General features: G+C 40.7%; 4 protein-coding genes across 5 annotated transcripts; all 4 read right to left on the reverse strand.

Moving 5' to 3' along the window:
• Nucleotides 1-4,974: 4,974 nt before the first annotated feature.
• LOC127647460 (telethonin-like) lies at nt 4,975-6,595 on the reverse strand. The gene is made up of 2 exons (XM_052131717.1): nt 6,262-6,595; nt 4,975-5,949 (listed from the first exon to the last, which is right to left on the reverse strand). Exons 1-2 carry the CDS (start codon nt 6,411-6,413, stop codon nt 5,559-5,561), a joined length of 543 nt encoding a protein of 180 aa, XP_051987677.1. The 5' UTR covers nt 6,414-6,595; the 3' UTR covers nt 4,975-5,558.
• Nucleotides 6,596-8,220: 1,625 nt separating this feature from the next.
• LOC127647458 (synaptogyrin-1-like) lies at nt 8,221-30,110 on the reverse strand. Of its 2 annotated transcripts, none has more exons than XM_052131715.1 (4): nt 29,758-30,110; nt 19,705-19,942; nt 13,932-14,077; nt 8,221-12,026 (listed from the first exon to the last, which is right to left on the reverse strand). In XM_052131715.1, the coding sequence occupies exons 1-4, from the start codon at nt 29,851-29,853 to the stop codon at nt 11,835-11,837; spliced, it is 672 nt and encodes a 223-aa protein (XP_051987675.1). In that variant the 5' UTR covers nt 29,854-30,110; the 3' UTR covers nt 8,221-11,834. The 2 variants fall into 2 exon arrangements, with proteins under 2 accessions (XP_051987675.1, XP_051987676.1); XM_052131716.1 differs by lacking the exon at nt 8,221-12,026 and adding an exon at nt 12,050-13,429.
• A 380-nt stretch (nt 30,111-30,490) lies between these two features.
• Nucleotides 30,491-76,585, reverse strand: LOC127647456 (protein FAM171A2-like). Its single transcript, XM_052131713.1, has 8 exons — nt 76,375-76,585; nt 62,671-62,898; nt 54,598-54,690; nt 42,300-42,458; nt 41,927-42,106; nt 34,760-34,873; nt 34,371-34,497; nt 30,491-34,057 (listed from the first exon to the last, which is right to left on the reverse strand). Exons 1-8 carry the CDS (start codon nt 76,472-76,474, stop codon nt 32,527-32,529), a joined length of 2,532 nt encoding a protein of 843 aa, XP_051987673.1. The 5' UTR covers nt 76,475-76,585; the 3' UTR covers nt 30,491-32,526.
• Nucleotides 76,586-113,229: 36,644 nt separating this feature from the next.
• On the reverse strand, nt 113,230-114,503 carry LOC127647457 (putative nuclease HARBI1). Its single transcript, XM_052131714.1, has 4 exons — nt 114,071-114,503; nt 113,791-113,906; nt 113,578-113,689; nt 113,230-113,495 (listed from the first exon to the last, which is right to left on the reverse strand). Exons 1-4 carry the CDS (start codon nt 114,501-114,503, stop codon nt 113,230-113,232), a joined length of 927 nt encoding a protein of 308 aa, XP_051987674.1.
• Nucleotides 114,504-144,179: the final 29,676 nt, after the last annotated feature.

Genomic DNA, 144,179 nt, shown 5'->3' on the forward strand with positions numbered 1-144,179 from the left:
AAATGAAATTACAAGTTGTTAATTCACTTTATATGAACTATATTTTTTAAATAGGATGTGATGGATTCATATGTGAAGGAAACACTTCAGAAGTGGAACCTTGAAACATTCATTTAAAAAAAAAAAAGCCATGTCACAGCCACGCCAGAGTCAGCTCCAGGCCATGTAACCGCCACGCCTGAGTCAGCTCCATGGCATGTCACAGCCACGCCTTAGCCTGCTCCATGCCATGTCTCAGTCGAACCCCAGACTGCTCCATGCCATGTCACAAGCAAACCTCTGCTCCACGGTCCAGGCCCGCCTCTGCACCACAATCCAGGCCCGCCTCTGCTCCACGGTCCAGGCCTGCCTCTGCGCCACAGTCCAGTCCCGCCTCTGCTCCACGGTCCAGGCCCACCTCCATCCCTACGACTCCACCTTGGCTCCGCCCCTCGAGCATCTCATCCACCCCCCCGGACTCCGCCTTGTTACATGCCCCACGCCCTATCTCGCCACGACCCACGCCACGGAGGGGGATATGTAATGCTTACTCTGTTGGTTCCTGTTTTTTGTGTCTTTTATTTTGAAAAGTTAGTCCTGTTCATGTCTTCAGGTCCTTCATTTTGAAATTTGTTCAGTTCCTTGTCTAGTCATGTGATTATTCTGTTCCTGCCATGTTTCATGTATTTTTTCTCATTGGTTCCTTTGTTTATTAGTCTTGTTCAGTTATTGGTTCATGCTTCATTGTCTTGTTATATTGTTTTCAGTCTTGTATTTTCTTGTATTATGTGAGTAAGATGAAGATCTGCTGTAACAGAGGTAGAGAAGGATGGAGGTCCACAGAGTTATACAGTATGTCCTTTATTACCTTTTCTTAATTGATGTGGAATTAAAACTTGCTTGTGGTCTTGCTTGTGGTCCCTAAAAGGCCATGGCAGGGCATTCTCATGGAAAGGAGGGTCCATCTGCCTCCTGACATCAACTTGGTACTGAATGAAATGATGTTGTTTTAAATGAAAAGCATGTGTCGGAATATTCATTATGGTTTCTTGTGATCTCAACCTTAATTCAAAGTAATAACCATCTTTTCCTAAGGAAGCTTGTATGGACCTACAGAGCTGAAATATTCTTCTAAAAATATGAATTTCTCTTCTCCAGAAGAAAGAAAGTCATACACTTCTGGGATGCCAGGAGGGTAAGTCATGAGAGAATTTTCATTTTTGGGTGATATATTCCTTTAAGGCTTGGATGTTGTTTTGGAGTAGAAGACCAGCTGCAGTGGAGAAATAGCAAGTGTTGCGACAAGTGTGTGTTTCTTTTAAGTTCACATATCCACAGCCGCTTTTAAACTCCACATATTAATATTGTGCGTCTCTGTGTTCAGCGCTGTTATGTTCTGTCGTATTAAGCCCTGTCATCACATTGGCTATAGTCTTGCACTGTATGAACAGACACACACTTTTAATGTTGAAGTGCTTGAGCAGTGGTGTGTGTGTGATTGTGTGTGTGTGTTTTTGAACAGCCTGTTGCAGTGATGACTGATGTATCTTAATCAGATCTGTCCTATTATGCAATGTAATTCTCCACACCATTTATAACACACGCATGCATCCACGCATGTGCACACACACACACACACACACACACACACACACACACACACACACACACACACACACACACACACAAGTTGTGTTTCCATGTTTTATGGGGACTTTCCATAGACATAATGGTTTTTATACTGTACAAACTTTATATTCTGTCCCTTAAACCTAACCCTACCCCTAAACCTAACCCTCACAGAAAACCTTCTGCATTTTTATATTTTCAAAAAACATCATTTAGTATGATTTATAAGCTGTTTTCCTCATGGGGACCGACAAAATGTCCCCACAAGGTCAAAAATTTCAGGTTTTACTATCCTTACGGGGACATTTGGTACCCACAAAGTGATAAATACACGCTCACACACACACACACACACACACACACACACACACACACACACACACACACACACACACACAAACACACACACATTGGTTTCCCCATATTAGTGAGTACATCTCATAAATGCAATGTTTATTATATGTTCTGTTATTAAGCTGTTATTCTTCTGGGGACCATTGCCATAGCCTGAACACCCACATGTTTAAGGATGTACTTCTCTTGTCTTTTTTTAAACTAATTATACCTTTTAGGTAAACCCCAACACAGAATATATTTTAGAGTTACAAAACAAACAAAAACATTATTTATTTGATGTATGAATCATTTATCAAATTGAAGACATCTGTGAATGTCACCAATCAGAGTTTTTACATAAGCTAAGGATGTACAAACAAACAGTCTCCCTGTTAGACTTTTCAGCATGGGGAACATTTATTTAAAGAAACAGTGGTCACATGTTGTTTGTGTAGTGTTCTCACTAGGACCTGGATGAAAGGAAAATCAGTTTTATAGTAGATATATGCTCACACTGTTATTTCACAGTATTTCAAAGACAGAGTGAGAGTGATAGAATATTGCAATAATGCTCACTTTCCGCCACTTTCTAAATAAGTGTTTATTTGTGTGTGTGTCTGTGTTGCTATGGAATGACTCCTCCCAAATAACACATATCTGTTATGCAGGTTTTCAAGAGCTCAAGTACATTGATGATACTGGCACATAATGAAGAACATACCACATACCTTCCAGGAGTTAGACAGGGGGTCAATATAAGATCAGCTGACAGCCCTTCCCCCAATAACCGCACATCAACACGTGCTTTTTAAGCTGATGATTAAATGGGATGAAAGGGATTTTCCAATCAAAGTCTGTGTCTACGGGGTCATGAGACCCTAGACTTATGAAACTTAAATTTGATATTTCAGTGGATTACACTGCTTTCAAGGCAGTTTGTTACTAATCTGTGATTGTCTTTACTTTCTTGCATTTATCCGTTCTTAGATGACTTTACGCTGACTGTGGATTAATTCTTGTGTGCAGATGGAAAATGCAAAACAAGATGCATTCTGAGTGTCATGAGCCTACAGCAAAACAGCTCTAATGAAGCATTTCATTTACACAGAACCAAAGCCTAAAACTTAAACTTACACTATTAAAAATAAAGGTTCCAAAAAGGTCAAAAAGGTTCCTTTCAGTGAAAGGTTTGAAAAGAACCATTTTGAAGAAACCATTTTTTTTTAAGAGTGTACGTACCTCAAACTTCAACACTATTATTTTTCTGCATTGCAAGCACTAGATGTTCCTCTAGGAAATGCTAATTTATAAAGCTGTCCACTACACGGAAATAGTGGGGAGTCAAAAACATTTTAATCTTATGGTTTGTCAATATGTGTGCATGTTTCCAAAGCTGACATGTAGGGCATGCAACATTTGCTGTATGCTGAAAAAAGGGATACGGGAAAGAGTGAGAACAAGCAGGATTAAAGGATTGGTAAAAGGGTACAGCTGCCCCTACCACCAGCACCACCTCTCCTCCCTTTCAGTCTCTCTTTTTTTGGATCTGTTTGTTTATATATAAATATCTAATAGTGGTGAGTGAGATAAGCACAAGCTGAGACTAATTACTATGATTATGACTGGAATAAAATGATTTATTTCAATTAGTGTCTTCATGAGAGAAATCAGAAGCAAAATAGAATGAGTGGGAGAGAGATAAGTGCTGTCTACGAATGAGTCCTGGCAATGGCATTCTTGGCACATGAATGTGTTCTGGGAGATGAACCAAACAGCATGTACCACAGACAGAGACGGGCTCACCCTTCTGTTCTTGCTGAACCACTCTGTTCCACTTCTAAAGATGATTTCCCAGAAACCCCAACTCAAGAACTTATGACTATTGGAAAACATCCTTAATTGCAATTTCTTCACATTCATAAAAAATGGTTACATGTTACATATTTTAATATTGGCTCCTCATATAACTCCATATGAATTGTGGTAGAGTAAATGTATTTTGGTTTTGCTTGTTTGTTTTTGTCTTGTTTTTACTTTTCCTGGAACTCATGGAATAAGGAATAATGTTTTCCTAAGAGAACACATAGTCTCTTTTAGTGTTGCATGGTACACTAGTCCGTAATTGTCAAAGCTAAAGGCTTTAAAGTGCTGCCACACTGACTAGAGAGAGCAGCAGAGATGCCAAATTAGGGTAGACCGAGTTCAGTTGTAACACTTTTTGTTATAATGCACAAATACTGACCAGAATAAACATGCCATTTTTTCACATGACATACTTTTATTTGTCTACTAATAAAATAAATGTCAAAAACCTACATACAGAGTTCCTATTTTTGTTCCTACATATTTTCCCCAAAGTGGTCTACATCCTTAAAATGTCCTTAACATAGAGGATGTAAATGTGAATGTGCACATTAACACAAATATTCACAGTGTTACAACTTGTACTCTGTTCAGGATCAAGTCAAGTCAGATGTATTTGTATAGCGCTTTTTACAACAGGTGTTGTTTCAAAGACAGGGCCAGTGCTATGAATTCCGTGACCCTAGGCAGCCATCCTACCGACCGCTATGGGATTTTTGGAGCATCCATCAAACTTGGCACAGACCTTCAGACAGTTCGGATTTTGTGTGCTATGTTTTTTCTAAATGATCAGACTCACAGTTGACCCATAGACAATAATATTACAAAAGAATAAAATCTTTTTAGATAGCCTGTCCATTAAGCCATCTACCTATCTCTTGGGTTATCTCTCTGACTGACTTTATTTGAGGAAATGTGAAGCTTCAAGCAGAGAAGGCTTTGTCAATCCAACATCAAAGTTTGCCTTGACATATTATTAATATAATATTCTCTAGATGATATACATATATTTATGATAAATATTTAATTGTACATAGTATACATGTAAAAACATTGGCGGTACCCGTGGAAAGAATTGTCTACTTTTCTGGTGAATGTTGCCATATTATGATATTTCAGGCCAAATAGCACCAAATAGCTTCTATCAATCATTCATTGTAAATCAAACACGAAGCAAAACTAAATTCATACTAATCAAACTTTATTTAAATGATGGTAGCAAATGTCAACAATCAGTTAATCAAAGCAAATACCAACTGTTAATAAATAGTGCAATTCATATTTTGATTTAAATAATTGAGCTTTAACAAAAATAAAAGATTTTCTCTGACTAAACATTAGATTTTTGCATGACCAACCATGACCGCAAGCTTCAGACAATGACATTATGAAATTCTGAACATATTACTCCTCAAAAGAATTACTCAGTTAATGGCAACTCAACAAAAAGTGCTGTATCTGGAAAATACTCAATACAAAAAACAAACAAACAAAAAAAATTACAATTCAAATTCACTAGATAAAACCATCATCCATCATTATTAGGATCATCCTCCTCCTTTTCACCGTGATCACTTCCTTCACTAAAAACTCTTTTTAATATCACTAAGCCCTGTTATTACATGCTCACTCCCTCTATCTCATTTCGCTGTTCCTTTCATTAGGCCTACTCAACAAAGTCCATACAGTCTTTGGTTCATTTTTATATTTAAAACTATCTTTTGGCACTTCCATGTCCCCTCTCCTTCTCTTTACCCTCTCTGGGCTTCCTGGGACATGGATCTGCCCAGGATTCTTGGTGCTTTGGCAAACTCCATTCGCATGGGTTTGACAGGAGGCAGGTCTTTGGTGATCTGCGCCACTGGTCTCTTGTCTGTGCAGGCTCCGTCAGGTGCTCGGGCGGGAGGCAGATCTGCCAAGGTGTGGGGGGCTCCACGACCCAAGCGAACACCAAGTTCAACAGGCTTGAAAATAGGCAATGGTAGAGTGTTCCTGGAGGGTAAGAGCTGGTGTTCTCGTACACCTGCCTCCATGTTGCCCACTCTGAGCACGCCTGAAGGACAGGTCTGAATGAGTGGACGTACCTGCCAATAACGGGAGAGGGTCTCTCGACGAGAGTCGTCCGACATCAGCATGGACTGGCTACAGAAAGAAAGATGGAAAAAGATGAATGATGCAGAAACGTTGATGTTGTGTATTTAAAATGATCTGGTTGCAATCTGCACTGCAAAAATTATTTTCTTATCATTCTTGTAATTGGATAAATCCGGATACATTTATTTGAGAAGCAAAGCTGCATCTAAAATTAACACTTGTTTCAAGAGAATTGTGTTCATCATTCTTAATATTGTGATATTGATTTTTATTTAGGTATTATCAGACAATGCATTGAGCTTTCAATAAATTCAAACAATTGTCATCCAGCTTTTTCCATGAATAAGTCTGCGCACTTACCATTCTTCAGGCTGTGTCTTCATATTAATGTTGTGCCAGTCAGCAGTGTAACTTTCTCTCTTAGCAGTATTTTCCTCTTTCACGCTGCAGCTGAGCTCAGCTCCAACCACACATCCACCTTTCTTCTCCAGAACTGTACACACCTGCTTCATTATCAGCTTGTTCGTGGATGGCCCGTAAAGTTTAATTACTCACAATATTATATTAACTGTTTTACAATGAGATTTCCAATTTTCGTTCCTTTTGTCTCTCTCCTTTTTCCCCCCTGATGTGCTGGTGTAATTATTGGAAAGAGTCGTCTCTCTCTTCTGTCTGGTCCTCTGTCTACTTGAGTGTGTGTCAGGCTTTTATACAGCTCTGCTGCTATTTCTGGCTGATTGAATCACTCCGTGCTCAATCTACACTGACACCTGACGCTTACACACCCACATATCAAAACATACACTCACTCACTCACTCGCTCACTCTCACATACACACAAACACAGCAGTGGAGCATGGATTTAAGGCCTGAAAAATCCCAGTGGATTCCATCACTCATATTTGCATGACACATAGACTCATCACTGAACATTTCCAAGTAATGCATTTACACAAATATATCCTAATGTCACTCATTCACACAAATCAGGGTCTTTGGCATAGTTCAAATCCAACTTACTGTTACTCTACAAACTTGGGTAATGGACATGATTTGAACTGAAGACATTTTTTAGCTAACCTGTAAAGATCACAGAGTGATACGATAGGAAAAATTACTTGCAATATCCATAATGATCACTTTGACATCACTTTATCTCCAGACGTGCGGTCGTTATTCAAAAGTATCAGACTGCTAGATGGCGCAGTTTACCAATCAGAATCAAATATTCCAGATAGCCATGTAATAATGACAGTTATGTTTCCAAACAACATTCTAAATCCAACTGCTATCTTTAGAATGTTTGAAATGTTGAAGTTTTTTGGGAAAGTCACTTACAGCGACGGAATGTTCAGAGATGTTATCGGAATGTTCATAAATTCAAACTTAAACTTCAAATGTAAACACATGCAAGGCTTTCACTTTCATCTATTTTATCCAAGAAAGCTGTGTTGATAACATGCTCAGTGACAGACTAAGTGAGGGCTGGCGCTGTCTACTCATCAATTTAATTTGGTGCTTTGAGGACAGAGGTTGAGGAAAGTCATTTTCTCATGTTACACACATTCTGTCCCCTGCCTGTGTCGCTTCTCTCTTGGTGACGCACCTATTACAGGAACTGATCTCACGCTTGTACTTCTCTCCTGCGATGTGGCCACTCAGCACACTATGGTATGGAACTGTAATGATAGTCAGTTACATGACAACCAGGAAATGTTAGGTCAGGACCAATGAAGCCGCTCTAGTAGATTATGACATACAGACAAATTTAGCTTATAGAAGAGATTATTTAGCAGAGACGGGACACTTCTATTAAAATGAATGGGAGAAATTGGAACACCCAACAGTAAAAAAGCGCCCAACGGATGTAGAAATGAAGTCCCGCCTTACAGAACAAAAGAGCCAATCACTTTTTAAATACAGACATCTAGAACGCGCATGCGCCTTAGCAATACAAGCGTTTTTTATTTGTTGTGTAATATCATTTGTGCGAATCAAAATTTATGATTCCAGTATTGTCAGATTTGAAATACGATCTTTGATCGTAATCCTAACCAACCGGTTTTTAAATTATTATTATTTTTTTTTAAGATTTCGATGTTCCCCCATTAAAGTAGATAGCTTATGCACTGTCATGACTGGAAATAGCCTGCCACAGCAACAATAATTAATTAATCAATTGTAATTTTATGTTTACATTTTATATAAAATGCCCACAATGTGCCTCTTATTTAAACGTCCTTAATCTTATATATCAACACATTAATTAAAAGTTCTGTCTTTTAATAAAGTAATCCCAAGTGTATCATTAATAAGTAAGAATTGAAATAATCAGAGGTCGGATATGTTAACATTAATGCAACAGTTAACATGCACTTACAATCAACAATACTTTAACATTTATTGGACATAATCTTGGAAAGTAACATTTACCAAGATGATTAAATACTGTTAATTTACTTTCTACTTATTAACACATTTGTACTTGAAAATTGCATTAGTCAATGCATTATGAACTAACATATAGGCCTTCTAAAAATGAACATGTTAGTCCACGATGCACAATGTTAACGAAAACTACTATTTTAACTATTGATAAAAGTGTTCCCTCTGATTCAAATGTTCATTTATTTATATATGCACACTGAACAAAAATTGCCTGTTTAAAGATTTATACATTTCAATTTAGTAACAGAACTCCATCAAATTGTGCAATGTTTAAAAAAATAATAAATTACAATTAAACAATAAAACATAAAATATTTATATTTTTATTTTATTCAAGGTAACTTAATTCAATCTGATGGAATTTTTTTTGTGGCATGTATATAAAGAAAAATATCAATGAAAAAGTATTTTGAAACCCCAGTTATAAGCACATAAACAAGAATTTGGCAGATATGTCCACCAGTCAGTTGTCTTTTATTGTAATTTATATCTTACCAGACAAGCAACATACAAGACGGGACACAACACACTGACCCATTTTAACCTAGTGATTAATCAACAGTCACCACATCAAAAGAATATACACTATTTTGTATCCTGCTCCATAACTGCACATATACAGTATATAATAACACATCTGATACACCGAATATAATATGCTGATTGTATTGTAGCTTTCCTTTAAAGGAGTATCAACAGAGATCAAAGAAAATAAAATGTCCAGATTCAGAAATAATGTCACTTCCTAAACAGAGAAAGGGTAAATATTATTCTACCACCTTTAAATGCAAAACACACAATTACTACTATTGTTACTATGTTTAATTTTCAACAATTATTTTGGTAATAAATTTATAAAGATATTTATTGTTTACTTATAATAACATCTTTGTGTAATTATATTACATGTTTGTCATTAAATATAAATATGCTGGTTTTATATATTCATATACACAATATGATGATTTTTCAAACAAAAACACTCAGTGGGTTTATTTGTAACCTATAACACTGCTGCTCTACTAGTGCAAGAGTTATTACAGTAACTGTGATCAAAAGTAACATTTGAATGTTTTTCTCAAAACAATGCTAAAAAAGAAGGCCAGGGAACACTATTTTAAGAGTGTTGCAAAGGACCTTGTTAAACATAATGATGAATAATATTTCCACAAGTAATAGATTATCACGAAATGATCATTCGCCCCAAAGATTTGACATTGTAATTTAGCAATGAAACTAAACGTCTATTACTCTGTTCTTCATAGCAAATATTCCCATCAATTGATGCGTCAGTGTGGGGATATTAGAGCAGTGTTCTGGCTGGATTCCCATGCTGCCATGGTCAATAGCACAAATTTGAAGACTCTTGATTAGAAGGTACTAGACAAGGATGTTCATTAGGGTTCTTAGGCAGTCATGACTATTTTGTAACCCCATACAAACCTTTTTTTAAACATAGGGCAAGTCCTTTAGGTCTGGTTTGGTAAATGTATTTACCTTGATGCTAAGTGCTCATCTCTGTTGGTTAAATAAACTGGCCATATATTCCCTCTCATACTAAGAAAATGGTAACACTTCACATTTAGGTTCCTTTTATAACAGGGTTAAATAATGACTAATAATTAATGTACAAATGCATAGTAAATAATTGATTTGTGGTGATATCAATATGCATAAAAAGTGACTTTTTTCAATACCTATTCTTTGAACCTTAATGTGACAAGGATAGTTACAACACAAGTGAGTCAAGACATTACAGTAATGACTAAAAAACACAAAGCAGACTGTAGAGAAATGACACATTCCCTCCTTCCATTCACAATATAATGGTCTATTGTTGCTACATTGTGATATAAATCATGAATTAGGGCATTTTATGTTTTTGATGGTTTAGTTTGCTCACTATCTGGCAAGAATTGCATGACAGTTTTTATTCACGCTGTTATAGCTGCACATTCATGATTTATAACGCATTTGTAAATGACTTGTGTCATTAATGAACCCCATTATAAACCCTTATCAAAGGGAATGTTAATGTAAAGTGTTACCAAGGAAATGTGTTCAAGGTTTCATACATTTCGGTGGTACACCACACATGCTTACAATCGTGATTCAAAGACGTCAAGGTAATTATATGAAAACATGTATAGTCACGTGTAGCCTCAAAAGTATTTGAACACATAAGCCACACTTAAATGTATTAATTCCATTGCACAGAAAAATAAAAAAATCAAACCATGATGCATCTACAAATGATGCTAGACCTTTTACTACTGGCATGCTCCACCAAATTTGTAAACCTGAAAGTGTTTCAATACACTATATCTACTGTTTTATAATGTAAACGCTAAAAAACAAAGTATTTCTGTGGAATGTTTTACTTAAAGGTTTCTTTAAAATAAATGACATTGTTTTGATATTTTGCAATCTAATGTAATGACATTCATACATGTTAAGTGTGGCTTCAGTGTCCAAATACTTTTTGGGGCCACTGCACATCCTTGTGGACTGTTGCCTTTCTGTAAACAGGGCAATACCATTTAAAGAAACGAGCCTTAAATAATGCTATCACATATTTTCTACTGACTCCAACTGTACATTGTTTTTTAAAACCTTGCAACTCATTCCTCTAGTCACACTTCACTTTCAGTATACTCACTTTTTTCCTTTCACTTTCTGCATTACATGACATTAATTCTAAGTATATTTCAGAATCTTTAGAGAGTGATAAAATGGCAGCAGAGAGCTATTAATAAAGTAGACAGATCTGTTCCAGTCAAAGGGTTAAGGTCATCTTCTTTTGAAGCACGTACACATTACCAACAAGACGACACCATGGTCTTTAGAATAATTTAGTTTGGTCAGGTTTTGTCACATGTATCGCCAGTACTAATCAAGTCAATTTCTTTGACTATGTTAGAGATCCTTTACTATATATTTAGTATATTAATATTTATATATTCATTTAGATATTATATAGTGTACAAAACGGATTCATAAATTAGTGAAACCCTGTATTCTACAACCGATTATTTGTAGAGTTTGGTCAGGGTGAACATAAAACATCTACTGACCAATAATCTAGATTATCCCCCAAGACGATAACCCCAAAACTGAAGGCAAAAATTCTTAGGGCACACGATTTAGATTCTTAAGACCTTGCCCCTAAACTGTAAAATTTCAAATCACTTTAGACCCAATGAAAGAATCATTGATCATGTCTTGTGAACATATTAACAGCAAATTCTTCCTTCAGTCTCACAGCAAATTACACAAGGGGGATTAGCACCAAACAATCCCCTTATTTTCTCAGTCTCTAAACCACAACAAATTTTAATCACTCTGCTTTGGTCGCCCGAATCTTCCCAGAGCCCTCAAAATAAAGTACCAATGTTAAGTTTGTCCTTTTCACCACAAATGTTTCCCCGATTTAACCCCGCCAGCCTAGCTGGTTAAGGCTGTGGCGTGCATCCTTACACCTGACCTTAATAGTCTTGGTTCTGGTATCCACCAGAGCCATCATAATTAGCCTCCATGTCAGTGTTGTATTCAGTGTATTCCATGCCTGCAGGGGGTGCCGCTGCAGGATCCTGGCTGGGATCAGTATAGTCCTGTGAGAAGAGGGAGGAGCTTGCACCTAGCTTGTACCTTTGGAATCCGAAGAAAGCTTGACCAGCCTTTAGGAAAATAAGGATAACAGAGTGGGAGGGATTGTAGTGGGAATTACAGGATTATGAACACAGGAGAAGCATAAAAGGAGGGATTTTCAGAGCAGAGGTGAATTGTAAATGAATGAAAAGGCATCAATAAAGAAAGTCAAATTATGGAATGAGGTGTAATTGAAAGGGGGTGGAGTTAATGAAGATAGCAGGGTGGGACAGACAGGGGAGAAAGATTGAGAGAAAAGAGACATTAGTTTGATTAGGCTGAAAGATTAAGCTGGTTAGTCAACTTTAAGCTCAACACAGTCAAGAGTTATTTAAGTAGTGGCCTTGTGAGTGACTAACGTTTTCACCTACTCATTTACACATGCAGAAAACTAAAATTCAAGACAAAATGTCAAACCGCAACTGAGAGTCAAACTTAAACTTTATAAATCAATAAACAAAAAAAGTTTGTAGAAAAAAAAAAGTCTGTTAGCACATCATAAGATCTGTCATATGCATCAGATTGTAAGCAACTGGTAAGTATGATCGTGAAATGCCATGACAACTGTGGAGGAAAATGAGGGAAAAATAGCAGATTCTGAAAATGTATCAGGCCACAAAATCCTGTAGTCACACTAACAAAGATTCTTAAAGTTATAACACAACGCTAGTAAAAGACAGAGTCTGTCTGCTCCATGTGCAACTGGCGCCCCCTAGATAATTAAAACGGCAACTGCAATAAAAACAACATTGTTGCAATACTTAGAACTGCTAGGCCAGCAGTGATTTTCTTTCTAGTTAAAGTATTGAGGTAATAAATCAGGTACTGAGTTTAAAGTCTGACACTGCTGGTTCACTTGCAAAGTCCACTGTTTAAATTCTCAAATAGGGTCTGAAAACTTTCAAATGTATGAATTATATTGTGCAACTGTAACGCATCAACTCCACCAACTGAAAAAGTAACTAAATTAAACTGCATATCATATACAGTTTGTGAGACAAAGCAGTGCTCTAAGTTCCCTTCAAAGCAAACAAAGGTGAGCAGCTAATGACTTGATAAATGTTGTATGAAAAGTCAAAATTAGATAATCTCACTACCCACCATGCTGTCATAAATGAATTACGGATCACAGGAATTGAAAGGCAGATATTTATGACACAGTTTAAGGTTGTTCAAAGCTGATACTGGATGGTTTAGTGCTTAATTTGGCACAGTGACAACAAACCAAACCAAACATATTGCATCTAAGTTGATATATGTGATTGCAGGGTTTGTGGAATGGATCCTGTAGTTCATGTCTACAGTGCAGTAAATTAAAGTGTATATAAGGCTAAACAAAAGGAGGTGGTGTTTGAGGGGTGAACAGTTTGTTGTATTCCTCTTCAAATGAGACTCTCTTTAACCGCTCCAGTGCCAGCAGCGTAAGAACAGCCTAGAGAAAATAATAGATTGGCCACAGATAGCAATCAACACAATGAACAACAGGCAATGCTGAATAACATTTCAACAATACTGGATTAATCTCCTCGATGGAGCTGGGTGATTTCTGTAAGAGAAGCACTTTCAGGAATTAGTAATCAAACACAGAGGTTAGAAGGAAACCTGCACAAAGAGAAGGATAGACTAATATGGTAACTAAGAAAATACCCTGGTGAGCAGAATACAGAAATGATTAGTGAATGAAGCAGTTAAGTGGATCAGAAGTGGTTAAATTCATGTACAGTGGTTGATCTTCACATCCCATGACATTTATTCAAAAGACATACATGTGATTAGGTCAAGAAAAAAGATGTTACCTACAAAGTCAGAAAAAAATTAGACTTTAAATCTTACAAATCAGATAAAATTGAGATACATGTGATGAGCAGAAAGCATTTGTTTTGAGTGTGATTAGTGAAAAAAATTATCAAAGAGTCAGATAATTTAGTACAAACCCAAGTGAATATGGAGAAGAAGGAGAAGGTGATGGCCGCTCTAGCAGCGTCTCCGCCCTCTTTCAGTGGGTTATCCTCTGGTTTGGCCACCTGCCACTGATTGGCCAGCAAACAGAATCCCACAAACCACATGACAGACCAAAATGCTGCAAGAAACAGAGGAAAGGTGCAGAAATTCAGACCAATAAAGCATGGAACCAACTCACCATCAAATATAAAATGATCTATAAATATAGTATACCTATAATAAAGTGCTATAAGAACAGAAGACACTGAGATATGATCAAAGCAGTCAGCGCTATCTGCAGGCAAAGAGGGAACTATGGCAATACAAACCCAGCTTCATATTGCAGTTACTGTATGTCTAACAGCAGACACTTTCTACCAACAGAGGGCAGTATAGTTCATGTTAATGTTGTGGTAGTGGAAGTATAGCAAAGATTCAGCTATAACTAGAGGGACTTTTGAGTAAAGACCTTAGAAACAACCAGTATGGAGGATGCAATTATTATGTTACTACAATAATATCATTTATATATATTAGGGTTGCAACGGTATGACATTTTTATTGTATGTTAACAGTCTTCCCTCATTACTTGCTTCATCATCTGTATGTTGTCTTCAGCTTGCTCAGCAAAGATTTCACTGCCAATACGCTCCAGTACTGGGGTAAGTGAAGACAGTGTGACCTGTTTATCTGAGACCAGGGAATCAGTGAGGTCACAGAGTGATTGCAAGAGCTGGCTGACATTCTCAAGAGTGGCAATGCCACTGTCTTTTGGGATGAAATGCCATGTACTCCTGTCATTAGCCAGTACTGCACAGACGGCCTGTTGCTGCTCTAGGAACCTGGAGATCATCTCAAAAGTTGATCCCCACCTCATCACATAATGGATTAGGGCACGCTCAGGGATTTCCAGGATTTTTTTTTCTTTTTTCGATGGGTGATGGAGATCAGTGATATTAGCCTTGCGCTTGTTATTTTCTCTGCTCACAGTGTGGGTGTGTGCAAGTTGACGAGTCTCTGACAGGCAGCCGAGGAGGAAAGGAGATGCGCATGTGCATTTTTTTTTAAATACCATAGATAAGCAAATGCACATGGTATGATAACCGCCAATGATAGAGGGGCAGTGGTGGCTCAGTGGTTGAGGCTCAGGGTTACAGACCAGAAGGTCAGGGGTTCAAGCCCCAGCACCACCAAGATGCCACTGTAGGGCCCTTGAGCAAGGCACTTATGCTCTGGGGGGATTGTCCCTGTAATAAGTGCACTGTAAGTCGCTTTGGATAAAAGCATCTGATAAATGTAAATTAGAGGATACAAAAAGTGGCTTAAGAACTCAATATATTGTTTGTTTTATTCTCATATCAATGAACAAGTCTACAGTTGACAGCAATCTGTTTTGCATTTGAGTGTCAATATGTCCAGTTCTCACACGCGATCTTGCGTTCCATCTGCGCTATTTTTAATTGTTGCTCTATGTACATGTGCGTGCCACAGACGGATGCGTTTGGAGTTATACTTGGGGGACACCCCAGCCACTTTATTTTTCCCATCCAACTGAATACAATTATTTTGTTTACAAACATTTTATGTGTGCAATTAATGTTATTTAAGAATACTTATAACTCAGCAAAAAAAGAAATGTCCTCTCACGTTCAACTGCTTTTATTGTCAGCAAATTTAACATGTGTAAATATTTGTTTGAACATAATAAAAAGATTCAACAACTACGACACAAACTGAACAACTTTCACAGACATATGACTAACAGAAATGGAATAATGTGTCCCTGAACAAAATGGGGGGAGGGGGTCAAATGAAGAGTAATGGTCAGAATCTGGTGGGGCCACCAGCTGCATTAAGTACTTCAGAGCATCTCCTCCTCATGGACTGCACCAGATTTGCCAGTTCTTGCTGTGTGATGTTACTCCACTCTTCCACCAAGGCACTTGCAAGTGGCAGGGCATTTCTGGGGGATTGGCCCTAGCCCTCACCCTCCGATCCAACAGGTCCCAGACGTGCTCAATGGGATTGAGATACGGGCTCTTCGCTGGCAATGGCAGAACACTGACATTCCTGTCTTGCAGGAAATCATGCATAGAACGAGCAGTATGGCTGGTGGCATTGTCGTGCTGGAGGGTCATGTCAGGATGAGCCTGCAGGAAGGGTACCACATGAGGGAGGAGGATGTCTTCCCTGTAAAGCACAGCACTGAGATTGCCTGCAATAACAACAAGCTCATCTGAAGATGCTGTGACACACCGCCCGATACCATGACGGACCCTCCACCTCCAAATTGATTCTGTTCCAGAGTACAGGTCTCGGGGTAACGCTCATTCCTTCGATGATAAATGCGAGTCTGACCATCACCCCTGGTGAGACAAAACCGCGACTCGTCAGTCGTAATTGTAAAAGTAAATAATACACTCTCTGATCCAATACCTATTAGTATTGGTGCGCCTCAAGGTTGCGTATGCTCTCCTTTTTTGTTTACTTTATATACAAATGACTGTTTTAGTACAAATAAGAATAATTATATAATCAAATATTCTGACGACACAGTAATATTGAGTCTTTTGGCGAAAGATCATGATATATCAGTGTATCATTCTGAAATCGTCGTCAAAAAAATATATATGAGCGATATTCGCCGTGTTACTCTGTCCTGTTTTCTCCCTTTCCATCTTTAAATATGTGATAAGCCTTCGTGTTCGCTTCAGTCTTGTTATCAGCGCGTTCTTGAGCAGCGGCGCCGAGCGTGTGCGTTCATCTGAGCCTCATTGGTCTGTCACTGCTTGTCAATGTCAGAATATTTGAGATGACCAATCAAATCAAAGTAGGCGGGCTTTATGTTCAATTTTAGCAGAGCGACTCGACAGTAAAGGAGCGACTCGACGCGCTTCAGTTTACTGTCGGTCAAGTGCGAGATAAGATGTAAGTTGCTAAACTAAACATTTGCTATTTGACAGTTTTTTTAGGTCATAAATGTTAAACGAATCACAAAAATAATCAGGCAAATTAATAAACTTTTGTCTATTTTCGCCATTTTGAACTGAAAATAGACCACTATGTGACATGACTGATGTAATGTAGCCTAATAATTAATTTACTGTCATTGTGAGGGGACAAGACACATTAACCAGGGTACCCGCAGGATCTTAAAAGCATTGAAAAATAATCTCAAATTAAGGCCTTAAAAGCCTTGGATTTGGTATACAAAGTCTTGGATTTCGTTACAAAGGTATTATATATTTTTTGCCTTTACTAGGATTAAGTTCATACCATAACAAAATTAACTGTTACTAATGCAGGCTAATTAAAAAATCATGCAATGTTGAGTGCATCCCGCACTCCACGTCATAGCAGAAAGCGCGAAAGCGTGCGTACCGTTACTATGGTTACTAGGCAAGCGAATTGCAGAACAAGATAGTAGCCAAGCGTAGTTTGTCGTCTGAAGTGGGAACGTTTCAGTTTAATGCCAGAATTCAATCATTTAAACCCCAAATCAGAGCTTTTCTGTTAAAAGAATATCTGTAGTATCTGGCAATCATGCGCGCGCGCTCTCTAACGCAAGAAGCGCAGATGATCTGAAAACACAGACGAGCTGGAGTTCAGCAATCTTCATTTGAGATTGTCAACTTAAATTGAAGTGTCATTCAGTCGGCCTGTGTTCTGTCACGAGCCGCTTGCGCTGTTTGTGCGAACAAAATGCAGCCTGATAACCCAGCAGTGTTTTTAATGTTGATGCAATGTTTCCCGAATATCCACACGATTTCAAATGTGACATTGATTTTATACAACAGTTAAAAAACAAAACAAAAGGGTAACATTAAGTGATTTACTATATTTAAAACAGTATAGTCAGGCTTATTGCTCTATTTTGCAATGAAATCTGTGGCTCTGCCATAAGCAGTGATTGTAATAAGCTTTGCACATTTTGACGGACTATTAGATGTAATGTTATTACCTTGACAAACTAATACATCATTAAAAAGATATGACTCAAGTTTCAGTATTTGTCTTAATTTGTGTCAGGAGTTATGCAATTCCAAATACACGCCCCCCCCCCCCCCACCACCACCACCACCACCTTAACTAACACATTTTCTGCGGGAAACCCTGGTGTGGTTATTGATTGTTCATTTACTTGGAAAGCCCACATTGATTACGTTGCCTCCAAATTCCAACAACGCTTGTATTTTTTAAGAAAACTTCGCCTGTTTGGTGTAAATCAGAGAATTATGCAATTATTTTATTATGCAGTTTTAGGTAGCCTTTTAAATTATGGCATGCAAACTTGGTATGGCAATCTTTCGGTTCAATTAAAATCACAGCTTGCACGTCTTGTGAGAACTGCAATGAAGGTTATGGGTATAAGGGAATACTCATCACTTCAATCGATTTATGAATCGTTGGTTTTAAAAAATGCACAGTAGGTGATACCAGCCATGTTTTATTTCCAATGTATGAGTTGCTGCCATCAGGGAGACGGTATAGAGTCCCACTGTGTAAGAGTAACCATTATAAAAAATCCTTTATTCCTCTATCAATTTATATTGCTATATGTTAAATAGCAAGATGCAGTAATATAGGTCTATAGTTGTGTGTGCATTTTGTTATATGTATATATTATGCAGCCTTGAGTCCATTTGTTGTATGTATGTTGTGTATTAATGCAGCTTTGAGTCCAAGACAAATTTCCTGAAAAAGGACAATAAAGTATACAAACAAACAAACAAACAACAAACAGTGAAGAGCACGTTTTGCCAGTCCTGTCTAGTCCAGCTAAGGTGGGTTTGTGCCCATAGGTGATGTTGTTGACGATGATGTCTGGTAAGGACCTGCTTTACAACACCCCTCATTCCAACCTCTCTCAGCCTATTGCGGACAGTCTGAGCACTGATGGAGGGATTGTGTGTTCCTGCTGTAACACGGGCAGTTGTTGTTGCCATCCTGTACCTGTCCTGCAGGTGTGATATTCGGGTGTACCTATCCTGTGCACGTGGTCTGCCAGTGCGAGGATGATCAGCTGTCTTTCTGTCTCCCTGTAAGCGTTGTAATAGCCGTCCTAACACTACGGACATTGCATTTTATTGCCCTGGCCACATCTGCAGTCCTCATGCATCCATGCAGCATGACTAAGGCACGTTCACGCAGATGAGCAGGGACCCGTGGCATCTTTTGGTGTTTTTCAGTAGAAAGGTCTCTTTAGTGTCCTAAGTTTTTATAACTGTGACCTTAATTGACCTTAAGCTGTTAGTGTCTTAACGACCGTTCCATGGGTGCATGTTCATTAATTGTTTATGATTCATTGAACAAGCATGGAAAACATTGTTTAAACCTTTACAATAAAGATCTGTAAAGTTATTTGGATTTTTACAAAATTATCTTTAAAATACAGTGTCCTGAAAAAGGGATGCTTATATTTTTGCTGAGTTTATAATATATTTAAATAACTTCGGACCATTTCATCAAACCTAGACATGTTTCTACCTTCTAATTAAACAAAACAATATTACTATTTTATATTTAAATATTTTATTATTATAAATATTAGACATCTTTCATGGCATAAGCTATTTTAGAATTATATTGGTAGCAATATTATATAAAATGAATTTCTACAATTCTAAAACAGTGTATGCCATGAAAAATTAAATGTACTTACCTACCTATACCAATGAATTTTATAAAATAAATTCTGTGGCTGACATTTGGACATTTTAAATGAATATACTATAACCTACTATACACAGTGAAAGTGCTGCTTACCTGAAACGCCAATATCAGCCAACACAGCCTTCTTGCGATCTTTGACGCTGGTTATTTGAGGAAAGTAGACATCCAGTGCCATAAATGCGGCACAACAGAGGAAGGCCAGTGCCCCCATCCCCACACCATAGTTACAGGCATTCTGGTTCCTGTTAAAGATGCAGAATTCCTTCACCTCGTCTGGACGATTCACGTAACCCTCGTTAGCAATGCATCCAAAGATCACAATGGAGAAGATCTGAGGATCAATAAACATACAAATAAATGAGTAGGCCTACATGAAGGGAAACAGAGAGATAAAGTGATATATGTGAAGATTTAAGGAAGATAAGGGTTTTTCAGTTCAGAATAGTTAGTCAAATTGTGAACACTGGGTTCGACATTCATACACTGTTGACATTCTAATTAGCATATTTACAAGATTAATGACATTGATTGGACAAGCATACCAGTCCATTTAACGAAAATGTTAGACCATTTAAAATGTTTTTCTTTGATGCTGAAACTAAACAAGGGCTTCAATATTCCTGCAACTGTAAAAAGCTCTACAATATTTAACAAAGTAAGCATTGTTTAGTTTATGAACAGTTGGCTGATGCTAAACAACTCTCTGTAAAAATTCGAACACCACGTTGTTTTATCCTTTGAAAGAACTATTTGTTTTTTTTGTTTTTTGCAGAGCTTCATAACCCAGTGTTAAAAGTGGCCTTAATCAAGGGTTTTAGAAACAGTGTGAAAACTCCCTTTGAGCCAATTAAACTAACTCTGAAAAGGTTGTAAACTAGAGAAGCTGAAATCAGCACAACAGTATGCATAATCAATTTGCAACAACAATACCTGTACATTTTTTCTTGCAGCCAACCACAATCTGGGGTTGAAAATATTTGCAATGTTTTGTCTATTTAGGTTGTGTAGGTCTGTTTTTAATCTCAAAGAACTGCTTTCTAACTGGGTTTGTTTTCTGATGGGAGACAAGATTAGACTGCTGTAGCACTTCTATAATATGTGCCTGTTTGTGCATGCTAATGAGCCCATGTTCTCTTATTGGCTCCAGACAAATTACCATCTTGCAGTCATTCTAAGAGAGGATGGAGGCAAGTCTTGTCCAAGGCCAGGGTTTTAACAACTGGCCTCTGCATCTGCACAATGTGTCCGAATATCTGTGTGTGTGTGAGATGGAGAGAGCACAGTTTTTTTTTGTTTTTAAAGCAAATTCTTCATTACTCCACTAATGCAATTTAGTTCTCAAGTGGTTTTGGCTATCAGTACCAGACTGTTCCATGTGCTCTCAAATTGTCAGTTGCAATCCCATAATTTACCCTAAGATTCAACTTTAACCTTTAACTAATGCTTATCACACAGGGGTGGTCATCATCAAATCAAAACACATACATTTATCTTTGAGTAGATTTCATGTAGCTACTAAACATAGGCGTAGATTTAGATAGGGATATATCCCTTGACTTTCAGAAAATCAGAAATGTCCCGAACAAGAATTATCCTACCTATTACCTCTTCTGAAGCAGCGCATTAACGGTGTTGTCACGTGCCACCTGTTACTTTTCTCAACACTGTTCAGGATGCACCAATTTTAGTAATTTGAAATATATATTTAAAATAATTTCCTGGACAGATTACCATTGGTATCTTACATCCAATCATTGAAATTAATAGATTTAAACAAGCATACATTTAGTGTACAAATGTTTCCTGTTTAAGTAAAAAATTTCCTATTTTGAATGCAGCCCAATGGAGGATTCTGCATTTTGACCAGTAAGCACCCTCTTGAGAATACACCATCAAATCTGAATGATTGTGTCAGAGGTGCAGGATTTTAAGATGCTCTTATAACTCCTAATAAAGGTTTTATTTTGCACACTGGAGAAGAGCATCAGGATAGATTGAAAAATACTAATTTTGTCAAAAGAATAAAGCATTTGTGGTTAAAAAAGAAGAAATAAAAGGAATCATAAGTGGTATGCTAAGCCTATATTCCTACTTTCTTGTGATATCATTTTGCACATGTACATTTTTAATTTATTCTACCCTTTATTTAGATTTCCATTCGTTTATTGCTGGATAATACATTTTTACATAATGTCACTTCTTGTCCCTTGGATATAATTTTCTCTTCTTGCAAAAGATAACATTTGATTTTGACCCACCAATCTTAGGTTTAATCACATATCGCTGTCACATTATCCAAGTTTACCGCATATCACATTTTCCATCCTAACCATGAAGCCCTAGTGGTCAGTTCTTAATTTGTTTGTTCTTTAGAAATGTACATTTGTTTTACTGTAGACTTTGTCAGTTTGAACCAGTCTGGCCATTCTCTGTTGACCTCTCTCATCAACAAGGCATTTCATTCCACAGAACTGCCCCTCACTGGATGTTTGTTGGCACTATTCGGAGTAAATTCTAGAGACTGTTGTGTGTGAAAATCCCATGAGATCAGCAGGTACAGAAATACTCAAACCAGCCCATCTGGCATCAACATACATGCCACGGTCTAAATCACTAAGATCACATTTTCCCCATTCTGATAGTTGATATGAACATTAACTGAAGCTCCTGTCCCATATCTGCATTATTGTATGCGCTGCACTGCTGTCACATGATATACTAATTAGATAATCGCATAGATGATTGTTGGTGCCAGATGGGCTGGTTTGAGTATTCAGCACACAGAATCCTGATCTTGTGATCATCAGGAGCTCAGCTTAATATACTCCATGTTTCAACCTTCCTGGATTTTTTTTTATAGGTATATATGTGAGTGAGAACATAAGCATTTCTCTTTGTTTGTGAAAATGTACAAAACCTTTATTTTTTGGGCAACAACTATGTAAAAAGCTCTTTTGTTCCTTGTTTTTATAGGTTTTATTTTGACGTTCAAGTTTAAGAGCTTTCTAGGCTCTATAAATTAAGAAATAAACTGACAAATTTTACATGTACATCACATTTTGCAGTTCAGCACATCCCTCAAGGTCAATGTGTCAAATTTGATCGCCTTTCATTGGTTCTCATTGTAATTTACGGTTCTTCAGTCAGCAAGACATATCAGCTGGGGCTATTTTTTGTGTACCATTTCAGAGCAGGCAACAATGACTCGCCCACCAATAAATCAATCAACACCTTGAAAGGAAGAGGAATACAGTGGAATAGAGCTGTCATGCTGCTATTCAATAGAACTCTTTATACAACACACAGTGGTGTTGCTGTAGCTGGTTGTGTAATGTAAAATAGTGGGCGAGACAATGAAAGGCTATTCAATCAAGTGTATACTTAAATGTTAACCTAAGCTTTACCTTATCTCCAGTAGTGCTCTAATTCAATAAAATTCAGTTGCAGACATTAAAATTATTATTTTTTTAATTCTGACATTACTCGCCCTTGTATCATTTCAAATCCTTGTTCTTCAGCCGAACACACCATTCACTTCTATTGTCTGGCAAAAAGATCTCCTTTTGTGTTTAGCGGAAGAAAGACATACGATATACGGGTTTAGAACTGCTAGAATTTTATTTTCATTTCTATCCCTTTAAGCATATCAAGCTTTTATGGGCTACACATTGTATATGTGGATAACTTAGTGACTTTGACCATGAGTCAGACAATCCGCATAGAGTGAGATTTTTTTTTCTTCAATGAAAAACTCTTCTTCTTGACCCATCATTTCAACCTCCCTTTCTTCACGGTCTTTTACATGCCCGTCAAGCTTTCCATCTCCCCTCCCCCTCCAATCCCTCACTTTTAATCTCCCTGACCCTTGTGTTCACTGTTTGAGGAAAGAGAGATTACGAGAGAGAGAGAGAGAGAGAGAGAGAGAGAGAGAGAGGAGTCAGTCATAAGACTAAAAAATTAAGACAACCTCTATTGTATGGAAAAAAGTAATGCTATCCCAGACAGTCAACCCGATTTGACCATTGATAAATAACATTCAGAAATTCTGCATCCAGCATCGCTGGAGTTCTAAACATCAATAATATGTAGTGAATTAGTTCTGCTTTGGTATAAACAGGAGAGGAGAATTCAATTAAACCGCACTGGTTGCTATTCTGGTACACTTGTTAAATACCATTTGCGCTTGCTATACGAGAAAGCAACAAAGAGTCTCAGCCACAAAGTTTGGAGGATTGCAGCAAACTATTCCATTCTGGCAAAAATAACTGCATAGCCCTTTGAGGGAGGCTTTTTTTTTTCACAAGATAAGCTACTTTGCCACCTGCTAAGCACTTAAATAGCCCTATTTTTCACAGATCACAGACTAAATGTGCATGTGATGCTCTAATACACTGAATATTCAGAACATATTTGTGATGATTTTGCTGATGTATGAAAAGATGTTTTGAGATCCCTCCTTGTCTTGTGAGTATTATGAAAAGCTCTAAGACGTTGAAAATGCTTCTGACTCAAATTTTGTGGCAAAACGTGGAGAACCGCCATTTGTTTTGTTTCCATGAATCAGTACAAACCGTCCTTTCAATGAATCAATTCAATGATCAAATTCAATGACTTGCGTCATCACTCAAAAATGTTATACAACGGCGGCCAAATATTTGGAATAATGTACAGATTTTGCTCTAATGGAAAGAAATTGGTACTTTTAATCACCAAAGTGGCATTCAACTGATCACAATGTGTCAGTCATATACCATTGTAACGAATGAGGTCGGAGTCAGACAAGGGATGAGGATCCAAATGCGGGTTTATTGATTAAAGGAAACAAACAGGCATGAATAAACAAAACTACCACGATGGGCAAATGAAAACAAAACACGAAAACACAGGAACTGGAACACGGGAACACAGGCATGGGAGCGAGCACAAACTACATACAACAGCATTCAACGACAGACAAGGACTAAACCAAAAACCAGGATATAAATACAAAAACATGGGAAAAAGGGGCCAATGAACAAACAGAACACAAACTAGGTGACAAGGTGATTAACAGAAACCAAAGGCAAATTAACAAGGGCAGGTGAAAACAATGAACAATGAACATGAGGGAAAACAAGACTATGGAGGTACAAGGGTGACAAAAGTGAAAACTAAGGAATAACAAGTGACAAAATTACAAACAAAGGGCAACAGTGAGACAAGACAGGGTAACCGTTACAACCATATAGTCAAGACATTAATAACGTGAAAAATTCCTCCATGTGCAGCAATGACAGCTTTGCAGATCCTTGGCACTCTGGCCAGTTTGTCCAGATACTCACACCCCACACTTCCTGTAGCACTTGCCATAGTTGTGGCTGTGTTGTTGGGCACTTCTCACGCACCTTATAGTCTAACAGATCCCAAAAACTCAATGGGGTTAAGATCCATAACACTCTTTTCCAATTATCTGCTGTCTGTTCCAAAAGTGGCTTTTTCTTTGGAGTTCTGCCCATAAGGCCTGCACCCCTGTGTCTTCTCTTTACTGTTGTACATGAAACTGGTGTTGAGCGGGTAGAATTCAATGATGCTGTCAGCTGAGGACATGTGAGGTGTCTATTTCTCTAGAGACTCAGATGTACTTATCCTCTTGTTTAGTTGTACATCTGGACTTCCACATCTCTTTAATTCTTGTTAGAACCAGTTGTCCTTTGTCTTTGAAGACTGTATTGTACATCTTTGAATGAAATCTTCAGTTTCTTTTGGCAATTTCAAGCATTGTTTAGCCGTTATTCCTCAAAATAATGATTGACTGACAAGTTTCTAGAGAAAGAGTCTGAAACCAGACTAGCGCTGTGGGGGCACCGGGAACAATCACACTCAGATTTGGACCGCAGCAAACGTGCTCAGTGTGAAAACCACCAATAACGCCAGAGCAAAAGTGCCATTTGATTCGTTTCGGTGAATCAGTTCAAACTGTCCTTTCAATTAATCAATTCCAAAATCTGATTCAACAATTCACTTGCATCATCTCTAAAAAATGTTCACTGTTGTCTCAGTGTGGCATTTTCATATATTAAAATGTTTCAGAATATTTACGATAATTTTGCTGACGTATAAAATATATGGGACGTATAAACGTCCCTGTCTTGAGAGTCGAGACTAAAGCTCTAATGCGTTGCAAAAGCATCCAATTTAAACATCAGTAGCAAAAACTGCACTCAATTCATGCTGACACGAGAGCACATTTAGAATACAGGATCGAATGTGAGCAGTAGAAATGAGACTTAATGGAAGTGTACACAGAGATCCATTGCCAGAATATTACAACCAGACAAGGAAAATCCTGCAAGGAAACAGATGAATCACAAACTGTAGTTTCTATTCGTATTAAATATTGTTAAAGGGATAAAGATGCTCTGCAAACTCCATTTTCTCCTTGACGTAATGACTGGAAAAAAAGGTGAACATATGGAGAGAGATGGAGAGTATGTCACCCTGCAGCAGTATTCCGCTGTGCCATTATTCCCATAACAGACTACAGGAAAATGATTGTGCTATTTTTAAAGCATCATATGCACATCGTGAGGGATATGGCAGGCAGAGAGTTGGCAGTACATCTCTTTCTGAAAGTAGCTATTGCAACAGACAAGCAGCAAAATAATGTGGTTGATGTAATTTTGAGCTTCACAGAAACAGACTGCATTTAGGTGCTGGTTGAATACAGTCCAAAAGCTTGGGGAAATACATGAATGATTTCATGCCTATGATTTGAACTCTGCTTAGGAAATATTTGTGAATGGTGGGTCTTAAGGGAAAATCTGCTAATATCAGTCTCAGTCCATCTAAGACATCAAAGAAGCTGAAGTGCGCAATTTTTTTAAGTTAAAATAATTTCTCCCATCCCAGCTTAAAGGGTTACTTCACCCAAAAGTTAAAAAGTCTCTCATCATTTACTCATCCCCATGCCATCCCTAGATGTTTATGACTTTCTTCTGCTGAACATAAAGATTTTTAGAAGAATATCTCAGCTCTGTTGGTCCTCACAATGCAAGTGAATAGTGGCCAGAACCTTGAAGCTCTAAAAAGCACATAAAGGCAGCATAAAAGTAATCCATAAGACTCCTGTGGTTAAATCAATGTCTTCAGAAGTAATATGATGGGTGTGGGTGAGAAACAGATCAATATTTAAGTCCTTTTTTACTTTAACTTGCATTGTAAGGACCTTCAGAACTGAGATATTCTTCTAAATATCTTTGTTTGTATTCAGCAGAAGAAAGTCAAACACATCTGGGATGGAATATTGGTGAGTAAATGATAAGAGAATTTGTATTTTTGGGTGAACTATTCCTTTAAAATGCAGAGACAACAAGAAGAACGCCATTTGTAAGTTGCTTTTCCCGAAAGGTATTAACACTGTGGCTCTGTGCCGCTATCAAAACATTGTTCTTTATATAAGCATTCACCAGGCTGACACTGCAACAATGGCGTTAAACAAAGAGACACCCTTTTACAAACGAGCAATATGGAGTCCAAGCCTGAATCAAACTATGGTAGTCTTCATGGTAGTCCCAAGATGCTTTTCTCTGAATCATGACAAAGGAGTTCACTACATGCAAATGTTGCAGTTCAGGTAGAAATGGAGGCATCAAATAGGAAAGAGATACTGTCATATATAACGAGAAGCAAAAAAGGTTGAAATGCTATCTGGAATATTAAAGAGACAGCTCTACAATAGATGGTCTTATAAACACCTTTACCGTTTAGCCATATTATTTTTCCTCATAGTGAACTTAATACTGTACAATCCAGCCTACGGTCTTAGATAGTTGTCATGCCAACGCAGTAGCTCTCATTGAGCCAATAAGAGCATAAATCAGACGAAAATGCCTCAAATTTTCCCTGAAGACTCAGTACAGCAGATTGCATATACACGTTCAATAACATGATGACAAATCAACTATTGGCTGCCTCTTAACAAAATAACACACCATTTCTTATTTAATTTACAGTAGGAATGCACCAGTAATGCTATACTACAGTACTTACAGCCATGATTTATTTTAAAACATAAAAAAATAAAAAATAACCAGAAGAAATATATGCAACTGTAGTAACTCAGCATCCAACTACCATCATCCATGATCCATAAACTAATCTAAAACAGTCACACCAAGCAGTAATATATGACCTAAGTAGCACAGCCAGAATGGTTTCATCAAGGTACACAGTATCATTATGAGAATGCATCTTTTACACTATGTTGTCTATTGAACAATTTTAAAGATAAATGTGATGGCTTCCAGTGTAGAACATAACCGTGACTTGGTTAACTGTGAAAAAGTTCAACTAAAAATTTAAATTGTCTCATCATTTACTCACCCTCATGCCATCCCAGACGTGTATGACTTTCTTTCTTCTGCAGAACACAAATTAAGATTTTTACAAGAATTTCACAGCTCTGTAGGACAAGTGAAAGGTTACCAGAACTCAGAAAGTCCAAAAACTACAAAGGCAGCATAAAAGTAATCCACAAAATTCCAGTGGTTAAATCCAAGTCTTCAGAAGTGATCTGATAGGTGTGGGGTAGAAACAGATCAATATTTATCAAAAGTCCTATTTTATTACAAATCTCCACCTTTAACCAGCCCCAACCAGTAGGTGGCGATATCGAATCAACACACACACAAAATAATGTGAAAGGTGAGATTTGTAGTAAAATAGGACTTCAATATTGATTTTTCTCCCACACCTATCGTATCACTTCTGTAAAACATAGATTTAACCACTGGAGTATAATGGTTACTTTTATGCTGCCTTTGTGTGCTTTTTGGAGCTTCAGAGCTCTGGCCACCATTCACATGCATTGCACAGTCATTCGGATCTGGTATGGCATGAGGGTGAGTAATGAGAGAATTTTTATTTTTGGGTGAACCATCCCTTTAATTGTGACTTGGAGGACAAACAATTTACCATGCGGGATGCCGAGTTGGCATTAATGCAAACTTAACCAGCAAATAAAATGGATTCTGTAAATCATGTAGGCCTACATGTAAATAATTGCAATTATTTAAAAAGGAAATAAACCAAATCATGCATTACTTGATGCTACCTACTTTACAGTTATTATGGTTTAATCTGGCAACAGACACCTGCCCAACCCCTCCCCCACGTCAGCCACCGGCCGGTCACCCACCTATAATCTCTCCCCCACCATGATGTGTCCCTCCATAAAATGTTACTATCAGCAAATAATGCACATACTGTACACTCACTCTTGCATAAGCCAAATTATAAATAAAGCATGAGCAACCTAAACAAGTCCCTAAATGCTTTAGAAAAAATTATAAAACATGCAAAAAAAAATTTTTTAAATATTGCTTAGTTTCATAGATATAATTGTAAAAGTAGATAGAAGAAGAAGGTAGTGACCGTTGCAGGAAGAGCAAACTGCTTTGCCTTTATCAATATAAGGCTTGTTGAAGCTTTTTATCACGTGAAACCACAGCCTTTTTCAGTTGCTATCCAAACCTCTACTCTGCGTTATTTTCTACGATCAATGGCCTGTTGACAGCCGCAGCGGATCAATTGCAAACGATGGCGTTTGATGCGGGATATTCATCCTAAACACGGACTTCAAGTCACTGTACAAATGTTGAAAAATTAAGCAGGTGAGGTGGCATATCACAAATTAATTTTATGTAAAGCTAGAGCCATGAACACGGGTCAGAGTGGCAAATATACGGCATGCAACTACTCTATAGGCATTTTTATTTATTTTAATTTTTTTATAAAAAATAAAACCAAGAAACTAGCATACATTTTAGAAGGGTGACCAAAGAGTACATAGTAATTAAAGCAATTCGACAAGACATTGTTCCGAATCAAGGGTGTCCTGTGGGTTATAACTTCATAATAAATCCATATTGGCTATAGTTTCATATTTGTAAGACAAGGACGCTGCGTTACATTAAGACTGGCTTTTTAAAATTACTGCGTAATCACATAGATATCTATTTAACTAAAAAAATAAAAACAAACAAATACACAGCACAGAGATTAGCACGAGAGATTTTGTGCATTTAGGCGGCAAAGACTTACGAGCCTTTCACGCGTCATCACATGACGCTCGCACTTAAATGATGCAATTAGTAGAATCACTCTCACCCATGACACTATTCGAAGAATAGTCTGCGGTTGCTGAAAGAACGTGATTGGATCGAAGGTGCCGCCAGCCTTGCCAGCCCCGTATGCCTGCTCCATCCTCAGAGTTTATTTATTTATTTTTTATTGTGCAGAGATAATTGACCTTGATGTCGAATCAATTTATCCTCGCGCCGCTGGACCTACACCTTAAATCTTCGCGCGCTCCCCTCGCCTGACTAGATCTTTTTGGCTGTCTGTTCTTGCAGGGTTTCTTCTAAAACGATGTCCCTTCCACTCCGTACCTCTCTCATTTCAGGGGTGGAGAGAGGAGACCGAGTAAACACGCATCCGGGGGAACACGAGAGCGCGCATTATGCTTTCAAGCTTGATGCGCAGTCTCGAGGATACTGAGGCGCGCGGTCGACCACGTGCCCGTAAAGCACTCAGTAGTTACTCAGTGTTTATGAAGCGGTAGTACAATATAATAATACGTAGATTACTCTGGTGAATGTCAGTTAAATGACAATAAATATCAATATCCCCCTAACAATATATTCTACTCACGGTAAGCAGTTCAAGGGAATTTTCAAAATTGCTGATTGATGTGACCTTGTGCCACCTAGTGATTGGCCACAGCCCCGCATCCAAGGACAAATGCTTAGTCATTTGCAGACAAAATATGTAATCAAAATATTTATTTTATGCTAAGTAAAAACAAGACTATGGATAGGGATGCACCCCAAACCGTTCAAAATTATTGCTGTGATTTTTGTTTTGTTTAAAAAATGTCTCTATAATAGAAACTATAACATTGATATTGATAATATAATAGTTTTTTAAACCTAACATCAGCACTAAAAAAAAAAATAAGAAAAAAAGACAACCAATTATACTTTCCAGGATGTTGAGGGCACTTTTAAAAGATGAATTGATGAGCTGAAAAGCACATGCCTAAATTAAGTTTCAGTTAAGTAAGAGATACACATTTGCGCAGATGTAGTAAGTTGTAGAAAAAAATGAGTAGTTCAACTGTATTTACTATCTAATCCTGTAATTCTTACAAGTCAACATGACTAAAAAATTACTACAGTGATTGAACTGATGATCAAAAATAACAGGGACAGTGTGATATGAATAATCTGATTGTAATCAGAGGCTAAAGGTGATGCATTAAAGGTGCACTCAGTAATCTTTCCCCCATTAAAAAAGTTTTACTCCTAAAGAAATTAATTGCAATTTTGAAATATATATAAAACCATGAGCACTCTCATGAGATGATGAATCTAGTCATATCAGTACCCATATAAAAGCTGTTTTATTCTACACAGGGCAGGGGTGCCCTCATGGGGGCTGCCATTGTAGAATCACATGACCAGCTGAATACTACTCTCTTGATCTCAGTAACAGTCTTGTTATTGGACACTTTCACTCTTGGATTAAATTAATAATGGCTGATTGTGAATAGTGGATTACTACAATAGCATCTGAAAATGGAAAATATTGATTTTGAATGATGCTTCATCCACACCACTAGGTGTCACTGTAAGTCCAAGGTGACATGAGCAAAAAGTTACTGAGTGCACCTTTAAATACACAATACAAAATACATAACACCAAAGTTAGTGTAAATTTACTAAGGTGTTATTAACAAATAAGTGGTTTACAGAGTTTAGTAAGAGCGCTTAAGCAATACATAAACATGTTTACAAAAATACTTGTTAAATGTTTTTTGTGTGTGTGTTTAAATTCATCCGTGCACGTCTATTTCAAGCACAACCTGCATATTCAGTCACACCACAAAAAAGTTAATAGAAGAAAGTTTTACTTCCTCAGTTAACAGTGCAGAGTTAAAGTGGTTCTGATTTATGGCAAAAGTTATAATACTCATTACAGCAAACATATTTCACAAGCGTCCAAGGTGAGAATCTTGGTCAAGTCCCTCAAAACAATTCCTATTGCTGCACTGACCAACAGGAAAGGCTTTTTCTGAGTACAAAACATATTCTGCAGTAAAGCAGAACCTTTTATTAATAACTAAGCAGCTTTCCCAACATAAACAGTCTTCTTACACATCAAAAGTCACAGCAACAGGTTTTAGATCAGCACATAAGGGGAACTTTAACCAACAGTACAAAATACAGTGTCACATTTGGAGTAAACACAACAAAAATTTCACTCCCTGTTTTTCTCACACATCTCAATGGCCCAGCTCTACTTAGTCATAAACAAAAGAAACATTTTGAGTAATTCCACCATAATAAAAGTAATCTAAGCTGATAAAATATTTCAAACCTTACAATGTGAAACATCTTAAGAAGTATTTGTTATTTTGAAAAGAGCTCTTTAAGGCTTGTGGATTGTGTCCCAAAGTCAGTTTAAAATGGCTCATGGTCATTCTTATAAAAATTAGGTGTCACATAAGGAAAGCGAGCATTTTAAGTTGCAGCTCCCTTTGGCCTTATGAAATGGTGTCTGAATTGAATTATATAGCACTTTCTACATAGTGAGAGTCTAAACCATCTGAAGGGCATCTAAGAGTGTGTGAGGATTTATTAGATGCTTAACAACTGGAGTTCAGTGCAAATTCTTGGTACCTAGACTTGATCGTCATGAACAGATGCATATCACCTAATTAAGTGCCATTTCTCTTATTGTGCTTTTTCTGCTTTTCATCCAACACCTTTCAAGCCGTAAATCTTCTAGCTTCAACTCAGGAAAGTCAGTAAGCATCTATGAGGAGCAAGGGTGTAGCCAAGATGACGCAATAACCAGTCCAGGATAGTGCATGAGTTACTTGACATTGAACACCATGAGGGGCCTCTCTTCACGCTTTTGCCAGGGGCTCTTTTTATTCTCTCCATCGTCGTCTTTGTCGTCGGCTTCATTGTCATCATCAGCGCTGGTGACAGAGTCTCTGTGGACTTCGCCGGTGCTACTACGAGTGCTGCTGTTATGACTACGGCCTTTACGGGGGAAAGTCCCTCCTCTGGACACAGAGGTCTCATCAAGGATTGGAGCTGTGGAGTGCTCCTCAGGTGAGTACATGACTGAATGGCTCTCGCTGCTTAAGTCTGGTGATTCTATAACTGGAAGCTTGGAATAAATTTTTCCATGAGCCTTTCTTTCACCTCCCTCCTTTACCTTGCTTTCTTTTACTTTCCGCTGAATATATTTCCCTGAACTCATGGGGTGTGTTTCAGCATGGCGATTCTGGGAAAGAGTACTGGTGCCTGTGGGTCCACGCAAGGCTTCACTGCTCAACTCAATGTACGAGTGTCTAACAAGAGAGTTTGAACGACCGTCAAGGGGTACAAACCAGGCACGAGGGTGTGGCTTTACCCCGAGCTCCAGCAACTTCTTCTCCGTCATAGCTTGCAGCTCTCCATTCATTTGTGAAATGGTGGAGTCATTGAATAGAACAGGAATACGGACTGGGGCAGCAGTTTGTTCCGAACTCCAGTTCTGCTCAGATGTTCCTTCTTCTTGCTGGCTGGACACTTCCTCCTCATTGTCGTGCTTGGCCTGCTGCTGTTGTTGCTTTTGATGTTGATTCTGTTGCCTTGGTAGTGTCATGCTAACCTGGATGCCCTCCATATCATGCTGCAGCTGTTGCTGCCTTTCCATTGCCTGCTCCACAGCTGACAGGTCGGAGGACAGATGCATGTAATGGGCAGGGATGACCAATGTGGGCACCATGCTCTGGTACATACTCTCCTTCATCTGCTCCATTGAGTGACAGAAGATCAGCTGACCAGGCTGGGTATTGATGGAACTAGGTTGATTAAGGGTATACCCTGCTGGTGCATAATATTCTGGAGGCTTGCTGTCCCGACCATGATCCTGATAGTGGCCAGCAAATGGGGGTAAAAGTGGAGGTGGTGACGGTGCATCTGATGAATAGCCTTGGTTGTCTTTTGCATTATGGTATTGGTATCTGCGTTCTTCAGAGTCCTCGGCAGAGCTATACCCTCTGGTATAGTCATCTTGCAGGAGCGGGTCCAGAGTTCCTGTGTTTGTAGATCGAGTGGCCTTCAATGGGAAGCTCTCTCCTCGATTTGTGTCGGCATTCATACTGGAGTTGCGCTGACTCTGAGTGGGGCCATGTCTGAAGAAGTCATCTCTGGTGTTGTAGAGATCGCGGTTGGAGGAAAGGTCAGATTTGATGCCATCAGTGTCACCTGTGGAGGAGGCTGTCTCCATGTGTCCGCTGCTGATTAGATTGAGGTGGGAGGTGGACGTGCCTTGGTCTCTCTTTGAGCTCTCAAGAGTGGAGGAGTGGTACATTTTCCGGCATTGTTGACGAGGTTTCAGGCAACGCCTCCTGGAAAAATCAAAGCAATTTTTATGAGATATTATTACACTACATATACATTTATTATTACATTTATCTACATAACTACCTACTACAATTCCACATAGTACAATTACAAATATATAAATGTAGTTTAATGTCTTGCTCATCTTGCTACATTAAATAATCTTCAGCAGGCAATATTTGTTTATCAGACCTGCCATGGTTTATTTACAACTTAAATGTCTCACTCGCTCACTCACTCACTCACTCACTCACTCACTCACTCACTCACTCACTCACTCACTCACTCACTCACTCACTCACACAAACACACAGATACCTGCAGTAGTACAGTAGCAAACTCAGCAGAATAAGCACTAGCAGGGCCATAGCTCCTAGAATGGCAAGCAGAAAGATGGTGTGGTAGGTAGTAATGTCTCTCAGACTGGAGGGATTGAGTCCTGTTCCTGTAACACAAAAATAAGTATTTTCCCTCCTTCAATTGAACATTAAAAAGCATTAAACAACCATATTAATATAAAAATGGGAAGATAATGTAAAGGCTGTAGAAGGAATTTTAAAATAATTAATTATTCTGTATAATGCAGTGCAAACTGATCCAGGGAAACTAAAAATAAAATAAAATAAAATAATAATAATATTGTTAAAATACCAGTTTATAATATAATATAAAATAATATAATATAATGCAACTGCAGCTCACATCACCTGAGGTTGAGGGAAATGCTGCAAGCCAGTATCCTAAATTTGGAGCCACAAAACTCCAGGTCATCTGAATTCCCTCTTTTTTAATGTAGCCAGCACCGTTTCTGACCCACAGACCTGTAGCAAACCAGGACTTTATTACAAAATGAACAGACGTGGATAAATGCAATGAGATCTTGCTTCAGCTAACTGGAAAACCTTAATTAAATGTGAATGGGTGGTGTGCCATGGACAGATTAGACCCAAACCGTGCCAAATTTCAGTCAATGGATTTTCTTAGTAAGTAATTTTAGATCCACAATCATTCTAGGTAGCCATTCAATATTCAAAAACACAGATTTTGGCATATGGAGAACCAAAGCAGAGCTGTGAAGTGCACAATTTTAGCAACATGCCCCTAAGGATACACAGAAGAGCACAGGGAGTTAATGTGTTCTGACAGTGAACCCTGACAAATATAATTTCAAATGTCTCCCCACATTAAAGACAAAAGGCTCTCCCTGTACTAGTTTACACAACTGGAGCATCTAAAACAATAGGGGATAGGTCAACCAAAAAATACAATTCTGTCATCATTTACTCATAGTCATGTTGTTCTACACCCATATGACTTACTTTCTTCCGTGGAACCCAAAAGGAGTTGTTGTTGACAGTCGAAGTTGACTTTCATTGCACATATGGATAAAAAATCCATATAAAGTGAAAAACGAAAGTCACCATTAACAACAAAAGCGTGAAACCATGAAACCAAATGTAAGCAAACATTTTTATTGGACTCTGATCTGTTTATTTTAATCTCAAACTAAAAACAGTTTCTAACTCTTAATCTCCTGATCAGTAATATAGCTGTAAACTTTAGAGACCAGACTTTAGAAAGATAGATCTCCACTTGAGTTCTCTCACATTATTAGTAGTGTAGTGCCATATAATGTATGTGGAGGTAATTTGTCATTTAAGATTCTTGTTACATATTGATTTAACTTTCAATTCCACAACAGAATCCTGCCCACCAAACCCTGACTAGAACACAAAACTACCCAAGGCAGACAAAGTCAACTGTGTGTAATGTGTAATTATGCACACTAGAAGGTGCTATATGTTCAGCTTAGAAGGCAAGTCTGTGTTTCAAATTAGGGGGGTTCAGCCCCTCCAAGGACCATGTACAACAAGCTCCCCTCTCAGTGTATGGTCCTGTTTTGTATATGATCTGTCTCCAAAACAAGCATGTGGCCACATGGCAAGCTTCAGTGACACAATGGATGTTCTCATAATCTGAACACAATGGGGCATTAAAGCCCCACTCTATTTAGATAAAGGTTGGGAGTCAGCAAAGTAGGTGACATCATGTAAATATGTTCTGTATTAGTGTATGCAACTCAGAGAGGGAGTCAGGGTTCTTGGTTGTGCTTTAAAGGGATAGTTGACCCAAAAATGAAAATTTACTCGCCCTCATGCCATCCAAAATGTGTGACTTTTTACTTCAGCAGAACACAAATATATTTAGGTATTAGGATATTAAGAATATCTCAGCTCTGTTGTTCCTTACATTGCAAATTAATGGTAATCAGACATTGTATCTCCAAAAATCACATAAAACACAGGAGTAATCCAGAAAACTAGTGGTTAATTATACAGTGGATTCATATTCAGACCCCTTAATATTTTCACATTTTGTTAGGTTGCAGCCTTATGCTAAAATGCTTTAAATAATTTTTCACACCAATCTACACTCCATACCCCATAATGACAAAGCGAAAACAAAATTTTTGATAACTTTTCAAATTTATTAAAAAGAAAAACTTACATCACATTGACATAAGTATTCAGACCCTTTGCTGAGACACTTGAAATTTAGCTTAGGTGCATCCCATTTCTCTTGATCATCTTTTAGATGTTTCTACACTTTGATTGGAGTCCCCCTGTGACAAATTAAATTGATTGCACATGATTTGGAAAGGCACACACCTGTCTATATAAGGTCTCACAGTTGGAAATGCATATTACAGCAAAAACTAAGCCATGAGGTCAAAGGAACTACCCGCAGAGCTCAGAGACAGGACCGTGGCGAGGCACAGATCTGGGGAAGGCTAAAAAAAAACAATTTCAGCTGCATTGAAGGTTCCCAAGAACACAGTGGCCTCCATCATTCTTAAATGGAATAATTTTGGAACAACCAGGAAATGAGAGCTGGCTGCCCGGCCAAACTGAGCAATCAGGGGGGAAGGGCCTTGGTAAGAGAGGTGACCAAGAACCCAACGGTCACTCTAGTTGAGCTCCAGAAATCATGTTTTGAGATGGGAGAAAGGAGAAGGACGACCATCACTGCAACACTCCACCGATCTGGGCTTTTTGGCAGAATGGCCAAACGGAAGCCTCTCCTGCAAGGTGCAAGACATATGAAAGCCTGCTTGGAATTAGCAAAAAAGCACCTAAAGGACTCTCAGATTGTGAGAAACAAGATTCTCTGGCCTAATGAAATGAAGATTGAACTGTTTGGCCTCAGTTCCAAGCGTCATGTCTGGAGGAAACCAGGCACCACTTATCTGCGCAATACCATCCAAACAGTGAAGCATGGTGGTTGTAGCATCATGCTGTGGGGGTGTTATTTAGCAGCAGGGACTGGGAGACTGGTCAGGGTTGAAGGAAATCTGAATGCAGAAAAATACAGAGATATCCTTAAAGAAAACCCAGTTCAGAGCACTCAGGACCTCAGTCTGAGCCGAAGATTCACCTTTCAACAGGACAATGAACCTAATCACACAGCCAAAACAACGCAAGAGTGGCTTAGGGACAACTCTGTGAATGTCCTTGAGTGGCCCAGTTATAGCCTAAACTTGAACCCAATCGAACATCTCTGGAGAGACCTGAAAATGGCTGCCCACCGATGGTCCCCATCCAACATGACAGAGCTTGAGAGGATCTGCAGAGAAGAATGACAGAAAATCCCCAAATCCAGGTGTGCAAATATTTTCACATCATACCCAAAAAGACTTGTGGCTGTATTTGCTGCCAAAGGTGCTTCAAATAAGTACTGAGTTAAGGGTCTAAATACTAATGATATTTATTTATTTTTTCTTTTTAATACATTTTCAAAATGATCAAAAATCTGGGTTTTGCTTTGTCATTATGGGGTATGGAGTGTAGATTTATGTGAAAAATAATAATAATTTAAAGCATTTTAGCATAAGGCAGCAACATAACAAAACATGAAAAAATGAAGGGGGCACTTGAATGCACTGTATATCTCCTAAAGTGATATAACAGGTGTGGGTGAGAATTTCAGTCCTTCTTTTACTCTAAATCTCCACTTTCACTTTTACATCTGAAAGTCATATGTGGTGTCTGTTTACTTTCACTTTAACATCTGAAAGTGAAAGTTAAAGTGGATATTTAGAGTAAAGAATTACTTATATATCGCTTCTGAAGACATGGATTTAAACAATGTCTTATGGATTACTTTTATGGTTCCTTTATGTGATTTTTGGAGCTACAAAGTTTTGATCACCATTCACTTGAATTGTAAGAACAACAGAGCTGAGATGTTTTTCAAAAAATCTGAATGAAAGCCATACACATTTGGGATGGCATGAGAGTGAGATAATTTTCATTTTTGGCTAATATATCCTTTTAAGAATTCAGTTCCTCTTTCATATTCCCATCATCCATGAATAAGTAGTAAACAGAGTGATGATGTCTTTGACAATAAAGTCTTCTCTAATAGTGGGCTGCATGAGTGCATCTGACCATAACATGGACAAAAACACACCCACCGGACAGCACTCTATTCTGCAGAAATATTATCTAAAAACCAAGTTCTCTCTGACCACCCATATATGAATATGAATATTCAGTTTGTTTGTTTCTTTTTTTCCCTCAAAAGTTGTCCAGATACAAGTATTTTCCATCCAGATCCAATCATTTGGAATTTTGGTAACTGATAGACTCAATTTGAGCAGACTTTTGTACCAATCTACTACGTGCTCTATTTTACACTTTAGTGCATTACTGTGCTGCAAGAATATTCAGGAGGAATATTCAATTAAATCTTCACTTCAAACAGACACGAGAACTCGTGTAAAAACATCTGTTTTCTATTGTATTCTACTATTGTTTGTCCTGTGTGCCTTGTTTAAATTCTGTCTGCTACTAGACTACTCATTTGACTGTTGTTTTGTTATTTATCTGAAAATGTATTGGTTCTAAAACAAGCTCTTATGGTTTTGTTTACTTTACCTGCCATCTGTTCCTTTCTGTGATTACATTATGCAAAAATAAGCCCATAAACGATTTTCTCTTGTAGCCTAAAGAGGGACAGGAGATCTTTGCAAATGCCTTAGTTGTATAAAATGGAATGGTATAGTTTAGGATTAAGGGATTAATTCTAAATGGAAGAGTTTTTAATATCTTAATATACAGTACAGTTAGTTTACCCTTCCTTGGTAAAGCTTAAAACCATAACCTCACTAATAATACATGATACGAAATGTATAGAATTACTTTATTATTGTATTGTTAGATAATGATGAACCTGCATCAATTATTCATAACATATCAAGCAAACATATTCAAGTCCTGTAGAGGGCAGTACTCTGACAACAGACTTGTCAACTATTTTTAAAACAGGCAAGCCATTGGAGATTTTTCCCAGGTAATCATCACAGTCCTGAGATAATTAAGGATTAGACATTTTTCAAATGTATTGTGGGTTTTATTGCCTGTACATATATTATATTTAAAGAACAGTTCAAGAAAACAAGCTGGAAAGACAGCTGAACATGACAATGTATGATTGCCTAATGCAATGCTCATTGCAATGATCATTTCTAATTTATTTATAAATCTATATGTAAATATATTCATACAAAACAATTTCTTTTACATTTTACTGCACTTTACTATACTCATATTTCTCAATAAGTCACTAAAAAACAAACACTACTCAACAGTTTTTAATAGCCATTGATTTACATCTGTCAAAGCGTTGCCATTGCAAAGAGTGTTGACAATCAGTGTCTTGATATCTTCCCTGACCAATCATTAATTTACTTACTGCAATGGGCGAGTTAATGGGGGAGCTGGGATTAGGCTGCCATAGACTAAGCTGCTTAGTTTAAAATCTTTTTGAGATCTCTATTTGGAGCTAGGAGAGGGTAAATTAATATTTTACTACACTTTAAGATAGATCCTGATAACAGACATTAGATAAAATAACCAATAACTTTTAACACAGATATACCACCAGATAACCTACAACACATGCAACCACATCACAATAAACTACGGGAATGTAAAACCTGAATGTAAAGACAGAAAGTGAGCAGATACTTTTTTTTAGGCGTATTGATTTTTCCTCCAGAGCACTTCTATTTATTAAGCTGGCATCAGTAAAGGGTCTAGGGAGTTCTGCAGGCCTTGCCAGATCCTAAATCACATCCAGTTTTGGGAGCGATGTCGCGGCAGGGTCAATGTCTGATGATGATTTCTATTTTATGAGATGTCAGGCTAACTGTTTCTGAGCTTTTTTTGTTTTGGACCACACACTTGCTTCTTTAACTACTCTCTCTTTAGTTTGACCTTGCTTAAATATCTCTGAACTAGACCTGGAAAGATCTTCCCTTACCCTATTTTTCATACTTTCTGCTTCTTTTCCACTTTATTACACAATTTACTGTATGCTGCATGTCATAAGGTATCATAAGGAACTGAAGATGATTTGGTTGAATTCCATGGCCACACTCTCACAATGATTAGTGAGCTGGATGCAGCTCCATCAGCAAATTTCTCTACAGTCTGCGCAGGATATTTAACCCTTCAGAACCTAAGGCCCCAAGGTGAGGTGATCAGCAAAATGTTTTAATGTATTTACAACGAAACAGCAATATTCCTACTGTCCTTACTATCCTTATGTCAAATTCCATTATGATGGCTGCTAAAGAGTGGCTTGCCACAAAGACATTAAAAAAAACAATGGACTGACTGAGCGATATCTGAATCACAGTATGCGAAAATCCAAACCAAGCAGTAAAGCAGAGCCATATTATGGCCACTTGTGCAGCTCCGAATTGTGCCCTGAGGTTTTTTCACAAAGGATTGATAGTTTGTTTGTTATGCTGTATTGAAAAATGTTACGCTGGTTTCATATATCCTCGGTGAGCAAAACGTGAGCAGCGTGTTTTCATTTCGGCGGCCATATTAACAGATTACATCCTTCACACTGCAAGTGTGAGTCACTAGGTGAAGTGACACAGACATGGCAGTGAGCGGATAGTTTCGGCGTTGAGCCTATTTTTGATGGACTTAAAACAAAAAATTATGGAAATGAACCAAAAGCAATTGAAAAATATTTAAACCGAGCCTACAATACACTACAGTCTGTATACAAACAAACACAAATGATCTAAATAAAATAATTAATAAATTAACTGCATTGCTTTTGCTTGCTTATGTATATATAGTGATATAATATGGGCTTTACAACTTTAATCAATTACGACCAAGTTCGCTGATAAACATAAACAAATGCACATGACTGCCCGCTGTTTTCGTTGAAGCAACAATTTCGGTTTCATGGCCACAACAATCGTTGTGGTGTAAATGTAAAATAAAGTTTTTTTCTATGCAGAGTTGCAGCTGTGTATCACAGAAGATACGCAACCAATGCGAAAGCCCAACCCGACCGCACAGCACACGCCAAGCTCATGGAGGATACGTGAAACTGCCATTATCATGACACAAACGTATCAAATCAAACAGTTAATTTAAGTGCAGTTACTCCTCTAATATGGTGGTGTGGTGTAGTGGCCTATGCAACCCCTTAAGGCAGGTCTATTTAACTCAGTTCCTAGAAGGCCACCATCCTGCACAGTTTAGTTCCGTACCTAATTTAACAACTGCATTTCACTTTAAAGCAATCCAGAAGGTGGATTTCTTAAATGCAGGATGCCAGGGGAAGAGTCATTGATGTTTATGAGTAAAGCATTTACTGAGTTTTGGGTTAGATTTAGGATCAGGTTTAGGTATGGGTTATAGTTTCTCTGAACAATCAGGTAGCACTTTCCTTCCATGTATGAATATACATGACACTTCCCCAGCCATTCATTCAAGCCCTAGGTTCTCCCTATAGCAAGTATACTGGAATAATGTTGTTAAAAATGGTTAAACAGCATTTACCCGACTTGTCCTCGAACCTCCAGATTGGGACGCTGGTGGCAGTCTTGAGAGGAGTGTCAGAAGGGAGTGGAATGGTGATGTGGATGGGTTCTGATACCTGGACCTCTGTGCCATTGGGCCCAGTGAGCTGAGCACACATTGCAGCTAGTGCTGTCAGCTCCAACCAGCTACTGCTGGACCCTGAATCAGAACAGACCATAATAGTATAAAATGGATTAGACCCCAACAGGCCACAGTCACAGCCTCTGCTTACAGTAGTATTCTGCAGTAATGCATAATTAAAGTGAGGTTAATGGGAAACAGACAGTATATTCCAAATGGATGGGTCACTCCATCTACGAAATGGTCAGGGACAAAAAGTGGAAGAACTCACCTGCTGAGCTTTTCTCCAGAGCGAGGGGGTAGGGGAAGCCCCCGAGCTCATACTGACTGCGGGAGGTGGTAAGCAAGGCAGACAGCGTTATTTGGGAGGTGTTTAGGGTTGGCCAGATGGCTCTCCTCTGAAGCTGTACCCATGGCTGTTTCCGAGAGCCTAAACAACAGGGGTTTATAAAGGATATTTTTGTAACACACAGATATTCAAGCTGCTTTAGGCTTTGTTGTTTCCATGTGTTTCACTTGTGATTGCAGTTTTATATGATTCTGGTCTTCAAGCACTTCCACTGTTGCTATGATAATTGGCAGGTGATTCAACCTTTCTCTGCAATGGCTGCTACCATGCTTTCAGGCACCAACATACTAGAGAAAGCCCCATCTGAGCATTTGATTTGCCAGATTGGAATTTGTAAGATTAGTTCTGGGCGTGTGGAAAGAGCAGTGTCAGTTTGAAATCAAGTAGGAATACATTGAATTTTCTAAATGGACCCGCCTCTCTGAAAACCTCATGTGCAGAAATAAATTACACACATACACATTTAATAACACATTTAAATGCAAATGCCTTTTGTGATTTATTTGCAACATAAATGATAATTTCTGACTTTTTCCCCCATAGCTATCCAATCGACCAAGGTAGGAAGTAGGTGATTTAGGAAAAAGTTTAGGAAAAAATCTGTTGAGATTTCTCACAACTCGCTTTTAGTTTTGCATGGAATACATTACATTCAGTCATATGGTCTAATTGCACAAGCTAAATTATTGTTATGCTTTCAAATCTGAAATTGGATCAAACAATTGCTTCACACAGTCCCGTAAAATTCTTAATTGAAAATGAATAACTTCCTGGTCTGTCGTAAACAAACCGACCCTCTCTACCACCTGAGCCACAACCCCCCAAATATTTTTTTTTAGAGCAGGACCTACATTTTCAAGAAATTGCTAAAAACAACATGAAAATGTTTCCTTGAATGTGGTAAACTATACAATTCTTCAAAACAATACTGCAGAGTCCAGAATCGTGACTGTGCAGTAATCTCTTTGCCTCCTCTGCTTGGCTTGTTTAGTGTGCATATAGAAGGCCTAAAAATACAGTTCTGTATTTCTAACTGCAGGCTGTCTGCTTCGATTAGTGCCAGATTAGCTGATCACTGATTGTCCCAGATATCCAAGACAGTGTGTGGCAGTGCTTGGGGCCCATTGAAGGCTACATCATTCCCTCTCTCTACATCTTTCCTTGGCACAGTTAATCATTTATTAGGTTATTGTCCACAAAATCTAAAAATTTAAAGGCAATACCATTAGACTTACCAAGGGCTGCACAGTTAATCTAAATAAAATTGAAATCACAATATGACCTTGTGCTATTATTAAACCGCAAAGGGTTGGAATTGAATTAAATAAATAAATAACCTACACGCACTGCCCGCTTTTGGTTTATGTGCGCTGTTCTGCCTTGTCTGTATATGTTAGTGCATTATCAGTGTTTTTAGAGTGGTTTTGTGCTTCACAACTACATCTTGTGCTCAGAGTAACAGCTGTGCTCCGAATTTGGTTTTGTTTGCTTTGCTTACGTGCTGTGAGCACATTATATTTTAAGCCAGATATTTGGAAGAATATTTCAGCAAGTAAATGGGTGCCAAAATTTTTAAGCTCAAAAAAGCACATACTGTATAGCCTTCATAAAAGTCATCCATACGACACCAGTGGATTAATTAGTGTCTTCTGAAGCTAAACGCTAGGTGTGTTTAAGATATAGGTACATATTTTAAACTTCTGGCCAACTTTGGTTGAATGGTCACGAAGGTGGAGTTCATGTCGATATTGTCAGATCCCTCGGCTTGTCTGAAATCGGCAGGGGAAAAATGTTCACTGCACACTGGTATATTTTGAGTGACTCAATGGGTGTTTTGATATCCCAGTGAACAGCGGACAGCCATAGCTTCAGTCTTTCAGGATCATTGATAGGGAATCTGTGAAAAGTTAGTCCTTCCTCTTGCGATGATACCCGCGGATGTAATCTAATGTTTTTCAGTAGGTTGAGGCATCCAGGATAAGCACACAGAAGCACCATTTTGAAAAAGAAACAAGATACAAATAAAAATCTATAGCAAAACCATTCAGATTCTGTGTAACATTCTGCCTCTGTTGTAAACAACACTGCGTTTCCATATTTTACGTATTTCACGCGTCAGTTCTCACGTCAACTTGACAATAGACTGGGTGACCTCGGCCCTCGCGAACATGTTTTTTTTAAATGTGTATCTATATCTTACGCACACCTAGCATTTCGCTTCAGAAGACATTAATTCATACACTGAGTCGTATGGATTACTTTTATGATAGTTACATGTACTTTTTGGAGCTTTTCTGGCACCCATTCACTAGCACTGTATGGACCTACAGAGCTAAATATATTTTCCCAAAATTCTTTGTTTGTGAGAGTGATAGTGATACTGTGGATATGCACCTACAGTAAATGCTCAAATACACAAAAGAAATCTGCCAAAATAACAGGTATTAATGTAAACACAATGTATTATGTCAAGTAAAAGTAAACAGTGGGTAAAAAAGCTGATATGTATCAAAATGTCGGACTTGAAGTATAATTGTAATATAATAGACTTGCTGCTGTCAAGAATGTTGTTATAACAATAATCAAACAATATAGTAAATGAGAAAATGATACAACCACTCATTGCTCTTGACTGAATAACTTTAGTAGCTTTTAAAAGTATTAAAAACTTTTAAAGCAGATAAAAAGCCTAGTTTTCTTCATTTGTATTTTTTGTTTCTATTTATTGCTTTTATTTTGTTTCTTTGTTCTAATTTTATTACAGACTATTTATTTGTCTTGAATAATTGCTTCAAGACAAATACAAAATTTACAAATTAGTATTAGTATTAGGCTATTATTTGTTGTAGTCTCGAAATTGTTATCAAGAGTTGTACAATTTCACTGCTAACTACTGACAACACTGCACTACATACATATTGTGCATGGTGGATCTTGCTATAATAACTTTATGTAAAAGTAGATATTACTCCATAAGTGTGAGCACCCCTGTTTTAAACACTAACACTAAATACACTTTTGTGTATGGTGTTATTTCAAATATACTGTATTTGGCTGCAACTTCTTAATATACAGTATAAATACAAATAATACACCTCATGGTGCAGACAGCTGATAAAATGAGGTGCATTTTATTTTTTGTTTACATTTTTTATACATGTATTTATTTATTTATTGTAGCTGAAGTGAAAAAAGCTTGAGTTTGGTTCTTTTTAAGAGGACTCAAGTGTAAACCCTCAAAGAGTGTCCCCAAGTATTTTTATTGGCAGTAGAATATGGGCAAAAGAACACAACATTTTGGTCAAAAGGAATCATGTACTAGTTTTTTGTTTAACATATAGCACTTCAAATTGCAATCACAATATAATTCCAAGTAAACGCAATATGACTTTTTGTTCAAATCATGCAGCCCTAGTCTAACCAACATCTTCTGATCCCTTGGGATTGATGAAAACAAACACATACACCAGCCAACTCAGACTGATCAAGTGTGATCCGATTCAATTAGGCTATAAAAAGCACGGCTAATGTAATGGCCTGTTGGCCGAATAATATCTCTAGGTCTCTGACTCTCCACCCAATTTCATTTTGTGGCACTAGCAGCAATTTACATCTTACATGATAACAAAGAAGGCTGCAACAGCGTCTGGCCAAAAAAAAAAAAAGCTTCTAATTTCTCTAGGATTGCAAAAGGATTGGGTTGCAGATGGGCTGATTCCTAGTAAACTTGACCCTGAAAACTAGGATTATGCAGTAAAAAAAACAGAACAGTCTATTTGGGACTGGTGCAACACCAATTTGGCAAGCCTCCTAAGGAGCTTGGGCATTTTGAATGGCAGACAAGAATCCACTTCATATAGAGAATGATGTGGTTGATCTCCCCAGTCCAACTGTCTACTATCAAAGAGATGCTCAGTCATAAACCTCACATATGTCAGTTGGCTCCAGAATAGCTAAAAAGAATTGCACAGAATAAATCTTGCCCTTGAAAATTTTTCATTGGATTGCACAAGTGAAAATACATACTCGCAGATAGCATCGCTGACCTGCAACAATAAATATGTTTGCACTTACCATGTAAAGGCCTTTCCAAATCTTCCCTTCTTTTTGAAAATAAATCATGTGTATAATAAAATATAGATTGTGAAAACATGTTGCATTAGGGTAACCATCAATGATACCAAACATCATAACTTCTCACATGTTTTGAAACCAAATCGGGTGAAACAAGTTTGAATATGTTGAAGTATGAATGAGATTGACCTTAAACACAAGTTAAAAGCAGGTTTAAAAGTTGTAAAAGGCCACAACTGACTCAGACCAGTGTGGCCTGCACCCTTATTACCTTTTCTCAATAAATGTATGTCCTTTGAGGTTTCATTCAATGCTTTAATTTAAAAAGTACTTACGAAAAAATATTCTAATAACAAAGTTCATTGCTTTTTTTGTACAAAGGAGAGCATTTACTGACACCCATCATTCTAATGTCGGACAGAGAGCTGGAAACCCCTGAGGGAATGAGCTCACCAGAGAGAAATACAAATCACTGAAGTGAACTGAACAGCCAATTTATCATCATTTCCATGACAAAGCCATAGACTTTAGCATCAGAGGGTCTTTTGTACTAAAGACTGTTTAAATGCTATGGATTAGTATTGCTCACCTGCCAATCTGTCTGATGAAAACAATGGGACTAAGAGAGTTAATTCTGAGAGGTTTTGTCTTCTCAGATATACAGTGGGTATCCATTCAGAATAGGCTTTCTACTGCCGAGATCACCACGTGAATGGGTCATTAGCAGCTCAAAACTAAGGGGTGCTATAACCGTACAATATCAACAGACCAAAGCTGAAAGCCTCAGAGCTCTTTCTCCCAACATAACCACCAGTACATTGGAGGTGGTAAGGGCAAGTAAAGTTTGAATGCCAACCACCATAAAGAAGAAAAAATGAGGAGATAGAAGAACAACAAACTTAAAAACACCACAACATAAATTTTCTGGCTAATCTTTGCAATTGAGACGTATGATAAAGACTGTAAAGCTGGCACTTATGTGTCAGTTGCTAATAAAGGTGCAAGGGATTTAGAAGCACACATTAGCTCTGCAAAGCATAAAGGGTCAGCAAAAGGTGAAAATTCATCAGGTAAATTAACTACTTTTTGCGATCAGGTAAAATTGTTATCACATTTTCCTTGGCCATTCAAACTAACACTCATGGCATCAAATATTTTTTTTGTACATGGACATTCAAAACAATGTTGGAAATTTTTATTTACTTATATATATTTATGTTATGTTAATAGAGTGTCTTTTTCACTGTATTAAAGTTTGCATTCATGGTAACACTGTTTTGAACCCTATTATTCCACAACCAATTTGGTAGCAAGTCTCTTCTCAGGGATTCATATGTTTATGCCAATATTTCAGCCAATAATCACATCTTTAACTCAGTGATAAAATATTAGATCCTGTGTGTGAATACACTACACGTGGCCAAAAGTTGCATGACAGCATGACTAAACGGGTGACGGAAAACCCATCATCACCTCCACAGAAATCTTTGCTTAAAAACTCTTGCGTAAATGACAGGAAGACTGAGGTTAATATGATGCATTTATGAATTTATATCCGTAAAGCGCTTATATGGGATTACATAAGGCATAAATCATATCTTGCAAATTATAAGTGTGATTCAGTTTGGGGGGACATTGTCTTAAAAACATAATATATGTAAAAAATAATTATCTTCGGACACATTTTTAAATCCATGATGGTACAACAGATATTTATCATTTTTGTGTTGGGTCCAGTGAAAATTTTGGCAGGGCCATAAAAAATGAAGCACTGGCCCGACCGGTCCAGTAGAAAAAGCGTTGAACCATGATCAAGTGTGAGAAAGTGTAACTGAGCTTCTCTCATGAATAAGCCACGGAGACTGCAGATGTTAAGATTTATAGTACAAATGTTGTTACATTTTATTGGTTTCTCACCTCAAGCTGATCATGTTTCTTCAGTAGACACAGATTACCACTCGTGTGGATAACTTATGCTGCATTTTTTTTATTTTTGGAGCTTGAAAATTATGGACCCCATTGACTTGCACTGTGTGGACAATGGCACATAATATATCCTTAAATACTCTGCTTGTGTTCCGTAGAAGAAAGAAAGTCATAGTAGTTCAAGACAGCATGAGGGTGAGTAAATGTTGAGATAATTATCATTTTAGGTGAACTATTCCTTTAATCACTGCATTACTACAAAATCCATTACATTTGTGCGCTTATCGTCTATTTTACAATAGCTTAAAATGCAACACATCCAATCAAAATTTAGAGTTGGAATTGTATGTTTCACAAAACTGTTTTACTGTTTTGAGTCTTTTGTTTTTAACTGAAGTGTTTAATTGACATCTGCTTTATTAATTCCATAGTGGAAAACAGGAGAAAAAGTTGTAAAATTATCAGAATGAACAAGCAAATTCTACTGACAACACCTACAGACTGCCATAATGTCAATGGTTTGAACTAAAGCATTGAAATTACTCAATGGACCCTTTTCACACTTCTGGTTTTGGAACATGTAACGATTGCAGGATAAACTTCAATAGCGGTGAATGGGAGACCAAGCCAATTATATTTTTTTCTCACACTTTTGCTCCAACAGAAAAAGAAAAACAGCACTATTAAGTTTATACAACTTTCCAAAATTAATAAAAAAAAGAAAGAAAAGATGGCAAACTCATTGTCACACTCTCACAGCTGTATTAGAAACCATACTGCATCTGTGGTAACTTGCTTTTTAAAACTTATTCCAGGGTATTATAATAAAAAAGCACAATGTTTTAAATTTACTATAATTAATAAAAAAATTGCAAATATAAGAGTGTGCTCTAGATTTACGCTGCTAAATAAGCATTATTGCCAGGTATGCTCACACATACAAGGAATTTGTCTTGGTGACAGGAGCTTCCAGTGCACAACAATACACAACAGCAACAAGACATAGACAATAATAAAAAAAATATTAAATATTGAATACAAATAAATAAATACAAATTTAATAGAAAATGAAGTATATATAGAATACACAACAAGACAGTATACACACACACACACACACACACAAAAACATTCTGACAATTCTGGTGCTCAGAGCTCTGAAGCGTCGGCCTGAAGGCAATATGTAGTGGGCAGGGTGAGTGGGGTCCAGAGTAATTTTTTCATCCTTTTTCCTCACTCTTGAAGTGTATAGTTCTTGAAGGGAGGGCAGGGGTCAACCAATAATCCTTTCAGCAGTCCAAACTGCCCTTTGTAGTCTTCTGATATCTGATTTCATAGCTGAACCAAATCAGACATATTGAAGTGCAGAGGACAGACTAAATAACTGCTGAGTAGAACTGGATCAGCAGCACCTGTGGCAGGTTGAACTGCCTCAGCTGGTGAAGGAAGTACAACCTCTGCTGGCCTTTTTAATAATGGAGTCAATGTGGGTCTCCCACTTCAGGTCCTGTGAGATGGTAGTGCCCAGGAACCTGAATGACTCCACTGCTGCCACAGTGCAGTTTAGAATGGTGAGGGGGGTCAGTGTTGGGGTGTACCTCCTGAAGTCCACAATCATCTCCACCATTTTGAGTGTGTTCAGCTCCAGGTTGTTTTGCCTGCACCAAACAGCCAGCCTCCATTCTGTATGCAGACTCATCGTCATCTCGGATGAGGCCGATGACAGTTGTGCCATCTGCAAACTTCATGAGCTTGACAGAGGGGTTCTTGGCAATGCAGTCATTTATGTAGAGGGAGAAGAGTAGTGGGGAGAGCACACATCCATGGGGCACCAGTGCTTATTGTACATGTGCTGGAAGTGAATTTCTCACAAGCTGCTGTCTGTCCGTCAGAAAGCTGGCAATCCACTGACAGATAGACGTGGGAACAGAGAGCTGGTGTAGTTTAGTCTGGAGTATAGCTGGGATGACTGTGTTGAAAGCTGAACTGAAGTCCACAAAAAGGATCCTTGCATATGTCCCTGGTCTGTCCAGATGTTGCAGGATATGATGCAATCCCATGTTGACTGCATCCTCCAAAGACCTAAGCAAATTGAAGGAGATCTAGAAAGGGTCCAGTGATGTCCTTCAGGTGGGCGAACACCAGTCTCTCAAATTATTTCATGACCATAGATGTCAGGGCGACAGGTCTGTAGCCATTAAGTCCTGTGATTTTTGGTTTATTTGGGACAGGAATGATGATTGAGCATTTAAAGCAGCAAGGGACTTCACACTGCTCCAGTGATCTATTGAAGATCTGTGTAAAGATGGGGGCCAGCTGGTTAGCACAGGATCGAAGACACGTGGGTGAAACACCATCTGGGCCTGCAGCTTTCCTAGTCTTTTTTTACCGAAAGACATGGCACACCTCTTCACAGATCATAAGTGAGGGTTGAGTAGCAGGAGGGGGGTTGCAAGAGGTGTAGGTGTTTGTGTAAAGTGAAGGTCAGGGCGGGTGTGGGGTGTGAGATTGGACCTTTCAAATCTACAGTAGACCTCATTCAGGTTGTCAGCCAGTTGTTGGTCCACCATAGGGTTGGCGGTAGAGTTCTGTGGTTATTTCACGCCACTCCACACTTATGCAGGGTTGTTAGCTGACAACTTGTTTTTCAGCTTCTCCAAGTATCATTTTTAGCCACTCTGAATTCCTTATTCAGTATGTTCCTGGTCTGATTGTATAAGACTTTATCCCCACCCATGTAAGCATCCTTTTGGCCTGATGAAGCTGCCTGAGTTCTGCTGTAAACCATGGTTTGTCATTGTTGAACGTTAAATAAGTCCTAGTAGGAATACACATGTCCTCACCGAAACTGATATATGATGCAACAGTATCTGTGAGCTCATCCAGGTCAGTGGCTGCAGCCTCAAAAACACTCCAATCAGTGCAATCAAAGTGGGGCATGTAATGTGCTGTTTGTATTTGGGAAGTTCACGTGTGAGATTTGCTTTGTTAAAAGTCTGGGTACTGTTGTTCCATGCCTATGATTTGATCAGCCAGCTGTTGCAGCGCAGCACTTACACATGTGTTTGGCATGATATACACACTCACCAGAATAAAGGAAGAAAACCCCGCGGAAAGTAGAACGGCTTGCAGTTAATAAAGAGCGCTTCCAAATTAGGACAGCACATCTTCTTTAACGCTGTTATGTCTGTACACCAACTTTTATTGATGTAAACGCATGTTCCACCACCTGGTTTTTCACGTTAACTAGTGCGATCCGCTCTGTACAGCTGAAAGCCCGGCAGATGTAATGCAATGTCCGCAATGGCTTCACTCAGGTTTCTGTGAAGCACAAGGCAGCAGAGTTTGAAAAGTCCTTGTTTGTATGGGTGAGAAGTAGTCATTGACTGATACTGAACATACAGTACTGATTTTTATTTAGCTGTAATTTTAATGTATTCTTTTTTAAATGGTCAGAACTGACTGATATTGAACATACAGTACTGATGTTTATATAGCTATTTATTGTACTTTTTATTCTTTATTTTCTAAGAGTTCATTTCTTGAATTGGTTGACAATGTATAATACTAATGTCAAATATTCTTTGATAAAAATATTTGTTTAAGAATGCAGCCTTCTGAGTACCTTTGCATATTAATTTCGGTGCAATATCGGTGCACAATCCACATAGAAAAGGTCTGTTTTCATTCCAGCACAAAAATGAACTATATCAGTCACCATATCGGTAATCCGTGAATTTTCCCCCTTTAAAATTGGTATTGGTCTCAAAAATCCCATATCGGTCAGGCTCTAGTTTGCAACAAAACACCAAAGATGGTAAACAAATCATGTATACTAGTGATTTCTCACTAAAGCAGTTTTATAGGCAATAATGGATATATCTCTCTTAATTTTGAATGTATCTCTGCTATGGTGTTTTCTGGATGCCAGTATGTCACAATGATCTTTGGTAGAGACAACAGAACTATTCATAACTGTTTTTAGTTTTAGTAAATGTTAGCATTTCACAATTAAGATAAATGTATTATAATTTTACATTCTGGGGACATAAACATATAACTGCAGCACTAAAAATGTGGCAGGGGGGTACTTTAATATAGGTGATTGGATCAGTATAGTCCAATCACAGTGTTAAAATATTGGTATCTCCCTCAAATTTCCTGATCAGTGACCCACTACTTAGTAGTCCATTGGGCAAAAAACAAGGCTGAGTTTAATTGCATCTGTTTATTGGCAGCTCCTGAGATACGAGACTGTTACATGTGAGGACCAACTCAGCAGTTCTACTCAACTGCGCATGTAAACACTGCAGGACATGGTAAAATCAATTGAGCTGCTTTCAGATTTCAGATTCTGAATAAACCATGTGGAACACAAACAGGCTGAGCCGCCATAGGGGGCAGAGTATCAGTAATGAGATATTAACAATGGACAACAAGCAACAGTCAGGCATACAGAGACAAACAATTATATTAATCTATACAGTTGCATGCAAATGTTTGGGCACTCCTGTTCAAATTTCTGTTATTGTGAATAATTAAATGAGCAGAAGATGAACTGATCTCAAAAGGCATGACGTTAAAGATGAAAACTTCTTTTCAACATTTTAAGCAAGATTAGTGTATTATTTTTGTTTTGTACAATTTTAGAGTGAAAAAAGGAAAGGAACAGCATGCGACAGTTTGGGCACCCCTAGAGATTTGAGCTCTCAGATAACTTTTACCAAGGTCTCAGACCTTAATTAGCTTGTTAGGGCTATGGCTTGTCCACAATCATTATTTGGAAAGGTCAGGTGATGCAAATTTCAAAGCTTTATAAATACTCTGACTCCTCAAAATTTGTCCCAACAATCAGCCGCCATGGGCTCCTCTAAGCAGCTGCCTAGCACTCTGAAAATTAAAATAACTGATGCCCACAAAGCAGGAGAAAACTATAAGAAGATAGCAAAAAAATGTCAGGTAGCAATTTCCTCAGTTCTTAATGTAATTATGTAATCGCAGTTAACAGTCTTGGAAGTCAAGATGAGAAGACCCAGAAAACTTTCAGAAAGAACTACTCATAGGATTGCTAGAAAGGCAAATCTTTTGACTCCAAAAGACCTTCAGGCAGATTTAGCAGACTCTGGAGTAGTGGTGCACTGTTCTACTGTGCAGTGACACCCGAGAAGAAAACCTTTCCTGCATCCTCACCACAAAACTCAGCATCAGAAGTTTGCAAATTAACATCTAAACAAGTCTGATGCAATTTGTAAACAAGTTCTGTGAACTGATGAAGTTAAAATAAAACTTTTTGGCCGCAATGAGCAAAGGTATGTATGGAGAGAAAAAAGAGTGCAGAATTTCATGAAAAGAACACCCCTCCAACTGTAAGCATGGGGGTGGATCGCTCACGCTTTGGGCTTGTGTTGCAGCCAGTGGCACGGGGAACATTTCACTGGTAGAGGGAAGAATGGATTCAATGAAATACCAGCAAACTCTGGAAGCAAACATCACACCATCTGTAAAAAAGCTGGGGGCCTGGGTAGCTCAGTGAGTATTGGCGCTGACTACCACCGTCGTGAGTTTGAATCAAGGGTGTGCTGAGTGACTCCAGCCAGGTCTACTAAGCAACCAAATTGGATCGGTTGCTAGGAGTTGTATGTGGATCGTGGAGAATAGCATGGGCCTCCACATGCTCTGAGTCTCTGTGGTGCCATGCACAGCGAGCCACGTGATAAGATGTGCGAACTGATGGTCTCAGAAGCGGAGGCAAGTGAGACTTGTCCTCCACCACTCGGATTGAGGTGAGTAACCGTGCCACCACGAGGACCTAGTAAGTAGTGGGAAATGGGCATGATAAATTGGGGAGAAAAGGGGATAAATAACCTTTAACTCAATTAGCTCTTCCGAGCAACAGACCTTTTGATCAGGATTGCCCCAAATTTGGCATGCCACTGTATATGTCTAATCTAAATATGAATATTCACTTGATACTTTGGAATGGTGGTACTCATGTGGACAAAACAGTATTGAGTCTGTTCTGCAACATGTCCCTTTCCTTACAATAATTGCCCTTCTCTTCACAATAATGTAAATAAAAACATAAAATATAGATTCTAATGGGTGTAAAAATGCAAAAAATTTAGTCTAATTAAGATTCAAAGTAATTCACATTTTAGTATCCTGACCAGCCTGACACAGCATTATTGGCTCAACCAATTGAGGCTTAAAAAAAACTCACCTGGAGAGCCCAACAGTAACTGCACTACATCATCATAAAGCAGGACAGTGGCTGGTCTCTGGGGAAGTAGGTACAGACTTATGGAGGCATATACTGAGAGAGAGAGAGAGAGAGAGAGAGAGAGAGAGAGAGAGAGAGAGAGAGAAAAGAGACAAATGAAAATAACAACACAATAAATAATAAAAGTAAATGTTCTAAAATTTTCATTTCATTTTTCTAACTTTACATTAATTAAATATGAATTATACACAATATATAGTTAATATTTTTATACATAAATACTAAATTGATTACATGGTAGATATAATAAAATTATTAATACAATTAAAAAGTCTCCAAAGAATTGGTTCATGTACATGTCTGACACAGCTTGACTACTGATTATTAATTAGGTAATATAACATTTGCCCAGTGCACTAATTGGCTGGAAGATATATATATATTACTGTATATGTGTGTATATATATATATATATATATATATATATATATATATATATATATATATATATATTAGTACGGTGCAAAAATTATAGGCACTTGTGGAAAACTTGCATGTCTTAAGAAAATAATGCCATAAATAGTTTTCATTTAGCAATTAACATCATTCAAAGTCCAGTAAACATAAAAAGCTAAATCAATATTTGGTGTGGCCACCTTTGCCTTTAAAACAGCCCCAATTCTCCTAGGTACACCTGGACACAGTTTTTCTTGGTTGTTTGCAGATGGAATGTGCCAAGCATCTTGGTGAATCCACAGTTCTTCAAACAATTTCATTCTTAATTGCTTCTGTCTCTTCTTGTAATCCCTGTGGGGGCAATGCCATCTCTTGCAGAGCACCCTGTTCATCTATTCTAATCTTTTCTATTTGCAAAAGTAATGTTTGGGAGTATAAAATGAATGAATGAATGAATGAACGAATCAATCAATCAATCTATCAGAGCCACTGAAGAAGCAGTGGACAAGTGGTTGGGAGCAGCAGCTCATTTGCATTTAAAGAGACACACAAAAAAAGCGTGTTTTTGATTCCACACAAAAAGAGGCATATACAACATGGCACAATAAATTATCTGTAGGGTATTTTGAGCTGAAACTTCACAGACACATTCTGGGGACACCTTAGACTTATATTACATCTTGTAAAAAGGGGCATAATAGGTCTCCTTTAAGGTATACATTATTTATTTATTTCTAACTATATAAGAAAATTTAAAAAAATTTATTCTTTAACGCAACAGTCCTCTTTAGTTTATGTATTCTTACATTATGGCTGTTGTGCCAATAACATTTATCTCTGTCAGTTAATCTGAATTTCCCTCACCTTTGAGTGGCCTTCTTCGGGCAAGAGGACATGTGCTGGCAGAGCTCCAGAGGACTGTTGTATGCTGTGAGCAGAAACCCTCTGTGTCCATTTCCCATCTGCTGTAGCACATTGAAATGCCCCCCTGCCAACTCTCCACTCAACGCCTCAAGCTTTTCAATCTAATGGAACCTTAAAGCTTTATAAAATGCTACATTGAGGCATTCACCTCAAATTGAGATGTGTATGCTGTTTGATATGCGGTGCATATGCGGACCCAACTTCTGGGTTCGTCTGCTCTCACTACCCTCGACGGAAGGGCGGCCAGGGGATACACGTAGATTCCTCAAGTGGATAAGGCGGTTGCGGTACACTTGTACCCGCAAAATGGTGCCACCTGGCGTAATCGCCCTAAACTCCTGTCCAGGGCCTGTAAGTCTACGTCGTCTCTAGTGGTCAAAGCTTACACTGCCACTGGACAGGCCGCCTCCACCCTGCATGCCATGGCCCTCCTGCAAGTACATCAAGCCAAGGCATTGAAAGAGCTGCACGTTGGTAGTCCTGACCCCAAAGTGATGCAGGAGCTGCGCTTGGCGACCGATCTCGCCCACAGCGATGAAGCCTCACGGCGCGGGCACTCGGGCAGGCGATGTCCACCTTGGTGGTCCAGGAGTGTCACCTATGGCGGAATCTGGTCGAGGCAAAGACCCCCAGAGATGCACAGTTATATCAGTGCTTTCCTTCCTGCAGGAGAGGCTGGAGGGGCGGCTGTCCCCCTCTACCTTGAAGGTGTATGTGGCCGCTATAGCGGCGCACCACGACACGGTGGATGGTAAGTTGCTGGGGAAGCACGACCTGATCATCAGGTTCCTGAGAGGTGCCAGGAGGTAGAATCCTCCTAGGCCATGCCACTTTCCCTTGTGGGATCTCTCAGTGGTCCTGCCGGGCCTGCAGAGAGCCCTGTTTGAGCCCCTAGAGTCAGTTGAGCTAGAGGCGATCTCATTGAAGGCTGCCCTCCTGACTGCGCTCACATCCATCAAGATGGTTGGGGACCTGTAGGCATTCGCTGTCAGTGACACTTGCCTGGAGTTTGTTCCGGAATACTCTCACATGGTCTTGAAATCCCGACCGGGCTATGTGCCCAAGGTTCCCACAACCCTTTTTAGGGATCAGGTGGTGAGCCTGCTAGCGCTGCCCCGAGAGGAGGCAGACCCAGCCTTGTTGTGTCCAGTGTCTGCTTTGCGCATCTACTTAGATCGCACGCAGCGCTTTAGATGCTCTGAGCAGCTCTCCAAACAGAAGCTTGCCCACTGGATCGTGGATGCCATCGCTTTGCCCAGGGTGTGCCCTCCCCTTTGGTATTACGAGCACACTCCATGAGGAGTGTGGCGTCCTCCTGGGCACTAGCCAATGGCACCTCTCTAGTAGACATCTGCAGAGCAGCGAGCTGGGCAACACCCAATACCTTCTAGATTTTATAATCTCCGAGTTGAGTCAGTTTCGTCCCGTGTGTTGTCAGGTACGAACATGTAAGTATTCAGGGCAGCTGGCCGGGTGTACCGCTTGCATACAGTCCCTTTCCCCTCCTGGAGAGGAAGACGTGCACTTTTTCCCCCCATGCGAGTTCACAAGATGGTGGACCCTGGATGTCTTTCCTCCCCAGACCTGGAAGCAAAGATATTGCTGGGGAGAAATTGAGTATTGAGAACAAAAGCACAGACATGGGAAGTTTAAAGACCCCATGAAATTTCTTGTCTAGTGCAGTTTGTTTTCCTTTGTTGACATATATTTCCTATTGAAACAAGAAGACATATTGAAAGGCTTTATTATATATATATATATATATATATATATATTTTAGATGGCTTATGTCACATCCTTGAAACATTATTTGCTGATTGCTATGTGAAAGCAGGTAGTAGTAGAAGGGACATTCTAATTTTAAAGAGGATTTAATTGGACAGATACGCCTGTGATTGCAAGATGAGTCATCAATATTTTGGGTCCATTTTGCCAGAAGAAAAAGACTACATTTTAAATCTGTATATCTGCTAAAAGTTGATTTGATCAAGTACACTAGGTGGCTTCAAAGCTAACAGACATGGACTAAAGCCACAAAACTCCTTTTGATTTCATGGGGAGATAAGAGAGATAAGCTAATAGGGAGAAAGAAAAAGTGCTTTGGACTTCAAATGATTTAATCTAAGCCGCAAGCGACCGCCTCATTGCTAGGATGACTCACTCTCTTTAAGTTTGCGTGACTCACTCAGATTATCAGAGTGCTGTGCGGACAGTTAAAACTCAATGACACTGTAGGTTTTATTTAGAAACCTTCCCTTTTCCACCATGCCCAAGAGACAGGGACACTGAACAGAGTGGGAATGGTGGGCAGATGGCTGTGGTACCAAACAGATGAGACTTGAAAATGTTCGCCTTCGGAAAGCTGAGTCACTCATCAAGGGAAAAGAACTGTTAGCAGTGCGGTTTAACTTTAAAGCTGCTCTGTATGTAATCTGGGGTTGGAGCAATACATTTCCATTGTTTAAATTACTGGCATCCCATCACTTTCCCACAGCTGTCACACCTCTGCTAGTCCACAGAGAAAACATGAGCCTGCCAATTAAAAGGATTTTGCTCATTACTAACACTTTTACAGTATTAACATCTAGCGGTCGACTGATATATCGGCAAGGATGTTAAATTGGCCGATATTCCGAATTTTTTAATTATCTACATCGGCCGATAAATTTCCACCTTAGGCCGATTTGTTTTTTGAGTGTGCTGAGAATCGCCTGCTTGCATGTGAAAAGACCGAGGCATGTAAACGACCAGTCACTCTTTGTTTTGTTGTTGCCATCGTGTTACTACAATAATAGGCCTGTGTGCAATACAGTCTCATTTAAACAGTCTGCATATCAAAGCCGTGACAGATGCGTTTGTGCTCGCCTGTTTCATTCACCCTCTCTCTCAACCTTTCCCTGTAACTTTTAACAGTTTTGTTGCAAATATGCACATATCTCGTTTATACAGATGTAATAAACCAACTTCACACAACTTCAGCAGATCCAGCATCCTGAAGAGTGCTCATAAATCTTCCTGATGCATGTATTCTCTCCTCAACAGTTCCCAGTAACCTTTCTAATGATAAAAGTCAAATATCAATAAAATTCTAAGATTATTAAAATTAGAAAATTCAAGCTCTTAATTTGATTTGAATTTGATTCTGATTCATATGGGTATATTTCAGTTAGAATGTCCATTTTGCTTACATATGAAAGAAATTCTCATCTAATGCTTTGAATTTTACAAGGAAATTTCTAACCAGGAACATTATAAAAAAAATATTAATTTTAAAAACTTAATGCGACTTCAGCATGCAATATATTTTATATCTGTATGTATAGTGTCTAAAAATGCATCGCAATGTACACTTTATTTTATCTTGCAAATAATGTTTGATATGAATTAATGAACGTTACATTTATATAGCACTTTTCTGATGCTAGACTAAATGCGCTTTACACAGTGAACAAGGGACTCTCCCCTCAACCACCACCAGTGTGCAGCATCCACCTGGATGATGCAACTGCAACCAAAGTGCACCAGTACACTCACCAGCTATTAGTGGAGAGGAGAGAGTTATACAGCCAATTGATGGAGGAGGATTATTAGGAGTCCATGATTGATAAACACCAATGGAAGGAATTTAGCTAGGACACCAGGGTTACACCCCAACTCTTTACAAGATGTACCCCAGGTTTTTAATGACCACAGAGAGTCAGGACCTCGGTTTAACGTCTCATCCGAAGGACGGTGCCTTTTTAGAGTATAGTGTCCCCGTCACTATACTGGGGTGTTAGGACCCACACAAACCACAGGGTGAGCACCCCCTGCTGGCCTCACTGACACTTCTTCCAGCAGCAACCTTAGTATTCCCAGGAGGACTTGCATACAGGTACTGACCAGACTCAACCCTGCTTAGCTTCAGTGGGTAACCAGGCAACAGCTGCAGGGTGATATGTCTGCTATGATATGAATAGAATCAACATGTCCACTGATTTTATGGCATGGATACATATACTTTTATCAAAGATTACCTGTAAAATGTGTCAATTTTATTTTTACATGTACATATTTTTTTAATAATTAAAATAAACGATGACTAACCAATTTCTTGCAAGTTCTTTGAGACAAACTACAAAAGTAAATATACAGCATTTATGATTATTTTTTTAACGTTTGTTGTATCATGAACCACAATTTAATTGCGATTAATCACAGAAAACTATGCGATTAATTAGTTAAAATTTGTATTGATTCACAGCACTAGAATTAAATGTTTATTTTTTTTTATTGTTTTTGACCAACAACTGACTGTAAAGTACAAATATATATATATATATATATATATATATATATATATATATATATATATATATAAAAACATTATTCAATGACAAATTAATTGCATGGATCTCGTCTTTGGACACACATAACCAGTCAAACCAAACTTTTACTCTCAACACTCTCAATTTGAAAAGAATCTCAATGCTAAACTTCCTCACCACTATACTACTCAATCACTGGTAAGTGAGATCAGAAATGTTAACAGCCAGTGGCAAATGACAGACATTTTGTCACATAGCACAGAATTTCATCACATGCAAGTGATTTACTCGCATAGTAGAGGGTTGCACATAGAGTAAAAGATCGATCTTGTGATTTAAGAATCAATATCAATGAAGATTGCGATGCAAATCAATATTTTTACTTACTGCCATAGAGTGGACTTCAACATTATGTCTAGTGGCAGAGGGAATGTGTTAGACCACAATTCAATTAATTCCATAACTTCCTTTCTACTTCAACTCCATTTTATGTACAGAATCTGTCGTCCACAGTTCCGACAAAGAGTATCTCCATATTTGGTATGACTTGATGGGAATTTTTGTGTAATGGCCCCCCCACCAAGAGTCTAATCTCATACTAAAGATGCCATCATATGCAGTACCAGGCCAGCTGGTCCTACGTCACATGGAGCCCCATTTGCTGACTGCCGCCTTATCTGTTACCCTACTGGCTAAAAGGCTTCCAGCTGCTCATGCAGACAGCTTTATGCTACAGTACACATGATTTCACTGCCTCCCATGCCCAGAGGTCTGACCGCATAACTGGGTGGGTTTTGCGTGGAGAGAGGGGCGGTGGAGAACACACTGATGAGCAAAGAGAATTACACCAATCGGAGAGCAAAAGAGTCAAAAGAGGACATGACCGCACAGGGCCTGTCTCTGAGCAGCTGCTAGGTATCACCACACAAGCCAGTATGCTCCACACCCAGTGAGTGTTGTTTAACATTCTTGGCCATTTGTGTGAAAATCTCCATCTGGATTGCAGACCACAACTCGACGGTGAATCTGACATCTAAATAATAGGATGTAGCCATGCCAACAGATCGCAAATCATATGTCATATTCAGAAAGTTTCCTAAGTACATGAACTATACATTAACATTTGTGTATTTAAGTATGCTTGCTAAAATACTGTGCCAACCAGAAGCTGCAAAGATTTCCTCCTCATCTATAGAACATCTTTCCTTGCCACTTCTGCCTGACTCACAATTTTTGTTATTGTTGTTGTTGTTGTAATGCAACATTTTTCAGTTTTTTTCTGTAAAGCTGCTTTGGATAATATGCCTTTTAAATGGTGCTACACAAATAAATGGAATTTAATTCAAATGAAGAATTGAAGAATTTTGCCATGCCAGCATTTGTCTACACAATAATGTAATCAAGTTATGCAAATTATATTATAATTCATAAATTGAATGCAGAGGTTTTTAGGACAAGTGATTTTAATGTTCATTTGTGAATTTATTTCCACTTATAAGAAAGTACATACTGTATAGTCTATACCAGTCATTTGCAACTGGTGGGTTGTAACCTAAAGACGGGTTGCAGATCTGTTCTAATAGGTTTGCAGAAAGCAGTGACAACTAAGACCCATTTACACCTGGTATTAAGATGCGTCTCGGGTGATGTGGTCAGGCGAGACACATCACTGTTTACACCTGGTCTATTAAATGCATCTCCTGTGACCACTTGTGTTCGGATTTCGAGGGGAGGGTCTCAGATTTCATGACGAAATACATCAAATAACGACATTAAAAGTACAAATGCAACATTTAGAGCAGAATTATCCATCATTTTAGTGGATTATCTGTAATAAATGTGCTTCAGATGTTCGTACTTCTCATCTGTGTTGATCTTGTGCTTGTGTATGTATCCACTTTTTTAAATTTTCCGATCGGATGGTTATATTCTTTTAAAGCGGCTCATAACCAGCAAAGTTTAAACTCATGTTTCAACCTGATTGACAGGTGAGGGGGTGGTGCTTCACTGCTGTCTAGGATGCATACAGGACAGATTAGCGTTTACACCTCAAATGCGATGTGGTCACATACATTTTTTACTACCTTTGTATTTAGGTTTTGTGATCCACAACGTTTTAGACCCCATTCAGACCTGTATTAGTGCTGACCACATGTGATCTAATCACCAACAGAGCACCTTAATACCAGGTGTAAACAGTGTTTAACGCTCTTTTTCAAACACCAGTCAGTCTTGCCCTAGCAGTTTTGACAGGAAGTCCTGGTATTACTCAGAATCATTTCAGAAAAAAAAAGAGTGCTCAGTTTCTTATAATAACCGGCAGGCTTCCCCTGACGCTATTTAAAAAATATTCAGTCCTAAAGGAAATAAGATAGAAAGTACTCACAAGGAATGCGACTGGCATGCCAGGGTGCTGAGTTTGTAACAAATCCATTTTTTGATGCCATGACGATTACCCAAGTTCCTGGCCGATACAGGAAGGTAAGTGTAACAATCCCATCTCCTCCTGCAAGGCTGGATGCTAAGATGGTCTGGTTCCCACACACCTGAACTGTGGCTTCCTTTATGGGTGACAGGTCACTGTTGTCAATGACCTGCACTTTAATCAGCACCTCTGTGGAAATAAGAATAAAATAGATGTAAACCATTTCATTAAATGACATTTCCATGAATGTCTTTTACTAAGGCTTTTGCAAATTGCTGCTGACTTAAACCCTTTGTTCTGTTTTGAGATTGACCAGCCTAAAGGCCAAAGTGTACTTTGGTTGACCACGTTACGGATCAGCTCCGCTCAGCGCATGCATGGCGCAACTTTCAGTCCTCCTTATTCACTCGCGGTCAAAGAGTATACTTCAAAAGGCAAAGCGATTGACTTGGCACAATCCGATCAGGTACAATGCATACATAGTATAATAAAGCAAATCCAAACAGTCAACCGTCTATAGAAAGTTGACTAGCAAAATTACATAATAATTACTAGCATAATTAAAATAACTTTGAAAAGATAATGCATGATAAATGTAGGCTAAAGAAAAAAAAAAACGAGAAAATGCAATAATTTATTTATTTTCATTTTGTAGCCTAAGCTCTGTATTTATTTTATTCAGAGAATAATGCATTCATATTGCTGACGTGTTACACTTTTCTCTAAGTATATTCTGCTTATTTATTTATTCAAACTTTTTATATAAAACAATGAAAGTGCTTGAGTAGAATGATAACTGGGCACAAATGTTGCTATGGTGGTGCAAACACAGAGCAGGTTTCTTTCGAAGTTAATTGGGGTGCGAGAGAGGAGCAGAATGTCTCATCTGGAGGTCATAATAGCACTCACACTATACAGCTACGATGCTAAATTTCAGACACTTCCCAAATTTCGTCCTGCCCAAGAGAAATCCTTGTTTCAAAACTTTGGACCGGTGGTGTATATATATATTAGACGTTTTTTTTTAAGTTAAGGACCCTGACATGTTTCTTTTAAAAAAATTTTTTAAAAAGGGCCTTGACCAAAACAGAGGGTTAAAATGACATTTAACTCATAATATCTCATCACTATCACAAACAAGTAAATGACATAGCAACCATACACTTTGCTCATTTATGTGAACAGCTCAAAACAGCTTAGCATTTAGCATCTCTCATGAATATAGAAGTGAAAACCCATTATTGAACTAACATCAGTGTGTGCTGTGGTATCCAACATACAGTTTATGCGCTGAGTTTTTGTTAGACACCCAGCCATGGCCTACATACAACAGACAGAGGAATGGACTATGTTTAGATGTCTCTGTCCTGATCCGACATGCTAAGACTCTGGTTTGCTTACATTGAAGCCCAAAAAGGATGGAGTGCTGTTGAGCCTCTTTCAGTGAGCCAGAATGTCTGCCACCCTGTTCGATTGACGCAGGGCAAATGTAGACAAACTGTCTTGTTTAGATCCTGGACGTGCTTACTATTGGAAATGGATGACCTGGTTCATCACCCCAGAACTTTTACAAGGGCATGGTCAGAAAAATGTAAACAGGCCAGCAACACAGCCTTCGTTTTCGATCTGTTTTTAGATATCTGGATACATGAGGTTCCTTTCATTAAGCTTGTTAAATTTGACTATAAATAAATTACTGTGTGGTAAGTGTGGCTCAGTATATTTTCAAGTATGGTCCCCCCAAGTTTTATTATCGATTAGAGATGTGCAAAACTACATGGTAACTAATGGTAACTAATGGACAAATAAACAGACTATAACATCGTAATGCACAAAACTATCAAAGTAAGAGAAATAAGAATTGCTCCAACACAGAGCGACACAAACCCACTCATGAATATCCTGAATGCAGAATGATGCATTGTAACTGTAGTGCTCAAGGGTGACCCTCGCTCGCATTCAAAAGCACAGAACGGCAAAATAAGGGTGGTTGCACGTATAGTACGTTTTAAGTGCACAAACCCCAGTTCGGTTAAAGTGAACCAGAAAGGGAACCAGCCACAAATTACCTCAGTGCTTTTGGTGTTCACAATGTAAGTGCTTTTAAAAGAGGAACCAGTTTCTTCACATTAATGTGGTCTCAGACCCCTTGTTGTTCACACCACAGCTCCTTAAGAACTCAGAACCCATTGCAGCAAGGGCTTTCACGTTTATTAAATTTGGCTGACAATAATTGTTCATAAATAATTGCGAAAATTATGATAAGCAATTGTTGTACAAATTGTAATACTTCTTAAAGGAATAGTTCACCCAAAAATGAAAATGTGCTGATAATTTACTCACCCCCAGGCCAGTTTCTTTCTTCATCAAAACAGAATTTAAGATTTTTAGGATTTCATGCATATTTAAGGTGCATCAAAATAATCAACACGACTCCAGTTGACAAATAAAGTTCTTCTGAACGCAAACGATTGATTATTTTTAGAAACAAAACAATACTTATATACTTATTAAACTACAAATATTAGCCTCCTGACCACTACTCCGTATTCACTCCTGAGGTGGTCTGAGTCCGGTTTGCTTTTGGGTCATTTTTAGGGGGTCTGAGACCACTTGGGTTGTTCTCATATACACGTAATACTGCTCTGAGAGCACCCTGAGTGCTCAAACAAACTAGGTGTGAAAACACAATATTGCGGGTACTAATAGAGTTCCGTGAAATTGAGCGGTTTAAACCTTTTTTACTGCAACAATTTATTTAGGCATGTCAGACAGAAACAGCAAGAAACTTCTATTTATAACACCTCACAAATACAGGAACATTACTCACAGCAGAGGATTTAACATCCGACAGTGATTGTCTTGTAATGAATTGTTGATGTGGCACTTGGATGGCTGAAACAGCAGCGGTGCATGAATTGAATAACCTTAAAGCATTAAAGGAACTTTTTGCGGAGATTTTTACTGTGCTGATTGTTATTCCCTGTTTATGCACTGCAAGGTATCATCATGTAAAAATGCTCCCCAAGAAGTCACATCTTCAATTAATTTGAGAATTACGTCTCCCATTTCAACCACCACCACTAAAAATATTAAAGTTTGTAATCAACCCCACTAATGAACTAGTCAGCTGTTGGACGACTAATTGATTAGTCGACCACACTGACACATCCCTATTACCAATGCTATTGTAGAAATGCACCATTCAGAGTCAGCCCTAATTCATTTATGTAACAAATGAAAGAGTCTGATAGGAAGGTTACCAAGATCATTTCAGCAGTATTCGGCTGGTCATGTGATCTCAACATGGCAGCCACCATGAGGCAGTCCAACTATATTATTCTAAATATGTTTTTTCAAAAGTACAATTAATTTATTTTGGGGTAAAACTAGTGCGCAAAAACAGAACTGCTACCTGCGCCTTTGATTTGCATGCTGTTCACTCTGGCATGCTACAGCGTCCTACAGAACCTCTCATTCTTTTTGATTCTAAATGGGTCAATTGATGCATGTTACCATGGATACAAGAAGATGCCAGCTGGCAAACTGTGGGAAAAAACAGGACACAAGTTCAGTTCAGAAAATAAGATCCTTTGATTCAGTCATGCACTGCAGATGTAATCACTAACAATATGCAAACAACCTGAATGAATCACATAGAATGAGAATCCACCAGCATGCACAGAATTGGTCAAATGCTCGAAGATAAATGTTTGGTTATCGTGTTACTTTATACCACACATAGTAAAACCCAACAGTCCAGGACGGACAAGAAGAGAAAAGGGCAAAATTCAAAAACAATCTTTTATGTGAATCATTTGTAAAACCATTCTTAGTTAAATTTTATATTTATGAATTTGGCAAACACTTTTATTCACAACGACTTTCAATGCATGCAAAGTAAACATTTCATCGGTATGCATGTTCTCTAAAAAATAAGTGATTAAAATACCAAGGCAATAACAACTAAAATAATGTATCATTTATTTATTATTATATTTAGCTGAAGGATTAGGTTATTTGGCTTCCATTGTGCAAATCAATGCAAATGTTTTATATATGTACACATTCATTTGCTTCTTCAAAGTAAACATTATTGAGTTGAGTTGAGTTTATAAACAGAATTTAAACATTCACTTCCACATAACTTCCGGGATTTCCTGTATACAATTACACTTCCTGCCTATTGTTAGAGTTGAAACACAAGGCTCAAATTACCTAGGAATCTTAAAGGTTCTCAGCCTTAGTTAAAATGAATAAATTAAAAAAAAAATATTTAAATAAAGCAAAATGTTTGCCTGGCTTTGAGTGGAAGGCAAAAAAGCACCCTAAATCCTTCCACCACTTCCATTGCAGGATTCCATGTTTAGTACTGTCAACAGTAATGGTCTCTTTAAAACAAACAGTGCTTTTCTTGTATTAGGAAAGGAAATCTCACTCAAGTGACTCTGAGGAGCAGCTTTTCCCTGCGGGCTGCATCTCTTCCAGCAGTTTGTTATAGGAAGCTGATGCATGAATACCACAGAAATCTGTGAACTATTTGCTAGCAGTTTGCAAAGTCTCACTTCAGGATTTTAAAAATTTCCAAGAACAACTAACATTTCCACCCTGTTGAAATGTCTCTTAAATACATCTTGTATTGCCTTGGAGAGCCCTGCTTAGCAGACTCCAAACATCCACAAATGGCCCAATAAACAATCCATTACCAATGAGTTATATTTTTATCCCTTGTCCACTGAAACAATGTTGCTTCTCTCCACTTTACGCTAACACAGGTTAAAGCGTTGCATCACATCATGTCTCCCAGGCTCAGAGGTGTAATTTACATTCTTCCTTCTTTGACAGGTGGAACGGGTGTCACCGATGGCTCCGGACCACCCTGTTGTTTTTTTCAGATGGGCTGATGATGTGTTAACAGCAAAGCAGGAATGTCTGCCTGTCAGGAGCTCTGTTTGCCAAACCACCAGGTTTCGCTGGGGTACTTATACAGTCTCAGACATAAAGGCAGTGTAGCCAGGGTCTTACTGTGAGGGCTGAATAAACAGTACATTTCAGAGCCAACACAAAGAGGCTGATATATTAACATCATGTGTTAACAGGGTCCAAATTAACACTTGTCCATTGGCAAGTAAAAATCAGCTTGGGCTAGTGTTGTCAAAAATATCGATATTTCGATAAATATCGATACTGAAATATCTGAACGGTACCAATACTAATTTCCCTAAGTATCGATACTAGCCGAGCTGTCACTTTCACTTCTCTCCAAAGGCGCGTTGACAAACACCACACACACTCGCACTCCTCTCATTCGCTCTGGTTAAATAGCAAAAGTGAAGTGAATGTAAAGATGGCGAGTGCATGCGGCGCCCCCGCGACCAGTTTTGTTTGATAAAGAACACAGCAGGAGTGCTATCTGGAAATATTTTTGATATGAAGCCAGACATCCCAAGTCTCCCGGAAGTTCCGGGAGTCTCCCGCATATTGATAGCTTCTCCCTGATGCCCGCAATTTAGTTCAGATCTCCCGGAATCTATAGCGCACATGCGACACAGAACATACTGCACGCATAACATAGATAGCGCGCACACAACATACATAGCGCGTGCACGGCAGAGAGGGAGAGAGCGAGAGACCTTATGAAAGCTAGTCAACCCCCCTTGACGTTTCAATCTTTTGTTGACATTGAGATTGGATTTGATTTGACTTGGAAATACAAAAGATTGCACTTTTTATTTACTTGCACTTTATTGGTTTTTGAATGTATGGCAATCTGAGAGGCTTTTGAACAAGTGCAATACCTCAGGACATTTTGTTCATGTAAAATATACCTCATTGTCATGTTCTAGACAGTTCTACCCTCTTAATATTGTGGCAGTTTTTTTCTCTGTGGTATCGAAAATGGTATCGAATATCGATATTTTTCAAGGTATCGTATCGAAGTTAGAAATTCTAGTATCGTGACAACACTAGCTTGGGCAAATGCATTTTTGCAATTACTTGCCAGTTAGCCACTAGCTTTATTAGGAGCAGCAACATAATGCATGGTGTATGTCGAATTGTAAGAATATATATATATATATATATATATATATATATATATATATATATATATATATATATATATATATATATATATATATATATATATATATATATATATTAGGGTGTAACGGTTCATATTTCTCACAAATTACTCCCAAATCAAAAGAATATTCTATTTGTTAAACAGACAAAATTATAGACAAAATTATAATTGTACCACCATATTAATTTGCTTCATTATAAAACAAAACTTTTATAATAATTTTAATTTTTTTTAATTGATGACCTGGACTAAATAATATAGAAAATCAGCCAATAAGTAACATAGTTGGGAACTCCTTCAATACTGTTTAAAAAGCATCCCAAGGTGATTCCTCAAGAAGTTGGTTGAGAAAATGTCAAGAGTACATGTCTGCAAATTCTAGGCAAAGGGTGATTACTTTGAAGATACTAAAATATAACACAGTTTTGATTATTTTTGATTTTGTTTAATCACATAGTTTTGATGACTTTACTATTATTCTAAAATGTGAAAAAAAAAATATATATATATATATATAAAATTTTTGAAACACTTACTCATTCTTTATTATAATATATATATATATATATATATATATATATATATATATATATATATATATATATATATATATTTTTTTTTTCACTTGGCGTTGGCAGGTATGGCAAAAAGTTAATTTTGGACCCTATGTGGTAATAAACCGAACATGTTGCCCATGTGGAGAGTTGTTCCTAGTATATATTTTCAAAAGGTTCTCAAAATTTCATATCTACCCTTTCTCGGAGTTATATAGAGCACTACTCTATCTGTAAGAGCTGGCTTGAGGAGTCCTGAGTCTAAGATAAAGAACAACCCTCACAAATCATTACAAAAACCTCACCCTTTCCCCTGCAACAGGAGGATGCATCATCGGAACAATGTCCTTAGCCCAGAAAAACACAGTTAACCAGGCCACACTTAGTAAGATCAAATATTATGTAATAATCAGATTAATGTAACTGAAAATATATTCCTATTAATTTCAATATAACATTCAAGCAAATTTGCAGTAAACATCATGTTATTGCACTTTTTTTTTAAATGCCTGCATCTGCTCATGGAATAGAATGTTATGAACCGAGATGTTAAAAGATTTGTAGCATTAAGGAACTTTCCAAAGCCAAAGGATGTTGGGTGTTGTGTTTGGAAAATTAACAAGCCGCTATGGGAGAACATAGGCAGGTAGAGTAAAAATCCAATGTGGGATCAAATAGCTGAAGGTTTGATTCTCTCTGTACACATTTAGCTTCTATTTTCTGGCATCTTTACAGACTTAAAGGGTTGCATAAACAAACCAGTAATCCATTTTGCTGAAGGGGGGGATCTTCTAAGTGCTCAAAAGGTGTTGATACATCCCCAGAGAGTAAACAGGCAGCAGAGATGTGTTGACTCAGCTCTAATGAAGCCATTGTTGCTCAGGGAATTTATAGACTACTGCACAACTTGATGAGAGGAAATGTCTGAAATTCACAAGACACTCACTTTCTTCTGTCTTCATCTTGGGTATGTCAATGAAGGACTGCACTATCAAGAAGGAAACATTTCTTCAATAAAAACTCATCAAGCTACGCTTAACATTTGGAACAAATTCATTACGTAATTAATAATTATAATGTTGTGCCTGAACAGTCCTTTTCATTTTCATGTCGTTATTAACTTTAATTAAATTTTAAAATTAACGTTAATTACACTGAAGTAGTAATTGTGTTCAACTGTATGGAGAAGCTATGGGAAATCCTTTCAAATCCAGGATCTTAACTCCACCTTGGAAGCTGGCCAAGTGTTAATTTATGATTCAGGAAACAACACATCACTATGTGTCTAGCATGTCAAACATAGATAAAATTAGATTATTTGATATTCAAATGATGCAATTTCAGTCATTTTAGTGTTCAAACATATCTACTGTAAACTTGGAATGGAAATCAAAGTGTTCACAATGGTGTGGCAGTCCTGGACATGTTTTCTCTCTGTTCAAACTCCTCATAAAATCAGGCAAATATCAATGAAGGGAACAGAGTCATTTCTCGCTCTTAGTTCAGTGCCAAGTGTTTACTTGCAAACTTGTTCCCTTTGCCCATACATCAATATCCAGACATCAATTTCCATTTTATCCATTTGTACCAAACAGTTTGCAAACAGTAACTCTGTAATAGTCTGCTTTTGTCTTATAAAAATGAATATACATGGCCAAAAGGATTACAAGCAAATTTGGGAAGCCTCTCTAAAACCTAATCCAGATTACCATTTTAAAACATCAGCAAACACATTAAGACACAATACTGAGCATAAAAACAGATCTTATAATAATAAACAACCCAGACATGCTGCACTTCATGACATTTGTTGGATTGTGTTTTATCCACGCTGGGCCTTAAAAGTCAAGGATTTGTTTTAATGTAGATGACGTAACCTCCAATTTTTTACATATATTCTCTTAAGATTTGTTTTTTACACCCACAAAAAAGATATCTGAGGCACACTGCAAATCTGCGAAGCAGGAGCTCCTTAGAGGTCAAGTTTACAGGGACTCTACCTCCAATAAATCTGTCGTTTCCTCTGAACATTTGGGTGTCTGGTGTCAACACACAAATTCCTACCTTTGAACAGCTGCCCAGGGAGTTCATGGTGGGCCGATGGCCAGGCGCACACTCCTTAAAGTTGTGATGGCCCGTGAAACCAGAAAATCCTGCCAAGCTATTCTGTACCCTTCCGCCCACAAACCGCCCCAGCTATAAAGAGCCATAAATAAAAGATCCGCTGTCAAAGCAGATGATGTCACCTCAGAAATAACATTCTATGACTCGCAGAAGCACAAAGCACAGGTGCTTTGAATTTACAGGAGGTGGAAAAGCATTGGTGTGGATTTTCAGATAGGATTCAGACTAGAGGTGGGGGGAATATTTCAAAGTATCACAATATTTTACCTCTGAACAATACTGTATCACTGTTCAAACACCAAGAAACAATACTTTTAGTTGCAATTTTGACATTAATATTTTGTGGGGGGAAACGCAACACCACAGGAAGTCTATGAGAAGACAAAATGTAATGCAGCATTACGTCAACAAACGCTACATTTTTTCTATTAAATCAAAACACAAACTCAGAAAAAGCTAAGAATAAGTCTATTCCTTGTTTCATTTTTAACTATGTTTGAACAGGTCCTCCGTACAGATAGTGATTAACGATAAACGGTGACGTGCCTATGCCTTAAGCTTTGAAAGCATGCATACACACAACAGATGTGAGCACTTGGCTGAGCATGCTTAACGTGTGTTACAGTAGCAATAACAAGCCTCTGTACTCAAGGGGGCAATAGAGTTACCTTCAAAAGTCTCTGTTATTAAATTTGATGTGTTATTATTCAGGTAAGTTGCTATAAATATATTGACTTTAACCTATAAGCTCAGCAGTAATCTCTTCAAACTGTTGCTCCGCCATGCCATCCATTGGCTTGAAAGAGAAAACTCACCAAAGAAGCGGACAGTTCACACTAGTATCCGCTACATCGCCCATTGTGGCATTTTAAAAATCATAATTTTTAATTGCAACTCACTAAACATAAAGAATCGTAATATAATCGTATCGTATTGTGAGCCAAATCTGAATCGAATCGCTAGATTCTTGTTGATTCCCATCCCAAATATTTAGACTGGAAAAAGGAATGCAATTCACTTCAAATAACTGTTTCTGAAAAGATCAAGAGTGGTCAATTTATCTACTCATTCTCTACGGATGTTTAATCATTAGCAGTTAGCACAATTAACATCTTATCTATTAACAGACCTATAACTGACATCATTCTAGACATGGCTGATATGATTTCACTACAACCAGTCAGGCAGGTTTCAATTTTCAGTGACACCAAATCAAAGCAGCATGTAGTACAATGAAACAATTGTGTCCAAAATAAAAGCATACAGTGGGAAGCAGAGGAAACACTCAAACAAGCGCTGTCATGGTAACAATTGCCTTAGCATGAACAGAGGATGTTATTCCCCCTTTAAATGGAATAATGAAATTCACTGGAAGTTGATAATGCAGTGACTCATTAGGGGGTGACTGGACAGAATCCTACACAAGAGCAAAACAGCTGCTGCTTTTCAATAAAACCATCCCACAAAAGCCCTCAATGACTTGCGATTCAGTCCAGTGTCTTTTCAACCTTGGGGTGTGAATCAGCAAGGACCAGGGGCTGTATTATATATTGACGTCTGGGTCTCAATACAATTATATCTCAATTCTCAAATCACAACAAAATATGTTGTATATTTATGATTATAAATATACAACAGAAAAGTATTGATAGAAGTTGTTTAATATAAACATGAGCTATGTATATTTGTGCTCATTGTGCATTGTTCACTGTGTTGACAACAATTGCAAGTTGGGTCTCTTGTGCACTTTGCGTGAGGAGCGTGTGGTGTGGCATGTTCTGCCCAAACAGCCCAAAACAAGAGGAACGGTACAGATGTTTTTGGAATGGTGTAGGGTCAACACCTGCCTAGAGGCATGAACGGATGCACTAAAATCTCCAGCAGTCAGATTGCATTAGTGTCGTGATGGCCTTCCCTCGCCAGGCCTTTGTCCTGAATCAGAGGTGGCGGCTTTAGGTGTCAGCTTAATTAGGACAGTGATGTGCATGCCATGCCACTGCAAAAACCCATAAGAACAACAAATTTCATGCTCTGATAGATGCTTTGGGCAGTGTCAGTTACAAACATCTGAGGCCTCATTGTGACAACCAAGAATCAAACTTTTAGTTCACCACTGTAAAGCTACAGAAATGCAGAAACCTCCATAAAATAAGGATCTTATGGGTATTTGTTACAACGATCACAGTGCTCGCTCCAAAATCTTAGTTTCCTGGAACATCAGGATAAAACCAACCAACACTTGAGAAGTTACAGGAAGCTACCCGGTCATCCTGCTATTGTGTTGAGAGGCTGAAATAACCACACTGGACCTGACATGAACCGTAATTCAGGTTTGGAGCTGGGGAGAAATGTAATCGGCTTAATTACAAATGATGAAAACATCAGACCTAAAAAAAGTTCTCCATAGTGCATTCATGAAAAAGTTGGTCAAGTTTTTGTAATTAACTATTGTGTTCCTAATTGGTATAAACAGCTAATTTTTAGTTTAAAATGATCAACATTTAACCCTTATGCTGTGTTACTCATTGGCTACCACTCCTGGTGTTTCTTGTAATTTCCACGACCCTTTTAAATGGTTTTTAAATCTCATATAATCAATTTACTGTATTATCACTGAACAGTGGCGTAACTACCGGCAGTGCAGGCAGGGCAGCCACACTGGGGCCATTGGTCTTAATGAGGTTATTTACCCCAATTTAAGGTGCCTTACAAAACAAAAAAACAAACAAACATTATAAATAATAATAATAGAGATATATGTTACAATGGAGAAATAAAGAAAAGCTTAATTGCCTACAAGTTCAGACAGTATCCTATATAAAATTGGTTGCCATATTTTAGCAAAAGTCTTTAGGGAGCCCAAGAGTGAAAATCTGATTTTGTTCAAGTTTAATAAAAGTGAACATCTCTTTGATCCACATTTCAAAAAGTAGGAGGTGAAGCATGTTTCTACTTGAACAGGATAAGGCGTCTACTTAATAGAGACGTAATGGCCAGTGCCTTTTGCAAAGGTACAGGAAGGCCATTTTCAGGTGGCACGCCAAAAATAGCTGGAAGTGTATGAGGCTCAAAGAGTGTTTTAAAGGCATCCTGTAATGTTTTAAATATTTTAGCTCAGTAGTCAAACAGTTTTGGACATGACCACCTCATATGTATGAGATTGGCAGGTGATTGTTTACACTGATTACATGCATTACTGACATTGCGGTATATTTTAGTAAGTTTGCATTAGTATTTTAAATCCAATGCAGAATCTTGCACTGTAACAGCCCATGTCTCGTGCAAATTGATGGAGAGTGGACAAGACCAAGGATTTGTCCCCATTTTGCATCCGATATATCGGTGCCCAAGTCTTCCTCCGTTAACTTTATTTAAGTTTTGTAACTTACTCTCTCTTTCTCTGGCTCCTGTTGTCTTCACTGGTAATTTAATTAATATATTTGTTGCAAATATCACTCCATGTTGCTATAATTTGCTATCATTATGAGGCTTAATTTTTCATTCAAACAGTGCTGTTCTGCATGAAAATCCCAGGAGATCAGCAGTTACAGAAAAACTCAAACCAGCCCATCTTTCACAATCATGCCACGGTCTAAACCACTGAGATCAAATTTTTTCTCCATACTGATGGTTGATGAGAACATTAACTTAATCTCCTGACCCATATCTGCATGATTTTATGCACTGCTGCCACACAATTGGCTGATTAGATAATCACAGATCATGTTGGTGCTAGATGGGCTGGTTTGGGTACTTCTGTAACTCTTGATCTCTTGGGATTTTCATGCACAACCGACTCCAAATGCTAAACCAATGCCAAAACATTCAGTGAGCGGCAGTTCTGTGGACGGAAATGCCTTGTTGATGAGAAACAAAGAAAGTCAGACTGGTTCAAACTGACAAAGTCTACGGTAACTCACATAACTGCTCTGTACAATTGTGATGAGAAGAATATAATCTCAGAATTGCGGGTTGTGGCTGTTTTGGAGGCACGAGGGGGACCTACAAAATATTAGGGAAGTGGTTTTAATGTTGTAATGCTGATCGGAGTACATTCTAGGGGTAGTGATGCAAATTCTCTTGTAATTTAAAAAACACTCAACTAAATCTGTGGCTGAGTTGCTGGAGATACTTTGTGAGCTACTTAGTACAAACTAACGGAACACATGAGAGAAAAGAAGCTCAAAGCCCACATTAATATTCATTGGAAGTTGCGGAGGAAGTAAAGACTGTTCACAAAAGAGTTTTCACATCCTTTGAGATCCACTTGTTCCTGTGGTGCAATACTAAGCCACCAGATAGACAAATCGGGGCAAGTAAATACTTAAAACGGTCATTTTGGCAAAAGAGCGCTCAACGGCAAAACAATTTATCACCTTATTGAAAGTTATTTGCATAAAACAAACAATAGTGACCGACTTATAAAAGAGTCTTATTAAATTATTTTTTTTGAAAATAATCTTGTAAAAAAAAAAAAATGCATTTATAAACCACTCAGCGACTTGAACTTTTCCTCGTTTAAGTTTAAGAGAAATTGCAATACTTATAAACCAAGCTAGAAATGCACCAAAAGTAATGCAAAACGGTGTTTCTAGCGTATGGTGTTAGATTAAGTAACATCTTCACTTTATAGGTATACTGTGGGGGCAGTTGTGTGGCTTAACCGTTCAAAATTCTTCGTTTCCAAGCTATATCTCCCAAAAGGCTCCTAAACTAATTGTGCGCAAAAGCAACAGTGCGTGAGAAATTGTAGCGAGTGCGAATACTGCAGTTACATAATTATGCCGCGAATCGATGTTGTATTCTACAAAGCATCCAGGGAAAGCGCGCTTAGCGGTGGGCGCCGTAAAAAATGTCAAATTCAAAGGATGCAACAATCTCAAATCACGAATAACAACTCACCAACTGCTCCTTGGGTTTGTAGTGATTTCACCAGGGTCCACCAAGCATTGCAGAGCAAAAAAAAACGAAGAACGGAACAAGCGGTATGCGGTGGACGCATTCTTATAGCCACATAGTCAGATCCCCCGTAAGAAGCAGTTCATCCATGTTTCGACAACTGCTGTTGCAACGGTTGCCCACTCCCTTCCCGACTAGAGCTGCTCCGCTTCTCTCCTTCTATCCCGGTTGTGAGAGAGGGCTTCAAGATATAGCTATCTGCAGTGCCACAGAGTCATACGTCACAGCAGTTTTAGGCCAGCAGTCTCAGCCCGGGGGTTATAGCGGAGCTAATGGAGCCACAGCAGAAACCGGACCGATGCTTGCGCCACCTACAGTTTTAAAGCGTAATTTCTTACATTTGTTTGCTTTCTCAGATATAAATCGTGCTGTCATCGATTTCCATTTGATGACCGTCTTAATGGTAACACTTTTCAATAAGGTTCCATTTGTTATCATTAGTTAATGCTGGAGGTATCATGAACAAACAATGAACTATATTTGTAACCATTATTTATTAATCTTGGTATGTTAATGGTAAAAACAATTATTCTTTGATAGTTCTTAGTGCATGAACTAATGTTAACATATACAACTTTTAATTAATTTAATTAAAAATATATTAGTAAATGTTTTTATATTAATTAATTATATTAAAAAAGATTAACAAATGCTAAAAATGTATTGCTCATTGAAATTCATGTTAACAAATTTAGTAAACTAATGTTAACAAATGGAAACTTGTTTTTGACTATTTTATACAAGATAATATCATTTCCTTCATGTTCATGATGATACAAATAGTACTAAAGAAAAGAACAATGCGTGGGCATTTACTGTCATATGTATTTAATCATATAATTTTTTTTTACATTGAACAATTAGAAAACTAATAAGAAATGTTAATATTGATAAAATAGAACTAAATAAATCATTTAAACAACAGCAACATTTTAACAGAAACATTCAAACTTTATACAACAAATAGACAACTTAAACACATTTAAAGAACAACTGACTCTTGGGCCCATCTTATCATGTAATTCCAGGAGAAATATTTCCATGTCATCCCTAAAAAGAAAATTAAATTTTAAGGTATCTCTGGAAAAGTTCTGGTTCTTCAAAAATTTGGCAGATGGCCCTTATCCTCTTCTTCCAACTGTTGGAAATGTGGCTCCTCACTTGTGCCCCTGAACTGCTGTTTATTCCCATGAAGCCATTTCTTTATAATGGGATGGTCACACTTGAAGACAGAAAAAAAGACAATTTTAAATATCAACTGCAACAACGGCATGAAGTCCAATTTAATTACTTGAATTGGTTATATATTACTTACAGAAGTCAAATCAAAGGTTGAACCCAAGACAGTGTGCAGAGCATACTGAAAAACAACAAAAACTAATTCAAGAACAGTTCAAATGGCATAAAAAGTACTATGCAAATATGTGTTTACATTATTGTACATGCCAGGTTAAGCATGATCCATGTTCTACCAGTTGAGCTACTGAGCTCCTGCATTTCAACCAGTAGAGACAGAGCAAGGATGATATTAACGATAATGTTTTGGTATCCCAGGAAATGCATGAACTTATAAGTCAATAGATTGATCGCACTGGAAGTTGTTTTCAGTAAAAGCATCTGCCTGTTGAATAAATGTTAAAACATGTGTTCTAATTTTTTCTTTCAACAAATACTTATAAAGCATACCAATTATAGGTTTATTTATGTCAAAAACATGATTTCTCTAGATTCCTCACCATCACCATGAAACCCCACAGTCTGACTACTGGCGTGGGCACTGTTGCAGTGGTGGTGTGTCTCTGACCGCTGGCGTGGGCACTGTTGCAGTGGTGGTGTGTCTCTGACCGCTGGCGTGGGCACTGTTGCGGTGGTGGTGTGTCTCTGACTGCTGGCGTGGGCACTGTCGCAGTGGTGGTGTGTCTCTGACCGCTGGCGTGGGCACTGTTGCAGTGGTGGTGTGTCTCTGACTGCTGGCGTGGGCACTGTCGCAGTGGTGGTGTGTCTTTGACCGCTGGCGTGGGCACTGTCGCAGTGGTGGTGTGTCTCTGACCGCTGGCGTGGGCACTGTTGCAGTGGTGGTGTGTCTTTGACCGCTGGCGTGGGCACTGTTGGTTAGTGGCATTCTGGCTGAAGTGGGATGCTGTTTATGTTTACAAACATGCAAATGATTTTCAAAATAGTCTCTCCTTAAAACTGTAGTTGCTCGGTACAGACAGTGGAAATGGAGTAATGCTCTACAGCCCAAGCCACATCTGTGAAAAGTAAAGTAAATATAAATATTTGTGCTACATATATTGACAAACAACCCAAAGTGTTTATATCTCCATGGACAACTGCCTTGTTGGAGTAGCTTTAGAGATGCAATTTTTATTTGTCCAGTCTTGCTGGCTTACTTGCCATGCAAAAAGGGCAGTGAAAATCACTGCAACAGGTCTTTAAATGGGAAAAAATGCACCACACAAATTTCTCAATTTCGGGAACTTTGACAAATACAACAAAATACTTACAGCACACAAGAATATTAGGAGGCTTCCATGAACTCATCTGCACTTTTAGTTTGAAGGCCATTTACAGTTCTCTGACAACACTTTTAAGCCATTTGCATTTTCTCCCAGTTTGGAATGTCCTATTTCACAATTTGTCCTTGTGGTGGTTTAGTGACTCAATCAGGGTGGTGGAGGATGAATCTCAGTTGCCTCTGCATCTGAGACCTTCAACCCACGTATCTTATCACTTGGCTCGTTGAGCGCATTACCGCGGAGACCTAGCGCGTGTGGAGGCTCATGCTATTATCCGTGGCATCCATGCACAACTCACCGTGTGTCCCACCGAGAGTGAGAACCACATTATAGTGACCACGATTAATTTATTTACAATGAGCAATTGAGAGGAACATCGCCTGGAGTACTATGGAGACAAGTCTAGTTTTTTATTGATATATCAAAATGTGTCTGAATATAACGCCGTACAGTAGGACTCCACACTGCCTGCTGGGCTGGTCACCAATGCCTGGTTGTATAAAAATGCAAGTCTAAAAATTCTGAATGCACTGCACTGTCAAAATGCAACTATTACTTAAAGATGCAAAATATCTTATAAACAAAAACTATACATGGAATATGATCAGACCTATTTACTAGGTAATTGCCACAATATCAATGAGGGGAGTACTGTAATGATGAGCAGGTGAAGGCAGACGAGGATGAGCACAAACAACAATCAGGTGAGAACTTAATTGACACAGGGCTGGCAGTGATGAGGGCCAGGAATCATAGGAAGTATCCATTTTGGGACAAAGACTAGTAGAAACACAGGGCAGACATTCACAAGGGAAATCAGGCATAACACGCATCCACAAGCATCAAAGACTTCCAGGCGGCATGGAGAAACAACAGGATTTAAATACACAGACACAGGATGACCCCAAACAACAATCAGGTGAGAACAATGACACAGGGCTGGCAGTGATGAGGGCAAGCAGACCATAAGAGGTGCATTATGGGTGACAACAGACTAGTGCAACACAGGGCAGAACACAAGGGATCAGACATGACAGTCTCTAAGGAGGCACAAGGGGCCAGACAGACAAGATCAAAAGGAGTACCCACAAAGAGCAGACAGACAGTCCAAGGGGGCACAAGGGGCAGACAGACAGTCCAAGGGGGTACAAGGGGCAGACAGACAGTCCAAGGGAGCACAAGGGGCAAGACAGGCAGTCCAAGGGGCAGGCACAGGTTCAGGAGGCCTGGGAGGTGGCCACAGGACAGGGACAGGTTCAGGAGGCCTGGGAGGCGGCCACAGGACAGGGACAGGTTCAGGAGGCCTGGGAGGTGGCCATAGGACAGGGACAGGTTCAGGAGGCGGCCACAGGACAGCCATGGGGAACTCAGAGGGCGGAGCCATGGAAGTCTCTGGTAGCGGAGCCATGGAGGGCGGAGCCGTGGAAGACCCAGGTGGCAGAGCCAAGGGTGGCTCAGGAGGTGGAACCGTAGAAGCCTCTGGATTCGGAGTCGTGGGAGGCTCAGGAGGCGGAGCTGAGGGAGGTTCTGGAGGCTCAGGAGGCGGAGCTGTGGGAGGCTCAGGAGGCGGAGCCATGGGAGGCTCAGGAGGTGGAGCCAAGGGAGGCGGAACCATGGGAAGCTCTGGAGGCTCAGGAGGCGGAGCCGTGGGAGGCTCAGGAGACGGAGCTGAGGGAGGCTCTGGAGGCTGAGCCGAGGAAGGCTCGGGAGGCTCAGGAGGCGGAGCCGAGGGAGGCGGAACCATGGAAAGCTCTGGAGACTCAGGGGGCAGAGCCGAGTGAGGCTCAGGAGGCAGAGCTGTGGGAGGCTCAGGAGGCAGAGCCAGAGGGAGGCTCGGGAGGCGGAGCCGAGGGAGGTGGCGCCGTAGGAGGCTCGGGAGGCGGAGCCCTGGAAGGCTCGGGAGGTGGAGCCGTAGGAGGCTCGGGTGGCGGAGCCCTGGGAGTCTCGGAAGGCGGAGCCCTAGGAGTCTCGGGAGGCGGAGCCCTGGGAGGCTCTGGAGGCGGAGCCCTGGGACGGTCGAGGCTACTGGCGCTGGCTCTGGGACGGTCGAGGCTACTGGCGCTGGCTCACGGACGTACGAGGCTGCAGGCGCCGGCTCACGGACGGTCGAGGCTGCAGGCACCGGCTCACTGACCGTGCAGCGAGGCGCTGCAGGCGACCGTGGCTGGCAGGGCCGACTGCTGACCGTGGCTGGCGTAGGCGCCGGCTCGCTGACCGTGGCTGGCGTAGGCGCCGGCTCGCTGACCGTGGCTGGCGTAGGCGCTGGCTCGCTGACCGTGGCTGGCGTGAGCTGGGGAGCGGAAGCCTTTCTTCTCCTCCTCCTCCTCCGGGCGGACGAAGTTGGCAGCGCTGGCTCGTTGATCAAGGCAGGTGTGGGCTCTGGCTTGAAAGCCTGGATCGAAAGTGGTGGTTCCTCGGCAGCGAGTTCTTTCAAAACGAGACTCACATACTCCCTCCACGTGTGATCTCCGGGTTCCGGCACTTCCCTCTGCCGGCATGTTGGTAGCCCGAGCCGGTAGATGGTCTTCAGGGAAGCGTCATCGAACCCGGTGTGGATGGCAACAGTGGAGAAGAGATGTGAGTACTCACGGATGGTCAAATCCGCCTGGGCCAGTTTGGTGAAAACCGCTGCTAGATCCATTATGGTCGGTCGTTCTGTAATGATGAGCAGGTGAAGGCAGATGAGGGGTGAGGATCTAAATGCAGTGGGTCTTTATTTAAACAAGAATGACAACACGACAAACAAGAACAAAGGAAATATCCACAATGGGAAAAATAAAACAAAAACATGGAAGACATTCACTGGGAAAACAGGTAAAACTAGCATCCACAAACATCAACGACCGACAGGGGAATGGAGAAACAGCAGGGTTTAAATACACAGACACAGGATGATCACAAACAACAATCAGGTGAGAACAATGACACAGGGCTGGCAGTGACGAGGGCCGGGAATCATGGGAAGTGTATTTTTTTGACTAATTTTTTTAAGACTAGTGAAACACAGGGCAGAACACAAGGGAATCGTGACAAGTACAGAGCTGTTCAGAACGTTGTGCCAAGAACGTTTTTTTAGTTTAGTTTAGTTTTTTAGTTGTAGTTTTAGATTTATGAGTAAAATAAGATCTTTTGTAAACTTAACTTGAAAATACTTGGTTGTTTTGTTCTACAACATTATTTACAGACAGTCATACCCAAGACGTGAATTTTGAAGCCCTTGTGATTTTTTAAAACAGCATGTTGCTAACAAGTTGCTAGATCAGGACTACAATGGTTTTCCATTTCATCAATCACATTCACTTAAATGCATGTGGTATTTGTAGTCCTGATTTAGCAACTTGTTATCAACATGCATTTTGTAAAAACACAGCAACTTCAAAATTCATGTTTGGGTTAATGTTTAACAGGGAACTTTTTTCCCCACATAAACTGAAAATCACCAGTATAAAAATGGACTAAAAAGGCGAACTAGCCTTCCAGTTTTGTCTACAAATTGACGTCACAGCTGAACAGCTCTATCGCCATAACAGTATATGTCTGAAGAGTTTAATAGATCAAACTATGCATAAAAAGTATGGTTTAGGGTTTTAGGTTATTATAAGTGACCAAAGTATGTGTATAAATTTAAACTGAATAAAGGTAAATTGATAATAAATTTATATGGTAATTATAACCAGCTCAAGGGTGTATTATAGTTAGTGTTTAAATGATGTGATGATATGTTTGTTGTCTTACTGAGAGAAAAATGTTGGCCGGTAAATCTTAATGGGACAAAGCGGATTCTGCTATTCAAGACAGGGAAGTACCTCCCAGAAGCTCTGTGCAGCCAGTAAGCAGCCCAGCAATGACTGACACCACAATCCACCAAACAGGCACCTCCTGCTGTCCATTTGTGCATCGCCACACTATAATTGTATGTGTCTGGCAACATAGCGCAGAACATTTTTAGATATTTGATGGGTTGTACATTTGATGATACAACCCAGTGCTCGAATTGAATCAAGTCTTATGGGGGGTCCCCAGCATGGGGGTTATGGAGAGTTAGTCTTGCAATATACAATTTATACAAAATATACAACATATTTATTTGGTCATAACATGCATAACTATATACTATTTATTATAAAAAACTGGGTCACATAAAAGAAAAGACATTTGTGTTGATAAAGTATTCAAAAATATAGACATTTTCAGTCCAATGTTATATAACAAAGAGAGATAAGCTACTATTCTTCTTTTAAATAGCTTACTCCAAGTAATACTGGATTTAGAGAGTGACAAAGCAGCAGACCCAAAAGGGCAGCTATGGCAAATATACCAGGGGACTACATATAAGGCACTTGAAGACCTGTAAAAGCATGTGACTTCAAAATACATTGAAATGTCTCAAAAACAGTAGAAAATAATCAGATGGCTTCCAGACTATTTCAAAATATTGTACTATTTTTACAGTATTTTGGATCAAATCAATGCAGGCTTTGTGAGCAGTAGAGACTTATTCCAAAGAAATAATTCTAGCATTATTTGCCAATGTAATATATATTACCCTAAAAACAAGTGGTTGATTGATGTGACACTTTGTGATAATAATGTTTGATTCAAAATACTTGTTTAAATGCATGAAGCTAGTTTATTTGATATAAAAAATATTCATTGTAACAAGACAGGCTGTCAGTCTGTGTTAGTGAAGGTGCAGTTACATGTTACGTCAGTAGGTGGCGGCAACAGACTCTTATGAGTGAGTCAGTCATCAGTCATTCAAACATTTCAGCCAAAAAGGCTGCTTTATTCAGGAACAAACAATGCTATGATTTTCAATATGTCAATCATTGCTATTTCAAGAGTGAATCCCGCATTCAGGGGAGGTAAGCAGAAAGAGGATTTAGAAAAAAGATTACAATAAACATGATCTCTTTTGAGGTTTTGCTCACCTGTAAGAAGGTCTGTACCAACAATCTGCTCATCACTCCTAGCATGGCCCTCTCATCTAATCATTTATTTATTTAGGCTATTTATTTATTCTGTGATTTTATAATGTTTTTTATATATATAAAATTTGATTAAATATAATATAATATACTGCTGATCAGTTGAAATATGTGGCTGAACTAGAAAGATATAATGGTAACCAGAAAAACATCTGTAAATGAAAGAGTGGCCAGTCTGTATGTTAAGATGTATTACCCTCTTCTGGAGGAGATTAAATATTACAATCAATTCAACCGCTTTACAAAGCAAAGGTTTTGCAAATGCAGACGTGACAACCAGTATCATTTGTATTTAGAAAGGGTCACAAAATTATGATTTGAACTTTTAAGTTTTTAGATGTTTTTAAAATAATAATAATAATAATAATAATAATAATAATAATATCAACAACAACAATTATTATTATTATAACAAAGAAATTATATTAATGTAATAATTATTTTCATTATTATGTTAATAATTAATATAATGAGTAATAATATAATATAATATAATATAATATAATGCCGTTTCAGGGATCCTTAGAAAACCACAGCATAATGGTTGAATATACATAATGTTTTGAAACACTTGACTGAAATGTTTCCCATGATCTTAAAAATCTTTTGATCTGAAGGCGTATGCTTAAATGATTGAAATGAGATTTGTAGACAAAAATATAATTGTGCCACCATATGAATTTATTTAATTATAAAACAAAAATTTTATAATAATTATACTTTTTGAAATTGATGACTTGGACCAAATAATAAAGAAAAGCAGCCAATAAGTGCCCAACATAGTTGGGAACTCCTTCAATACTGTTTAAAAAGCACCTCAGGGTGATTCCTCTAGAAGTTGGTTGAGATGCTAAAATATAACAAAGTTTTGATTTATTTAGGATTTTGTTTAGTCACAACATAATTCCCATATTTCCATTTATGTTATTCCATAGTGTTGATGACTTTACTATTATTCTAAAATGTAAAAAAAAAAGAAAAAAAAAAAAAGAAAAATTATAATAAAGAATGAGTAAGTGTTTTAAAACTTTTGACCGGTAGGATATATATATAAATATACAGTACTGTGCAAAATCTTGTAAAAAGGCACATATGATGTTTCACAAAAACATTTGTCTTAAGATGGTTATTTATATCTTCAGCTTTAGTGTGTCAATAGGAAATATAAATGTTAGACTCACAAACATTTCTTTTGCAAATAGAAAAAATTAGAATAGAAGAACAGGGAGCCCTGCAACAGATGTCCTGACACCCACAAATCCCCCGATTGAACACTGAGATTACATAAAGCGACAGAAGCAATTGATGACATTTAAGTGATAAATGAAAACTATTAATGTCATTATTTTTGAAGACATCCACACTATGCAACATTTTTAAAAGGGCCTAAAATGTTTGCACAGTAATATATACACTCACCTAAAGGATTATTAGGAACACCATACTAATACTGTGTTGGACCCCCTTTCGCCTTCAGAACTGCCTTAATTCTACGTGGCATTGATTCAACAAGGTGCTGGATGCACATCCAGGGCACGAAGCTCCCGTTCCACCACATCCCAAAGATGCTCTATTGGGTTGAGATCTGGTGACTGTGGGGGCCATTTTAGTACAGTGAACTCATTGTCATGTTCAAGAAACCAATTTGAAATGATTCGAGCTTTGTGACATGGTACATTATCCTGCTGGAAGTAGCCATCAGAGGATGGGTACATGGTGGCCATAAAGGGGTGGACATGGTCAGAAACAATGCTCAGGTAGGCCGTGGCATTTAAACGATGCCCAATTGGCACTAAGGGGCCTAAAGTGTGCCAAGAAAACGTCCCCCACACCAATACACCACCACCACCAGCCTGCACAGTGGTAACAAGGCATGATGGATCCATGTTCTCATTCTGTTTACGGCAAATTCTGACTGTACCATCTGAATGTCTCAACAGAAATCGAGACTCATCAGACCAGGCAACATTTTTCCAGTCTTCAACTGTCCAATTTTGGTGAGCTCTTGCAAATTGTAGCCTCTTTTTCCTATTTGTAGTGGAGATCAGTGGTACTCGGTGGGGTCTTCTGCTGTTGTAGCCCATCCGCCTCAAGGTTGTGCATGTTGTGGCTTCACAAATGCTTTGCTGCATACCTCGGTTGTAACGAGTGGTTATTTCAGGCAAAGTTGCTCTTCTATCAGCTTGAATCAGTCGGCCCATTCTCCTCTGACCTCTAGCATAAACAAGGCATTTTCGCCCACAGGACTGCCGCATACTGGATGTTTTTCCCTTTTCATACCATTCTTTGTAAACCCTAGAAATGGTTGTGCGTGAAAATCCCAGTAACTGAGCAGATTGTGAAATACTCAGACTGGCCCGTCTGGCACCAACAACCATGCCACGCTCAAAATTGCTTAAATCTCCTTTCTTTCCCATTCTGACATTCAGTTTGGAGTTCAGGAGATTGTCTTGACCAGGACCACACCCCTAAGTGCATTGAAGCAACTGCCATGTGATTGGTTGATTAGATAATTGCATTAATGAGAAATTGAACAGGTGTTCCTAATAATCCTTTAGGTGAGTGTATATAAATATATATATATATATATATCTCAACAACAACAATAATAATTCTTTGTTTAATAATTATATTATTATATTATATTTATATTCACAATTATATGAACAATTCATATAATATATAGTAAAATAATATAATTAATAATTTTATAATATAATTTGTATTTAGGAATGGTCACAACATTATTGTTCAAAATTATATTAATTTGTATATGTAAGTTATTTAAATAATAATAATAATAATAATAATTGATGTTCAGATTCTGTTCTGAACCTAAGCTACAGTGATTTTGGTGAAATCCAGCTTTACTAATTGTGTGTGACCCAGATAAAAGAGGAACTTGCCATCGAATAAAGGGTATTATACATTTATAAAAAAAAAGTACTATGCTATTACCATGGTTTTTGGACATGAACTTGAAACTTTTTTCCTTGGTGCAGAACAAACAAACAAACAAACAAACAAACAAACAAACAAACAAACAAACAAACAAACAAACAAACAAACAAACAATCTATGGATGAATACAGCAATCACTCAACTCCAAGTATCATGTTAGCCTATTATCATTGATACCATTGGTGTACCATGGTACACAGCCTTTATTTGATGATATTGATATAACTCCAGTTATCTTTGCAGAAAAAGAAGGTATTTGAAGATAATTTCCATATGGTCAGTAGGGGGCTCTCTCACCCCACGTGGATCGATGTTGGAGTAGTCTTTTTAACTGGAGAGCTGCTCCTCTGAAGCATTAGCTACACATACAGCAGATAGGACCCATTTTGTGCAACAGGAAACTCCAGTTAATCATAGCGTTGACTGGACAGTATGTTTAATGACATAACTGTAGCTGAGACTCACCAAAAAATTTACAGACCCCAATGGTTTAACAACTGCAATGGTCTTTCCAGCACTCTTATTTTCCTATTACATATTTTGCATTGAAACAGAAAAATGTATTGCGACATAATGAATATCTATTTTTATTATTTCAGCCATGAATGATGATTTTCTACTTTTGCTGGTCAAAGGGAGATGGGACTGTATTGGGGGAGGGACATTCTCATTCTACTACAGACTTTACACATAATACAATTATGCTTTCATTCATGTGTACAAGAAGAGTCATCTTTTTCTGTTCCTGTAACAGAAAGGCTGCTAACTTTAAAATCACATATTTTATATCTGTGAAAAGTGTTATTTTGTTAACTTTTAGGAGTATTCAAGTTGGCATCAATCCTTCTATAAATGGACTAAAAGCCACAAATATACAATTTTGTTTTCATGGGCTTTGGGGTAAGAATATAACAGTTTTAACAGATCTGGAAATCTTTTATCTCACATTTTTGCTTGTATGTAGATTTTTATTCTATATTTTATCATACAAATCAGAATCTCACTTCAGTTTCATCCTTTTTAATAAGCTGGAAACAAAAGTGATAAGAGGAAAGAAATGATAGTCGCACTAACCCACGCATCTCCAGGGAGGTGCATTAATGTCAACCTGCAATTCTGACAGTTGGGTTCTGACTTCTCTTACTGAAAATAATAAGGGAGATCAAGAATAAAAGACAGTAGATAACGATCATTGTCATCAGGCGCAAATGTCAAAACATTTGAGGACATTTATATTAAAGAAAACAAGCCAGTAAAGAAAATATTTGTTCCTCTTCTGTCACTCACTCGACATTGTGTCGATGTAGTGACACAAGGGGTCGCCCGTGGGAGCTCCAAACACCTCTGATCTTTAAGAAAAGGCCAATGGGAATTGGCGAGTGGAATTTGCATGCCACTCCCCTGGACAAATAGGTATAAAGGAGCTGGCTTGCAACCACTCATTCAGATTTTTTTAATTCTTTGGAGCTGAGAGGTTGTGTTTCAGCGAGCTTAATTCCTCCGCCGATACATTCGCCTCTAAAAAAGCTGTTGGATTTAAGACACATAACAGTGGCTTCTTCCCCTCTTGCACCGGTTGAGTGCAGAGAACGCCCCTGGGCACTTCAGCAGCCTAAAAGAGTATATTCTTCCTCTAAAAGAGTATATTCCCCTTCTAAAAGAGTGGCACGCATGGAGAGCATCTTTTTAAAGATGCCTTTCCGTTTGTGTATATTTTTTGGTTGCGATTGTTAGCTCTCCGCTACCCATGGCCACTATCACTGCCTCACATGCTGGGAACTGCCCATGCGGGGACAGCGTTTGTGGATGGGTCATGTTCTCACTGTCAGAGCATGATTATTGTTTCCCCAGAGGGAAAGCCACCCCAGCGGCTCCTTGCCGCGGTCCTTTTACCTATGTGTTTGAGGCTGTGTCTGTTAGCACCGGGAGCGATTTGGGGATCAATGGGTGCTGCTCCGCCGGGAAACCCCCCATTCCCCAGCACACTTGTTTTCCCCATCGAGTTCTGCGATGAGACCGCCGGCTCATCTCAGGGCGAGTTCGCAATCTCATTCACGGCTCGCGGGCTTGTTCAGTCAGACACCATGAGCAGCTGACGGCCATACTTGCATACCTGAGCAGCTGTGAGCTTAGGGCTAGAGTGGAATCCTCCGCCCCGCCCTGAACCCTTGCAACTTGATGATTGGTTCCTGGGCCCTGAGCGCCGCTCAAGGCCGAGCCCCTCCCCGATACTTTTCTTCCCGGAGGTGCACGATGATCTAACGTGATCACGGCGGGCACCTTTTATAGACAGTCTCGGAGCTTCTCCGCTCTCACTATCCTAGATGGTGGGGCTGCCAGGGGGTACGCGGTGAATACCCAGGTGGATAAGGGCCAAGGGCATCCCCCTGCGGTAACAACACCGGCTCCACCACAGCCCGCCCCAGCAGGCCGGCCGCAAGAAACAGACACCATCCATCTCACGGCTGGTTGCCAAGAACCCAGGGAAGGCTTTGTAGCACCCCTGAGGTCGGAGACCCACTACACAGGAACTGGTAAGAGCACCACTCCTTCCTCCTGTGGTGGGCTGGATGGAGAATCCTTGTTTACCTTTTCTTCTCATTCGCTGCATACCCCAAGTGCAGCGGTACCCACATTTTCTAGAAAGTGGTGCTGGTGTAGTGGTCTAAACCACAGTACTGGTAAACTGGTAATCAGAAGGTCGTTGGTTCAATCCCCACAGCCACCACCATTGTGTCCTTGAGCAACTCCAGGTTGCTCCGGGGGGATTGTCCCTTTAATAAGTGCACTGTAAGTCACTTTGGATAAAAGCGTCTGCCAAATGCATAAATGTAAATGTAAACGTAGAAAAGTGCGGTTTCCTCACTTCCTGGGCCACACAGTCAGTCTCCACGGCCATAGTTATCATGACCGCCGGGCACCGTTCCTTTATGGCAGGTACAGCTCCTCGGAGGCAGCCCTCCCACCCACGCACACCCAACTGCGGCACAATCCCACCCTCGACAGGACGGTCACGACAGGTTGCGAGGATGATTCCCCTCCTCCCCAATCCCAGACCAGGTAAGTGCTTCGATGTCCTGGACTCAGCACAGCCACATGTGGCACCTCAAGCTCCGCCCTGTTTCGAGGCCCCACCTGCCAGTCTGATACGATTGTCCCCTTGGTCCCACTCACCCGGAGCTTGGGGGCATGGCTCACGCTCCCCAACCTGTCATGGTGGCTGACCAAGTCTGTCAGCCTCAGCTACACGATTCAGTTCGCCAGGCATCTGCCCAGGCTCAACGGCGTCTGTTTTACCTCGGTGAGGGGCGAGAATGCCGCCACCCTGTGTACGGAGATCGAGCCTGTCCCTTCTGCTGAAATGAAGAAGGGGTTTTACAGCCCTTACTTCATCGTACCCAAGAAAGGCAGTGGGTTGCGGCCAATCTTGGACCAGGATAGTGGGCATTCATATCCTCAACTATCTCAACGACTGGCTGATCCTAGCTCACTCTCGGGATCTGTTGTGTGCACACAGGGACCTGGTGCTCAGGCACCTTAGCAGGTTGGGGCATCAGGTCAACTGGGAAAAGAGCAAGCTCTCCATGGTTCAGAGCATGTCTTTTCTTGGCAGTCTTACTTTTCACTCAGTATCACAAGTGAGCGCGCGCAGTTGGTGCTGAACTGTCCAAAGGCGTTCAGACGGAGAATGGCAGTTCCACTGAAACTATGTCAGAGGCTCCTTCGGCATATGGCTTCCTCGATGGCAGTCATGCCGCTCGGGTTGATGCATATGAGACCGCTTCAGCACTGGCTTGGACTCGAGTCCTGAGATGGGCATGGCGCCACGGTGCTCGTCAAGTTGGTCTGCCACCATCTATTTAGCCCTTGGACGGACCTGGCATTTCAAAGGGCAGAGGTTCCCCTAGAGCAGGTCTCCTGGCATGTTGTGGTTACGATGGACGCGTCCAATCATGGCTGGGGCACCTTGTGCAATGGGCACGCAGCTGCTGGTCCCTGGATAGGGCCACGACTGCGTTGACACATCAACTGCCTCAAGTTGCTGGCAGTGTTGCTCGCCCTGTGGAGACTTCGGCCGTTGATCCATTGCAAGCACACGTTGGTTTGGATGGACAATGCGGCAACAGTAGCGTACATCAACCACCAAGGTGGCGTACTCTCTCGTTGCATGTTGCAACGAGCCCTCCATTTCCTCGAGTCAGCAGCGGCTCAAGCCGTTGTGAGCCACTCACATCCCGGGCAACCTCAGGATGGGTCATGCTTTCTTTCTCAGGGACAGGGCCCCATCTGGCACCAGGTTTAGGCCCATCAAAATGAATTCCTTGTCCCAGATAGCTCTAAAAGCCACCAGTTACATGCAATAATAATTCACAAAATAAGAGTGTACCAAATTTCAAAGCATAAGTGTATTATTCAAATAGCATAAATACATAATAGCATAAACAGTAAACAAAAGGCAAGGAGACCAAGACTCACAAACGAAATACCAGAAATAATTATAAATACATAAATCACGTGTTTGTGTGTGTGTGTGTATGTGTGTAAATGTATGAGAGAGAGTTCCGGATAGTAGGAGAGTTTGTATGGTGTTGAATGGTGCACGCTGGTTCACGGAGAGTTTGCATGTACCTGTATGACTACTGTGGACAATATTGCAGGATGCAGAGTGAGAGTCCAACAACAGGGAATAAAGGTAGGTCAGAAGAATCAAGGAATCACCTGGCACTTCCACTTTAGACCTTTAATTTTCCATCACACCTTGACCATGGAGCTCTTCAGCAGTTGCAGATCCTATGAACTCAGGCCACACCATGTTTACTCAAGAAGTTCAATGAATGGCTATGATATCCAGGCCTCACTCTCTGGTGATAAGCACTGTCAAATTTGTCCCTTTGTGGGTTCTGTTGCCTTTATTGTTGACACCTGGTAATCTAACCAGCAGCCATTTTAGTTGCTGGATCCTTAAAGGGGCAGTGCGCAGTTCAGCTCCGCTACAGAGATACAGCTCCGCTACAAACCACAATGACTGACCTGTTTTCCTTCTTCTAGCTACAGACCAAGTGACTGAAGTCCTAAGATATACAAACTACATTTTGTTGGTTCTCAACTGATGGGTTGAAACCCAGAGTATGGGGAATAAAACAATGCTAAATAATAAATGCAACTAACCAACTCATGCATTGTTGGCATAACAAATAAGAGGTTTGGAAAAAATGCTACCCATATCTTTTGTTGTTGACATCAGAGGCCACGCGTACAACCAAACTGTGTTTTGTGTAAAATTAATGTGTAACTTTGTAGAAGCTAGTTGAATTAGGCAGTTGCCAACACAGATGCCATTGGACAGGTTGTATGCCATGCCCTTAACCTTAAAAACCATACAACAAAACAAAATAACGCAGAAAATATATGGAAAATATATGCACCAGTCTACATTAAATACAGGTTCACTTTCAGTGAGGATAAATGTAGTTTGTGCCGATTACAATGTATTTTATTACATTGCATAAAATTAACATCCTGAAAGAAACAAGGACAGTCAGATATAATTTTGTTAGTCTTGATCTAGTTGTCTGACCGATGGAAGACAGTTTCCCAAAAACCGTGTTACTTTTGGAGGTATTGTTTTTGTGAAGATTCACTTTGCCCAACTATGTCATCTAGACTAGAGTCAAAACAGACTTGACTGAATAAACATTGTCACTTTTCAGTTTGCAAGCAAAGTGACATTTCACAGCATCAGGGCTTTCACACAACAGTATGAAAAGGCTTCATGTCCTGTAGATCGTGTTTACGTCTGAAGCAAATAGGAAATGACTAAAGCCTCACCTCCTGGTCGCCCACAACATTATGAAAATGCGTGTGTGCCCGTGGGGTGATTTGTAGCAAGGTCTTGTTGGCTCCCTCTTCATGATTCTCTACCTCGATAATCAGCAGCGCTGGATTCTCATCGTCAATAAAGATTGTTTCTGGTCATATTTATGACAGGTATGCTTAAGATAAATGTCTGACAGTGTAACGGGAGCCAGCTGGTTTGTGAAAGCTGTGCGGTATGTGTAAACCTCACTCCTCTGGCCTCAAGAGGCGCACAAGTGACTAATGCTAGAAGCTGTAGCCTTTAGCCTCCTCGTTAGCGTGATTCGGCTGACGCCAGTTCAAATCTGCTTGGAGTGGGTTGAGCAGGACCGGTTAAAACAGCAGTGATCAACATGCTTGTTTTTTATACAGTAATAATTAGAACTCACTCATTGTTAACAAAAGAACTTCAACTGTCAATGCTTCCACTCCCTTCAGCTTCAATCAGATGTTGTTAGGACCACAGTTTAGGATAAGCTAAGTGTCTAAGTGTCTAGATACAAATAAAACATTTCAACAGGTTAATTTTAAGGAATATGTGCCTTAAAACAAAAACTATTTTCTCCAGGCGTCCACCTGTCTCAAAGCGACACTTTGTCCATGCAGCACGTCCATAAGTGTAGTCCACTGAGATGAATATTGGACTTAACTTGTCCTTGAACCCAGGCTTAAAAGGAAAGAATGGACATGAAAGATCACTGATGGACTAAATTAGCATATTGTTTATTATGTGGGCTTGACAAAGCCAACATACTGATGTTTTGATATTATTTTACCATAGTTGACCACAATTTCTGACTGTAATCCTGGAGTTTTCAAGCTATAGCCACAAACTTCAGCACAGACCTTTAGGTTGTTATGCCTAGGGTTGCAATGACTTTTCCAACATAGTTCCATGAAAACTTAAAATAATTCGTACAACATGGTAAAATGGACTAAAATGTAGCCTCCTATCTAACACTTTTTAAGAAAGGAAACGTCTATGAACAGATTTGGTTACTCATTGCATATTTATTTATGCAATAAATGTCATTGACTTGTTCCAAACCCTGATGTTTCTCTTTCTTAATTTTTCTTAAAAATAGTTTTTTTTTAAAAAAAATCATGGTTAGATTTAGGGTTTGTGTATAGTGTTAGACTTTATGGTTAGGTAGGATTAGGAGTTAAAATTAGGAAATATGTATTGTTAGTTGCTTCATTTATTTATCTCTATGGGAGTAAAAGTTGAACAATTTCACCATCTTGTATGATTTCTTATGATTTTGATTCAACATTTCCTGTAATAGACATACATGTACTGTACATTGACAGAATCCTTATTTATATAAAAAATTATAATTAACTTTCAGGCAAAGTTTTGTGAGGCCAGTATTAAAGTTTGTCTTGACAAACTTTCCTTTACTAGTTCAAATGCAGAAAAAACATTCATGCATTACATGAAACAAACAAACACATTGTGAAAAGTTGCCAAAACAAAATTTACATCTAATATAAGTTACATTTAAAGGCAGGATAAACAATATCTGCTTGTTCCCAAAAACATAAGGGGTTTTCACACTAAACCCCTCTTTTAAACCTGGTAAAGCAACGTTTCATACTTTTAATTTTTAAAAGGGTTAGCATCGCATTTATGGGGTTAACCCTACATTGCGGTGCCAAAGGTATACATTTTGAAATTATGCAATGTTAGACTGTTTCAGAAAATTGTTTAGCAACTGACAACCAATCAAATAATGCCTCAGTACTTACTTAAATACTCATGCACTTTGTACCATAGCTGAAACTTTCATGCGCTGTTTACATTCTCCATCTGAGGGAAACCAATAAAGTGTGGAACAGTGGTGGCAAATGCGATAACTACCATTATGAAGAGACAGTACTCCATGCTTTTGTGGCATATTTCAGAAGATGAAAGACAAACAGAGACTATTTGCTTGGCAACATTTACATTTACATTTATGCATTTGGCAGACGCCTTTATCCAAAGCGACTTACAGAGCAATTATTACAGGGACAATCCCCCCGGAGCAACCTGGAGTTAAGTGCCTTGCTCAATAACACAATGGTGGTGGCTGTGGGAATCAAACCACCAACCTTCTGATTACCAGTTTACCAGTTATGTGCATTAGGCCACTACACCACCACCACTCCACTCTTCACAGAAGAGCAGAGCATCTCCATTGACAGGCAACCTGTTGCGGTCTGCATTCGTCCAATCATTGTTATCAACACTAAAAATATGCAAACTAGTGATGTGAAGATCGGATCATTTTACTGACTTGAATCTTTGAGTCTCGTTCAGCAAAATGAACAAATCCTTTTTCAAGAAATTTAGTTAATTTCATTCATTTGAACAGAAATAAATATAAATGTTACATTTTCAATAGCCAAATCCCCCCAACACCTCTACTTATGCAAACTTTGATTATAGTCACAATAAGGACAATTTTTGATAATGCAGCCAAGGACAAATTATGAGAAACAGAAAGATTAGTTCACCTCTGGAATCTTCTTGGCCGAGTCATTCATTTTTTGTCACGTGACAGCCGTATGTGCATAGCGTATACGGCTGTCACCTGACAAAAGAACGAATGACTCAGACAAGAAGATTCCAGAGGTGAACTAATCTGTGACACAAGAGGTGAACTAATAATTTCTGTTTCCTGTGGGAGCAATAAATAGCGTATACAGCTGTCACGTGACAAAAGAACAAACAATTCGGACCAGAAGACTGGAGAGGTGAACTAAACATTTCTATTTCCTCTGTGATCAATGCAGAGCACATACGACTGTCATGTGACAAAAGAACGAACAACTCGGACCAAATTCTTGTAAGGTGAACGACTCGGTTACTAACGTAACCTCGGTTCCCTGAGAGGAGGGAACGAGTATTGCGTAAGTAGCTTACGCTATGGGAAAGGCGAGGCAGCTCGGTCATTGGCTGTGCCGCGGCAACTGCTCGAACCAATGACGGGGCGACTCTGAACGCGCAACCAATGGGCACGCGCCTCGCGTTCGAGCGCTCAGAGCCTGCCGAAATTAGCATAGGCAGGCTATATAATGGGCACCCCGTCATGCGAGTTCCTTTAGGTTCAATCGACTGAAGCGAACTGACCAAGCACAAGCACGGCAGCTTAGGCAATACTCGTTCCCTCCTCTCAGGGAACCGAGGTTACGTTAGTAACCGAGTCGTTGCCTATCGAGATGTCTCTCCTATTGCGTAAGTAGCTTACGCTATGGGAACACCATCTAAAACGCCGTGCGTGCTGACATCGCTCTATAAAACCAGAGGCAGGTGCCTGAGCTTTAAAGCAAAGTGATTATTCCCCGAGCCGGCCAACGGCGAGCTATATACAGGGATATTACAGAGCGTCCTTGCCAAGGCGGGGCGCTCTTTGTACAAACACAAGCACACATCTTATGTACTGAGCTTTTTATGTACTGGTACGCATAATAAATCCTCTAAGTCGGTCAGAGACGGACCTTATAAGGGAGGAGGTGATGTCCAGCATACACACACTCTATTCCATTCTATAGTCAGGCTGATAGAATGTTGGAATGCAATGAGGGGACCTGTAGGTTATAAAACCTGATAAATGTCGAAGGCGAGGCCCAGCCTGCCGCCGCACAAATATCTTCAATGGGTATCCCACTCGACCACTCCCACGAGGAGGCCATGCTCCTTATAGAGTGAGCTCTGATGCCTAAGGGGCATTGAAGGCCCTTGGCTTCATAAGCCAGCGCTATAGCATCCACTATCCAGCGCAATATTCTTTGCTTTGAGACAGCGAGAACCTTAGTTCAGCCGCCAAAGCATACGAATAATTGTTCCGTCTGTCTGAACAGGGCAGAACGTTCCAAATATACTCTGAGCGCCCTGACCGGGCAGAGTAAATCTGCGTCGCTTTTGTCTGCTGGGGACGATAGCGCTGCCAGAGATATCACCTGTGCTCTTGAAGGGTGTAGAGAGCACTTTAGGAATATACCCGTGCTTTGGCCTAAGGACAACTCTGCAGTCGTTGGGTCCAAATTCCAGGCAAGCAGCGCTTGATGACAGCGCGTGCAGGTCGCCCACTCTTTTAACTGAAGCGAGCGCCAGCAAGAGCGCGGTTTTGAGCGAGAGCTGCTTAAGGTGCACGGTTCGGAGAGGTTCGAACGGGGCACCCTTGAGTGCATCCAGGACCGTGGCCAGGTCCCAGATCGGCACCGAAGGTGGGCGAGGAGGGTTCATCCTCCTAGCGCCTCTTAGGAAACGAACGATCAGATCGTTTTTCCCTAATGAATGTCCTTTATCAGGATTGTGTGATGCCGCTATGGCAGCCACATAGACTTTGAGCGTGGAGGGTGTGCGGCCCGCCTCCAGCAGCTCCTGCAAAAAGGCGAGTACACTTGGTATCTCGCACGTTTTGGGGTTCGAACTCTTGGTATCACACCAGTCACTGAACACTTTCCACTTTCGGGCATACAAGCGCCTCGTAGAGGGCGCTCGCGCCTCAGTAATGGTTCTCAAAACTCCACTGGGGAGGTTCTCGGGAACCCGTTGAGGGGCCATGCATGGAGGGTCCACAGATCGGGGCAGGGATGAAAAATCATCCTGCTGGCCTGTCCGAGGAGGTCTTGCCTCAGCGGAATCGGCCATGGGGCAGATTGCATCATCTGTATCAGTTCTGGAAACCACGTCTGGTTTTTCCAGAGTGGGGCTACCAGGAGCACTGCACATTTCACCTCCCTGATCCGACTGATGACCTGAGGTAGCATCGCGATCTGGGGAAAAGCATACAAGGGGCGGCTCGGCCAAACTTGGGCGAGCGTGTCCGTGATTTTTGAGAAGAAGAGAGGGCAGTGCGCATTTTCCTTGGAGGCGAAGAGGTCGACCTCTGCCTCGCCAAAGGTTTGCCATAACCACTGAACCGTCAGAGGGTGGAGAGACCATTCTCCTGGGAGAACCTTGTCTCTGGATCGCATGTCCGCTCCTTGGTTCAGGACACCTGGCACGTGCGCTGCCCTTAGCGAGCGCAGGTGGTGTTGTGACCATAGAATGAGCTCCCTGGCCATAGAGTGCAGGGAGCTCGACCTGAGTCCACCTTGGCGATTTATATACGAAACTACCGTCATGTTGTCCGTTCGGACCAGGACGTGTTCGTTTTTTAGGTACGGAAGCAGGGCTCTGAGAGCCAAGGCGACCGCTTTCATTTCCAGACAGTTTATGTGTAGGCGCTTTTCCGGGTTTGACCAAAACCCGGAGACAGGCCTGCCCTCGTAAAGGGCCCCCCATCCTATTTTGGAGGCATCTGTCATGATCATTTTTCTCCGCGTACTCACGCCCAGACTCACGCCGGTTTGATACCAGTTGATGGCTTTGAAATCGTTTGACGGGCGTGCGCGCCCGTTCTGAACGATGTTGCAAGGCGTCGAATAGAGAGCGCGCGCTCTGATGAGAGGCGCACTGTCATCTGCACTGAGTCTAGCACTATTCCCAGAAAAGAGATATTCTGGCTGGGGCATAGCACGCTCTTTGCAAAATTGATTCTCAGACCCAGGCATTCTAGATGGCTGATAATCCAAGATCTGTGCGTCATTAACTGGTCCTCTGATTGTGCTATGATTAGCCAATTGTCGAGGTAATTCAGTATTCGCACTCCCCGCTGTCTCAGGGGGGAAAGTGCCGCGTCCATACATTTCGTGAATGTATGGGCCAATGATAGGCCGAATGGTAGTACTGTGTACTGGTATGACTGTCCCTCGAAAGCGAATCTCAGAAAGGGCCTGTGATGAGGCGCTATCGGAATGTGAAAGTAAGCGTCTTTCAAATCCACTGATAGACACCAATCCCCGGGGCGAACTTGCGCGAGGATATGTTTGGTTGTTAACATTCTGAACGAGCGAATCATTAAAGCTTTGTTCAAATGTCTGAGATCCAGGATGGGGCGAAGGCCACCGTCCTTTTTCGGGACGAGACAATAGCGGCTGTAAAAACCCGCCTCACTCAATGAGGGAGGAACAGTTTCTATAGCGCCCTTCTCTATCAGTTTGAGCACCTCGGTGCGTAGAACATGTGACACATCTTTTCTCACTTTCGTCTCGACCACCGCTGAAAAGCGGGGTGGTCTGCGAGCGAACTGAAGTGAGTATCCGTGTTTTATTATGTTCAAAACCCATTTCAGCATGTCAGGGATTTTTTCCCAGGCTTCTGCTCGCACAGATATGGGCTGAATGCTGGCTGGGGGCGTGTCGCAGTGACGTATGGGCCCCACCGGCAAATCGCTTTGTGCTAACACAGAGTCTACGGCTCTCAGAGGCGCAGGTGCGCGCTGAGCAGCCGTATTGAGTGCCGAGTGCAGGGGTGCGTGTGAGAGTACAGGCACGTGCGCTATCCCCGAGATGCTCACAGCATGAGTCAGAGAGATGCTTGCAACTGTATGAACAGTGTTTTGGGGTGGGGGTGCATACATCATAATAGGCACGCGCGCCACATTCATAAAGCTTTCCGCATTTAGCGGGGCATCTGTGATGCTTGCGGCATGAAATAGAGAGCTGTTTGAAACTGTATGGGTAGCTGTGTGTAGGGGTGTGTGCAGTACAGCAGGCACGCGCGCTACACTTATAGAATTTCCCGTTTTTACCGGGGAAGTGTTTATAACTGTGGGAACAGTGCTTGTGTGTAGTGGTGCATACATGACAATAGGCACACGATCTACATTTTTGGGACATCCAGCCTGAACTGGGGAGGTATTTGGCACTGTTTGGACAGTATTGATATGTGGGAATGCGCACTTTAGTGTGGACATGTGAACCCTTAGTGACACAGGCAGAAAATGACTCTTTTTGTGATTTCTGTGTGTCCGTAAAAATGGCATTTGATTTCAGGTGAGCGAGTTTTATGACTGGCCCATTGACTGCTGTATAGACATTTCCAGCCGCCTGTAAGGGGACTGGGTAATGTTTTAGATGTTTGAGAGAGAGTGGTCCGGCTTTTGCGAGACACGTACTCTCTCTTTTTCTTCCTGTTGCTAGGAAGACTTACGAGGCTCCGTGTTCAGAGTGATTCTGAGCCGAGGACCTCGTTGCTCGTGCGGCTTTCTTCGGCCAGCGGAACGCGAGCGGCGTCGAGCGTCCTTTTCAGGTCTGCTCTTCGGCTGGGAGACGGGTGGCTCTGCCCTGGCTCACTGCTGCTGCTGGGGCGGTTTCTGAGACGAGCTGGAGCGCTTGGGCAGGAAGTGATGCATAGCTTGCGAATTCTTCCGAGCCTCAGTGAAGCGCTCAGTGAATTCTCTCACCGCCGGTCCGAACAGGCCGCTTGGAGTGACAGGCGCGTCAAGAAATGGTGCCTTATCCGCGTCCTTCATCTCTGTTAGCGTTAGCCACAGATGGCACTCAAGGATGGTCAAATTAGCCATGGCCCGGCCGATGGATTGGGCGGTGGCCTTTGTGGCTCGCAGGGCTACGTCCGTAGCGCTGCGCAGGTCCTTGAAAGCCTTGGGTTCAGGTCCAGACTCGTCCATGGTGTGGAGAAGTTTAGCCTGAAAAACTTGTAGGACCGCCATTGAATGCAGCACTGATGCAGCTTGGCCGGCTGCGGCGTATGCGCGACTGGCGAGAGCTGAGGTGGTTCTGCAGGGCTTTGAGGAGTGAGAAGCTCTGGCCTTCCATCCAGCGGTGGCGGGTGGGCATAGATGGTTGGCCACGGTCTCCTCGAGGGGCGGAGTTGCCTCGAAGCCTCTTTCTCTCGCGCCATCCACTGAGGAGAGCGAGGAAGAAAAAGAAGGCTTTAGGCGAGCAGAGTGCGGGGCTTTCCACGACTTTGTGAGCTCGTCGTGGACCTCAGGGAAGAAAGGAGAGGGTCTCTGTCGGGGGGCCTGCCGGCGCCCCTGCAGGAACCACTCGTCCAGCCGGCTGCGGGCGGGTTCTTCTGGGGAAGACCAGTCGAGCGCGAGGTCTTCCACGGCTTTTGACAGGATACGGACGAATTTCGAGTCCATGCTGGTGCCCGCGCTCGTGTCCGCTGATGTCGATGGCGCGGGGTCGAACAAGCCCGGCCAGTCGTCGGATGCAGCGTCAAGAGAGAGGCTGTCATCCTTTCCATCGTCGTCCCCTGATGTGCCGAACGAGACGAGACCCACCGCTTTGTTGGAGGGGTGCAGGTCCGCTCTCGTGAAGTGGACTGGCGGCGGGGAGATTTCTGGTAGCGGTGATGTACGCGGGGACTGAGCCGGCGTGACGTCACCGAAGTCGGCGTGCTCTGGCAGCCTCTGTGAGCGGCACTTTTTCTTGCGCGGCTCGAACGGAGGTGGCAGCACGGTGGAAGCTGGCTCGTTTGCGGTGAAAACGGCAAAGCGAGTGCGCAGATTGGCGAGGCCCAAGGAGTCGCATTCGGGGCATCCGCCCTGAATGAGTGCAGCTTCTGCGTGGTCCAGACTCAGGCAGCGAGTGCAGATGATGTGCCGATCTCCGTCGTGAAGAGGGCCTCTGCACGAGGCGCAGGCTGAAGGCATTTGAAACAACGCCTTGGAAAATCACTCTTTTACTTTTAAAAGTGTCGCGGGGGCGAGCGCTTGCAGTAAAGGATATGCGATGCGTGGCGGATAGCGTAGCAGAAGGCTTCGAAGGCGGCTGAAGGCGCCGGCGTCCTCTTAGCAGTCCCGCTGTAAGCTTGTCAACGGCGGCGAAAGACTCCAACAATCCGGAGGATCCAGCGAAGAGAAGGTCTTCGCTGAAGGAGATTAAATCTAAAGGAACTCGCATGATGGGGTCCCCATTATATAGCCTGCCTATGCTAATTTTGGCAGGCTCTGAGCGCGCGAACGTGAGGCACGCGCCCATTGGTTGCGCGTTCAGAGTCGCCCCGTCATTGGTTCAAGCAGTTGCCGCGGCACAGCCAATGACTGAGCTGCCTCGCTCATCGCTGTCTGCTGTGCAGCTGCAATGTGTTTTACATAAAGATTTCAATATTTCTCAAGAAACAGAGTTTTCCCATAGCGTAAGCTACTTACGCAATAGGAGAGACCTTTAATTTGACTATCTAGAGCCTCACAGATAAAATTCTGGACACTTACCCAGAATTCTTGAATATTAGCACAGAACCACTGAGCATGGGCTATGTCTCCGTCCTCCAACTGACATCGCTAGCAGGTGGGTGTGTCTTTTAAATCAAGCCTAAACAATCTAGAGGGAGTGCAGTAGAAAAAAATGCAAAATATTAAACTGAATCAGCCTTACCTTGCATCCCTAAAAATATTTCTAATTTGTTTTTATTATTATTATTTCCCACTCCCCATCCTCCAAAACCAAGTTGAAATCTCTTTCCCATAAGAGCTGTTAAGGCTCCATCACCCAGACTGAATCAACAAGGAGTAATACAATGATGCTTCATGACCCTTTCCAAAGGCTGTGAGCACCATACAAAGAGTGTCATCAGCCTTAGGGGCAGTGTACTACAACCAATAATAGTTCAAAATAAATGGCGCAGCTGTAAATACCTGAAAAATTGAGATCTAGGGCCATTTTAATAGTGGCAACATATGCGTTTTGGGATGAAAGACATGATGTGTTATCTAAACTGACACCTCGCTTCACCTCACTTTCACCAGTCGGAGGCGATGGCGTGAAGACCAGATGGCCGGTATATGGTGGTTGTCAGGGACATCAGCCGGTAATCTGCAGGGATGTTGCAGTGATCCTTGATGGACCTACCTGGGGTGACGAGCAATTCCAAGAGCAGCGCAATAGTTATAAACTTCAGCTGACAGGTGGGCCGAGGAATTCAAATGCCATAAATTCAGGGATGAGTAGTATTAAACCATTATCATAGTCATTATCATAGCTGTGTACATTCCCCCAAAGCTGACACAGACCGGGTACTCAAGGAACTGTATGGGAGTAGAAGTAAGCAGGAAAACGTGCACTCTGAGGCAGCGTTCGTTGTGACCGGGGACTTCAAGTCAATCACACCCAAATACATCCAACACAATAGATGCAACACAAGAGGAGACCGGGTTTTAGACCATTGCTACTTTCCCTTCTGGGATGGCTACAAATCCCTCCACCACCCACCATTTGGAAAATCAGACCACTCTGCCCGCTTACAAGCAGAAACTGAAACAGGAAGCTTCCACCCTTAGAATGATCCAGTACTGGTTGGACCAATTAGATTCTGTGCTACAAGACTGATTTGATCACATGGACTGGGAGATGTTCCGGTGATGTCTCTGATGACAACATTGAAGTCTACACAGATACCGTAACATGTTTCATCAGGAAGTGCATAGATGATGTAGTGCCGACCAAAACAAAACGGATCTACCCTAACCAGAAACCATGGATTAATAGCGATGTTCATGCAGAATTTAATGTGCGGATCTCCGCTTTTAATTCCGGGAATGCAGAGGAGCATAAACAAGCCGGTTATGGCCCAGGTATACTTCAATTTGCACGTTCTGTTTTATCTAGCACACAGTTGTGTGTGTACAACACAGTATGATCTGCCAATAGAGGAAGCAAGAACAACAACAACAAAATGATGGAAAAGGATATGTTCTTCGATTACTGCTTAACAGTATAGACCAACTGTGCATATTGCCACCTAGTGGACTCTACTATCTCAACAGTCAACCTTGTGCATGTGTGTTTGTCCGTGCACTGTCTGTGAGGACAGAAAAATCTGGCAGCACACGGACACTGTGCGCCGATGTCTGCAGACACTCGTGATGATGAAAATTACATCACACGGACTGTGCACGGACCATTGCGGAATGCAGACAGGCAAAGTATACTTTGGGCTTTATGCTCTATGGCAAGGTATCCACTTCCTCTAAATCCTGGGTTTTGGCACCAGTGTAATAAAGTTTGTTTGTGGAGGAGGGAAAGGAGAAAGCAGGAGGCGACAAATCCAACTCAAAAATTTATTTTATTTTACAAAACTCAAACTTCGCTTTCCAGTGTCACACTCAAACACAATGTTCATTTGAACAACACTCTCTCAGGGAGTGTGAAGCTCTCTCTCCCTCTCTTGGGTTTTGGGCAGCCTTTTATCTCCCAGCCTCTCACTGTGAACATAGAAATGCCAATTAGCAGCAATTCATGAGCCACGCCCTTGCCCATAGTGTAATCCAGTCAAATGAGAGGATGATGTGGAGATAAAAGCATAAAGAGAAGGGTTCGAGTTGGTCTGGTGAAGGTGTAGCGTAGATTCCAAACAAACTAAAAAAGTAAATAGTCCATAATTTTATTCATGAAAGAGAAGGATAAAACTCGATTTCCTTAAGTTGCTCCTTCAAAAGACAAAAGCATTGAAAATCTTCGAAAAGAAGCCTGCACCATTCCTGATACAAAGTTTAATAATCCTTGCATTTTTACACAGCTGACTACTTGAGCATTTTAAATGTCAGTGGTGACTTGAATCATGATGATGAAGGAAGTTGTCTCTTGTACTAAGTTTAGACGCATTACCTGGTAATGGATGTGCTGCTCTGGGGGAGCAGACAAAATTTGTCTTTGGGGTTCAGAAGATCAAGGAAGAAAGATAGTTGGGCTTGTGTCCTCACTACAGCTTGTGCCATGATAAAGTCAAACACAAAGATAAGTTCACATAGGAATACATGCCCACAAATACATACGCAACTTAATGTGTCTGAAAAGCCACACAATGCATAAAAGTGGAAAATCAAAGTTTGGCAAGACAAATTAATGTTATGTTGAACATGCAGTTTGAAGGTTAGTGGAAGGTTATAAGCCTTGTTTAGTTTGAATACTTGGACATTTATAGAGGAATGTAAAGTTTGAAGTTTGAACAAATTTTCATAGCAAAGGAGATGTTCAAGCTGAAGTACCACCTTCATGTTTTTGCAAATACCAGTCAGCAGGGGACAATAAGCACAAATCCAGCTGACTGTACAGGCAACAAACCGACAGCTGTACGAAGATAGTTGAACAAAGCAGAGTGCAGGGGTCTCAAGACCCATTTTTGAAAGTTTAAAATGACACTTAACTTGACACAGCATCCTAAAAATGCTGTGTTTATGGCTGGAGATGATGGAAGCCTGTGAAATGCGATGCAACCATAGTGAGACACTGCATAAGCATCTTTCTGACTCATGTGTACATAGACCAATGAAAACAACAGAAAAACTAAAATCAAGAATGTGCCCTGTGAAAACAGCCCTAAAGTCTCCTTGGACAGATTGACAGAATCAATTGCATAATGGATTACTGTGGACTGGTACAGCACTAGTGATAGTCTTATGTTAAATTATGTATTTTTGTATTGTCTAATCAATGCCTTACTCAAATGCCACAATAATATAACATCTTGAAATTGTCAAATTATATTTATCATATACAACATACATTTATTTTGATTACATTATATAGAATTATCTTCTTGGGGCCCCAAATATTGATATACAATTTATGTAATATTGATACAAAATTGACAATACTAATAATTTGATTAATTAATCAGTGTCTTATGTAATTAGTTCATTTAATTTTTTATTGATTGATAGCCCTAGTTCTGAGAATTTGCTCGGCTGTTGCAAGGGTGTTCTGGGTGGATTTTCTAGGCAGTTGTTAAGAGTGTTTTGACTGGTTGCTAGGGTCTACTTTAGCTAGGAAGTTGCTAGGGGATTCAGGATGGTTGCTAGGGCATTGCTAAGTGGTTGGTTAAAACAGAAAGACAGATAGACAGATAGGGTGTTGCCTTAATCAACATTATCTCTCTATCAGCACACAACAGACACCAAAGTATGTAAAAAAGCAACAGAAGTGTAGTTGTCTTGAAGTGGAGGAAAGTGCAGATTACTTTGTCAGTGAGCAGTGACCTGAGAGATCCCTCCACCATAGACAGAGAGTGAGATAAAGAGCGCCAAGAGTCCCTCTCAAGAGCTAGAGGTGTTGTGTGTCAAAAAGCATTGCCATGTCCAAGCTGGACCACAGTGTCATAGCCTGTTTCCATTTATATCTGTACTAAGTCTTCGGGGGCACAATCTAAAGCTATGCCGTGTGCTATTGACTCTCTCATGCTGCCCACACAACTCTTAACTCACCCAAAGGGATTGAGGGAGAATGCAGTTAGTGGCGATTGCTCTCAAAAGAGATTTGAACCTCCAAGCATGATGCATTGGTGGTTCTTGGGGGATGCTGGGAGAGAGACTGAGGCTAAGATGTTTTGATGTGGTGACCTGAGGTTTGCTGGCAAGATATTAATGAAAGTCGTACAGGTTAAAAAGCTATTGTTGTCATTTGAGCCAAGTGACTTTTCATATCATTGATCATTTCACCTCGATTGTACAGTGAAAAATAAAAAAGAGCTAACAAGAATTCACCCTCTTGATACCTGATTTTTCTTCAATGGATCAGAAAAGGAGATGTAAGGTATTATGTTCATGCTTTTTTTTTTATACTCAAAACCAGCACCATAAAAGCACCGTAAAAGTAATCAATGCAAAATGTGCAATACAATACAAGTCTTGTAAAGCCATACCATAGCTTTACAGGAAGCCATACGGGTTGGAAGAGACATGCAGGTGAGTAAATGATGACAGAAATTTCCATTTTGGACACATAACCTACTATTTATGTATGACATACCTGGTATCCATTATCATCTACATATGTACCTCCTCTCAAGCTGAAACCAAACATCAGAGGATCATTAAGTTTCTGGAAGGGGCTTTTAATGACCTGAACACACTAGGTGGTCAAACCGACACTCTGACACAGGTAAATAAACTTGGCACCTTTCACCAGAGCCAGATACCTCAACAGCCACATCTGAGGATAAAGGCATATTAATAGCTTTAGTAGTTTATTTTGCTCAAGGGGCTGGCTGACATTATGCAATAATCAAGTATTTAACCTCACAGCAACCCTTTCCTTAAAATAATCACTGTAAAGCAACATGAATATAAATTATAATATCACAATCACTAAGCACCTGAGTTGCCCATTAATGTCAATTGACATTCACGTGGCTTTCGTGACTAAGAAAAATGAGATCTGTTGAGCTCTTGCTGTCATTAAGTGACTCATTAGGTTAATTTGCTTCTAACTAAGAGAAATTCAATTCTGAGGTGGTGAATGCAATTTCCTGTAACAGCAAGATCAATGGCTAATTTAACAGACATTACCAGCTGGAAAGATCAATGCCAGCAGCAATGTCCTGGTTTTCTTTCAAATATGTCCTTTGTCTTCATTAAATTAATAGTTCACCCAAAAATTTTAATTCTGTCATTATTTGCTTAGCTTAATTTCTCCCCAAACCCATATGACATTCTTTCTTCCTTGGAATATAAAAGTAGACATTTTTAATGTACTTACTGCTCTTCTTCTATAACTGGGGCATTGTTAGCCAACTATGGTCACTCGCAAGTTCCATCATTACCAACATACTTCAATGATTTGGTGTTTCCCGAAACCAAAGTTCCAATGAACATTCGCAAACAGCATCGCAAAGTCATGTGGTTGGAACTACAACACTCCATCTGTGGTTAGAAGCATAGTTTATTCTTAGTTTGCAATGTAGGCATTATTTGGCTTCACTGAGGCTTCTATATCTTTTATAATTTTTTTGTTTTGTCAACACTTTGACCACACTTACATGCATTTTAGAATCCTGCTTAAATGATCCAGAATGCAGCAGCATGTCTGGTCTTTATTGAACCTAAGAGAGCACATGTTACACCACTCTTTGTCTCTCTCCACTGGCTGCCGTTTCATGCACGTATTAAATTCAAGGCCCTGATGCTGGCATATAAAACACTCACTGGGTCTGCTCCAGCATACCTAAAAACATTTATGCAGAGCTACGTTGCCACCAGAAGCCTGCGGTCGGCTAAGGAACGTCGCCTTGTCGTACCAAAACAAAGAGGCACCAAAACACTTTCCCGGACTTTCAGTTTCATCATACCACGGTGGTGGAATGACCTTCCCAACTCAATCCGGGAAGCTAACTCACTCTCTATCTTCAAAAAACGGCTAAAAACACATCTTTTCCAAAAGCACTTAACCGGTCTCTAAAAAAAATAAAAAAATATTATTATTTACATTTCTTGTTGCACTTAAATCTGTTTTGTATACTACTTTAGCACTTTTTGTACCACTGTCTCCCTAAAATGATTCGCTGATGTTCTTCCTCTTTTGTAAGTCGCTTTGGATAAAAGCGTCTGCCAAATGAATAAATGTAAATGTAAATGTAAATGGGTTTTGTAGGAAGCAGCATTCTGAAGCATCATGTTAACACAAATGCAGCCGAGGGATTAAAGACTTTTCAGAGAAAGCACTTTAACACATGGTTTCTGTCAGAGATCACAGCTTTTATATGTCTCCCAAAGGGGCTGTAGCAGTGCCAGAACAACCACTGGCAGGGTTGGGAGGGTTACTTTTGAAATGTATTCCACAACAGATTACAGAATAATGCTGTAAAATGTAATTTGTAACGTATTCCGTTAGATTACTCAAGGTCAGTAACATATTCTAAATACTTTGGATTACTTCTTCAGCACTGGAAGATTATAAGACTTTAAAAACTCTGCCAGTACAGTAAGACAAAATACACATATTAAAAATATATTCTCTGAAAAACCTAAATATCTTATGCAGTGTTGTTTCTAAAACAAGATAAATCAAATGGATAAAATAGATTTTTTACAGGAAAACAATTCAAAAATTATTATCAAGAATACCATTTTTACCCTAATATCAAAGGTCTTACTAGAAAAAAAGAAATTATTTTCCAACTTGAATTTTCTTGGTAAAAAAATATGATCGTACCTGGTAACATGTGCATGTAAAATGGCTAGAAATAGCATTTTAGTTTAGCGTAAAGCTGACAATTTACACAAGGTTTATTTCTATTTCTTCCACTCCAAACTTACTTCAAACATACTTCTCTGTCTGCTCGTATGAATGTAACATCATAATAAAGTGTTTCACCACTGTTCAAATGCACGTTGGATCGCATCATTTATATATATAAATGTTTTCCATCTGAAAGGACTAAATATTAAATGAAACAAATGACAATAAAATGCGGAAAACTATGCAAGGTGGACACATGCATTAGGCATTTGACATTATTCTAAACAATTTTTAAGCAATTTGGGTAAATATGAAAGTACCATTTTAAAGTCTGTTGTAAGAGACATACTTCCTGCTGCCAGGTGGTGGTGCTATGACCGTGACCCAAAATAGTCAAATCCATGTGATTAGCCCCCAAGACTAAACATACATCTAAATTTTTATCTAAATCACACAATGCACACAGAAGATATGAGACACTTCTGTTTTCCATTTTTCTGCATAAATGTATAGCCTATAAACCCAAAACAATTTGTTAATGTAATCCTGACGACAGCTGTTTATTAGTTAAGGCCCCAGCCAGCATGCTTCTTTATCATAGTCATTTGTTGACATTGAATTAATTTGACAAAATTTCACAGATGTAATCACAGTGATTTTACCTAAGGGACAGAGATTTATAAATCTAAAGAGCCATGTTAGAGGAATGTCTATTTGGATGACTAGGGATCCATATTTTTTTCAAGATCTCTGGGCTGCCTGGAAAGTTCTTTCAGAAACACCTCCTTACATCACCAGACATCACCGAGTCTTCAAAGCATCTCCAACGAGGATGGAGCACCATGTCATGCAGGGACCAGGTGAGAAGAGACCCAGCACAAGGCCCCACCCAAAACACCTGCAAAAGGCCATATATAGAGTATATTCCTCTTTACTGATAAAATAATTTCATAAACATCAAGTATTAACATTTTGAATAGTAGTCATTTTACGAGTCAGTTAAGTAAAAAAAAATTACAAAATAAAATAAATGAAAATTCTATCAACATTTTTTCAACATTTTGTTGTTTCAAACCCGTATAAGATGTTACGTTAGGCATTACGTTAGTCTTGTTCACCATTCACGTTCATTGCATATTTGTTCCACATAATGAAAGTTAATAGTGAATGAGGCTGTTATTTTGCCTAACATCTCTTTTTGTCTTGCACAGACATAAGTAAAGTATTACGGGTTTTGAACAACATGAAGGGTGAGTAAATGATGACAGAATTTTCATTTTTGGGTGAACTATACCTTTAACGTTTTAATTTCATTTTTCTTATTGCAATCGTAGAAGGTCCAATCCCTCACCCAATGATTGTGGAAATTCATGGTCAGCATAGCTTGACTGAATAACCTGGCAGGGTTCATTTCATGGCCTTTGAAGCAGCTCTGCAGACAGAATACAAAGGGCACCTGTTGGTCTGCTGAATATTCTCCCTGGCAAAGGGATAATTCAGTCTCAATGATTCCAATTCCAATTATGAATTGAAAAACATAAAAAATTGCAAGAAGCAATTATCGTGGTTCAAGTGGCATAGGGCCTATAAGTGCATGTGTCACAATATTAAAGAATTATTCAGTTAGCTTGTAAGCACCTAAAATAGAGCTAAAACAATATAATTATATTTGTTTATTTTCGTTAATTTTATTATGATATTCATGATGGTCTGGTCTGCATGAATAAACATAACAAGCATCAGTTACAGGGCGAAGCAAACCAACAGCTTGTAAGGAAATATGATTGGACATTTTTGATAATGATTTAAAAAAATGCTGTAACAATTTAATAAATATAAATGTTTATAAAACAACACATTTAATGATATCTTTTGACCAGTAGTTTGCACTGTCACCGAATTTATGTGGTGCTTTCAGGGTTTGATGCCAATGAGATACTCAAAATTCCATGTCAATACAGCAAAGCATCACCGAGATACAGCCTCTGATGCTTTTTGGCATCTTGCCATCTAATTTGTTCAAGTGCCGTTCAAGAACCGTTTAGTCTTAAAACTTTTTGTTATGAATGTATAACTTTTTGTTGTGAATGTACCTAGATGACACTTTCAAGTGAAATGGACTTAAGCCATAGGAGTTCGAAAAAGTAGGTTTTCAATTAAATTCAAAATGGCATACAGAATATATGGCTACGTGTGGAATTGAGTATAAATATAGGCAAAAGTATTAAAAGACAACAATACCATGAACATTAGTTAATATGTCTCTTTTGACCAATTGTGTTTGGATTTACTTTATCCATCAATAATTACATTAGTATGCTACTGCATGCTTAATGTGTTGCTTAAAGCACTAGCAAAAAGTATTACAATAAAATAAAAGCATAAAAAAGCAGCACATCGTTTCTGTGCTCAACAGTCGCATATAAAATATTTTAAATGGTCTGTTTTGATAAATAGTCATGGATCTCAAATAATAAAAAAGGGGAACAGATTATATCAAAATATAGCTGCAAGCGACTATTGTTGGGGGGCAAGCACATATGGTGAGATGCAGTGGTGGACAGTAACGAAGCAAATGTAATTCGTTACTGTACTTAAGTAGCTTTTTTGCGTATCTGTACTTTACTGAAGTATTTAAATTTGGGGAGACTTTTACTTTAACTCCACTACATTTCAAAGTCAAATATCTTACTTTTTACTCTACTACATTTTCAAAATCAGTCGTTCCTTTTTATTTATGAGTGGATAAAAACGTAACTGGTCAAACGAGCCACCAATCACAGTACAGCGTGCGCGCTTTGTTTTGAACTTGCCTTGGCGGCATCTACTAAGCGCGAACCAGGGGCCTGTACCATGATGGTAGTTGAACAAACTTGGGGTTACAGAATTGGTTTTGAGTCGACAAAACCAAACCGATGCAATCAGGCTTTATTGGTACCATGACGCAGCTCATCAACTTTCTCTGTCAACTCAGGCTTTGATCCTTAAGCTATGATTACTCCACACGCGCGTGCACATAAAAGAGTGACGTCGACACTGAACAACCAATCGCGTTCGATATGGATAGAGAGAGAGCTATATATTTTCCGCGCAGGAGCAAGAGATTATTATTCAGAAATATGAAGAATATAGGAGTGTTTTTCAAGCACGCAGTAACACTGTATCTGCTGCCAAAGCAAGAGAACAATCTTGGAGGAAGATTGCTGATTGCGTTAATGCGTAGGCTAAGTTAAACAATTAATGTAAATTTATGTAGGATAATCATATTAAAAATTTATTAAATGCTAAAATTAAAATGTGTATTTGTGCTGATATATACATGCATACATAAGTGTGTGTGTGTGTGTGTGTGTGTGTGTGTGTGTGTAGATGTATGTAAAGTGTGAATGTATAGGCTATTACATCCTAAGAAAGATTGATATTCATTGATTTTTAGATGCAACCCCAACTCCAAACGTTCTTGGCAGCAGATCAAAACAAAATATAAAAATATAATTCAAAGTGGTGAGTATTTACCAAAACCTTTTATTACTTTTGTGAACATTTAATCACAAACACTTGTTTGCAGCAAACAGAAAAAAGTGTGACATAAGGAAAACTGGGGGAGGGCCACCTCCTCCAGAATACACTGTGGCGGAGGAGTTGGCACTGAGTAACAACAAGGGGCGGCCGATTATGGATGGGATTGCAAGTGCTGTACAGTCTGACCCTGGTGCTGGCTCCTGTAAGCAAGTGACACTGGGTATGTGTGTGCAATGCATTACTAATGTTTTAAAAAAAAGTTAAATATGGCTGACTCTATGTTCTGCACAGTAGAGGGAAATACAGTGTCCCTGTTGAAGCCAGCACACATGCACACAGTCTCCTGCACAGAGGTCAGTACACCAGACAGAACACAATGAACATAACCTGCTTTATAACAATTTTGATTTAAATTGGCCTTCAATTTATAGGGTGAACCAAATGATGAAGACACTCTGTCTGTGTCTTCAGAGACAGTTGCTGAGGTGAATGCACTGGGCTTTTTATTATAGCACACATTTGAATGTCATAATTAAATGACTGGCTCTTACACATCTCTTTTATTGTAGGATTTTTCACAACCTGCCCCAGAAACTGAAGCCTCTACCTCAATGGGCTTCAGAAGGAATGTGAACAAGGTAATGCTTTAAACCCTTAATTACAGTCAGTCCTATGTTTGTAGAAAGTCATGCCACTTTTTGTGATTTGATCAACCTCCAGAAAACGTGTAATGATTGTTTGTGGTGGAATTGTTTCAGGTGGAAACAGACTCAGTCAGGGCCCTTTACAAAAGGAGTCTAGAACTAGACTGTTCACTGAAGGAGCTGGACTGTGAGCTGAGGAGGCTCCAAATTAAAAAAAATTAAATTGGAGATCAAACAGCTGGAAAAAACAGATCTCAGTATGTGAACTTTTTTTTTTTTTTTTAACCAAGTTACCCTGTATGAACACTATGAATGTTTATTAATGTCATTTTTCTTTCTATCTTTCCTCCCTAGCCACATGACCAATAAAACAGTTTGAGACCTATCAGCAGTGTCAGTGTGCTTTTATTAAGTAAAATATTGTGTTGTGATTGCATTTCTGACAGCTGCGCCAGCTGGGTGGTCAATTGTGATGGGGTCAATTTCATCAGGGAGAAGCTGGTTTTGTGGTGGTACTCACTCCTTTCTGATAGTGGCTATATTGTGCAGAATGGCACATGCAGCCACTATCTGTGATGCCCGCTCTGGTGACACTCTTAAACGCCTAAGGCAGTTGAAACGTGCCTTTAGGATGCCAAAGGTCATCTCGATCTTGACCCTGGTTTTACTGAGGGCCACATCGAAGCGGTTTTGTGGCCCTGTCTGAGGGTCAGGATAGGGGGTTAGCAAAAACCTCTGGCATGCATAACCTCGATCTCCTACCATCAGGCCATCAAAAAGCCCTGTCATAGAACAGAAAAGGGAAAAATTGTGTAAGCTTTTCAAATTAAAACTTTATAGTGTACTGTACCAATTTTAACTTGCCTTCCTCAAAGCGCTGACACAAAATAGACTCACGGAAAATTTGTGAGTCATGCACTGAGCCAGGCCATTTGGCATCCAAACTTGTGATCATGCATTCATGATCACAAGTCATCTGCAGATGAAATGTACAGTAAATAATTGTCCTATCTGTTAGTTACTTATTTAAAGATTGATCTCAATGCAAATAAAAATAACTTCACATTTTTCAAATACCTGAACATTAAGGCTGTGAAAGGACTTTCTGTTCACATAATCAGCCTCATGTTCTCCTAGAGCTGTGGAGATTGCAACATGTGTGCAGTCTATTGCTCCTATGACTCTAGGGAATCCTATCATAGGAATTAAAAATATATATTTAAAATCATTCTTAACAGCTACTGTAGACTATTGCATTATATATTTCTAAGTATGAAATGTGCTTTTTGCAGAAGAAAAAAACGAACGTGAAAGGTTAAATTTGTTCATATGATGTCACCCAATCAAGATATCTTACCGGCAATTTTATCAAATCCCTCTTTTATGGACATGGTCGATAAATGTCCAGGGAACACAATGAAGCTATTTATGTACCCCTGCAGAGCGAGGACCACCTTGCGAATGGTCCGACAGACCGTGTTTTCCCCTAGATTCTCTGCATCACCGACCGCATACAAGTATGTACCACTTGCCAAAAAACGCAACGCAATACATACCATTTGCGGTACAGTAAGGGCATGGCTTCGACGAGTCACATTTGTTATGTGCGGCTCAAGAAGTTCACAAAGATAAGACATTCCTTCCGCGGAAAATCTGTATCTTTCATACAAGTAAGTATCGGGAAAGTCAAATGGATTTTGTCTGTCCCTAAAAACTCTTTCTCTACGAAGTGCTCGTCTAACAATTTGCGCGGAGATGTCCACAGGATTTGGGAGAAAAGGTGAAGCCATTGCAGCAGAGAACAGACGCTGGGAATTAGTTGCTTCACCTATATGTTTCTTTGCTCACAGCTGATTGGTCAAACTTCAGTCTGAGATCTTGAATCCAGAACATAACCTGCCCCGGAGCAGGTTAGCCGTGCAGCGTAAGATACCATGGCAACGAACACCGATTAAAGCCGAGCTAAAACCCAGTACCTAAAACCCAGGGTTGGCGGAAGCTAAACTGGAACATAGCTGGCTAGCCACCTAAACCGGCTTCATAGTACAGGCCCCAGGGCTGCGTTTCCTAAAAGCATCGTTAGCCAACTATGGTCGCAAGTTCCGTCGTTATCATCATAGTTCAACGAGTCGGTGTTTCCCGAAACGATCGTTCCAACGAACATTCGCAAACAGCATCGCAGAGTTGTGTGGTTGGAACGACAGCTCTCGACCTGTGGTTAGAAGCAGAGTTTCTTGTTATTATAACATGTGGGCTTAATAAATTATTATCTTGAGACAAATAAGCAAGATGACATTCAGTACAATCAGTATCTTTTATTCAGAAGACATACAAATGTCCTTTATGTCTTTTAGTTTGTCAATAGATTTAAAGCACCGTTTTTGAAGAGTGCGCATGTGTGAACGTGCTCTAGTGCGTAAGAACGAGCCTATGATTGAATCTGGAAATAAAGCAAATAACTGAGAAAAATATGAGATAGTCCTCAGATGACATGTCCGTAATTTATAGAAAAACATCTAGCATTAATTCGATCGCAAACAGATTCATTAAAAGTAGTTTTTACTCCACCACATGTGTGACATCATTAACCAACGTGGTTGAACAACCAATCTGCGTCAATACGGTTTTGGGAAACAGTCGTGACTAGCAAGTTGATTTCTTCAACAGTGCATCGTACTACGGTAGTGGAGCAGCAAGTTACGTCGTTGTACGGGAAACGCACCCCAGAGCCGTTAAATATGAGAGTTGCGAACATAGACGGTTGCGACAGTGATCTCGCGCGGCGCGGTCACGTGATTCGTGTAGCTCTCAATAGTTCCAAACAAATTGAGTTGCCAATGATTTTAAGCGGGGCAGAGAGCAGCAGCTATTATTGCAGCAATTATCGGTAAATATTGACACATAATGTACATTGCTTATTATGTTGACACTAAAATGACTTGCATATAATAACATTTTTTTTCTGGGGAGTAGCAGAAACACTGCATTAATACATTTTTGTGTTTAATTTTGGAGGGAAATTGGCTGCTCCCATAACATAGAATATATATATATATATATATATGTGTGTGTGTATATATATATATGTGTGTGCTATGTGTGTGTGTATATATATATTTAATGGCGTTGTGCAGGTTTATGTGAATGTATCATAACATTAGGATGTTAATAATTATGACCTAGACACTCGAGAAAAATATATACAGTAAATACTGTAAATGTATTATACCTTATGGGAACAGTCCATTCCTCAAAATTAAACACATAAAAATGTATTCAATTCATATATATATATATATATATACACACACACACCTAACTAATTTATGTCATTTTATTAATAGATTGGTGTGCCAAGAGTGACATTAGTCTTCATGTAGACTGAGTTAAGCAAGAGTCTTGTGACAAATTATAATAGGACATTATGGCCATAAAAAATCATAGTACTTGAATACTTAAGTGCATTTGAAGGCAAATACTTTTGTACTTTTACTCAAGTGAATGTTTAAAGGCAGCACTTCTACTTTTACTTGAGTAATATTTTACCTTGTGTATCTTTACTTTAACTCAAGTACATCTCTGGTGAGATGACCAAAACAAACAAATTTGCCAGAAAAGATCCTGTGGATGCTGTGGACAGCTATTTTGGTGTGACATTTGCACTATTAGCACTGTTGCAGTATTGTCTTAAGTTATAGCTCCCCCTAAATTAACAAAACTTTGCATAATACCTCTGTGTTATCTTGTCCATGTGTACACATTTTAAGTTTGAAAATTGCACTCACAAGATACAGGCTAATTAGTCATTATAGGCCACGCCCAAAACCTATTTTCTTATATCTTTGGAATGATTCGATTACATTTTGTCAGGAGAGTCTGTAGATGATATATAGATGTTTCGTGAGAACATCGTGAGACGAGTTTGAAAAAGTAGACTTTTCATATAAATCAAAACTGCAAAAAATTATTGTGGAAATGGAAATTCAAGTGACCATATCATTGTGGGGCACTGGTGGATTCAGAGAAGCTACACATTTGTATTGTAGCCTATATGGTTCCGAGTTATGAGCAAAAATGTGAATTATCTAATTATACCACCATCATGTGGCCAATTGTCACAAAATGTTATATACGGCTTCGAGTTGCTTGTGTATAGTAATTTTCATAACCCTGTGCCATTCCCAATATGAGTTATAAGGTACTGAAATTTGATTGGATGTTGGTAGCCATTTTTGTTATTTTGTCAAATCGATTTAAGAATATGTTAGCATAGAAAGATGCATATTTAATTTGAACTTTGTCACTCCAATGGCTGCATATTAATGACAGTTTTTGTTTTGTAGCATCCCCTAGTGGCAGAATTGTATGAAAATGTATGTACAACTTTAAAATGTTCTGTTGACTTGGTATACCTAGTTTGGATACAATTGGAGTTTGTGTTGAGTAGATATTGATGATCAATAACTAAAATCATGCTCAACCGAAGGAATTGTTTCGTTATTATCTTTGGAATGATTTGACGTATCAAAATTATTTGAACAAAATTTTGTCTGGAGGGTCTGTAGATGATGTATACTAAATTTACTGACAATTGAACAAACGGTCTAGGAGTTCGGAAAAATTCAAAATGGCAGAAAATGTTTATAGGCAAAAATAAAGATATACGTTTTGTAGGGCTTGGCTCAAGGAATCAGAGGAAAAATCATTTGGATTATAGCCCTCGTAGTTAAAGAGATATGAGTCCAAACTTAAAAGTGTGTATTATAGCACCACCTAGAGGCCAGGATTTGGGGCCATCCTGCCATGTTTAGCATCTCTAGGACTTATGGACCTTGCAGCCCATTCTATTTTAGGGCAGAAAAAAACTATAATAAGAATATAGCTGCAAGCAGCAATTCCGGGGCCAAGCAGACCAATGGCAATGACTTCCAAAAATCAACTTTTGAATGATATATTCAAAGCAGTTTAGAATTCATGAACCAAATTACTTATAATGTAATATAATTTCATTTAACTTTTGACCAATAGGTGGTATTGTGACCAAATTGGTATGGTATTGTCAAGCAGTGGTTATTAACCAATGTGTTGAAAGATACAGCCTCATATTATTTTTGGCATCTTGGCATACCATTTGCCCTGCGATGGACTGGCGACCTGTCCAGGGTGTCCCCCGCCTTTCGCCCAATGTTAGCTGGGATAGGCTCCAGCCCCCCGCGACCCTGTACACAGGATAAGCGGTTGACGATGGATGGATGGATGGATGGCATACCATTTGCTGTTGCATTATAGTAGTACAGTTTGGTCTGTCAAAAAGCTTTTGATGACTTTTTGCAAACTTGGTGTAATGATGATGTAGGCCACATTTGGTAAATGTCTGATGAATGGCCTAGGACTAGTTTGTAAATTAATGTTATGAATGATTTGACTGACACCAATTGTTCTTGAGGCAAAGTTGATCATAATTCATTTACTTGTGTTTTGTGAAACACTGCGCTATACAAAACCGTTAATGCGCACGTAAAATGTAATAGCATCAACTGGTGGCCAATTTAATTGTCAAATTTTGAAAAAACCTCTCGGGCAAAGAGTCAAATATGTCCACCACGTTTCATTTCAATCTGTCTTTGTTAACCTTATAGCTGAATTGGCCATGTTGGCGGCCAATGGCAGCCATGTGTTTCGGAAGCAGCAATACTGGGGTCAAGACCATCACAGTTAGCTTGAGCAAACAAAGAAGCATGATGACAAGTTTCAAGTCAAGATCAGATGAATGACGTAGAAGGAGTTAGAAAATGTATAATTTCAATGAAATTCAAAATGGTGGACAGGCAATAGGGCAGACCATGAGAAATATGGCATCATTGTCATAACCATAACACAAGAAACTGAATGAGACCAGTCCTATGAAAAAAAACCTGAATTACTTGATTATAGGCCAAATTATTAATGATTTTAGGCCACACTATTAAGTATTTATGAGCAATAAAAGCTATTTTTCATATGTCTTGACCAGTAGTGTTCCTAAACGGCTCAGGTACCATCAGGGTATGATAGCTATCACATGCACCAAGTTTCATTTTAACAGGCCAAAGCATAACCGAGATACAGCCTTGTTTAGTGTGCTTGCTGTCAAATTCGTTGATGATTGGCCAATGGTGGCCATGTTCATATATATATATATATACACATTACATATATATTATTATATATATACGCAACTGTCCTCATGGTCAATGATGGTAACTCAGCTACCATCCCCAATGGTGTACCAATGGTTCCGTAGTTACAGTTATTTTTACATTGTTTCATTGTTATAGAGCCACAAAGTGGCCAAGCCCTGCAACAAATTTTAATGTGTTCTCAGATTGAGCTTGTGTGTCAAATTTGGTGAAAGTATCTCATTCTGTTTAAGAGTTATATCCAGTAATGTAAAAGCGGAAACAACTTTTAAAATCGTCTGCCTGTTTTTGGCCCTTAGAATAGAAATTTTGCCATGTTCTTCCCTACATCAAAGAACTTACAGCCATTCTACTGGTGGTGATTTCGTTCTGATTGGACAAACAGGCTAGAAGCAATTCGCTAAAGTAGTTTTGAAACTAAATTTAAAATGGTAACTGGCAATAAGGCGAAACATTGCAAATGTGGTATTGTTGCGCTCAGCAAGTCCTCAGGCATATAACGAGACCAGTCTCGTGAAAATAGACCAGCACCATTAAAAGTTATAAGCTCACAAAATACAATTATTTCGTTGTTTGGCCACTAGGTGGCACCAAACTCAAGCTTCTTAGACACCTTCAGGGCACATACAAAGTTTCGTAAGGATAGGACAATGCATTCATAAAATACAGCATTTTACGACAAATTTTAAAATGGCCGACACCAAAAATTGGGCATCGTCCGACTCTGTATGTAGCACTGAATGTAAAGAGACAAGTTTCATGATTTTCGGCCAAACTGTTCAAAAGTTATAAGCAATAAAAGCTGTTTTGTGTATCTCTTGACCTGTAGGGGGCACTGTGCCAAAATGCTGCAGATCACTTCAAGGCATTATGGCTATGACACATACCAAGTTTCGTTGCAATACGTGAAAGCGTTGTGGAGATACAGCCTCAATCCCAATTCGGTGCGTTCTTTGTTGAATTTGTTGAAACGTCATTCAACGCGTTGAATGTGTTTTGTCTATCAAAATTATTTTTAATAACTTTTTGTCCTGCGTATCCACTGATGACACAGGCCAATTTTCTGCAAATCGGACAAATGGCCAAGGACAAGTAAGAAAAAGTAGGTTTTTCTGAAAATTTTAAATTGTGGAAAATCTATTTAGGCCAGGGTATGCTCAGGAATCACGGTAAAAATAATTTTGTCTCTAGGATTTACAGTTCAAAAGTTATTAGCGTAAACATAAATGAACATTTGGACTCTTGGTGGTGCTAGGGGGTTTGAGATAAAGACTCCAAATTCGCTATGGTATTACTTCAGACTGTCCTCTATATGTGTGCAATATTTAATAATTTTCCTTTGAACGGTTTTATGGGAAGCCATAGGAAACATATACAAAAGAATAAAAATGAAAAGAACACAAACAAACACAATATTTGCATACACACCTTCGGTACTTGGCCCCTAAAAATCCCAACAGATTATAGAGGATTCAGTTATAAGGAAGCGGGAAGATGGGTGGCAGTCCAGATAAATCAAGCTTTAATGGTTTTTCCAATGGACAAAACAACACATTCCACTGATCTGAGTGATCCCCTACCGAGCCATTAGAGAGCCATGAAAACTCATCCATGACACATAAATTGCTGAAGGAGACTGTCTCTCCCATGCATGTTTAATCACAAATTAGGGTTTGTAATGACAGAGCTGACAAATAAAGAATTTCCTTCTTTGTTCCACAAACTTAAACCCTCGGTAAGACCAAATGGCTAATAACACCTTATGACCTTAAATGCATAAATCCGCAGAAACTGAGACTCGTGAAGACAGTCCCAAGGCCCGAAATCAACATGAACCTAAAACAGGGACATCTGTTTCTCCCCCTCTGCACATTCCAAGGACATTCTCTCTTTGCTGAGCAGAGACCACATGGACCCACAGAATATACACAATATCTAGCCTTGCTAGATAATTCTGAAAATGACTCTATGGCCATTGATCACTTTGATCACAAATTAATGATTATAGCTTGATGTACCTTTTTAAAATTTGTGTATTCTATTTATCAAATTGATGGTTATAATCTTTAATCTTGTATAGTATCGTCAAGGTTCAACTGGATATTATACCCCGACAATCAGGTTGCTCTTAACGTGTAATATATTATCCATGTTGCAAAATGTACGAATTAACCAGTATGATTTGTAACCAGGGATTTTCATGTTTTGATACTTACACGTATAATTTTCATGAAAGAATGTAATTTAGTATGTAAATGCTTGCTTGTTTATGTAGAGAATGTTGATGACAACGAATATCATGTCTCTTGAACCATTTTCAAGATATAAAAGTTGATTAAACATGCACTATTTTTGAGCAGGAGTTTGTAAGAATCCTCCACAAAGGATCATAAATCAACTTTTGAAAATGACAGCCCAGTCGACCATATGACTCCGGAAATTCACTTCTGATTGTCTCAGAACACCTTTGGGGTGCGGCCAATTTCAATTCAAAACTTTTCTACCCAAGGAAGAACTCTCATCTTCCTCTTCTCTTGATCTTCCTATTCTGCTGAACATCGCTCTTGCAACGCTCTATTTGGAAGCATCTCTTGCTTCTTCCAGATCCTCCGTTTCCATGGAAACGTCAGGACACACAAAGTTCGGAGGACGCCTCTCACTCTCTGTTCACACACCCAATGGGAGTCGCTAGTCCTCCTTGCTGAAGGCCTCGCTTCATCCATACAATAGCTCTCCGCAATCATAACAGAGACCAAAACATTGACGGAACGAGCTTTCAACAAATATCCAAAGAACCAAGCAACACAAAGAACGCAACTCAAGGAAAAGCAAGGACACGCAAGTACAAGCTCAAAGTGCTGGTGTATTAGTTAAATACTTTAGGTAAAGTAAAGCTAATTCTTACAATAGAAATTGTGAGCAGATACAATGAGATGTTGTATTACGCTTTTAATGGTGGAGAGTTTTATTGAGACAAATAATCTAGTTATTTGTAATTTATCTAATTTATAATGGTTGTCGAACACATCTAATTCCATTATAAATTTCCTTATATAATAAGGTAGAATAAGGACAGTTTAATTTAATTCCTAGCTCACAAATACTGTTCCTACATATAATGGTGGAGGTACGTGGGCACTTTAATCCATACCATGTACATCTACATCAACCAAATTTCCTACAATGGAGCTGTTGGGCAAACGCAAACGGGCAGCCCAAAAGTTAGGAATAGTTTATATTCCCCAAAAGACTCCTTAAGAATGTACTTATCTTTCTTCCTGGACCAAGAACATTTATGAAAAGGTGTCTTCTTATTGTAAGGTCAAAGTATATAAGGTTTTCCACATGCTGCTACATCTTGTGCACAGTGCGTGTGACGCAAATTACGGACTGTCTGGCTGTGCATTGTTGCCACATGCTCTTAAGGTTAACTGTACTAAAGAGTATTGTCAACCAGTTGTAGTGTTAATGAGTCGAATGCACCCTTACGGGCTTATGGTCAAAAGAGTACACTAGCACACTCAAGCCACGCAAGAGTGCTCGACTGTGCGCAAGATGTAACTACATGTGGAAAAACAAAGAATACCATAGCCTGTAGTTGATTGGGGAAATTTTATCAATTCTAGGTGACAATTCTGCACTTCAAAAACAGACAACAACATTTAAGTGGCATATAAAATGCATTCAGTTTGAGTGCATTTTTTGGAAATGAACACAGAAAAGGAACAAACGTTCATAACCTTGCACGTAGAGAATGGGCCCCATTAGGACCCAGATTGCTTCTCAATGAAGTCGACATTATGCTTAATAGGAGAGCACAGGCGCTGAGGGCACCCAGCAGTTGGGCCACCACCAAGGTGACAGCCCACCAAGGGCTTACCCTCAAACCTGCCACTAATGTCAGGGTCACAACTGGGTTGAGTTCCACTCCACCACATCTGAATCTACACGTTCTTTGTTTTTATTCTGCATATTGGCTGGAGTGTTATTTACAGAATATTTTCTGTTATGTAATTTTGTCTCCCAAAATTTGTATAGAAGCACCAGACTTGAGCAAAATCACGGACAAAGTTCGGGGGTTTGATTGTTGCACGAATGGGGACTGTGGTCTTTATAATCTTATTTATGACATGTGGAATGTGAATGGGTTGGGGCACCCCATAAAAAGAATGAAGGTTATTTCTTTCTTAAACTTAAGAAATATGATATAGTGTTTCTTCAAAAATCTTGAATTTTTCACCACAGGAAGCTGAAAAATTCGGGAAGATATGGGGTGGACATGTTTTCTTTAGTGCTGGCTCGAGTAAGAACAGGGGAGTCATTACATTGATAAGTAAACATCTACAATTAAAATGTCTCAAATAGATTAAAGATAAATTTGGAAGAGTCATTATTATTTTAGCAGAATTTCAGGGGCAAAGGTAGATTTTGGCTAATATTTACGCACCTAACCTTTTTATATATCTTGAATGGATGTTGCAAGTCGCTGGCACCCCTCATGATAAAAGTGGGTCCCACATTTCATCTGTTGTTGATTGCTCAGTTGGAAACAACTTAGTCTCGGATCATGCCCTGGTGAGTTTAGAGGTGTTGCCAACTACGGAGAAAATGAAATCATATAGTTGGCACTTTAATGTATCGTTTTTGCAAAATCCTGATTTACAACAAATGTTAATGGATGAAATCAATGTTTAAATGGAGACCAACCGGTCCTCAGTATCCTCTGTGGGAGTGGCTTGGGAGGCACTTAAGGTGGTTCTTAGGGTTCTGATCATACAGTATGCCTCACTCATCAAAAAATCCAAAGCACGAGTACTCGTTGAGTTGGAAGAGAATATTAAAAGTACCGAGACAGAACTGAAGTGCCGAAAGTCATCGGAGAGAATTGACAGGATTGAAATACAGATATAATACTATTTTGTCAGACTTTGTATTTTGGGCGATGGGGCAGTCATAAATTTGGAGGACAAATATCTAAAAAATTGGGTTCTGACTAGCATTATGATTGGCAGACAAATCATTTTAAGGAGTTGGAAGTCAGATGGAGCGCTACCATTTCCGGAGTGGTGTGCGGAGATTGGGAGGGTTGCAGCTTTTGATGAGATAGCAGGTAGAAGGCTGGGGTTTGGGAACTTGTATTTGGCAGTTTTGGGGGACTGTCCGGGAAGGGAGGAGGAGTGAGAAGTTTAGTTGAATTATGTATGTTTATTATATATTTGATTAAAAAAAAAATAATAATTTTGTTTGTGTGTATTATTTTATGTGATCACGGGTGTTCGTTGGGGTTAGGGTGGGATTGGTGTGTGGTGTTTGGGGAGGGATATTAGTGAAGATTAAAAGTTAAATGTTGATTCAGTGTGTATGTGTTGTGTTTTTCTCTGTTGTGTTTTTTCTTTGAATCAATAATAAAAAAAAATATTACAAAAAAAACAAGAAATAATGTACTGTTTCTGAGTAAACTGTGAGATCAGTCTGGATAAAAGCATACCACTTAATTTCTGGAGCAGATAAGGTGCCCTTTGCCTTTATACTTCTGTAATGTTGGAGTAACGAGGCAGACGAGGAGTTACGGATCCAAACGCAGTTCAAACTTTATTTGGGAAAAACACAAAGTAACAACCCACGATGGGGAAATAAAGCATAAAACAGTTAACTAAAACACGAAGGAAGCAAACGGAGAACTTGGGCAGGGAACACATACCGGGTTTACACCAAACAACGATCGACAAAGACAGAACAAAGACACGGGGTATAAATACACAAACATGGGATAGGTGGCCAATGAAAGAACAGAACTCAAACAAGATAACAAGGTGATTAACAGAAACCAAAGGCAAATTAACAAGTGCAGGTGTAAACAATGAACAGTGAACACGAACGCTAACAGAGGGTTATGGAATCAAATACGGGACTAAAGTGACAACTAAAAGAGATAAGGAAAACAAGAGGGCAACAGTGAAACAAGACAGGGTGGGCTATGGAGTTAAATAAGGGAACAAAGTGAAAACTAAGAAGTGAAAAAGTGACAAGATGGAAAACAAGAGGGCAACAGAGAGACAAGACAGGGTAATCATTACACTTCACAAGTAGGTTAGAAAGGTTGACCCAATTCTTTGAAGGATCCAGAAATATGAGACTCTTGGCTTCATTTAAAAAACAAATGTTAGCCACAGTCGTCCAGTGTAGACTTTGATCTGGGGTGATTTGTATAACCTAGACTGTATGCTTCAAGCTATATTAAAATCCCAATAGATATTACAAAAAAACTCCATCTCACTGTGAAAAAAATGAATAAATAAAATAAAATCTCAAACATTTAGTTTTGGGCTTTTTGACACATTTTATTGATAAACACATTATAGACCTTATTAACAGTAGTGCCATATATGATTTTAAAGTTATAGTTTAACCAAATTAAATTAAATTCTCTCATAATTTACTCACCCTCATTCCATCCCAGATGTGTATGACTTTCTTTCTTCTGCAGAACACAAATTATGATTTTTAGAAGAATACCTCAACTCTCTAGGGCCATACAATACAAGTGAATTGGTGCCAAAACTTTTACACTCCAAAAATCACATTAGTCAGCATAAAAGTAATCCATACTTTTATGTCCATACTCCAGTGGTTAAATCCATGTCTTCGAAAGTGGTATCATAGGTGTGAGTTACAAACAGATAAATATTTAAGTCTCTTCAATGGCATGCACTGGATACATTTGTATAAAGCTCTTAAATATAATTTTCCATGACTTGTGTTGTCAGGTGTTTTTTTTTGTCTACTGACATTTCTTGGAAAGATGGCTACACTGGCTACCTGTCTCCTATCATATCCAATACAAAATTCTCCTTACATCCAAGACAAAAGCTTTAGTGCAATACATATTCAGTTCTCATCTCAGTAAGTTGATGGCATCTTATCTTATCACCTAAGTTTAGCCTGCTCAGATATCTGTTTAATTTTTTTCTCTTCCTGGGACAGGGACAAGTTTATATTCTTCAAGTTTAGACTTCATCTTCAACAATGTTTAAATGTGTAGATATTTATATATATTTAACTCCCTCAGATTTTCCCCCATTTCTGTTGACATCACATTAATTGCATACCTGCTGTTCAATTCATAATAAAGAGCAAGTCATACTATAAAAATAAATAAAAAAATTAATTGTGAATCACAGTGCTTATGGCCCCTATGAATGACTTCTGGAAATTTAGCAGAAGAATTATGTGAATGACTTAAAAACAATTCTAGGCAATTTTGTCCAATGAAATATATACCCACAACCAAGTCTGACTCCAGCTGACATATCTTATAATGGCCTGTCACTTCAGCAGTCAGTATGTATTATTAATAACAAATCTAATAAGACTAAAACTGACAGATTTTTGATAAGGTCATGACTCAGAAGTAATGTGATTACGCCCCTTAAGGGGGCATACATTTCAGCGGGTCCTTTCAGGAAACACAAAGAAAAATTTAAGTAATTTTTAATGAATGATGTTGGTGCAGTCATTTGATGATCAAATTTTACTTTATTTTGGTCCATTTTGACAGTGGAGAGGGCATACCTTAAGGAATTTTGAGGGAGAGAGGTGGAATGGGATGAGGATTTGACATGGGCCAGAATCAAACCCACAATTCCTACATTCCCAGAAGAACATTTGCAAACCCCTAGACCACAGACTGATCTCACAGTGAAATCGGAAACAGTAGGGTGACTTTTCTTTAGCTAAAATTGGTCTGCACTTACTAAAATGCGAAACACTCCCCAGTGGCCAAAAGCGGTAAGTGTTGTTGGGAGTATGGACACATGTGAACTTCATTTTCTGGGTGTATCGTCCACTGGGGGGCACCAAAAGTGAGTTGTGAAGCAAGTTGTTTTCAGCTGTACAGGCTTTACATAAAGTCTTTCTACAGACTTGGTTTAGGTTTTTTTTTCTCAGAATTTCAAAACCAAGACCAACCATCCATCCATCTAAATTTTTAAAAACTAGTTTAAACTTTCAGACAAGGATTTGTCAAGCCAACATCAAAGTTTGTCTTTACCTATCTAGTTTTAATTGTATTTTCTTCCACTTCTGTACCCCAGCTTCCCTTGACACATTTACTGAAAATGGTGTGGACATGTCCAAAAACCTTTTGGAATAAATTTGATTGACATATGTCGGCTGACATTCTATGAATTTTGGCAAGTTACAGATATTTTCACACCCAAGGTCTAGTTCCAGATAAGTTGTACATACTGTTTATAGATAGTGGTAATATGGAGCTTTCTGTTGATCGCTGACATGGTGCTTACAAAATGTGTGTGCATGTGTGGCAGCGGGGGCGTGGTCAAGCGCCCGTCGGGGAGAGGAAGCGGTAAGGGCGCTTGCTCCTGAGCTAAATCATGTCTAACACCTGTCTCTAATTCCAGTGAGCACGGGGAGAGCGGCATAAAAACAGCCACAGAACCTCCAGAGGGGAAGAGAGTGACAAGGGAACCCAGTGTTCCCAAGAAAGACTTTAAGAATTGTTGTACAAAAAGTGTGTGAAGGAATATTAAACCCTGTTACCTGTGAAAGTTTCCTGTGTTTTCCCTCTCTCAGAGTGAGAGCGTTCCACACTGGTGCCGAAGCCTGGGAAGGAGGAGGGATACGCCGTAGTGGAGTTCTCGCCACTACTGTCCACCCCAACGGCGCCATCTGCCGGGGGACGAGGAGCCCAGCCGCCTGAACGAGGACGATGGCCCACCGCAAGGGGAGAAGGGGCTCCTAGCCGACCGACTTGAGGGGTCAGGGCCGCTGCCAGGGGCGCAGGAGTCACCTACTGGCCGCTGAAACGCGGCGGGGTTTAAGACCGCCGACCGCGAGCGGGGAGGGTCTCACTGGCGACCGCCTGGAGTGAGAGAACCGCTGCCAGGGGCGAGTGAGTGTTCCCCGAGAAGGTGGCGGGGTGTTCCGTCCGCCAGGGGCTGGAGGACTGCCTCTGATCCGCCCGGAGAGGCGCGGCTGTCGTCCGATAGAGGGTGGAGGAGTGGCCGAGGAACAAGCTGCGGCGTATCGGAGAACTGGCGAGTAAGTTTTTTTCATCTCTCTCTCTCCTCTCTCTCTCTCTCACTGTTGCTCTGCGTTGGCCTTTTCCCTCTTTTAAATTTTACAGTTTTTTTGGGGGGTACTACACTGTTACAGGAAGTACCCCCCATTTTAATTATTTCTGTTTCCCTCCCCTTGTCCCCTCCCTCGTCCAGGTAGATGGGGATGACCTGCTGGCAGACAGCGCAAAAGGCGCGCCCTCCCCCAGGGAAAGGGGCTGGGGATGTACGTCAGGCCGGGGGTCCCCAGCCTGAGAGAACGAGGGAGGAATGTGGCAGGGCGGAGGGCGGGGCCGGGTCGTGATCATACACACCCGGTCCCGTATTAGGCTAATCAAGCCTCTGAGGTTTAAAGGTCGACTGCAGAGTATCGTGCGAGAGAGAGAGATCGTTAGCAGACATGTCCGTCATGTTTGTGTTTGTGTCTTCTTTTAAGTTTCTCATTAAACTATTATTTATATTGAAAAGCCGGTTCTCACCTCCTCATTTCCATTGATACCTTTACAGCATGTTAGTTATTTTATGTATGAGGTCCGATCTTCATTATTTAAGGGAACGGGAGGGTGATGTGAGGGGTTGTATTGATGTCTTTCTAATGGGATGGGAAAGCATAGGCAATCTTATCTTAATGACTAGCAATATATTTACGTTTATTTCTGGAATGGGTGGTTACTTAATTTATAGACTCTGTCAATTCATGCCAATCCATGCATTGCTTTCAAACATGCATTTGGAGGATGGGCATGTTTTCTGTGATTCATGTGCTAATTATATGCATGTCACATCCCTGCCAGCATGTATTTGAAATAAATACAAATGTTATTCCAAGTAATCTATTTTAAACATGAAAGATTTCATTTCTGCACCACTAGTGTCACGAATATTGTCACCAATTAGTGTCCCCAATAGAGTCACCAATCGGAATGCAACATCTTAAGGGTTAAACATACTCTGAACTCTCTATATTGAACTGCTTAAACAATCAGTCCACTCAAGCTCATAAACAATGATTGTTCCATATGCACATGCACATCAACAAACACACATTCAGCCTATAGACCTCATGTCCTTCACAAGTCTCATTCATCAGTGCATTGAACACCACACAAAGGGTTGAGTTACACTGGGCTAAGCGTTTCCCTATCACACACCCCTAACTTCCCATAATCGAAGGCGATGACACATCCATTTTCATGCCCTGTCTTCCAGCCTGTCTCTCAGCAGTGAGGATGAAGTCGTGTGTCATGATCATCCAGCAAATAGCTGTGGTCTGTTGACTGCTCATTGACCTTTAGTCATTTTAACACTCTGCCAGTGGCATCCAAACTTCAAACAGGTCCTTTATTGGACAGGTGCTACTCCCAGGCTGCAGCTAAAACCCGCAAATGTGTCCTTGATGGTCACTATGCAGGTCTTTTTAATAATTGACAGATATATTCAATCATAAAATGGCAGCCAGCAAGAGAATGGAAGAGTCAAGGACATGGATAAAGAATATGACACTTTTAAGTAGGTAGAAAAGACTAAGGATGACAACTGATTGATTGAAATTGATATGTTACTGTGTAAGCAGAAGCTTCCTGCCCATTCAAATAGTTGAAAAAGATGATTTTGAACTTAACTTCCAAAAAAAACCAAAACAATATTTATTTTTATATTTGTTCATCTCCCCCCACCACCTCCCCATGGAACACAGAAAGAGTTTTTATCAAAATGCAAAAGATGCTGTTTTCTATATAACGAAAATACATGGTGATCACTGGCAATTTCAGTTGCAATTTTGCTTGATTTAGTTAAATAAATAAATAAATAAAATGATGTGCTTTACAGCCCTGTGAAACAGACTTAAAAAATAAATAAATACAAATGTAATGTTTTATATAAACCACTATGCTTTTTTCTATGTTCTCACTAGATGGCAACATTACCATGTAACACAGGCTCACCATGGAAATTAGACAGGAGGTACAATCCCTCATTTACACAGTAATTCTTGCATATCATACACAGACCCTTTTTTTATTTTCTCCCCTTTTCTCCCCAATTTGGAATGCCCAATTCCCAAAATGCTCCAAGTCCTTGTGGTGGTGTAGTGACTCACCTACACCAGGTGGTGGAGGACGAATCTCAGTTTCCTGAGACCGTCAATCTGTGCATCTTATCACGTGGCTTGATGAGGGTGTTACTGCAGAGATGTAGCGCGTGTGGAGGCCCACGATATTCTCCACAGCATCAACGCCCAACACACCACGCACCCCACTAAACCCTCCCTAGCAACCGGGCAAATTTGGTTGCTTAGGAGTCCTGGCAGGTGACAAACAAAATGTGTAGTTTCTAATATCTCAACCCTTGTGCTTATGATTCATGAATTTCATGACCAGAAGGATTTTAATGGCAGGGGAGATGAATTATGCAGGCGTTTCATAATGCGACACTTGTCAGTTATTTAGCACACTCTCCATTACTTGTTTTGGCTATCTGAATGATATTGCACACAGAGGTTTAGAGAGCTCCTCCAGTGCCAACACCCTTGAAATGAACACATTTCCATGTGCCAGCAAAGCTGATGTATAAAATGCCATGGCAACATTGGTGTCATTATGAGCTGAGCTAAATGCAAATGAGTTTGATACTAATCTGGTAGATAAAATATTTTATATATCTCATTTCAATGTTTTATTACATGATGGTCTTGTAGCCAGATGTTTGACTTGTAGCATAAAATACACGTTCACTTAGATAGGGAGAAACCGCATGTCCTCATTTTTTGTTTTTAAATGCTGTTTAGAGGTGGGTTTATCTGAAATATATTATATAACGCATATTCAATGCATATTTTTTTTTTCTTTGTATATGGGCAGAGTTCAGATACTCAATGATAAACACTATCCTGAGGTTGTATTTTCCCTCTAAGATTACATGTTTACTCCATTGATGGTTAGGTTTAGGGTTGGGGTTTGGGTTAATTTGTATGGTTAATAAAATATACATTCCTGTTCATTATGTGCTTTCTTAACTTTTGGGGTTTCTTGCAACCAGCTGCAGAACTTAATTTCACTACATGCACTAACACTCCATGATTGTGCTGGAATCTGAACGTTGACATATATGGTGAATGTATTTCTAAAGCAGCATCACTTTGAGGAAAAACACTCGTTAATGAACCGCTGTGGTTTATAGTGGTGGACCATTATCTGTATGGAGATTATTGAGAGGAATATGATTTCAAGGAATTTCAGTCACATTCCTTGTGACATCTGCATATCTTTTGACTATAGTATTACATCATTTGCAATTAAAAACAATGTGTTTCATTGTTCCCTTCTACATATCACGGCCCCCTTCAACATATCACTGTAGCATTTTTATTGTGTTTATTTGGAGTCCCACAGACACCCTCCACCAAACCCTACTCCTAACCCTACCTTACAAAAGTTAACCATGTTTTTACTACAGAAACCATAGTATCACCATGGTATTTTTCTAGTAAAATCATAGTAACCACTAAATTAAACATGGTTACAATTAACTACTATTAACAACATGTTACTGTAGTAACACCATGGTTAGTACATTGGAACTATATAGTTTCCACCAATACAAAATGTTACTACAATATTACTACAGTAAAACCATGGTTAATTTTATTCAAATCAAATCCTTCTCTCAACTCCCCGACCATCAGTGTGACCAAATCACTGCGAATATACTGCTACTATAAGTAGCATTATAGAAAATATTAAGAGTAGAAACATGGGAAAAAGTATGTCAAAGCAGTGGTGAGCGGAGTAAATGTAAATTGCCTCTGCCAGCAAGATGGGCTATTTGCACATAGTATAAATAGACACACTGTTTTGAAAAAAAATGTATATGAAATGTTTTTCTTGGAAAGAGTGCTTGTGATATCTTTCTTTGAAATAAATAGCACTTGGTTTGGTATTTTGTTATCTAATGCAATGGCATTCACACATTTTAAAGTGTGGGTTAACTGTCCAAATACTTGTTGGTGCCATTGTATATTGATAAAGGCCTGTATGTAAATATACCTGCTGTTCATTAAAAATGACACTTCTGCTCAAAAATACGATACGGATGCTAAAAATGTTAAGAATAGTGTATTTTTTTACTGATGGTAATCCAAGTTTTATAAAGTATTTATAAAGAAGCACTAGCATGTACTACACAACAAATGTATGTGCATTTAAATTAGTCACCCAAATACTTTTGCCTGTTATCTTACAACACAAAATTCTGCAGAATCTTCAATCCCTCAGCGAGAAGGAGCTTGTGTTGGGTCTGGGGAGAGGATTGTTATTTTTGTGTGCAGTGTCGAGCTTGTGAGTTTATCTTGGATGTTCACCCCAGGAGATCCTCCAGACCTGTCACACAGGAGGTCCTTCAATGTTTTTCATCCGATCCTTAAAGGCAGTGAATAAGTGAGGCACTGTGGAAAATAGGAAACAGACCAAAGAATGAATCAGAAACAGACTTTGGGTTGATGTACATCTGATCTGAGACCAGCTTTCCATTTTGAAACCCAGTCTCATGTTTTTTAGTATTTCACATATTATTTTCTTACATGTTTACTTGTTTCTTTTATATTATATTTTTTATATTGTTTCTTTCACTTACTATGCATTATTATCATTTCTGTACTGTATTGTCTTCACAGGTAAGATATAAGGAGCAGTCTCCATTTCAAAGTCAATTTCAAATTTCAAAATAACACTTCTTGAATTTGTGCTGTTCAGATGAAGTCAGACAGAGCATGGAGAAACATGTAACTAAGATTATTCAATAAACTCAAGTCTACTATTTATAATGAAGCTCATTTTTACCATCACTTCATCTCCTGTCTCCTGCTCTTCCCCTGCTGCATCTGCCTATTCTTGACCTGGTAGAAGGGTTTAAATAACAAGCTGCTGATGTTGACTGGTTCTCTTACGAGAGGTTCTCTCGTATTGCGTTAGCTAGCTTACGCTACGGGAAAGATTCATCTTTTCTGAGATATTGAAGCCAAAAAATTATCCTTAATTTTGTATCATTTGTCAACGCAGTGCAGCAACTGCAGACCTTGAGCGGGCTAGCTAGCGAGCTCATTGGTTGCTCTGCGGCAACTGCTGCAGTCTATAGATCGAACTTGAGCGAACTTCGCGTCCAATGAGAGGCGTCCGGCGCTTACTGCATCAAAGCCCGCCAAAATGGGCGTGGCTAGAGTGCATATAAGCGTAGTTCGTAGGCTGGAACCCTGATTTTCATCTCTTCAGTGAAGCTCTTCGCATCTCTGAACTGGAAGCCGCGTCGCCGTTCGAGGGGCATCTAGCAATCTTGGACAGCGTTCGAAGAAGCCGGCCGTCTCCGCCACCTTCAGCCATCCTGCGAGCTACGCCATCCGGCGACTTATCCTTTTTTAGAGCAAGCTAGTTCTTAACGAACTTCACAAAAGAGTAACAAGCGTCTTTTTTAAGATGCCTCGCACCACTTGCGCTTCATGCCGCTCCCCTCTCAGCGCCGGAGACCGCCACATCATCTGCACTCTCTGCCTGGGACTGGGGCATGCAGAGCTCGCCCTCGCTGAAGGCGGATGCGACCTCTGCGAGGAGCTACCGATGTCGACCCTGCGGGCTCGACTCGAAGCGCTCAGAACTCCACCCCTCTCGCTTCGGTGGACAGCGCCACCGAGAAGGGCTACTCCTCCATCCCCCCGGTCGAGGATTCGGTAGCAGCACACCTTTGCCCGCCCTGACTGTGATCGAGAGACACCTGTGGCTAACGCTAGCCGACATGGGAGAAGCAGAGCGCTCCACGTTCCTCAACGCACCGCTCTCTCCGACCGGTCTCTTCGGCTCCGCGGTGAGTGGCATTGTTGACCGCTTTTCAGAAGTCCAGAAAGCCACCCAAGCCATGAACCTCTTCCTGCCGCGTCGCGCTAGCTCCTCTGCAGGCCGCCCACGTGACCAGCCTCCTGCACGAGCCTCTTCACAGCGCCCAGCTCAACAAAGTCAGACTTCTCAGCGTCGACAGGGCGGCCGCCCTCGATCACGCTCAGACAGCCGCCGCAGACCGCCGCCCCGCGGGCCTCGGTATAAGGTTGCGCTGAAACCTGAGCAACCGAAGTCCTCCTAACCTTGTTGAAAAAAACGACGGCTCAGTCCCGCAGCGGCCGGACCACCGTCAAAGCTTCGCCCCCTGTCAGTCCCCCTTTCTCAGGCTACTACAGTGGTGGATTCAGCAGCCAACAAGCCGGTGATACTGTCCGCTTGCCTGCACTCAAACGCCGTTTTCACGGCGACCCAAAGAAATCTTGTAAAGAGCAAACATGCCTTATGTGTAGAAAATGTGCCCACAATCCAGTGTTCACCCCTACACACAAGCATTACACTTCCCGTGTTCCTATCAGAGCCCACTCACATAAAGCGGACACAGCCTGCTCGAGTGTTAGAGTCAATAACGCGCCCACGAATCCGTGCGCGCGCCCCTTCTCTGGCCGCTCTGTCACACGACCAGCCTTATGTGTAGAAAATGTGCCCACAATCCAGTGTTCACCTCTACACACAAGCATTACACTTCCCGTGTCCCGATCAGAGCCCACTCACATAAAGCGGACACAAACCGCTCGAGTGTTAGTCAATAAATGCGCTCACGAATACGTGCGCGTGCCCATTCTCTGCCCGCTCTGTCACACGGCCAGCAAACACTTCTCTGTATGTAAGTCCCGTGCCCGTGACTATGCTCGCGCATCACTTAACAGATGTGACTCTTTCCCCATTCACCTCAATCGGGAAGTCACTCACAGAACAGCCTGTCCCTGCTGTCTGCGAGCAGTCATGCATAAGCACAGTAAGCGCGCTCACACATTCTGTACAGCGCGCTGTGTGCGGCAATCAGGGCGATTTGGCCATTCACCCTCTAGCGTTATGCTTCAAAGCGTGGGAAGCTATCCCAGGGATATCCAAATGGGTGTTAAGCACAATAAAACAGGGCTATTTGCTACAGTTCGATCGCCGCCCTCCCGCTTCAGAGCGTGGCTCGAAACTATTGTGAACACGGAAGCAGCCTGCATGCTTCGTTCAGAAATAGCAAACCTTCTGTGCAAAAGGGCCATAGAGAAAGTGCCGCCTTCGCTGAGTGAGTCAGGGTTTTACAGCCGTTATTTTCTTGTTCCCAAGAAAGACGGCGGCCTCAGACCAATATTAGATCTCAGGGGTTTGAACAAGGTGCTTGCAAAAAGACAGTTCAAAATGCTTACAATCAGGAAACTCCTCGCGCATACGCGCCAGGAGGACTGGTTTATCTCTCTCGATCTGAAAGATGCCTATTTTCAGATTCAGATAAATCCCCGTCACAGGCCATTCTTGAGATTCGCCTTCGACGGCCAGGTTTATCAATACACCGTCCTTCCGTTCGGCCTGTCTTTAGCACCCCGTACTTTCACGAAGTGAATGGATGCGGCGCTCGCACCCCTGCGGAGTCAGGGCTTGCGAATTCTGAACTATTTGGACGACTGGCACAGTCACATACGGAGCTTCTGTCTCACAGAACAGTTCTCCTCAGCCATCTGAACAGTTTGGGTCTTGCAGTCAATTGGACCAAGAGCTCACTACAGCCCAGTCAGGCAATTTCCTTCCTTGGAATAGAACTAGACTCCGTGGCAATGACGGCTCGCTTATCTACACAGCGCGCCGTGTTCAGCGACTAGCCGCGTCCTTTCAGATGAACAGCCTCACGCCTCTGAAAAAATTTCAGAGAGTGCTAGGTTACATGGCCTCAGCCGCAGCAGTACTTCAGCTGGGTTTACTGCGCATGCGCCCGCTTCAGCATTGGCTAAAAACCCGCACATCTCGCCGGGCTTGGGCCACAGGCCGCCAGCCGATCAAGGTGTCTCAGACCTGTATTTCAGCTCTGCAGCCCTGGACAGTGGCCGAATGGTATCAGCGGGGAGTGACGATGGGAGCTGTATATCGCCGAAAAGTCATCTCGACAGACGCGTCCAACACGGGTTGGGGCGCGGTCTGCGTGGGCTCTCCGGTTTTTGGCCTATGGTCAGTTCAGGAAAAGCTCCTTCACATAAATTGTCTGGAAATGATAGCGGTCGAGTACGCGCTTGTGCGCTTTCTCCCGGTCATTCAGGGTCACCACGTACTGGTCCGTTCGGACAACAGATCTGTGGTATCCTACCTAAACCGTCAGGGCAGTGTCAGATCCAGGAACCTCTTCCATCTGACGAAACGCATACTGAGTTGGTCCCAGTGCCACCTGCGCTCGCTGAGGGCGACGCACGTGCCAGGCCACCTGAACGATGGCCCAGACAGACTGTCCAGAGACAATATTCCTCCAGGGGAATGGTCCCTGCACGCTCAAACAGTCCAGAAGTTATGGTGCATATTCGGCAGAGCAGAGATAGACCTTTTTGCGTCAGAAGAGAACTCTCACTGCCCAATATTTTTCTCGAAAAGCGAGGACGCGCTGGCCCAGGACTGGCCCAACCGCCCGCTTTACACCTTCCCTCCAGTCTCGCTATTGCCACAGGTAATGCAGAGGATCAGGGAAACGTGTCACTCGGTGCTCCTCATAGCCCCGCGTTCGGAGAATCAGACATGGTTCCCGGAGCTTACGCAGCTGTCACTGACAGCGCCGTGGCCCATCCCAGTGAGAGCAGATCTCCTCTCTCAGCTCGCGGCACGATCTGGCATCCCCACCCAGAGCACTGGACACTGCATGCGTGGGTGATCAACGACTACCTGTCGCTCTGCCAGAAGGGGTAATAAACACCATCATACACGCTAGAGCCCCTTCCACGAGAAGACTCTATGCGTCAAAATGGTCTGTGTTTTCAAAATGGTGCACCGACAGAGACCTGGACCCACGGACATGTGGGGTGTCGTCGCTGCTCGTGTTTTTACAAGAGCTGCTGGATAAGGGCAGATCCCCATCCACGCTCAAAGTGTATGTGGCGGCCGTCGCGGCGTTCGCTGAACCCCTGCACGGCCAGTCACTGGGAAAAAAACGAGCTGGTCATCCGCTTCCTCAAGGGAGCTAGAAAGATGAACCCCCCGCGCCCCCCATCGGTTCCTATCTGGGATCTTTCTATAGTTCTCGAAACTATGAAAGCCCCCCCTTTCGAACCGCTTCAGTCCGTGGATTTGAAATACCTTTCACTCAAAACTGTTTTTCTGACTGCCCTGTCATCAGTCAAATGTGTGGGAGACCTTCACGCTTTCTGTCAGCGCTGCGTGTCTTGAGTTTGGACCAAGTGACTCCAAGGTCATTTTAAAGCCTAGACACGGCTATGTTCCCAAGGTGATCGGTACTCCTTTCAGAGCACAGGTCATTTCCCTATCGGCGCTGCCAGCATCCGATAGCGAACGCGACGCCAATCTCCTTTGCCCAGTCAGAGCACTGAGATTGTATACTGCGCGCTCCGCCTCTTTCAGACGCTCTGAGCAGCTTTTCGTTTCGTTCGAGGGCGCACCAAAGGTCTCGCCGCCTCGAAACAGACACTGTCTAGATGGATAGTGGACGCTATTGCTGCCGCATACGCGTCAAAAGACCTGCCATGCCCGTTGGGCATTAGGGCTCACTCCACTAGAGGCATGGCCTCATCGTGGGCATGGTCCAGCGGGATTTCCATTCACGACATATGTGTGGCAGCGGGCTGGGCTTCCCCCTCCACCTTTGTCAGATTTTACAATCTGGAAGTTTTAAACTAGCGGTTTAATACGCTACAGCTCCCCTGGTGAGCTGCACTGATGGGACTCATTCCACACAGACCGGCACTGCCACTCTGTCGTTCCCTTCCCACTATGTGCTTATGTATTACACACACACTGGCCCGCACTCTTGCCGGCCAAATATTATTTCCCCACTCACAAGGGCTCCCCCAGGTCCCCCCACCCCCGGGGCTCATGCAGTGGATGCTTGGTGCGCACGGCGTTGACAATGGGTTCCCGTAGCGTAAGCTAGCTTACGCAATACGAGAGAACCTCTCGTAAGAGAACGAATCGGTTACCTAACGTAACCTCGGTTCTCTCTAGATGAGGGAACGAGTATTGCGTAGCCGGCCGTGCTCGCGCCACGAGCGACTTTCGCTTCATTCAATGAAAACCAGGATCCAGCCTACGAACTACACTTATATGCACTCTAGCCACGCCCATTTTGGCGGGCTTTGATGCAGTAAGCGTGCGGACGCCTCTCATTGGACGCGAGTTCGCCCAAGTTCGTCTATAGGCTGCAGCAGTTGCCGCAGAGCAACCAATGAGCTCGCTAGCTAGCCTGCTCAAGGTCTGCAGTTGCTGCACTGCGTTGACAAATGATACAAAATTAAGGATAATTTTTTGGCTTCAATATCTCAGAAAAGATTAATATTTCCCGTAGCGTAAGCTAGCTTACGCAATACTCATTCCCTCATCTAGAGAGAACCGAGGTTACGTTAGGTAACCGATTCGTTTTTGGATATCTTCTGACAGAGAGAGAGAGAGAGAGAGAGATCTCATAGGATTCTGGATCTAACATTTCCAAAAGAGTGCAATGTTTGTATTGGAATTCTGTACAGAACGCTGCATATATTTTGAACTGCCCATAATGTAATGCACATGCAAAATTTCTGAAGCATCAAATGAAAGTGCATAACTTTGCTTCAAGGAACAATTTGACTCACCATAACCAGATGGTATGGACATTTAGGAACCCCCTGCAAAGAAAAAGCCCAATGCTCAGTTTCATTTTAAACATCAATCTGAGATAGTTTCTTCTTTACTGACAAGAAGGTAAAACCAAAGCACTCTACATAGTTCTGTTCCAAAACATAGTGGCTTAAAATGCTGCCTATGTAGGTGTAACGAACTCTGATCCTCAAGTTCACCCCGCCCCCTCTAGCCCCAATCACCAGAGTATTAGTTTCACCCGCACTCGCTCCCATCACTAGATTATTAGTTTCACCTGCACTGTTCGTTTTCCCCTATATATACGCTGCCCTTTCTCTCCACACTTGTTGGTTATTGTTTAGTTTACCCCTTCGCTTTGCCAGCTCTAGTGTTCCCATAGCTTCCCCTGTCTTTTCAACTCGCTTGTTACGTCCATCTATATATTCTGATTCCCCGGCTTCGACCTTACGCTCCCCTTGACTACTCTTCTGTGGATTTGCCCCTTTGACATACTCTGATTCCCCGGCTTCGACCTTACGCTCCCCTTGACTACTCTTCTCTGGATTTGCCCTTTTGTACTTTTTCCCCTCTCTGCAAATAAAAGCAGTTTTACTCGACATTGTGACTGTCTCTTCTTGTGCGGGTTACATAATAACCAACCATACTGAAGATAGTCACAATGGATCCCACGGAGGATTTTCGCAGCTCACTAGAGCGGATTTGCATGGCACTTTCTGCCCAAGGATCTATGGTTGGGAAACACGATCAAGCGCTCACGGCCCAGGGACAGCAGATACAGGAGATACTACTCACGGTACGTACTATTTTGGATCAATTTCACCCTGTCCCACCTGTGTCTGTCCCTGTACCCGTTGGTGTTCCCACCGCATTTCCTAGCGCCGCAAGCTTTCAACCCCCCGAGAGGTTTGACGGCTCGTCGGAAGCTTGTCAGGGGTTTTTGATGCAATATGGCGTGTACATGACGTATCACCCCCTTTTACACTCTGACAGTGAGAGAGTACACTTTTTAATCTCACTGCTCACTGGTAAAGCACGGCAATGGGCCACCGCATTATGGACTGCCGATAGCCCCCTTCTTACTTTGTATGATCAGTTTTGCCACCAGATTGCCGTGGTTTTTGATCACCCGACAGCTGGTAGGGATGTGGGCAGTCGCCTCGTGTTTCTGAAACAGGCGTCACGCACTTGTCTCTGCGCACTTGAATTCCGCACCCTTGCCGCGGGTAGCGGGTGGAGCGACCCCGCTTTGTTAACAGTCTACAGCCTGGGTTTGAACAGCCAGCTACAGATGGAGCTAGCATGTCGAGGAGAGTCACTGTCGCTGGAGAATTATATCCAGCTCTCCATCACAGTAGATAATCTGCTTCGTGACTGTGCTTTTCGCAGCCCCTCAGTCATCCAAGAGCTTTCAGTGGGCTCCAACTCGTCTAAACCCCTTACTCCCGAATGCTCTTCCAAATCCGAACCCATGCAACTTGGTCGCGCTCCATTAACACCGGCAGAGCGCACTAGACGTTTGACGCAGAGCCTTTGTCTGTACTGTGGCACACCGGGTCACCGTATTGCCTCATGCCCGGCCTGTCCCCAGCCTTCCCTCTCCAAAAGCCAGGTGAGAACGTCCGCCATTCTCAACATTACCCAGAAACAAGTCTGTCTCCCTGTGGTGTTGAGTTTTTTAACAATGTTTCTTTTTCTACCCCAGCCCTAGTTGATTCCGGGGCAGCGGGGAATTTTTTGGACGATGGCTTGGTCCAAAAACTAGCTATCCCACTCAGTCCGGTCGTGCCACCTCTCAAAGTTAATTCTCTGGATGGGGCACCCCTCGGATCGGGTTTTATTTCCTTTTGAACCATGCCATTGTCCCTCCAAGTGGGCTTATTCCACACAGAACTCATTCAGTTTTTGATTGTTCAGTCACCCAGGGACCCAGTGGTTTTGGGCCACCCCTGGTTAGCACTTCACGACCCCCACATTTCCTGGTGCACAGGGGAGCTGTTGCACTGGACCGACCACTGTTTGTCTCACTGTATTTCCCTTCCAGTGTTCTCCACCTCCGTAGAGAGCCCCGAAGTGAAATCTCCGGTCTCCATCCCTCCTGAGTACTCTTCCTACGCTGATGTGTTCGAGAAGACCCAGGTTCGTCTCCCTCCACATCGTAGTGTGGACTGCGCCATCGACCTCCTTCCGGGGTCCACACTCCCTAAGAGCAGAGTGTACCCCTTAACGCTGCCTGAAACCAAAGCCATGGAGGACTATATCGACGAGGCGCTCAGTCTTGGCATAATTCGGCCATCCACCTCCCCTGTAGCATCCGGCTTCTTTTTCATGGGCAAGAAGGACGGCGGGCTTCGCCCCTGCATCGATTACCGTGCCTTAAATAAGGCAACGGTGAAGTTCGCCTATCCCCTGCCTCTCATCCAGCCGGCCCTCGAGCAGGTCAGTAAGGCCCAGATCTTCACAAAGCTTGACCTCAGGAGCGCGTACAACCTTGTACGCATTCGCAATGGGGACGAGTGGAAGACTGCGTTCATCACCACCAGGGGGCACTACGAGTACTTGGTGATGCCGTACGGCCTCGCCAACTCCCCCTCAGTGTTCCAGTCGTTTATGAACGACATCTTCCGGGACATGCTGGATCTCTTCCTCGTCATCTACATAGACGACCTTTTAATTTACTCCCCCACACTCTCTGAACACACCGATCACGTCTCGAGAGTGTTACAGAGACTGAGAGAACACGACCTGTTCGTAAAGGCAGAGAAGTGTGCCTTTCACCGCTCCTCCGTCTCCTTTCTGGGCTATGTCCTGTCTGCCGGAATGATGGAGATGGAGACCGACAAGGTTGCCGCAGTCCTGTCCTGGCCGGAACCTAAGACGCTCAAGGAGCTCCAACGGTTCCTGGGTTTCGCCAACTACTACAGGCACTTTATCAGAGACTTTGGTAAAATCGCCGCACCTCTCACGTCTCTGACACGAGGCAACCCGAAGTTCCTAACATGGAACGCACCCGCCCAGCAGGCCTTCCAGGCCCTAAAGGATGCCTTTACGACCTCCCCAGTTCTCCAACAACCCGATCCCACTCTCCCATTCGTGGTAGAGGTGGACGCCTCTGAGGTGGGGGTGGGAGCAGTACTCTCCCAACCACACGGGACTCCCGCTAAGCTTTACACTTGTGCTTTCTACTCCCACAAACTGTCCTCCCCCGAACAAAACTACAACGTCGGGAACAGAGAGCTGCTGGCCATTAAGCTTGCCCTTGAGGAATGGCGCCATTGGTTGGAGGGCTCTAGGTTCCCTTTTGTCATCTTCACCGACCATAAGAACCTGGAGTACCTTCGCTCGGTTGAACCCCCGACAAGCCAGGTGGGTGATGTTCTTCACTCGTTTTAATTTCTCTGTTACTTTTCGCCCGGGCTCCCAGAACATCAAGGCTGACGCCCTCTCTCGTCTCTTCAGCCATGGCTCTGAACCCCCGGGGCCGGAAACTATTCTCCCCAAGTCGTGCGTCGTCGCACCCGTTAGGTGGGAATTGACGGAGGCCATCCTGCAGGCTCAAGGCAACGAGCCCGCGCCTCCTCAAACCCCCCCAACAAGATGTACATACCCACCATTATTCGCCCTCAGCTGATGCAGTGGGTCCACACTTCCCTTTGTTCTGGCCACCCGGGGATTACCCGTTCTACCGAGCTACTCGCAAGGAGATTTTGGTGGCCCTCGCTCAAGGACGACGTAAACGACTATGTCCTCTCGTGTCCGGTCTGTGCCCAGTCCAAAACGCCTCGTCACCTTCCCGCAGGACTCCTCCAACCGTTACCTATACCCGACCGACCGTGGTCCCACATCGCCATGGACTTCATTACCGACTTGCCCCCCTCTGACGGGCGGACTGAGATCCTGGTTGTGATAGACCGGTTTTCCAAGATGTGCCGCCTGATTCCCCTACCCGGATTACCCAATGCTACCCAACTGGCCTACCACATGATCAACCACGTCTTCAGGATCTTCGGCATTCCCGAGGAGATTACTTCAGATCGGGGTACCCAATTCACGTCTCGCTTCTGGCGAGCCTTCAGTGACAGACTGGGTATCCAACTCAACTTCTCCTCGGGATACCACCCCCAGACCAATGGCCAGACTGAGCGCCTCAACCAAGAAATCGGCAAATACCTGAGAGCCTACTGTGCCCAGAACCAAGGCAGCTGACACACCTACCTTCCCTGGGCCGAATATGCCCAGAACAGCCTGGTCAGCTCCTCGACTCGTCTTACCCCTTTCCAATGCGTCCTGGGCTATCAACCACCCCTTTTCCTGTGGGAGGCTGACCCCAGTGACGTTCCGGCGGTGGATGCCTGGGCCCAGAGGTGTGCCCAGGTCTGGAGAGCCACCCATGACCGGATACAACGCTCCACCCAGACCCAGAAGTCTAAGGCTGACCGCCAACACCGACCTGCCCCCATATTCCATCCGGGCCAGTGGGTATGGCTCTCGACCCGAGACATCCATCTCCGTCTCCCGTCCAAGAAGCTCAGCCCAAAGTATGTCGGCCCTTTTAAAATTGTTAAGAGAGTTAACCCGGTCACCCCGCTACAAAATTTGTCCCGTGTTTCATGTCTCCCTTCTGAAGCCCGTGTTTTATAGCCCCATGTTCCCGCCCACGGCATCCCAAACACCCCCTCCACGACTCGATGTCGGAGGTCAACCCGCCTATACGGTCCGGGCCTTGCTAGACTCCCGACGTCGGGGAGGCCAGTTGCAGTATCTGGTAGACTGGGAGGGCTACGGACCTGAGGAACAGTCATGGGTACGGTCGAGGGATGTCCTGGACCAAGCCCTCAAGCTGGATTACCATCGCCAGCATCCCGATCGTCCTGCACCACTTCCCAGAGGTCGCGCTCCTCGCAACCGAGGAGCGTACTAGGCTCGGGCCAGGATAGGACTGCGGCGACTTTGTCGGTCTCCATCTCCATTGTTCCCGCAGACAGGACGTAGCCCAAGAAGGAGACGGCGGGGCGGTGAAAGGCACACTTCTCTGCCTTCACGAACAGGTCGTGCTCTCGCAGTCTCTGTAACACCTTTGAGACGTGGATGGTGTGTTCAGAGAGTGTGGCGGAGTAAATTAAAAGGTCGTCTATGTAGACGACGAGGAAGAGGTCCAGCATGTCTCGGAAGACGTCGTTCATAAACGACTGGAACACTGAAGGGGAGTTATGGCATCACCAAATACTCGTAGTGCCCCCTGGTGGTGATGAACGCAGTCTTCCATTCGTCCCCCTTGCGGATGCGTATAAGGTTGTACGCACTCCTGAGGTCGAGCTTGGTGAAGATCTAAGATCTTCGCCTTACTGACCTGCTCGAGGGACGGTTGGATGAGAGGTAGGGGGTAGGCGAACTTCACCGTGGCCTTATTTAAGGCCCGGTAATCGATGCAGGGGCGAAGCCCGCCGTCCTTTTTGCCAAGAAAAATAAGCCGGACGCCACTGGGGAGGTGGGCGGCCGGATGATGCCTAGACTGAGCGCCTCGTCGATGTAGTCCTCCCTGGCTTTGG

The sequence above is a fragment of the Xyrauchen texanus genome, chromosome 8 (genome assembly GCF_025860055.1).
Source record: "Xyrauchen texanus isolate HMW12.3.18 chromosome 8, RBS_HiC_50CHRs, whole genome shotgun sequence".
In the NCBI taxonomy this organism is placed as follows: Eukaryota; Metazoa; Chordata; class Actinopteri; order Cypriniformes; family Catostomidae; genus Xyrauchen; species Xyrauchen texanus.

What these genes read in the sequence shown, in the direction of transcription:
- LOC127647460 (XM_052131717.1), bottom strand. Translation starts at nt 6,413, where the DNA reads ATGAAGCAGGTGTGTACAGTTCTGGAGAAGAAAGGTGGATGTGTGGTT. An exon ending in AAGACACAGCCTGAAGAATG is followed by an intron (nt 5,950 to 6,261) that starts GTAAGTGCGCAG and finishes TTCTTTCTGTAG; the next exon opens with CCAGTCCATGCTGATGTCGG.
- LOC127647458 (XM_052131715.1), bottom strand. Translation starts at nt 29,853, where the DNA reads ATGGAGCAGGCATACGGGGCTGGCAAGGCTGGCGGCACCTTCGATCCA. An exon ending in TTCTTCGAATAGTGTCATGG is followed by an intron (nt 19,943 to 29,757) that starts GTGAGAGTGATT and finishes ATTGATCCTCAG; the next exon opens with ATCTTCTCCATTGTGATCTT. An exon ending in GGCTGATATTGGCGTTTCAG is followed by an intron (nt 14,078 to 19,704) that starts GTAAGCAGCACT and finishes TGTTTCTTGCAG; the next exon opens with CATTTTGGTCTGTCATGTGG.
- LOC127647456 (XM_052131713.1), bottom strand. Translation starts at nt 76,474, where the DNA reads ATGCGTCCACCGCATACCGCTTGTTCCGTTCTTCGTTTTTTTTTGCTC. An exon ending in GCATGCCAGTCGCATTCCTT is followed by an intron (nt 54,691 to 62,670) that starts GTGAGTACTTTC and finishes TCTCTCTCTCAG; the next exon opens with TATATGCCTCCATAAGTCTG. An exon ending in TCTGGAGAAAAGCTCAGCAG is followed by an intron (nt 42,107 to 42,299) that starts GTGAGTTCTTCC and finishes GTTCTGATTCAG; the next exon opens with GGTCCAGCAGTAGCTGGTTG.
- LOC127647457 (XM_052131714.1), bottom strand. Translation starts at nt 114,503, where the DNA reads ATGGCTTCACCTTTTCTCCCAAATCCTGTGGACATCTCCGCGCAAATT. An exon ending in GGGATTTGATAAAATTGCCG is followed by an intron (nt 113,907 to 114,070) that starts GTAAGATATCTT and finishes TTCCTATGATAG; the next exon opens with GATTCCCTAGAGTCATAGGA. An exon ending in GTGTCAGCGCTTTGAGGAAG is followed by an intron (nt 113,496 to 113,577) that starts GCAAGTTAAAAT and finishes GTTCTATGACAG; the next exon opens with GGCTTTTTGATGGCCTGATG.